This window comes from Meles meles, chromosome 8 (genome assembly GCF_922984935.1).
Source record: "Meles meles chromosome 8, mMelMel3.1 paternal haplotype, whole genome shotgun sequence".
Lineage (NCBI taxonomy): Eukaryota > Metazoa > Chordata > Mammalia > Carnivora > Mustelidae > Meles > Meles meles.
The window spans coordinates 8,228,739-8,352,739 of NC_060073.1; the positions used below are offsets into that span (position 1 = coordinate 8,228,739).

General features: G+C 45.0%; 3 protein-coding genes and 1 pseudogene across 7 annotated transcripts; 2 read left to right on the forward strand and 2 right to left on the reverse strand.

Annotated features, from left to right (window-relative positions):
* Positions 1-3,206: 3,206 nt before the first annotated feature.
* On the forward strand, positions 3,207-50,167 carry ATL3 (atlastin GTPase 3). Of its 3 annotated transcripts, none has more exons than XM_046016062.1 (13): positions 3,207-3,272; positions 15,451-15,665; positions 15,806-15,949; positions 24,643-24,747; positions 25,224-25,274; positions 31,282-31,338; positions 32,738-32,830; positions 33,735-33,873; positions 45,512-45,639; positions 46,259-46,315; positions 47,810-47,881; positions 48,264-48,695; positions 49,444-50,167. In XM_046016062.1, the coding sequence occupies exons 2-13, from the start codon at positions 15,459-15,461 to the stop codon at positions 49,528-49,530; spliced, it is 1,572 nt and encodes a 523-aa protein (XP_045872018.1). In that variant the 5' UTR covers positions 3,207-3,272; positions 15,451-15,458; the 3' UTR covers positions 49,531-50,167. The 3 variants fall into 3 exon arrangements, with proteins under 3 accessions (XP_045872018.1, XP_045872016.1, XP_045872017.1); XM_046016060.1 differs by lacking the exon at positions 3,207-3,272 and adding an exon at positions 3,346-3,624; XM_046016061.1 differs by lacking the exon at positions 3,207-3,272 and adding an exon at positions 3,346-3,513.
* A 7,076-nt stretch (positions 50,168-57,243) lies between these two features.
* LOC123949841 (phospholipase A and acyltransferase 3) lies at positions 57,244-85,344 on the forward strand. Of its 3 annotated transcripts, none has more exons than XM_046017506.1 (5): positions 57,244-57,428; positions 57,882-57,958; positions 74,075-74,177; positions 79,745-80,013; positions 85,078-85,344. In XM_046017506.1, the coding sequence occupies exons 2-5, from the start codon at positions 57,944-57,946 to the stop codon at positions 85,177-85,179; spliced, it is 489 nt and encodes a 162-aa protein (XP_045873462.1). In that variant the 5' UTR covers positions 57,244-57,428; positions 57,882-57,943; the 3' UTR covers positions 85,180-85,344. The 3 variants fall into 3 exon arrangements, with proteins under 3 accessions (XP_045873462.1, XP_045873463.1, XP_045873461.1); XM_046017507.1 differs by having other exon boundaries at positions 57,244-57,419; XM_046017505.1 differs by lacking the exon at positions 57,244-57,428 and adding an exon at positions 57,459-57,662.
* On the reverse strand, positions 76,936-77,724 carry LOC123949843 (annotated as a pseudogene).
* A 19,624-nt stretch (positions 85,345-104,968) lies between the features above and the next one.
* Positions 104,969-110,835, reverse strand: LOC123947975 (phospholipase A and acyltransferase 4-like). Its single transcript, XM_046014338.1, has 4 exons — positions 110,792-110,835; positions 107,392-107,500; positions 106,348-106,616; positions 104,969-105,235 (listed from the first exon to the last, which is right to left on the reverse strand). The coding sequence occupies exons 1-4, from the start codon at positions 110,798-110,800 to the stop codon at positions 105,134-105,136; spliced, it is 489 nt and encodes a 162-aa protein (XP_045870294.1). The 5' UTR covers positions 110,801-110,835; the 3' UTR covers positions 104,969-105,133.
* Between the last annotated feature and the right edge of the window lie 13,166 nt (positions 110,836-124,001).

A 124,001-nucleotide genomic window follows, 5' to 3' on the forward strand; every position in this document is an offset into this window, starting at 1 on the left:
GCAGGCTCTCTGCTGAGTGGGGAACCTGATGCTGGGCTTTATCCCAGGACCCCAAGATCATGACCTCAGCTGAAGGCAGATGCTTAACTGACTGAGCCACCCAGGAGCCCCAAGCATTTGACTCTTGATTTTGGCTCAGGTTATGATCCCAGGGTTCTGGGATCTCAGGGTCCCCATGTGGAGCTCTCCGCTTAGCAGGGAGTCAAAATTCTCTCCCCCGTTCCTCTACCCCTCCTCCCTAAAATAGTCTTTTTTTTTTTTTTTTTTTTAAATGATGCCCAGGGATGTCAGTAGTCCAGTCTGTCCCTTCTGAGGCCCCAGACTGTTGCTTAAACATGGATCCTACGAGTAGGCAATAGGAGAAAAGGCTGAACTGAGGCCCTGCACAGTCCCAGTGACTTATTTACTTGGCTGTTTACCCCACAATACTGAGTCTCTGGAGGACAGGAATATGTCTTATGTATATATCAGCAATACTGCCTAGCATTATGCCTGGCACATAACAATTTTGGCAAGCTATTTTTGGAAAGCTTTGGGACCTGAGTCATGGTGGATGTCACTGCAGAAAACAATTTTGTTATTTCTGTGCTTCATAAATACTTGATTGTTTTGATACTTATGACTTTGTTTTGGCTTTCCAGAATGAATATGATTATCAGTTTTTGAGCACTAACTATACATCAATCATAATTGCCAAATACATCTCATTTAACCCACAACAACTCAAATCATTTGGCAATAGGTAATAAGTTCAAAGAGTTTAAATACATCACCCAAGTTTGCTCAACTAGTAAGTATCGAAGCTAAAATGCAAAGCCCAGGTGAGTCTGACCCTGAACCCCGCAGTCTTAACCACTCAAACATGTCTACATGTCACCTGCTTCTGGAAAACCACAAGGAAAGCTCAGCCTCTGATCATAATACATGACTCAATCCAGAGTGAGATGGCTGAGGACAGGCTGTAATCAGTATCATCAATATTTAGCATTTTGAATGTTCACTGTTTTGATGACCCTGGTTATTTGAGAAGGAAACAACACTAACAACAAAACGTAGTTCTCGTTTACAGGAGTAGCTTTCTAAGCTGTGACTAATCCTAAAGTCTACCCATAATTTGGACTGTGTTCTAAATCCCAAAAACTTCTACAAGGTACGGGGAAGGCTGGTGTGCTCACACTGACTTGGATGAAATTAATTGAGACAGATTTGTGTCTGTCAGTGTTTGCTGGTGATTTCCCAACAGGATGGATTTCAGTGGATCTCTATTGGGAGCCCTTAAATAGAGCAGGATATTTTGTTCGAAAGCAAAAGTTAGGGGCTTATATTAAGGGAGCAATAAAGTGAGTGAGCAGTGTTAAATGTCCCATATCCCTTCTTTACTCATCCGTTCAATAAGTATTAGTTTCTATTATTTGCTTGGCATTGTATGAAGCACTGTGGATATAGCAGTAAACAAAGTAAACAGACAAAATTCCTATTCTAGTGGGAAGAGAAACAAAAAGATTATGTTTTACTTAAAACATAAGTCTGGGGTACCTGGGGTGGCTCTGTGAGTTAAGTGTCTGCCTTCCGCTCAGATCATGATCCTAGGGTCCTGGGATCAAGCACCGCATCACCAGGCGGTTGGTGGGGGGGGGGGGGTCCTTTATTAGTGGGAATCTGCTTTTCCTTCTGCCCCTCAGCCCACACCCACTCCTGCTCTCTCCCTCAAATAAATAAATAAAAATAAAACATAAGTCAGATGGTAAGAAGTCTAATGAAGTTGGACAGGGAAAGGTACTAGAGAATTCTGGGATGTGTGTGCAATTTTAAATTCTTACACTGTGTGTTGCAATTGTGACAAGACATTGGCCTTTGGCCCCTCTCTCTTCCTGAGCATGCCACATAATGGCCTGGACTTGCGTCATGTCCTGTAGGTCCTGCCTTCTGCACATGTAGTGTGAAACCCCAATAACCACTACTGGCTAGTTTCTTGCCTGCCTGAGTGGGCTAGATCTAATCGAGACTCTTAAATCTCAAGCGTAGAGGCGGGTATTCAGGTAATCTCAAGTTTGGGGGAAAATAGGAAGGCAGGGTGAAAGAAATCAAAATAGGATTTCTTTAGATAAGATTAGGCAGAATTATCTCTCGCTCTTCTCCTCTGTCCTAATCACTTGGGAGGTAAGAAGAAACAAACAAACAAAAAAACAGCTCAAAGGCTTGGCAGGGCCTGAAGGTAGTTGGAAGGAGGTTCTGGGTAGATTATAATAGTTAAGGCGGAGGCAGAAGTGGGACACCTTTCTGGCTCAGTCAGAGGAGCATGAGGCTCTTGATTTCCTAGTGGTGAATTCGAGCCCCAGGTCTGGTGTAGAAATTACTTAAAAACAAACAAACAAAAATTTTAAAAGTTAGAGGCAGAAGAAAGTATAATAATTTGTCTAATGAATGAGGGCATGGTGATGCCAAGAGGGGGTGGTGATGGGATGGCTGCTTTAGCCTCCCGTAAGATCCACCAGCTACTAATCTCCGATAACCGCCCCTACCCCAGCAAACCCAAACAAGATTCTTCACAACTGACCCTTTCTTAATCACGTGTGACGTGTGAATAAAATCATTTTCAGAGAACCTTGTTTTGTATGGACCTAACACACAGTTTAAGTAGGGTGTGCTTGCAAAAGTACCTTTAAAGCAAGCCCCTGTAAACCTGACGTTTACAAAACATGGCCATGGTTTAGGGTGGACAGAGCCTGTGGAAGGAGTTTCACTGGAAGTTCTTAGCTGTTAGAGTGGTGGTGATGGTCCATCACCAGGCTTGGCCAGGCATGCGATTATGGGGTGAAACTGATGATGATGGTGATGAAGTCACGTCCTCCTCTCCTTGTGAAGTCAAAATCGTTATTAAAAAAAGAAAACAAAAACCAGTGACGCTTACGTCATCCCGGTTTGAGGCCTCCTTTTGGTCCTTTAGTCCTTAAGTACACTGAAGCAGTCAAACGCGGCAGGGGGCGGTTAGCGGCGGGTCATCCCAAGTCCTCCGCCCCGGGGCGGGTCTCAAGGCTTGGATCTCGGCGGGGCGGGAGGGCGATCCCTGGCCTGAGCCGGCCCGCCCCTCCCCTCCCCTCCCCGGATGGCCTGCTGGGAGTTGTAGTTCAGTCGTCGAACAGGCGCGCCAAGCCCCTTCCCTTTCTTCCGCTTCCTCCCCGCCCCAGATGAGTGCGCAGAATAGGCGGGGCACCCAGAGAGCGTGGAACTACAATTCCCAACGGACCATCGCACCCAAGGCGCACTCCCAGGTAGCCCGCGGCCCGCTCGCGCGCTCCAGCGTACGCGTCGGGCCGTGGCGGGATTCAGCCGGGTGCGCCTCCCCTTCTCGCCCCCCGGCTTCGGCAATCCCAGTGCCCGTCGCGGGGAGGGCGGTCCGTCCGGCCTCGTAGACCCGCCCTGTGTTCGTTCCCTCGGAGCTCTGCGTGCCCCTTCTTCTACCCACTTTCTTCTAGAGTCCAGGCCCCGCCCGTTTCCCGCCTCCTGGGCCCGGTTAGTTCCCGACTCAGCCCGCCCCTCCCTGCGCCCCTGCTGCTTCTGCTGAAGGCGGAGGCTCCATGTTGTCCCCTCAGCGAGCGGTAGTGGCTGCCTCGGGAGGAGCAGGTGAGGCGCCCAATTTTCCCCGGGCCCGCTCCGTGGCCCCCCCGCCGCCCTCCCGACTCCTTCCGAGGAGAACGCCCGCCCGCACCGCCGCCCGTTCCTCGTCCCGGGGCTGGGACCCTGTGCCCCTCGCCGGGGTACCCTCGGCCCGCGAATTCGGGGCCGGGGACTGCTAGCGAGGCCCGGCGGGCCGGGCGCGGGCGGCCCTTCCTTCGACTCCCGGTGGGAGCGGCAGCCGTCGGCGGTCGGGCCCGGCGCTTGGGCCCAGCGCTAGGGGGAGGCCCGCGGTGCTCTAGGGCCGGGGGGCGGGCGGCGCCCCGAAGTTGCGGCCCCGCCCTGGCGGAACCCCGCGCTCCGGGGCTGCGGCTCCCTCCCGCCTGGCGCTCCGCAGGCTCGCGGGCTGGCAACCGGGGTCCCGGTCCTAGCGGGAAGGTAGATGCTTTGTCTTTGACAAAGCGCTGGACGGCTGCGAAGTGTCTTGGAGTTGGAAGCTTTATTTTTTCCTAACGACCTCGAGGCGCTGGCAGGCATTAGGAAAGTTGATTTTAAACCCGTACTTCTTTCCATAAACGAGATGAAAGAATGTGACCTTAATGGTTTTTTAGGAAGTTCTTTTAGTACGTTTGGGATCGTACGTACGTTGTTCTCTCGCTTCCCTGAAGACACAAAGAATGGTAAAAGAAAAACCAAGTGGAAAGTCATCAAAGATTGAGGGATACTTCACCTGTCATTTTACCTGGCTTTATTCTTGCTTAATGTGTATGCTCTTGAAATCGCCAGAAGTTTCACTTGCGAAATCTAAAGGCAAAAAATGAAAACACTGAAGAATCTTAATAAATCTCAGCCCTCAAAGTTGAATACGAAGCTGGGTGGAATGATTGGTGAAAGGGAGAAAAGAACTAACGGTAACGGACGAAAAACGCAGTTTCACATTTTGTCTTGCTTTTGGAGAAGCAAAACCTACGTGGCTTTAATCCATGTCAAGTGTTCAGTAGTGCAGTGAACTGAAATTCAAATTAGTGCCTCCCCCCCCACTTTCCATAGGAACTAGCTTGCAGTCTAGAAATCCCTGTTTATGTTTTACTACCTGTAAAGGAAAGGCTTGGATGAAAAGGATTTGTGTGTAATGAAGAATTAACAGTAGTACAGCACGTTGTTTTATTAGCTACCATTTACTCTCTCATTGGAGTAACCGTGAAATTAGGAAAAATGACAACAGGATAGGTACGTGTACTAGTTATACTTTTTGTAGCTTTCACTCAATAGAAGTTGTTTAGAATAGGCTTCGTTAACTTGGTGTTCTATGGTGGAGCTCGTGTGTTTTTCATTTTTATGATTTCTGAGTCTTAGAATAAAGGATAAATGCACACTAATTTAAAATGAGATAATAGAGAATTATAAGAAGCAATAAATTAATATAAAATTCTCTCTACCTCCCCCAATTCCCAGTGCTAGGTCACTTAACAGTTTGGCTGCATATTAAGATTCCAGCGAAATAGGGAATGCCAGGTTGTGTGAACTTGTTGAGAAGTAGAATTTGCCTATAATGACTAGGCATACCTGTTAAAGTTTCTATGGCCTTGTGAACTGAAAAATTGTTCAAATAACACAGCTGCATTTTAAAGTTAATCTAAATTTTAAAACATTTTCCCAAGTTGTCTTTGAGGTTTTGGGAGTATATTCTTTAAAAAACATCAAAGGGGGAAGAGTGAGGGGAAAGATTTTATTTAAAAGAAAAAAACCTTTAGTTGGGCTTTTGGATCTGCAGTCTGCTGCATGATTGGAATAACCTGTGGTATTTTAAACCTGACAGTGCATGGGACCCACAGATTGTGATTTAATTCATTGTGGGGCCGGGCAACGTTAAAAAAAGAACCTTGAGTAATTCTAATTTGCATACTAATATAGAATAAAATTTTCCTATAGGTGGTTGCTTACATTTGAATTGATTTGTTTACTTAATAGGAAGTTTGATTTATAATATCAGTGTATTGAGAAGTTGATGCTTTTTGGAAATTTGTAAAGGATGCTTTTTATTAGCATGTATATTGAGAGAACTTGTTGATGTATTTCACAGCTAAAGCATATTATAAGTTAGGAAATAGACTTTGCTGGTATAGTCAGTGAAAAAAAATAAGTAACTTTTTATGTCTTGAAATCATAAGGAATTCAAGTCAAATATTGACAATTAAGAAAGCCTTATTCATCTGGAACGCAAAACCCTCAGGTGTTTTGGATTTCGGTGATTTTTTTTTTTTTTAAGATTTTATTTGTTTGATAGACAGAGAGAGCATGGACAAGCACGCTTGTGCGGACAAGCACGCTTGTGCACACAAGCAGTGGGGAGGGGCAGAGGGAGAAGGAGAAGCAGTCTCCCTGGTGAGCAGGGAGCCATTTCAGGGCTGGATCCCAAGACCCTGGGATCAGGACCTGATCCAAAGGCAGACGCTTAACCAACTGAGCCACCCAGGCACCCTGATTTTGGTGATTTTTTATTTTTAGGGAAGAGTCAAATAAGATGAATATTGAACTCAGTCTATTAAAAAAATAGCAAAAAAATTGAAAAAAATAGAAAAAATAGAAAAAAATTTTCTATAGCATAGCCTGGCGTCATTTTTAGATTTAACCTAGTCTCTGCATTTCAGAATCTTAAGTACTGTTTAGTCATAATTGGTCTTTATAAATCCATAAACCACTACAAAATTGACAAAATGTGGTTTTGTTCAGCATTCTGTGCTAACGTATAAAGATTCGTTGTGACAGATGAATTGAGAAAAAGTTTTCTCTTAAACCCTTTAATTGATTGCAATGTAAATTTTCCCCGATATTCTCTTCTGTAGGGTATAGGTAGTATTTTCATTGAAACAGCTTTAAAAATGTACGTGTATCTACCAGCATACTTACTGCCTTAAGACAAAATAGACTGTATGAAAGCACTCCCAACCATCAGCAAAATGGAACCACACCCAGCAGTTTGAGTTGGCTGAGGGCTTACCATCATACATGATGATGCGTTCTCCCTGGCCTTGCCTGAGTTAGGGACTTTAAAGACTGCCATCGAGAAAAAGGCATAAAATGGTGTGCTTCTGGTTTTGGGTGTGTTCCTCTTGCCCTTTAGTAAATGTGTTTCAAAAGGAGAGTGGAAAACTCAGGCATAACTTTGTCCTGAGTCATACACTCTACTCAGTGAAATGTTTCTGAAACTGTAGTTAATACGCTCTTTGGAACTCTGAATAGTAAAGATGATCACTGGGGCCAGCTTTGCCGTAGTGGTTCTTCACCTGGGGGGATTTTGCTGCGACGGGACATCTAGCAATCTGCAGACATTTTTGGGTTTTAGAACCAAGGGTAGCACTACTGTTATCTAGTAGGTAGAGACCAGAGTTGCTGCCAGATATCCTACAATGAACAGACTAGCTCCCCACAACGAAGAATTACCCAGCCCAAGATACCAGTAGTGCTGAGGTTGAGAAACCCTGGTCTGCATTGTTGAATTGATGAACTCAATTCTGTATGAATTTTCTGAAAGAGTAGTTGTACTTGCTTCCAGTTAGTTTCATTGAGTTTATCACTGTTCAGATGGTCCTTTCAAGTATTTGAGGGAATTTAAACTTTTTTTCCCCTATAATGTTTTTTAATAGAATTTATTTCTTAGAATGTGTATATATATATATATATATATATTTTAAGATTTTATTTATCTGACAGACAGAGATCAGAAGTAGGCAGAGAGGCAGGCTGAGAGAGAGAGAGAGAGAGGGGAAGCAGGCTCCCTGCTGAGCAGAGAGCCCGATGCGGGGCTCGATCCTAGGACTCTGGGATCATGACCCTAGCTGAAGGCAGAGGCTCAACCCACTGAGCCACCCAGGCGCCCCCAGAATGTATGTTTTCCGTAGAACTGGAAAGGCTGATGATGATTCAGTAGTCTCAGTGACTTTTATTTAGCCTCTGCAGCTACTTTTGCATTTTTAAAATGACTTTTTTTTTTTTTAAGATTTTATTTATTTATTTGACACAGAGAGAGGGATCACAAGGAGGCAGAGAGGCAGGCAGAGAGAGAGGAGGAAGCAGGCTCCCCGCTGAGCAGAGAGCCCCATGGGGGGCTCAATCCCAGGACCCGAGACCATGACCTGAGCCGAAGGCAGAGGCTTTAACCCACTGAGCCACCCAGGTGCCCCATGACTTTTTTTTTTTTTAATATTAAATAAATATTTATATTTATTTATGTAGGGCTCCATCCCAGAACCCTGAGATCAGGACCCAAGCTGAATGCAGAGGCCCAACCCACTGAACCACCCAGGCACCCCAATCTAAAAGACTTTTTAAAAAGTAGCTGCAGGGGCTCCTGGGAGGCGCAGTCAGTTGAGTGTCTGATTCTTGGTTTCGGCTCAGGTTGTGATCTTGGGGTCATGAGATATGGAGCCCTATTGGGCTCCTCGCTTAGTGAGGGGGTCTGTTTGAAATTCTCTCTCCCTGTCCCTCTGCCCCTCCTTGTGCGTTCTCTCTTTCTCTCTCAAATAAAACATCTTTAAGACAAACATTCAGAGTTAGATCATTCTAGAAGAGTTAATGCTGTCATTTGCTCCGATCTCTACAGTTTTCCTTATGAGAATTACAGCTTCTTTCTATTTGGGTTGTCTGTTCTTCTCATTTTAGTGCAGAGCCAGGCTGTTGAATGCGGTTATTACAGAGATTATTTGAACAGGCACATTTAAACCTACTGGTTAGTCTGGCTTAAGGTGTGTTGTGCCAGAAGTAAAGGCTAAATCAGTACTTTGAAAGTAATCAGAAAAAAGTTTGTAGCTTCCACATGGACTGTTGAAAGGCTTTTTAATTATCCAAGATTTTTCAGCACTTCCTACATAACTGAAATGATGGCTGATTCAGTATTACCGTGTACTATTTACAGCAATAATCAGAATTGGCAGTATGATACAGTATTTGGTCTACTCGTCTTTTTTTTTTTTTTTTAAACATTGGGTTTCAGTTCACTTATATGTAAATGGATGACAGATGTGGCTATAGTCAGGCCATATCTATGTGTACAAAATGTCTCTTCTGTTATTCATATAAATGAATGTAATACAGCATCAGCTCTTCATCTAAATAAACATTAACTGTTCATATAAATGAGGATTACTGTTGTCTCAGAGTGCTTATCTAGATCTTGGGAAATAATTGCTTTACTAAAGGGAAAATCATTAAAGGTTGTCCCCTAAAGGTTTTTCTTTTTCTTTTTAAAAATATTTTATTTCTTTATTTGACACGGAGAGATCACAAGTAGGCAGAGAGGCAGGCAGAGAGAGAGAGGAAGAAGCAGGCTCCCTGCTGAGCAGAGAACCCCATGTAGGACATGATCCCAGGACCCTGAGATCACGACCTGAGCGGAAAGCAGAGGCTTCACCCACTGAGCCACTCAGGCACCCTAAAGGTTTTTCTAATACCATTCCTGGAGGTAATATCTCCAGAGTTTAAGATTCCTGAGAAGTGGGAGTAATTTCATTGCAATTAGGGGAAACCCCTCCTCCCTCCCCCCAAAACCCCTCAAAACAAAAACCCCAAACCTCAGAAACTTTTGTGTGAGCCCTTACTGAGCAAGTTGCTTTAATGTTTTTATCATTATAATTTTTGATCTGTTCTTCAGCCAGGCCTGTACATTTTAAATTTAACCCAAGGGAGGTATAGGTTACCTAGCAAGTTTGGCCAATTTAGACATTCAGGAAATTTTCAGTTGTTGAAGACTCATTGAATCTTAGAGCTAGAAAATAGCTTCACCTAACTGCCTGGTTTTGTAGAGGAAACTGAGACCCAGAGAAGTAAAACGATTTAATCATGTGGTTGTACAGCTGGGCCCTGAGTGTTAGGGAAGGCCTTTCTCCTGTACATTCTGCCTCACCAGAGAATAACAACGTTTGCCAAAACAAGCTAAACAAGCTTAAGTCATAGAAGGGAGAAATAAGGGGTGCCTGGGTGGTGCAGGCGGTTTAGTGCCCAACTCTTGGTTTCAGCTCAGGTTGTGGTCTCAGGGTCGTGGGATTGAGCCCTGTGTCAGGCTCCACATTCAGTGTGGGGTCTGCTTAGGATCCTCTCTCCTCCTCCCTCTGTGCCTTCTTCCCCCACTCCTCTTATGCTTGCTCTCTCAAATAAATATATATATAAAAAAAGGAAGTAATTGGATTTGGAGCTATACGATATAAAGGAAGATAGAGTCAGGGAAGCTGTGGAGGCTGAGAAGTAGAGATTCGAAAGAAGTGGAGTAACTGAGGATTCATTGTGACAATACCATAAATAGACATAGAAAGTGTTAGTCCTCGAGGTTTCTAGAAGTTAAATCTTGACTCATTTCACTCTTGAGACCACAGACTAGATGCCCAGAGTCACATAGGCTCTTAGTGGTAGAACTGGAACAGGAACTCGTCTCTTGACTCTAGTGCCCATATATTTCTACACACTACTCCTGAGAAGGAGGTGATGGTGGAGTATCTGGGTGCATCTGTCCCTGAGGCATTTGTGGGTTCCTGAGTGCAGGTTGGGAATTAATGACGTTGCGTCACCAAAAGAGGGTATAGTGAAATTACAGGAATAAAGAGCTCATTGAGGGAGTAAGGGAGAACTTTGAAACTGAAGCAGAGCCCCCCGCGGCGCTCAGAGGAGGCTCAGAGGAGGCCGAAGAGAAAAAGAAGTAGCAAAAGATGGTGAAGAGGTTGGGAGGGAGCTAGAAATGGGCCCTGTCTCTGAGACCAAAGGTTTTCAGGAGTTCGAGAAGCAGATGCCAGTTGTGTTTTGTTATGCAGAGAGAGTGGAGTGAGAATCGAGGAAGGGCCATTGGATTTGGCAAGTCAGGTGATTGATAAACTAGTGGAGAGTTTCAGCGAGGTGGAGAGGAAGGTCAGGTTGCTAGGTAATGAGAAGGGAATGGGTAGGTACGGGAATGAAGACACACCTTCGAGGAGTTTGGCCCAGAAAGAAAGAAGACTGCAAGGGGGAAGGGAAGAAACTGGTTTTTATTGAGGTGCTTGACAAGTATTACTGGGTTTAGTGCTCACAATACTAGGAGACTGTTACTCTTCCTTTTAGATACTGGGGCTGAATATAACAGTTTCCCTACTCCCCAGAAGTTCCCATTTGAGTGGTAAATCATGATTAATATTAATATTAGAATGGGTGGGATAATACAGTATGTATGAGGTTAATAGGAAAGTGGGACCACTATTGGGTTTCTAGTATGTATTAGACTCTGGGCTTTGAGATGAGTATTCAGTTTGTTTTTTTTAAAGATTTTATTCATTTATCTGACAGACAGAGATCACAAGTAGGCAGAGAGGCAGGCAGAGAGAGGAGGAAGCAGGCTCCCTGTGGAGCAGAGAGCCCAATGCAGGGGCTTGATCCCAGGACCCTGAGATCATGACCTGAGCCGAAGGCAGCGGCTTAATCCACTGAGCCACCCAGGAGCCCCAAGTATTCAGTTTCTAAATAAATGGACCTGCAAGTGGTTAGAAATTTATCCATAGTTACATTGAGACTAAGTGGTGGAGTTCATTCAGTTATTCCAGAAATATTTTTTTGGATATCTACTATGTGTGGGCACTGTTCTGGGATCTTGGGGGATATAGCATTGAACAGCAGAGACAAAAATTCTTACCTTAATGGAGCTTACATTCTAGAGGGGAGAAAGGAAGCATTCAAGCCCTGCTGTATCTAGACTCCAGAATGTGTTTTGTTTTTTTTTTCCTTTTTAGTATGCCATGTAAAGTGATAGGCAGAGGATGGGGCCAGAGGGAGGAGAAGGTGGATGTTGAAGGGTCAGTCTTTGCCTGGAGTTGGGGGGGGATGTGCTTTTCAGGCCATGGGAACAAGTGGTTGAATAAGTCATATATTTGAAATTTTGGAATCAAGGCAGGTCAGGACCAGAATCCTGTTTCTTCAGTAGAAAGACCAGTGAAAGTAAATTTGCCTGAGAGGATGAGGGGGGTGAGGAATAAGAGGAACCAAGGCAGTGGGGAGAATGGTGAAAGGGTTTGACTTAGAGGATGGAGATTTAGCTTTGAGCCCTTGATCCATAAAGTGTTTGGATAGCACTTATGTAGTGCTGTCGTGATGCATTTCTGTACTGTATTGAAGGAGGTCAGCCCTAATGGGTGAGATCGCATCATTAGAGCAACGCTTGGGGATAGTACCTAACAGGCGAGAAAGATGGGGAGGTGGTAAGATCTAAGGGAGAAGGTCCTGAGGTTTTGATTAAGAGATCTTAAGGGATTGGGGAGACTGAGATATGGGGATAAATCGACAAAGGACATTTTTTTGTTGTTGTTAAAATTTTTATAGTTTTACTCATTTAAGTAATTTCTGCCCCCCAGGTGGGGCTTGAACTCCTGACCTCAAAACCAAGAATTGCATACTCTTCCAACTGTGCCAGCCAGGCACCCCTTTAGCAATTTTTTTTAAAGAGCAAAGGGCATTTCTATGACGCCTGGAAAGGAGTGCGTAAAAGTAAAGTTTTTTCCTTGGAAAATCAGTGATACTGTCTTGGGGGCGGCTGGCTGGTTCAGTCGGTTGAGTATCCGACTCTTGGATTTGGCTCCAGTTACGATCTCAGGGTCGTGAGAGTGAGCCCTGTGTCAGGCTCTGTATTCAGTGCCGTGTCTGCTAGAGATTCCCTCTTCCTCTCTCCTCTCCCCTTTTGCTCTCTCTCAAAATAAATAAATCTTTTTTTAAAAAGGTACTGTCTTACCTTAGAAAATGAGAGAGAAAGATGAGATGGTGAAAAGTGAGCAACTTTATTTGTTTAAATTGGATTATTGGTGATGGGTGCAGTTCACAGTGATTTTCCCCTTAAGTGGATGGAAACCAGAGGAGCGAGATCTTTCTAAATCCAGTGTGCCCAGTAAGCCGTTCGAAGAGAAATGCAAGATCAGCCCCGCTCCTCCAACTAAACGCCGTCTGGTTTTCTCTTCTTTTCACTGTGCTCTAGGCAGAAGGAGAGGAAGAGTTGAGTGAAGGGCTTTATCACCTTTTCCCCCGCAACTGTCCTCAGAGGTCTTCAGCTTCTCTTGAAGTACAGCTCATTGTGCACAACTGCATACGTTCCTGTCATTGGGTTATTCCGTCTTGTCAGTAGCCCGGGGAACCTTACCTTCTGTGTCTGTTGCTCTGGCAGAACCACCTGCATTCTCAGGGTTGTGGCCTTCTACTATATTACAGCATGTCGGATTCATTCTTCCTGTGATCGTCTGTTGTGTGCCTGCTTTGTGTCGTAATTCACATTGCTCGGTAGACTTTAATGGTTTAATAGATGAAATGGAAAGAGCCAGTATCATGAACTTAATTGTGAGGTCCTGGGGGACTCTTAAACTGGTTCCTGGGTTTGGCTGTACCCGATAGAGCCTTCAAATTAGCTATCTAAACAAGGTAGACATTTATTTACTTATTTATTTCACATAAAAGTGAGCCAGCAGGGCAGTTCTGCTGCATGAAGTCTGAGGCCCTACCTCTCTTGTTGCTCCAGTATTTCTGGGGCGTTGCCCTCATGCACCTGGTGCTTGATGACTCCCTCCCCCAAATACATCCAGAGAGCAGGAAAGGGGAAAGTGCCTACCCCAGAATTTGCTGTATCATTTCCAGTCTGAACTTAGTCACACAGTGATAATCCCTGCTGCAAGGTTGGGTTGAAGATGGAGTTCTTCGGGGCAGTTAGATGCCCAGCTAAAAATCAGTTGCCATAGCAGGAGAGGAAAATGACTATTGGGGGAGCAACCAGCCACCTCAGGGACTTGGTTTGGAACTGCTCTGAGTCTTGCGCAGTACTTAACACTGGTTAGTTCTTTTTTCTTTTTTAAGATTTTATTTTTATTTATTTGACAGAGAAAGTGAGCGAGCACAAGCAGGGGGAGCAGAGGGAGAGTGAGAAGCAGACTCCCCGCTGAATAGGGTGCTCTATGCGGGACTCGATCCCAGGACCCCAAGATCCTGACCTGAGCCGAAGGCAGACGAAGGGAGACGCTTAGCCAACTGAGCCACCCAGGCACCCTTGTTCTTTCGTATGAAAGATTGAAGGTCTTTAGGTCCTGGATTCACCTCCTGTTGTGGCATTAAAAAGGACCGCAAGAGATTATTCACAGAAATGTTTCCTTCTTACCCAGACAGTAATGGGAAAGAGAGATAGTAATACACATTTATTACAAGGGCATCGGGACAGTTTAAGTATATTTATAACTTGTTTTCCACTAGTTTAATAAAAATATAAAAGTGGGAAGAATCTTTTGTTGCTCTCTGGTATTTTAAGTATAAAAAGTGAGTAGTAATTCCCATAGCTCAATGGGTAGAATCTGGCAGGCAGGCTGTTTTGTTGACTTTCTTACTGTGACCATGCAGCCTTCAGTGTTTTCCAGACAAAAGTAATTTGGGGACCATGTTTGTGATTTTGGCCATATCTGCTCGCCTGTACTGTGCTTTGCTTAATATTTGTTTTTCAACTTACTTTGAATTGATTCATCTTTTAAACTTAGCATTCTTCTAAGTAGTAAACCATTAAAACATGGTTTTGTTTCCTTATACACGTGAAAATACGTACTTATTAAAGTAATGTCCTTTTAACTACACGAAAACCCCTTCTGTACCAGTGCCGCAGGCTTACACTTCGGGAAGTAGTGCTTTGCTTCATCCCTGAGGCCACACTGGTAGTTTTTTGTAAACTTTCTGTAAATCCATAGCTGCTAAGTGGCTCTGTGAATTTCAGAGAATTGATATCTTTCTGTTTTCAACTTTGGTAGGGAAACTACTAGTTAGTGCTTAATTTTGAGGTAAAGAATTGCCCCTAAAATGTTGACCAGGTTGTTAAGAGTGATCTGCAAGTCCTAGTACATAAAGATACTTTCAAGCTTTTCTCCGGAACACGTTGGACAAGATGTTTAACTTTTGTAAGCCCTAGTTTCCTTATTTTTAAAGATGAGCCTGTATTATTTACCACATGGGGTTATTCTGAAGATTAAATAAAATGTATGTTAAAAGGCTTAGCAGTGGCAGGCACCCTTTCTACTGCAGATGGACATTTGGATTGTTTCTGGTTTGGTTCTATTTTAAATAAAGTTGATGTGAATCTTTTTTTTTTTTTAAGATTTTATTTATTGGGGTACCTGGGTGGCTCAGAGGGTTAAACATCTGCCTTTGGATCCTGGGATTGAGCCCTGCCTCAGGCTTTCTGCTCATCTTTTATTTATTTGAGGGAGAGAGGGTGAGAGGGAAAGAGGGCACGAGCAGGGAGGAGGGGCCAAGGGATGAGGAGAGGCAGGGAGCCTGACCTGGGACTTGATCCAAGGACCCTGGGATCATGACCTGACCCGAAGGCAGACGCTTAACTGGCTGAGCTTACCCAGGTGCCCTGCTTATTACTGTTTTAAAATTGGAATATCTGTCCTTTTCTTATGGATTTCTATATTGACTCTGGATGTGAGTCTTTGGATATAGGTATTTTCTCTTAGTCTGTGGCTTTCATTTTTACTTTCTCTTAATGATGTCTTTTTTAAAATTTAAATTCAGTTAATTAATATATAATGTATTACTGGTTTCAGAGGTAGAGGTCAGTGATTCATCAGTTTTATGTAATACCTGTTGCTCATTACATGACCGACATCCTTAATGTTACCCCATCCTCCCATTAATGTCTTTTAATCAACAAAAACTCTTAATTTTAATGGAGTCTGGTTTGTCATTTTTTCTTTTATTGTTTGTGCTTTTGTGTCATTTAAGAAGTTTTTGCTTTTCCCATGTTCAAAAATACAAATTTAAAGAAGATTTGAAACTAATTTTTTTTTTTCCTCTACAACGATCTAGGTGATGCCATGGAGAGTGGAAAGCCTGGCCCAGTGCAGGTTGTTTTGGTTCAGAAAGACCAGCATTCCTATGAGCTAGAAGAGAAAGCCTTGGCCAGCATTCTCTTGCAGGACCACATCCGAGACCTTGATGTGGTGGTGGTGTCGGTGGCTGGTGCCTTCCGAAAGGGCAAGTCCTTCTTCCTGGACTTCATGCTACGATATTTATATTTCCAGGTAAACCTGAATTGTTTCATTTCAGATTGGAAAATGAGACTTTTGTGTCCAAAAGAGCAAAATAAGCTCGTCGATTATCCTTGATATGTAAAATTACTCAAAATTTAAGACTTAATGGAAATTTCTTTTTTTTCCTATAGAAGGAAGGTGGCCATTCAAATTGGTTGGGTGACTCAGAAGAACCATTAACAGGGTTTTCATGGAGAGGGGGCTCTGACCCAGAAACAACAGGGATTCAGATCTGGAGTGAAGTTTTCACCGTGGAGAAGCCCGGTGGGAAGAAGGTAAGGAAGAAAAGATTTGTTAATTAACAAAAACAACAACAGAACAAGAGCTTTAATGTGTACTCTGATAATTCATCTGAAAATAATGTAAGTGCATGGTTTAAAAATAACACGAGTATATTTTAAAAGATCATATAGTAATATAAGGTTTCTTTTTTTTTATTTTTTAAAATTTTTAAAAAAGATTTATTTGAGAGAGGAAGAATGCATGAGCAGGGGGAGGGGCAGAGGGAGAAGCAGGCTCCCTGCTGAGCAGGGAACCCCTACGTGGAGCTCCATCTCAGGACCCTGGGATCATGACCTTAGCCGAAGGCAGATGCCCAACCGACTGAGCCACCAAGGCACCTCAGTAATATAGCGTTTCTAACAAATAACAGCTATCAGAATCAAAAGGTAGCTATCAAGTGCCCTGTTCTTCCCTCCGCTTGTTTTCACTTCCCAAGGGTTAATGACCTCAAGTGTTTGAGAGGTTACTTCTGTTCTTTACTTTCTTACTCCTGTGAGGGTGGCATAGACCTGCCTGCCACTCTTCTGGGGGCTGAGCAGATACGGAACACTAGGGCATCTCACATGCAGGTGTGAGCACCCCGCCTGCCCCCCAGCCATCAGTAGACCTCTTACCCCATCTCTTCTATGTCCAATAAGTGACTGTCCTATAGCCTCCCCCACATTTTTTTGTCAGGAGCAAGTCATGTGTCTTCTCAAAGTGGCGGAGAGGATTTGGGGGTGTCGCTGTTTCTTAAGCAGATTTTAACCCATTCCTTCTATTTCTAGTTCCGTCCTAAAGCATGCTTTCACAGCTGTCAGTAATACAGCTGCTCTTAGATCTGGCGTTTCAACAGGCCCTACAATTTTCCTTTTAGTCCTGTTGTTTTGTATCATTGCTCTCTTTCTCCTTTTCTGGTAATGTGTGGTAGATGCTTTCATAATTTTCTTTTTAGGAATAAAGAATTATTTTTGACCATATGATCCCTTTCTATAGAATTGGTGGGCAACTGCTCTATTTATTTTTCATAATAGTTTAGGAAATCTTTACACTCTTAGTAGTAAGCAAGCTTTGCTTTTAGTTATCTAACATTTGTAGTGTCCTCATTTTTTTTTTATCTTGTTGAATTGACTCCTTTATAAAGCTCAATGTTTTTTGACATTGTTTTGGTTTCCTGACCTTTAAAAACATAAATAGACTTTATTTTTTAGGACAGTGTTAGGTTTATAGGAAAATTGATCAGAAAATGCAGAATTCCCAGATGGTCCTTTCCCCTGCCAGTTTCTCCCTACTATTTATATCTTGTATTAATGTGATTCATTTGTTATAATTAATGAGCCAGTATTTTTAAAAAAAGATTTTATTTATTTATTTGACAGAGAGACAGAGATCACAAGTAGGCAGAGAGGCAAGCAGAAAGAGAGGGGGAAGCAGGCTCCCCACTGAGCAGAGAGCCCAATGCGGGGCTCGATCCCAGGACCCTGAGATCATGACCTGAGCCAAAGGTAGAGGCTTAACCCACTGAGCTACCCAGGCGCCCCAATGAACTAATATTGATATACTGTTATTAACTAAAGCCCATGGTTTGCATTAGGGTTCCCTCTTTGTGTGTATGTTCTCTGGGTTTTGATAAGTGTGTAACAGTGCAGCCACTGTTGCTGTCTCAGATGGTAGGAACACTGCCTGAAAACCCTGTGCTCCACCTGTTTGCTCCCACCTCCTCCTCAACTCGTGGCGACCACAGATCTTCACACTGTCTCCAGAAATCTGCCTTTTCTAGAATGTCATGTAGTTGGAATCATACAATGTGTAGTCTTTTCTGATTGCCTTCTTTCACTTAGCAGTGTGCTTTCATGGTTCCTCACTATTTCTGTAACTTGATACCTCTTTTCTTTTTATCGTTGAATAATATTCCATTATCTGAACGTACCACGGTGTATCCATTCACCTACTGAAAGACTTGTTTGCTTCCAGTTTTGACAGTTATGAATAAAGCTGCTGTGTACGCATTTGTGTTGAAAGTTTCAACTAATTTGGGTAGATACCAAGGAGAATGATTGTCGGATTGTATGGCAAGGTGATGTTTAGTTTTGTAAGAAACTGTCAAACTGTCTTCGAAAGTACCTGTATCATTTTGCATTTTTTCCAGCAACGAATGTGAAAGTTCTCTTGTTCCGCATCCTTGTCAGCATTTGATATTGTCAGTCTTCTCGGTTTTTGCCATTCCAGTAGAGGTGTAAGGATAGCTCATTGTTGCATTTCTACTCTTTTAAAAAATATTATGTTCAGACTTTCAGCAGGATCAGGACAGCATTCAAAAATCAATATAATATTGGATAAATGTCATATGAATAAGCAGTTCTTTAGAAGTTACCCAAATGGTTGTCTTGTTTTTTAATATAGCTGGTGAGATTTTAGCTTACAATTTATCTGGCTAAAGAAATAGATAATGGGGGGGGGGCGCCTGGGTGGCTCAGTTGGTCAAGCATCTGACTCTTAATTCTGGCTTGAGTCGTGATCTCAGGATGATGATGTCAAGCCTCTGCTTGTACATTCTTTCTTCCTCTCTTAAATAAATAAAATCTTTTTTAAAAGTAGATTATTTGTTTTTACTTTTTAATTAAAAATCTACATTCTTAAATATGTGGCTCCAGTTTATTCTTTTTAACTGTTATGTGGTAGTCTTCATATGAATATATCTTATTTGCCCATCTACCCACTGGTGAACATGTAGATTCTTTCTTTCTTTCTTTCTTTCTTTTCTTTCTTTCTTTCTTTTTAAATTTTTATAATCCTTGCTACAGTGAATGATCTGTTAAATGTCTCCTTGAGTAAATGTGCAAGCATGACTCCAGGTTCTTTAAACTCTGACCGTGACCTGTTAATGGTAGAGAAATCAATTTATTGGCTCATGACCAGTATTTAAAAAGAAAAAAACTAGAGGGGTGCCTGGGTGGCTCAGTGGGTTAGGCATCTGCCTTCGGCTCAGGCCATGATCTCAGGGTCCTGGGATCGAGCTCCACATCGGGCTCTAGCCTGCTTCCTCCTCTATCTCTGCGTCTCTGCCTACTTGTGATCTCTCTCTGTGTCAAATAAATAAATAAAATCTTAAAAAAAAAAAAAACTAGAACAGTAGAAAAGTGTTAGAGTGCAGTAAACAGATAAATTTAGTTTCAGCCTTATGTATGTGTGTATTTAGTCAGAATGGTAAGTATACTTTTCTTTCTCTGTGTTCTGATTCAGAGCATTAGAAAGCCACTTGGAAGTGGAATTGCTAGGTCCAAGAGGCCCATTCCGCCTTTTTCTAGCTTCTGCCAAATTGTTCTTGACAGGGCTTATCACAGTTTATCATTTCACTGCATGAAAGAATACCATTTTGGGGCACCTGGGTGGCTCAGTGGGTTAAGCCGCTGCCTTCGGCTCAGGTCATGATGTCAGGGTCCTGGGATCGAGTCCTGCATCGGGCTCTCTGATCGGCAGGGAGCCTGCTTCCCTCCCTCTCACTCTGCCTGCCTCTCTGCCTACTTGTGATCTCTCTCTGTCAAATAAATAAATAAATGAATGAATGAATGAATGGCAGGGAGCCTGCTTCCCTCTCTCTCACTCTGCCTGCCTCTCTGCCTACTTGTGATCTCTCTCTGTCAAATAAATAAATGAATGAATGAATGAATGAATGAAAGAAAGAAAGAAAGAATACCATTTCCCCCAAATATCCAGCACTTTATCTGAGTGTGTGTATGACTCCTGTTCCTCAAGAGCCTGTCTTTAGTCTTCTTGTTTCCCTGATACAGGCTTATTTTTCTAGTTAGTAAATATATGCCAGTTTGAGCTCTTTTTCATTGAGGTCTAAGTCACATATCATAAAATTTATGCTTTAAAAGTACATAATTCAGCAGTTTTTAGTGTAGTCATGAGACTGAGCAAGTATCACCGCCATCTGCTTCTGGAAGATTTTCCTCACCCCAGAAAGAAACTCACTACTCATCATCAGTCACTCCCCATTTCCCTCCTGTCCCAGCCCCTGGCCACTACTGATCTACTTTCCTTCTCCACGGATCTGTTTGCCTCTTCTGGGCATTTCATAAAAACGGAGTCATATAATCTGTGGTCTCTGTGTCTGGCCTTCCTGACCCCTCCACCCAACCAGCCCGGTGCTGGTGATTCCAGCCCAGTGCCCTCAAGACCCATCCACGATGTAGAATGCATCGGTACTTCATTTCTTCTTGTGGCCGCATAATACTGTGTTGTGTGGACGCGTCACACTTTATCTTTTCATCATTTGAAGCATGCTTGGGTTATTTTTACTTTGTGGTTATCACGAATCATGCTACCGTGACATTCATGTGCAAGTATTGGTGAACATATCCTTTCTTTTTCCTTGTTTTTACTGTGGTAAGAGCACTTAACATGAGATCTACCCTTTTAATAACATTTCTTTTCTTTCTTTTTTTTTTTTTTAAAGATTTTATTTATTTGACAGAGATTTTACAAGTAGGCAGAGAGGCAGGCAGAGAGAGAGAAGGGGAAGCAGGCTCCCTGTTGAGCAGAGAGCCCCACGTGGGGCTCGATCCTAGGACCCTGGGATCATGACCTGAGCCGAAGGCAGAGGCTTTAACCCACTGAGCCACCCAGGCGCCTCTACCCTTTTAATAACATTTCAAGTGTGCAGCGTAATATTGTCAGCTGTGGGCACCATGTTGTGTAGCAGATTTCAAGACCCATCCGTCTTGCATCACAGAAACTTTATACCCATTAAACAAGTCCCGTTTCCCCTTCTCCCCTGCCAACCACCATTCTACTATTTCTCTGAGTTTGACTATTTTAGACACCTCACATAAGTGGAATCAAGAAGTATTTGTCCTTCTGTGACTGGCTTATCTCAGTTAATATCCTCCGGGTTCGTTCGTGTGGTCGCATGTGGCAAGATTCCTTCCTCTTTAAGGCTCAGTGGTATTCCATTGTAGGTAGATACCACATTTTCTCTATTCCTTCATCAGTTGGTGGGCATGTAGGTTGTTTCCATGTCTGGGCTGGTGTGAATCATGTGGCAGTGAACCTGGGAATGGAGATACTGGTCTGAATTCTTTTGGGTATATACCCAAAGAGGATTTGCTGGATCATAAAGTAGTTCTATTTTAATTTTTAAATTTTTATTAGTATTTTTAAAAAAGATTTTATTTATTTATTTGACAGACACACAGCACGAGAGGGAACACAAGCAGAGGGAATGGGAGAGGGGAGAAGCAGGCTTCCCACTCAGCAAGGAGCCCAATGTGGGGCTTGATCCCAGTACGTGGGATCATGACCTGAGGCGAAGGCAGATGCTTTACTGACTGAGCCATGCAGGCACCCCAAGTAGTTCTATTTTTAATTTTTTGAGGAATCTCCATTCTATTTTCCATAGCAGCTGTATGATTTTGTATTCCCAGGAGTGTACAGGGGCTCTGATTTCTCCACATCCTCACCAACACTTATTATTTCTCTCTTTTTTTCAAAGTACTCTCTTTGCCCAGTCTGGGGCTTGAACTCATGACCCTTGGGATCAAGAGTCACATGCTCTACCGACTGAGCCACCAGGCGCCCCGATTTCTCTTGTTTTTTGATAATACCCATTTTAATAGGTGTGAAATGGTATCTCATTGTGATTTTGATTTGTATTTTCCTTTTTTTATAAAAAGATTTTATTCATTTTTATTTGAGAGAGAGGTAGTGAGAGAGCATGAGCAAGGGGAGAGGGAGAAGCAGGTTCCCCACTGAGCAGGGAGCCCGATGATGGGCTCGATCCCCCATTGCTTAACGGACTGAGCCACCCAGGGGCCCCTGATCTGTGTTTCCTGATGATGAGTGATATTGAGTACCTTTTCACATACCTGTTGGCCATTTGTATGTCATCTTTGGAGAAATGTCTATTCAAGTCCTTTATTTAATTTGATTATTCCCTCTCCACCCTTTCCTTCCTTGCTGATGAGTTGTAGGATTAAGCATGTCTTCATTACTTCTGGGAGTAAACGTGGGAGTAGAGTTTCTGGGTTGTACGGGAGCTCCGTATCTAACCTTCAAAAATCTGCAGAAATGCTTCCCCTTTTAGCTGTAGCACCCTGCATTCTCACTGGAGATGCAGGAAGCTCCCAGGCTTGCCATACGCTTGCCACACCTGATCTTGTTTGTCTTTTTTATTATAGCCAGCATAGGTGGGAAGTTGTATCTCATTGTGGTTTTATTTTTCTAATTAAAAAAAAATTTTTTTTAATTCTTTAAAAATTTTTTTTTAAAGATTTTATTTATTTATTTGACAGAGATCACAAGTAGGCAGAGAGGCAGGCAGAGAGAGAGAGGAGGAAGCAGGCTCCCCGCTGAGCAGGGAGCCTGATGCGGGACTTGATCCCAGGACCCTAAGATCATGACCCGAGTTGAACGCAGAGGCTTAACCCACTGAGTCACCTAGGCACCCCAAAATTCTTTTTTAATTCTTGAGGTATAGTTGAGATACATATAACATAACTGTTACCTTACTTTCAACCTCTTGGTTTGATAGTTCTGTGCATTATTCATTGCTCACTGTGGTAAGTGTAGTCCTCATCTGTTGCCACACAATGTTATTACAATATCATTGATTATATCCCGCATGCTGTACTTTTCATCTTCTTAACTTCTTTTATTACTGGAAGTTTGTACCTCTTAGTCCCCTTCACTTATTTCATCTGTCCTCCTACCCACCTCCCTCTGGCAACCACTAGTTCTCTGTATTCAAGAGTACTGTTGTTTTTTTAGATTCTACATATAAGTGAAATTGTATTTGTCTTTCTAAGTCTCACTTATTTCACTTAGCTTAATGCTAACTGGGTCCATCTATGTTGTTGGAAATGGCAAGATCTCTCTCTCTCTTTTTATGGCTGAGTAATATTCTAAGATGTATACCACATCTTCTCTATCCAGTTATGTTTTGGTGGACACTTGGACTGCTTCCATATCTTGGCTCTTGTAAATAAGGCCCCAATAAACACAGGGGTGCATGTACCTTTTCAAATTAGCGTTTTTGTTTTCTTCGGGTAAATACCCAGTAGTGGAACTCACTGGATCATATGGCATTTCTATTTTTAATTTTTTTGAGGAACCTCCATACTGTTTTCTAAGGTAGCTGTACCAGTTTGTATTCCTGCCAGTGGTGGATGAGCGTTCTTTTTTCTCCATGTCCTCATCAACACTTACTTATTTTTAATTTTTTGAGGAAATTCCGTACTGTTTTCCACAGTGGTTACACCAGTGGTTACACCAGTTTACATTTTCACCAACAGCGTATGAGGGTTCTGTTTTCTTCACGTTGTCACCAACACTTATTTTTTAATTTAATTTTTTTTAAAGATTTTATTTATTTATTTATTTGACAGACAGAGATCTCAAGTAGGCAGAGAGGCAGGCAGAGAATGAGGAAGGGAAGCAGTCTCCCTGCCGAGCAGAGAGCCCAATGCGGGGCTTGATCCCAGAACCCTAGGATCATGACCTGAGCCGAAGGCAGAGGCTTAACCCACTGAGCCACCCAGGCGCCCTTAATTTAATTTTTTATTAATAATCCCTATACCAGCGTGGGGCTTGAACTCATGACCCCGAGATCAATAGTTGCATGCTCTGCCCACTCAGCCAGCCGGGCACCGCAGTTATTTCTTTTTGGTACTGTCCATTCTGACTGATACCTCATTGTGGTTTTGATTTGTATTTCCCTGATGATTATTAATGAGGTCGAGCATCTTTCCATGTGTCTGTTGGCTGTCTGTATGTCTTTTTTGGAAAAATGTCCAGATCCTCTGCCTACTTTTTAATCAGATTATTTCCTTTTTGGTGTTGAGTTGTAGAAGTTCTTTATATTAAGATATTAGCCCCTCACCAGATACATCATTTGCAGATATTTTCTCCTATTCCATAGTGCCTTTTTGTTTTGTTGATCATTCCCTTTGCTATATAAAGCTTTTTTTTTTTAATTTAAAATTTTTAAATTTTGTTTGATGCTGGCTAGAAACTTTATTTGGTTTGATCTTATCTTTCTGTCGGCATAATGCTTTCTTTCTTTTTTTTTTTTTTTAAGATTTTATTTATTTATTTGACAGACAGAGATCACAAGTAGGCAGAGAGAGAGGAGAAAGCAGGCTCCCCACTGAGCAGAGAGCCCGATGCGGGGCTCGATCCCAGGACCCTGGGATCATGACCTGAGCCGAAGGCAGAGGCTTTAACCCACTGAGCCACCCAGGTGCCCCGGCATAATGCTTTCTTTTGCGTGGATTTTTATCATATTTGTTCTACCACAGTGGTAGAACATATTGGGGGTATGAAAATAAACTCAAAAATATAAAATGTGATTAATGGGACCTGATATATAAGTTACAGAAAAGTGATAATTATGTTATTACTTTTGTGAATAAAAATATCTGCATGACTGGCTTGGTAAGTGAGTTAATTTGTCTCAGCATTTGACTCTTTTAATTGGTGGGGCTCTGGGGGTCTCTGTTTCATACCGTCTCATCAGGTCAGAGCAGATAATCTCCAGGAAGATTCTCTGATCAAGACAAGGCACTTCAATAACTACTTTTCTATAGAACTACAAACAGGTGCCAAAGCCTCATTTAATTGTTACCTGTACTTCTCAGTTTCTTCTCTATGTTTTTTTTCCCCTTCTCACTCTAACATATCTTCTTGGTATTTCCCTTTCTCTTAGGTTGCAGTTGTTCTGATGGATACCCAGGGGGCATTTGACAGCCAGTCTACTGTGAAGGACTGTGCCACCATCTTCGCTCTGAGCACCATGACTAGTTCTGTTCAGGTATCACCACTTGATTAAGATAAAAGTTTGCAGAGGAAATAAGGCAAAGGGGGAGTGCATCCGTTTTCAGTTCTGTTATCAGAATGCCTAGGTGATGTGTAAATGTTCTTTTTAGGCTATAGATATAAATTAAGCTCAAGAAAGAGCTTAACTGTTTTTCCAGTTCGGTTATAAGTATGTATAAAATACTCCAAGAAGAGTCTGAAAAGTGGAAATTGAAATTACTTTAATTACACAGGAAATAGAGATTTGGTAAGAACTTAGGAAAACTGATTTTAAGCTGTAAAGGAAGAATTAGGTGATTTCAACATTATATGCATAGTTTTCCAAAAGATAGGTAATATTGTTTGAACAGACCTCATGTTCTTACGTGTAAACCTTTAGTTGTACAAAGCTTCTTTCCAATGCGCTAGGCTATTTGGGATTCCTTTGAAGTGAAGCTAGAGTGGTTATCAATCTGGATTTTTCTTTTCTAGATTTATAATTTGTCCCAGAACATTCAGGAAGATGATCTTCAGCAGCTACAGGTATATGTTCATCGTAAAAAGTTTAACATCATAATGTATCATTTACAAGTTTTAAGACTAAAGAAAATTTTAAAGCTGAATAGGTTTAGTAATGGATTGAACTATGGGGGGAAGGTTTTTGGCTCACAGCGGTCCTGCACCCTGTTACTGTGGGATAATCAGGGAAGGCCTTACTGAGTTGAGCACAGAACCCAAGAAAGTGAGAGAGTAAGTCCTGCTGTGTATCTGGGGAGGAAGTTGTATAGGACAGGGGAAGCAAGAAGAAAGACCTGAACTGGAGGGTGCTTGGCAGGATCGAGGAATAGCGAGGTGGCCTGTGGTTAGGACTAGGAGGTGTGATAGGAGGCTTGTGTGTGTGTGTGTGCGTGCATGCACACACACACACACATGATGAGGAGGGACAGGAGAGGGAGACTCTTGACATGGGCCTCGATATCACAACCCTGAGATCATGACCTGAGGCAAAAATCAAGAGTCAGGCTCTTCACCACTGAGCCACCGAGGTGCCCTGTGACAGGAGGAGGCTTAGTGATAAAGTCAGAGGGGCATTTAGGTCCTGCTGATGCTTGACCTTTGCCAAGGGATTGGGCCTTTCGTGTAGGGAATGGATATAGGAGACATGCTTTGAGGAGAGGAGTGATGTTATTTGAGCAGAGGATCACTCTGGCTGTTCAGATATGTAGGGACAGGTGTGCATTCAGTGATGCTATTGCAAAAATCCAGGTGAGCTAGGAATGGGTATTTATAAAATGCGTAGCATTATGTGCCTAAAAAAGAGTGTGCTTAATAACTGTGAGCCGTTATTTATTATTACTGTTAACTACTACTACTATTAGTTGTTGTCTTTTGTTCTCCATGCAGCACTTCTTACATGTTATTCCTGTAAAACACTCTTCCAAGGGTATTCCAGAGTTGAATGCAATTCTTGGCATGCTTTTCTGATCGCACTTGTCCCTTTGACATTCAAGAAAACATATTGGCATGCAAAGCAGTAAGGGTGTCATTTATTATGGGGATCACTTTAAGTTAGCTGTAATTTATAGTCCTTTAAAAAAGCAAAGAAAATAATTCCTCAACTTTGGCTTGTACTTTATAACTGGCGGTTCTGCTCTGGGGGGTTAGGAGCTGTTGTTCCTGAAACATTTCCAGCAAAACCTGAGTTTGACACCTTTTCACCTGACACTTCCTTGTATTCTTCGTTTTGCACACATTTTTGAACACCTAGCTTGTGTGAGGCAGTGGACCCGGTCCCGTAGACACACTCATGTTTGAGGTGATGTAGTTCTTTAATGGATCGTGTCATCAGTCGGTCAGAGGTCCTCATGAGTAGGCCCGGGTGATGTGTGAGGCTGCTGTAACAAAATCCCACAGTTCTAGAGTCCGATCGTCAGAACTCAAGCTGTCCATGGGGCCGCACCCTCCTGAGCCTGTGGGGAAGAGTTCGTGCTTGCCCTTCCTCGTTCCTGCTGGTCTGTGGCCGTCCTTGGCATTCTTTGGGCTTCACTGTAGGCCTGATTCAGTCTCTGCTTGTCTTCCCTCTGCGTGTCTCTTTGTCTTCACATTGCATTCTTCTCCCTATGTCTGTGTGACTTTTTCTTATAAGGACACCAGTCATGTTGGCTTCGGGCTCACCCTGATGACCTCATCTTAACGTGATTACCTCTGTAGGTTGTTGCCTATAATGTGTCCTGTTGCCAATAACGTGTTCTGGTGGAGATCCTCCTTCATTCTAACCCTTCTTCATAGAGGCTGAATTTAGCTCTATCAATTAGTAATAGGACATCTGTAACTCTAGTCGTTCTGTATTTTTTTTTAAGATTTTATTTATTTGACAGACAGAGATCACAAGTAGGCAGAGAGGCAGGCAGAGAGAGGGGGAAGCAGGCTCCTTGCTGAGCAGAGAGCCTGATGTGGGGCTCGATCACAGGACCTTGGGATCATTACCTGATCATTACCTGATCTCCTAAGCAGAGGCTTTAACCCACTAAGCCACGCAGGCGCCCCTCATTTTTAATTTTTTAAGGACCCTCCATACTGTTTTTCATAATAGTTGCATCAATTAAATGTCTGCCAACAGTGGACAAGGGTTTTTTTGTTGTTGTTGTTTTGGTATATATATATATTTTTTTAAGATTTATTTATTTGAGAGAGAGCATGAGAGGGGAGGGGGTCGGAGGGGGGAGACTCCCTGCTGAGCTGAGAGCCTGATGTGGGCCTCAGTCCTGAGACCCTGGCATCATGACCTGAGCCGAAGGCAGTTGCTTAACCAGCTGAGCTGCCCAGGCACCCTAGGGTTCCCTTTTTGCCAGATTCTCACCAACACTTAATATTTTTCTTTTTGATAAATATTCATTCCAATAGGTGTGAGGAGGTTTCTCATTATGGTTTTTATTTTCATTTCCCTGAGATTATTGATGGTGAGCATCTTTTCATGCACCCATTGGCCATGAAATGCCAGATGGGTATATCTTCCTTGCAAAATGTCTATTTAGACCCTCTGCCCAGTTTTAAATTGGATTGTGGGGTTTTTGCTTTTTGTTTTTTCCTGTTGAGGTGTATGAATTCTTTATATACTGTGGCTATTAACCTTATCTTATAAATGGTTTTCAGTATTTTCTCTCACTCAGTAGGTTGCTTTTTCATTTTCTTAGTGGTTGTCTTTGCTGGGCAGCTTTTTAGTTTCATGTGTTCCACTTGTGTATTGTGGCTTTGGCTGCCTTTGCTTTTGTTGCCAGATCAAAAAAATCGCTGAGACTTAACATCAGAAAGCTTACCACCTATGTTTGCTTCTTCTTCTTTTTTTTTTTTTTTTTTAGAGATTTTCTTCATTTGTTTGACAGAGAGAGAGATCACAAGTAGGCAGAGAGGCAGGCAGAGAGAGAGAAGCAGGGAGCCCAAAGCATGGGGCTTGATCCCAGGACCCTGAGATCTGACCTGAGCCGAAGGCAGAGGCCCTAACCCACTGAGCCACTCAGGCGCCCCACCACCTATGTTTTCTTCTAAGAGTGTTACGGTTTTAGGTTTTATGTCCAAGTCTTTGATCCATTTTGAGCTAATTTTTGTGTGGTGTAAGAAGGTGGTCCAGTTTCATTCTTTTGCGTATAGCTGTCCAGTTTTCCTAGCACCACTGTCCCTGACTTACTGGATGTTCTTGGCTTCCTTATCATAAAGTCAGCGGATCATATATGCAGGGGTTTATTTTTGGGAGAATAGAAAGATATGCTGTTCCATTGATCTGTGTGTCCTTGTGCCAATATCATACTGTCTTGATTACTGTACCTTTGTAATAGAGCTTGAAATCAGGGCCTGGGAATTCCTTTTCAGTTCTGTTGCAGTTGGACCCCATTTAATTTTTTACTTGTTTATTCCCCCCCTCTTTTGGGGGTAGGTTTATTCTCTCCTTAATTCTAAACATTCTTCACTAGCTTTCTGAGAAAGGATAGAATGGATTACATAGGAGATAACTTTTTTGAATTTTGTAAGTCTGAGAATATTTTAATTTTATCGTAGAATTACAGGATAGAATTAATTTTCTTTTAGAATTGAGGGCATTGCTTCATTGCCTTCCAGCTTCCAGTGTTGCTGCTGAAGTCCCACACCATCTGATCCTTTGTATGTGACCTTTTTCTCTCTGAAGCTTTTAAGATCTTATTCTTGGCATGAATTTTCATAGTAATGTACCTTAGTGTGGGCTTTTTCTTCATTCTTTGTAAATGCATATGTTCAGCAAGATAAAACGTTGTAGCTGTTGCATCAAGAAAAAAACAGCATGCTATTAAAAAGCAACATTCAGAAAACAAACAAAAACTTGGAAATGAACACTGTGTCAGTAAAATTGGAAACTTCAGTAGAGAAGGAGATGGAAGCTAAATTGGAGAAAATCTCCCCAGCGGTGGGCTGAATGAAAGGACAGAGCAGAAGTCAGACCAGAGAGCAAAGCAGAGAGAGAAGGGAGGGCACAGCAGACAAGGGAAATTGGAGCACCAGTTCGGGAGAGGTTGTGTCTGTTAATAATGAGAGATGTTTTAGTAAAACATAACAGAAAATGGAGGGGAAGAAATTATAAAAGGAATAATATAAGATGATATTCTGGAATTGAAGGATACAGGTTTTTGTCTTTCTTGCTAATAGCTTTTCTCAAAGGTCTGGTGTTCTTGGCCATGTGTATTTAAGAGTGAACTGTTAAAGATCTGACTGGGATCGGTAAGAGGGCCGACCTTATGACTGCTTTGGATCCCAGTGAGGTGACTGTGTTTTGTTGCAACCCCTGAATGTCTGTTGGCAACATGTTCTGGGGCCATCATTTTCCCCAGAGAATTCTTGAAACTTCTGCCTGGGTGGGTAGAAGCTTGGTGTGGCTCCAACAGGTTGGGACGCTGAGTCTCACTGTTCTGTATGTAGACCTTGACCTAAGTGCCCATTTCCAGTAAAGTAGGGCACTTACCTTACTCCTTTCAGCTGAGGTATCAAAGTATCGGTTTGGTATCAAAGTGTAAATTCTTTCTGGTTTATCCCCTCCAGACAGCACACTTCCCGTCGTCTGTGGGGGCAGGAAGAGGATTTGGAGCACAGGGAGGGAGCAGGATCTGGGAGTGTGGGTCCTCTCTCTGAAGACCTTTCACGTTTCTTTAGTTGTTAGCCCCACTCCCTCACCCCCTCCTTCATGGTGGCCGGTGCTTCTAATTTCTGAGCCTGTCAGGGATTCTGCTGAGAGAGTCTGCTTGTTTCTTGTTGGCCTGTCTGTCACAGGTAAGGCAGAGAAAGCCAAAACCTGAGATAGTTTTCATTTGTCTGTTTTCCTTCCAGAGGGTTTATGACAACTCTTCTTTGTTGCCATATCATTTCTCATCCCCTTTGTCCTGTGAGTTTATAACTCTTGAACATTTTGCTATATTTTTAGTGAGAGGCTTCACGAGGACATAGAGATGAATGTCTGTGTAAGCCCTGAACTTAGGGAGTGTGGTCATTTGGTCCTTTGCCTGGCGTACATGCTCTGGGCCTAGTGCTGCTGCGGCTGCCAGAGATGCAGTAGGGCGGGAACAGACCAACATCTTGCCCTCCTGGAGCGCAGTTTGTAGTAGTGAAGACAGAAACCGACCAAATAAGTAAAGATGCAGTACGTTAGATAGTGAGACGGCCGAAGGAAAGATATTTCTTTCTTTATTTTTTTTTTAAAGATTTTATTTATTTATTTGACAGAGATCACAAGGAGGCAGAGAGGCAGGCAGAGAGAGAGAGGGAAGCAGGCTCCCTGCTGAGCAGAGAGCCCGATGGGGGGCTCGATTCCAGGACCCTGAGATCACGACCTGAGCCGAAGGCAGAGGCTTTAACCCACTGAGCCACCCAGGCGCCCCCAAGGAAAGCTATTTAAAAGAGATGTGGAGTAAGAAGAATTATGGGGGAACTTATAATCTTTGAGACGGATGGTGGGGAAGGCTTCTGTGAGAAGGAGCCATTTGAGTGACGACCGCAAAAGCTGAAGGAGTGGATTGTGCAGTCCCCTGCGGGAGAGCCTTACAGCAGAGGGGGAGTTGGAACAAAGGCTCTAAGGCATGTGCGCAGCGTATCTGAGGAAGAGTGAGGAGGGCCCGGGAAGCCAGACCTCACTGGAAGGGACTGGCTTTTTACTGTGAGGTTGGAGGGTTTTAAGCAGAGGCATGATGTGATTTAACTGACCTTACAACAGAGCCATTGTGGCTGCTGTCCTGGGGATGGTCCGGGGACGGAGCAAGGGCTGAGGCAGGGAGAGCAGTTAGGAAGCTGTTGTGATATTCCAAGCCACTTGGAAGCTGTGAGTGGTTGGATTCTGGGTTTGCTAATGAATTGGGACATGGAATGTGAGACAGAAGAATAACAGATTATCTTAAGGTTCATGGCTCTCCAGTTTTGAAACCGTAGAACTTTGGTCTCATAGTAGCATTGAGTCTGTTAAATGGAATCTTTGCAAATAATAGCCATAGAAATACTTTAAATAATTTGCCTAACCGTTAACTCTTCTTTTTTAAAGCTCTTCACAGAATACGGTCGTCTGGCAATGGATGAAATTTTCCAAAAACCTTTCCAGGTAGAATGCTAACTGTGAATGTAATTCATGTCTTTGTTTTATTTATTTATTTTTTTAAAGATTTATTTATTTTAGAGGGTGTGCCTGCGAGTTGGGGGAGGGTAGAGGGCGAGAGAGAATCTCAAGCAGACTCATTGCTGAGCACTGAGCCCCACATCAGGCTTGATCTCATGACCTGAGCCAAAACCAAGAGTTGAATGCTTCACTGACTGAGCCACCCAGGTGCCCCTCATGTCTTTGTTTTAGTTCAGAGATCAGCAAACTGTAGCCCATAGGCCTCATCAGGCTAGCTGTCTGTTTTTATGTGACCTATGAGTTAAGAATAGTTTTATATTTTTTAAATGGTTGAAATAAAAAAAGTAATACTATTGGGCCACCTGGGTGTCCTTTGGCTCCGGTCATGATCCTCCCAGGATCCTGAGATCGAGTCCTGCATCTGGCTTCCTGCTCCACAGGGAACCTTCTTCTCCCTCTCCCTCTGCCTCTCCCTGCTGCTCAAGCTTTCTCTCTCTAGCTTGCTTGCTCCCTCAAATAAATAATATCTTAAAAAAAAAAAGTACTATTTCATGACATCTATAAATTAGCTGTGGACACTGACTTTTAAGTTGCAGATAAAATTTTATTAGAACACAGTTACACTCATTTGTCTATAGCTGCTGCTATTCTTTTCTTTCTTTCTTTTTTTTTTTTTAAGATTTTATTTACTTAATTTGAGAGACAGAGAGCGAGTGCAAGCGGGGCAGAGGGAGAAGTGGATTTCCCAACTGAGCAGGGAACCTGATGGGGGATTCGATCCCAGGACCCTGAGATCATGACTTGAGCTGAAGGCAGACGCTTAACAGTCTGAGCCACCCAGGGGTCCTCCATAGCTGCTGTTTGTTACAGCAGTTTAAGATACTTACTCTTAGGTCCTTTACGAAAAGGTTTTCTGGCCCCTGCTTTAGCCAGTTGCTTCACAAGGATGAGAATGCATAGTAACCTCAATGAGATTCGGGGAGCTTTAAGTACTGTTATTTATTATTTAGTTTTCTTTCTCATGTCAGAAGTAGATCTGATCTCATGATTAGCTGGTACCAGGTTGTTTTCTTGTCCTTTACTGCATTCCTCATGCTTGCCTTTAGAGCAGAGCCCTGAAGTTACCATCTTCTCCTCAATCTCTTCCTTCTGCTCTTGTCAACCCATGGGAACAAAAACAGCCAATAGGATATATTCACCTCACATTTGACTTGTATGTGTCTTCTAGAGTTTATAAGGTTTCTAAGACTTTACAGAAGAAATAAATCCTTCACAATTTCTTGCCCCCTTTGAAAAAGCTGGCTCTATGCAAAGAAGTATGTCAGTCATATTGAAAATGAATGTATGCAACCTAATAATATGTTCTGTTCTTTTTCCTAAATAGACGCTGATGTTTTTGGTTCGAGACTGGAGTTTCCCTTATGAATACAGCTATGGGCTAGAGGGAGGGATGTCCTTTTTGGATAAACGTCTACAGGTAAGTAGAAATATAATCTTCTGAGGAATTACCTATAAAGAAAGTAGTGGTAACTTTCTCATTTGCCTTTAGCTGTAGTATTTAAAGCAGAATATGGAAAATTCTGTTAAGTGTGTTAAATATTTACGAATATTGGCACATAACGGTATTCACGTAGGAGTGAAGAACCTGGGTGTGGAGCACACAGGGATTGCAGGGAAGGACTCTGGCTTTGAAGGAATTCTGAAGGACTCTGGACTCTGGCCCAAGCTTTGATCGTGGTTTCTGTTTATATACCAGGTTCTATATGTGCCTTTAGAATGTCATATTCAGGGGCACCTGGGTGGCTCAGTGGGTTAAAGCCTCTGCCTTTGGCTCGGGTCATGATCTCAGTGTCCTGGGATCGAGCCCCACATCTGGGAAGCAGGGGGCCTGCTTCCTCCTCTCTCTCTGCCTGCCTCTCTGCCTACTTGCGATCTCTGTCAAATAAATAAAATCTTTTAAAAAATAAGAATGTCATATTCAGAACTTTTGTTCTGTTGTTCTTCAAAATTCTGTTTTGGGGTAGATATAAACAGGCTTAGCTTGCTCTCCAAAATTAAAATTCAGAAGTCCTTTGTCAATCACTACTAACTAGTTAGATCCTCCTTCATGCCCACAAACCATCTCTCGTTCTTCGGAAGTATTGTGCAATACTGTTTTTTAAGAAACTCTTCAGTCCTGTTCTTTGATTGCTGTGGGAGCCAAACTGTGGTTAATCAAATGTATGCATTTATTGCTTCTAGGGTTCTGAGTTTTCTTACTGGACAAAACATAGGCTGCTATGATCCATCTGAGTTGGGAAATCTTTCCTTTGTCCTATACTAGTGGTTCCTAGTGAAGAAAAACAAATGGTCTTTTGTAAATTGTTGGTCTTCATTGGCAGGTAAAAGAACATCAACATGAGGAAATTCAGAATGTCCGAAATCACATTCACTCGTGCTTCTCCAATGTCACCTGTTTTCTGCTACCACACCCTGGACTCCAGGTGGCCACAAGCCCTGACTTTGATGGGAAGTTGAAAGGTGTGTTACAAATGATGTTACTTGACACCTGTGATTCAATCTTTGGAATTAAGTAGTGACCAGAGATTGTCAGGCATGGATCCAGCGAGTGCTGCAGAGGGACAGCATGTTAACTTAGAGAGAATGGTACTAAGAGTCTGCTTCAGTTTCTGCTTCTGCCTTGGTGTGACCATTAGAGTTCACCTTAACTTTTCCGTCTGACATGGTGGTGGTCAGATTCATTAATGATCTGTGTAAGAGGCCTGTTGTAATTACTGGCTTACAAGAGATAAAAGCACTAAAGAAAGGAACACTAAACATTGGTCACCTGATACTTATCAAGTACAATTAAGTGTCCAAAAGGAAGGTAATGCGATGCATGGCATGGCTGCGTGTTTTCATCTTTGTGATTCGTGCAGAGCCTGGTCCCGGGTCATATGTGCTTGTCAGGAAGTGTTGACTAGGTGACAGCTTCGAGAAATTAGAGTCGGGACTCTTGGATTCCATTCTCTTATTTTTGTTCCTTATTCATTGAGGCCTTGAGTCATGTAATGCCCAGCCTTCAGTGTACGTGTGTTAAACTAGCCCCTTTGTTTATGAACTTAGCTGAGCTGCTCAGGTACCAGGAAAGTAGCAATAAAAATAGCCGCCATTTTGGGGCACCTGGGTGGCTCAGTGGGTTGAAGCCTCTGCCTTTGGCTCAGGTCGTGATCCCAGGGTCCTGGGATCGAGCCCCGCATCCGGCTCTCTGCTCAGCGGGGAGCCTGCTTTCTCCTCTCTCTCTGCCTGCCTCTCTGCCTCCTTGTGATCTCTGTCAAATAAATAAATAAAATATTAAAAAAAAAAATAGCCGCCATTTCTCAAGGCTCCGCTGTATCTCCCGCCGCCGCTCTTCGGGCTGCTATAACAAAATGCCTTACACTGGGTGGCTTACCAACAACACACATTTATTTCTCATGGTTCTGGAGGCTGAAAGTCCAAGGTCAGGGTGCCAGCACGGTCAGGTGACGGCTGTCTTCCTGTTCTCAGACTTCTGGTGGTACCCTCATGCGTGGAAGTGCTAAGGAGCTCTGTGGAGTCTCTTCTAAACATGCTAGTCCCATTCACAAGGGTTCTGCCCTGTGACCTAATCACTGCTCAGACCTGCCCCACCTGCCAGTACCATCCCCTGTAGGGGTTAGGATCTCCACATACAAATCTGGTGGGGACGCAGACATTCAGACCACAGCAGCAGTGCTGGGCCAGTTTACCTTCCTGCTGCGTGCTCCCAGTGCTTCCATTAGCCGATACTGTCTCCTTTATCTCACAGATGCAGAAACTGGCTTAGGAAAGTTAAGGAACTTGCTCAGGGTACTTAATCTGCTAGTAGGTGAGGGGCGGAGGGGTGGGGCAGAGATGCACATCTAGAGATTTTTTTTTAAGATTTTATTTATTTATTTATTTATTTTTTTTTTTTTAAAGATTTTATTTATTTATCTGACAGAGATCACAAGCAGGCAGAGAGGCAGGCGGGGGGTGGGGGGGAAGCAGGCTCCCTGCAGAGCAGAGAGCACAATGTGGGGCTTGATCCCAGGACCCTGGAATCACGACCTGAGCCAAAGGCCGAGGCTTTAACCCACTGAGCCACCCAGGTGCCCCACATCTAGATTCTTTTTTTTTTTGAAAGATTTTATTTATTTATTTGACAGACAGAGGTCACAAGTAGGCAGAGAGGCAAGCAGAGAGAGGAGGAAGCAGGCTCCCTGCTGAGCAGAGAGCCCAATGCGGGGCTCGATCCCAGAACCCTGAGATCATGACCTGAGCCGAAGGCAGAGGCTCAACCCACTGAGCCACCCAGGCGCCCCACATCTAGATTCTTTTTGCCCCAAAGTCATATTGGGCTAAAATAGAAGTTCTGTTACTTTGGGGAAATAATTTAAAGGTATATAATGTTTAGTTTCCAGGAGAACTTGGCTTTTGAAGTGGGAGTTTTTCATAGTCTCATAATAAACATAAGCTACATCATTTTCAACTTATTTGACTGATTTGATCCAAGAACATTAACGTACTTGTTCAGCTTAAGATTTACATTCCAGCTAGTCTTCATGGTGCAGAAGAAACGGAGTTTGAGAGACTTAGCTTTATCTTTTGTTTGTCACTGTGTGGTGTTTTTATGTGGTTGGCAGCTTTCCTGAGCAGGAGACTTCTCGAGCCTGTTAGATGGCAATTCAGAAATCTGAATTTGGGGTCCGGCTTTAGAGAGAAGTCTGCTCAGGCAGCCCTGGAGCTAGAACCTTTTACCTGAAAAGCAGTTGCAAGTGACTTTTCTGAGTGGAGTCTAGAGAAAGTTGAGCATGTAGGTGATGAGTTCCCTTAGGCTTTTAACACTCTTACTAGACCATTAGACAAACCTTTACCAAGCCTAACGTCGGGTTTGTTCATCACTGGGAGGGGAGGTGTCCGGGGCGTTCCTAAATGAGGCTGCTGAGGAGGGGTTGGCTTCAGTGACTCCCTCGTGCACTTGAGCCTCAGTGTGCTCTCAGGTCATCAGGTATAAACATACAAAAAGGCATTTCTCCATATTTTCAAACATTTTAATGTTTCAGACATTGTTTTAAAATTCACTTTTAGGGGCGCCTGGGTGGCTCAGTTAAAGCCTTTGCCTTTGGCTCAGGTCACGACCTCAGGGTCCTGGGATTGAGCCCCGCATCATGCTCTCTGCTCAGCGGGGAGTCTGCTTCCCCCTCTCTCTCTCAGCCTGCCTCTCTGCCTGCTTGTGATCCCTCTGTCAATAAGTAAAATCTTAAAAAAAAAATAAAATTCACTTTTATGTTATCCCAGGAGATAGGTAGAGCTTTTTAATATTGTCAAACCTGGACTTTTGAAGTTTTGTTATCACCATTCAGTGTGCATTTGTTTCTGCTTCCTAGGACTGCCAACAAAGTACCACAAACTGGGTGGCTGAGAACAGCAGAAATTTACTGCCTAACAGGTTTAGGAGACCGGAATTCGGAAATCAGGGTGTCCACAGTGATTGCTTCTGGGGGCTCTGAGGGAGAATCTGCTCCCAGCTTCTCTCCTAGCTTTTGGGGTTTGCTGGTGGGCCTTGGCGTTCTTTGGCTTGGAGCTGTGTGTGTCACTCTGGTCTCTCATCATGTGGCCACCGCCTTTCTGTGTCTCTGTGTGTTCTCTCCTCTTATAAGGACACCACTGTTTGGATATAGGCTGCCCCCAATCCAGTATGATCTCAACTAGTTACATCTGTAAATTTGCAAGGTCATGTCCTGAGATTCCAGGATGACATGCATTTTGGGGGATATTGTTCAACCCTGTCTGTATTGAAATATGTACAGCTTATCACTAAATATTCAGTGTACTGATTTTCCTATTATATTTATAAAATAGGGAGCAAGTTCTGTACAAGTAGTTGTTAGTGTCGTAATTATGTACTGTTTGTTTCCCTCATTCATCATTGAACCTTAAAACACATTTATGGATAGGGTAAAATCTTAGTCTTACATGAAAAGGCAAGTCCAGAGGAAGAAGGACAGATGGTCAGTATGTGCTCATGGAAATACAGCTAGCATCACAGTAGTTGCAAATTACTATGCAAAGGAGAAAGTGCAGATGTACTGGTACAAATTCATAGTCTTTTGATCCAGTATTTCACTTTTAGGAAAGTATCTTAAGGAACTATCCAAATAAGTAGATAAAAATACAGCGACAAGGGCATATATCACTGCAGTATTATTGTAATAGGGAATAATTAGAAACAAATGGGTGTTCTTGAGACATGTGCACTTTTCAAAGTTTATTTTAAAAGTTATTTAAAGTCTTTTTTTTTTTTTTTTTTTTTTTTAAGAGAGCAAGGAGGAAGGGGGGATGGAGAATCTTAAACAGGCTCCACACTCATTGTAGAGCCTGATGTGGGGTTCCATCTCATGACCCTGAGATTATGACCTGAGCCGAAATCAAGAGTCGGATGCTTGACCAGCTGAGCCACCCAGGTGCCCCTATTCAAAGTCCTTTAAAAGATTCAGGTATAGATGAATCTGTCTGTGTTTACACAGATGTCTACAATGTATTATTATTTTTTTTTAATATTTTATTTATTTATTTGACAGAGAGAGATCACAAGTAGGCAGAGAAGCAGGCAGAGAGAGAGGAGGAAGCAGGCTCCCTGCGGAGCAGAGAGCCCGATGCGGGGCTCAATCCCAGGACCCTGAGATCATGACCCGAGCCGAAGGCAGCGGCTTAATCCACTGAGCCACCCAGGTGCCCCTACAACGTATTATTAAATGTGAAAAGATTGCATAATAGCATATGTTGTATGATCGTATTCATTTAAAAATGTACATTTATAATTACATTTTTAAAAGAAAAGATTTGAAAAATAAAAATTTCCTTTTTTGCTTTACTTTAAAAATATTTAAGGGCACCTGCGTGGCTCAGCTGGTTAAATGTCTGCCTTCAGCTCAGGTCATGATTCTGGGGTCCTGGGATCAAGCCCCATGTTGGGCTGTTGCTTAGAGGGGAGCCTGCTTCTCCTTCTTCTCCCTTTCCCTGTGCCTGCTGGTCCCCCTGCTTGTATCCTCATGCACTCTCTCAGTCAAATAAATAAAATCTTTAAAAAAAAAATATGTATTTATAGTCTGCCTTCTATGTCTGTTTCAGGAACTGCAGTCGTTAGGATTGTTTATAAAGAATTCTTATTAGCTCTGCAAAGGTTTGTGTACTTTTTAGAGGCTTTGCAGATGGATATTTTGTAATTTTAGAGAACCTTTTAAACAAGGCTTGAAGGGTTTTGAGTGAAGCATAAATTGGGCACTAAATTGCAAATGGTGGCTTGGAGTATTTGGCAAGTGCCTGACTGAGAACCACATAAACTTTATTGTGGGGGAATTGTGACTGGAGCTGATGTAGTTTTCAGAGTTAAAGAATATGCCTACGTGTTGTCTTTTTTCAAGTATATACTTGTATAATGACTCAGTTTAGATCCTACAAGCCCCATTCCATATCGCCTGGAAAAGACATCATTTGCTTGAGAGCAGTTACGGCTAATCCACAGAAGGACTTTAATGTCATTGCTGTAGAACATTTAAAGTTAGTAAGAGCTACATTTTCTGCAAATGTTCTCTTAAGTACTTGATGGATTATTTTAGTGATTTTATTTTGCCTTTTTTTTTTTTTTTTTTCCAAAGAATGATCATTTGTTCAGAGGGGAACAACTCGCCGAACAGAGTCCTAGTTTTGGTTTAATCGCTGCTCATCTGCTGCTTCTTGTTAGCTAGATGAGCTCACTTTTGAGACCCTTTCAACAGACACAGATGACTCTGTCGTCATCATAAAGAAAGCTGTCATCTTTGTGTTTTCTAGAGCAGAGAGACCTAATGCAATAGCCACTGAGTTGTTTAGTTAGAAATTAAGCAGAAGAGTTTGTAGGGCACGATCTTCTTTGACACTATGAGATTTTGAGATCATCTGTCAGGAGGTAGTTCTTGTCTGTTCTGAATCTAAAACTGGTGTTTTGGTACAGCCTTTATAGAAGCATTAATAGCTGAGGGTCTATTAAATCTGGGTAAAATTGAATATAGGAACAGTCTGTGGTGCTAGATTGTGCTAGTTTCTTGAGTGAAATGTTTTTGAAGTTCTTAGTCTTTTAGTGTGATAAAAGTTGAAACCATAAAAAAAGGGTGGTGGGTTTTGTTTTTTTTTTTGAATAGGTAATACATGGACATATTTAAAATCCCCAAAAGAATTACAAGGTTTTCAGTGAAAAGTCTCTTCCTTTTCCAGGCTTCCAGAGTTTCTTCAGTTGTGCAAGCAAATACGAATCTACACAGGCTAGCATAGTCTGTACGTTATTTTACGGTTTTTCACTCCAAGTTATAAAGAATTTGTCCCACTTTTTTCCTTGAAATTTTGTAGTTTTATTTTTGTTATAATTTATGATCCAGTTTAGATGCATCTTATTTTCTGAATGGGCTACCCATTTGTCCCAGAAATATTTACTGAACAGTCCAACTCAGCCCCCCACCCCCGTTGAAATGTCCCCTTTATCATGTATTAAGCCACTAATCGATTGTAATATGGGGATTAATCCCTTTTTAAAATTGGTACAGGCCGGGGCGCCTGGGTGGCTCAGTGGGTTAAGCCTCTGCCTTCGGCCCAGGTCATGATCTCAGGGTTCTGGGATCGAGCCCCACATTGGGCTCTCTGCTCAGCAGGGAGCCTGCTTCCTCCTCTCTCTCTGCCTGTTTCTCTGCCTACTTGTGATCTCCTTCTGTCAAATAAATAAATAAAATCTTAAAAAAAAAAAAAAAATTTGGTAAAGGCCGTACTTTGGCGCCATCCTGAGGAGACTGTGGAATTAAAGAGTATTTTGATGGAAGGTTGGTACCCATTTACTTAGGTGGGACAGATTAAAAAAACCAAAAATATTTCTTGATGTCATGAGCTCTTATAATTGATCAGTTATTTAAGATGGGATGGGAACCGGTAGAGATGAGAAGTACATGTTACTCTTTAGAGAGAAATGTTATGAGGCATAAGTACGTTCTATGTAGATTACAAAATTAAATTGTAAAAATTAAAGCATGGGGGAAAATTTAATTTTATTAGACCTCTGGCATCGGGGAAGGACTCTTTAAACTTAGGAAGAATAAAAGAAATTGTCAAGGAAAAATTGGTTTGAATATCTAGTATTATGCATATTTAAAAAAGGCAAACAAATTGGAGAAAATATTTCAGTGATTATAGTATACATAAGGATGGAAGATAGTGTATTTGTTTATTTTGTGAAGACTGACTATATTCTAAGATACGGGACCCTGTTCACCTAGTAGGGGGAAGAGGAAATCAGTTGATGAACCAATATGGTAGAAAGTTTTGTCTAACTAGCAACAATAGAAATGAAAGCAAATTAAAATAAAGAGCTACCATTAAATTTTAAAATGTACTATTAGGTATCTAAAAGAATGCAAAAAAAAATACTACATATGTAAAAGGATACATAGAACTTACATATGTTAAGATACAAAACCTCATATAATGAACATCAAAATTGGCAAGTTTTTTCTGTAATGGACCAGATAGTAAATACTTTAAGTTTTGTGGGCCAGTTACTCGTCTTTGCTATTATAACAAGAAAGCAGCCATAGACAATGCATATATGAAGACTGGTGTGTTTTAAGAAAACTGTATTGGCACTTATACTTAGCAGGCCGTATTTGGCTCTGGAGCTGTGGTTTGCCAGTCAGCATTCCCAGGGTGCTGCTGTTTTCCTATTCCTGTGTGCTACTTCCCTATCCCATCTCCCTGTCTCCCCACAGAAATTACCACTATTCTCAGTTTTGCTTCTTTTGCTCTTGAATTAAAAAAAAAAAAAATCAGTATTTGTGTTTGAAGCATGTAGTCTGTTGCTAAGTTTCTTTAATTTTTGAATCTTATAAAAAATAGTATGTGGCTAACTTGTATATTCATTGAGTGTTTTATCTTTTTTTTTAATTAAAAATTTTTAGGGTGTCTAGGTGGCTCAGTTGGTTAAGCATCTACCTTCGGCCCGATCCTGATCCCAGGGACCTGGGATCTGGTTTCACATTGGGCTCCCTGCTCAGTGGGGAGTCTGCTTCCCTCTCTGCCCTCCTCCCCCCACTCATGCTTTCTCTCTCTATGTCTCATGCTCTCTCTCTCTCTCTCTCTCTCTCAAATAAATAAATAAATAAAATCTTTAAAAATTGTATTTATTTAGTTCAGAGTGAGAGGAGAGGCCGAGGGAGAGGGAGAGAGAGAGTCTCAAGCAGACTCTGCCCTTTGTGGGGAACCTGACATGGGGTTCGATCCCACTACCCTGAGACTGTGACTTGAGCCAAAATCGGAGTCGGACACTCAACAGACTAAACCAGCCAGGTGCCCCTGAGTGTTTTATTTCTGAGATTATCTGTGTTACTGCATGTAGTTTAGTTCATTCACTTTCATTGTAGTGTAATTGTGCCTTCTGCGAATATAGCACAGTTTATTCTCAATGGAAACGTGAGCTTTTCTAGTTTCTTGCTATTATGAATAGTGCCACAGACATTTTAGTATATGTGCATGTATGGGGGTCCCCCAAGTGTATGTGGGTAAAGTTTTTGTGTATTTTTACCTTTACTGGCTAATGTCAGAGTGTGTTTCAGAGTGGCGATTCCCGTTACACTGCCTTCATCAGTGTATGAAGAGATTCCCGTTGACCCGTCTCCTCGGCAATCCTTAGTGTTACCAGATACCTAGCTTTTGCCAAATTAGTGATATAAAACAGTATGTCATCGTGGCCTTGAATTGCATTTCTCTGGTTACTAATGGGATTGAATATATTTTCATGTATTTATTTACATTCATGCTTCCTTTGCTCTGCAGTTCTAGTTCATGCTTATTCAGTTTTAAATTGGATTTGTCTTTCTCCGCAATGTACAGACCCTGTGTGTGTACTGTAAGATACGAAATTTTGTTAGTTACATGGTTGCACATATCTTTTCCCATTTTCTCTCGGTTTTTTTTTAATGGTGCCTTAGTTTTAATGTGGTTGAATTCATTCACCTTTGATCTTATGTAGTGCTTTTTTCTTTTTTCTTAAGATTTTATTTATCTACCCGACAGGAAGAGACAGCGGGAGAGGGAACACAAGCAGGGGGAGTGGGGAGGGAGAAGTAGGCCTCCGGCTGAGCAGGGAGCCTAATGCGGGGCTCAATCCCAGGAACCTGTGACCACTGCCAGAGCCGAAGGCAGACTGAGGCACCCAGGCACCCCTGTAGTGCTTTTTAAGTCTTCAGTGGGTTGGGCCGCTGCCTTCGGCTCGGGTCATGGTCTCGGGGTCCTGGGATCAAGTCCCGCATCGGGCTCTCTGCTCGGCGGAGAGCCTGGTTCCCTTCCTCTCTCTCTGCCTGCCTCTCTTGTGGTTTCTCTCTGTCAAATGAAAAAAAAAAAAAAATCTAGAAAATCCTTTCCTTTCTCCACACACTAACACCTGCACACACACCTTGCTCTCTCTCTCTTTCAGGCATTGTCTTTTATATTTGTGTTTAATCTACTGGGAACTAATTTTTGTGTATATATGAAGTAGAGATCCATTTTCTATTTTTCTATAGATATCAGTACTTTGACATCATTTATTGAATACTCTGTCTTCCCATTATTTGTAATTTGTTAGGTTTTTAAAAAATGTTTTTCATTGGGGCACCTGGGTGGCTCAGTTGCTGCCTTTGGCTCAGGTCATGATCCCAGGGTCCTGGGATCAAGTCCCTCATTGGGTTCCCTGCTCAGCAGGGAGTCTGCTTCCTTCTCCCTCCCTCTGCCTGCTGCTCTGCCTACTCGTGCTCTCTCTCTGTCAAATAAATAAAATCTTTTTTAAAAAGCCAATGCTTTTCATTTGTGCAACTTGCTAAACTCCCATTATTTCTAGTACTTTATATGTGTAGATAGTAGGTATTGTCTATGACACTTAATGAAGAATGGAGTTTTTGCTTTTTTTCCACATCACATTTTATATGTTTAAAGTTTGTTGTGGACCTGTAGGAAGATGAGGATCCTAGTGCGGTGTTGGATAGAAGCAACAATAATGGGCATCTTTAACTTGCTCCTGATTTTTCCTGCAGAGCGATAAGTGCCTGTTCAGGGAGCTAGGGGCTTACTGACCTGGATGATTCCAGACCCCTTTCGGGTTTCAGCTTAATTTAGGAGTTAATTTTGCCCAAGGTTGAGCCCTCCTGTCGCAGGGAACCGCCTCAGATGAGCTGCAGCATCACGCGAACTTAGTGCGCCGCTCTGATCCCGTTCCCTCCTGCCCTGCTCAGCCCCTTGCTGCCACCTGCACGTCCAGGTCCAGCAACGCAACGGAACGGATTGTGTGCAGGGTCTTGTCGGGGAGGCGGCCTCCTCAGATTCTCCAGTCCGGAGTCCTGTCAAGCAGAAGGCCCAAGTCAGTAACAATTTTAAAAACAAGAAAACTCTGGTGTGTTGCAACCCTTGGCTGGCTCACTCAGTATAGCCTGACACTTGATCTTGGGGTTATGAGTTTGAGTCCCACATCGGGTATAGGGATTGCTCAAAAATTAAAAAAAAAAAACAGCTCTAGTGTGTTGAGAGTTATAAACAACCTTCTTATATGTTGGTGGGAGAGGTATAAATTGGTGCAGTCTTTCACAAAAACGACAGCAATATATAGGTGCTGTGGAAAGGAAAGGGAATACTTCAAATGTTAATCATCATCATCTGGCTTTATGGATTTTTTAATTCATTTTGAATGTCTTCCAGGAGTATACATTGTCATTATATTACCTAGTAATTGCTTTTAGAGGACCATATATTCCAAGGAAAGAATCTAAGGAAATAAAAGTAACCTGAAGATTTTTCTACAGAGAGTCTTAACTTGTAATTGGAAAAATTTAGAAGCCACTTTTGTTTTATTCACTGCTCTGCCCCAACTCTTATAACAGTGTCTGCCACAAAAAGGTTCTCAAAACCTGTTGAAAGTAAAATTTGAAGTCAGACTTCTCAGTTTTATATATTAGGGTTACTTTCTTTTAAGCTGATGTTTGAATTAGTTGGGAACCTAAGAAGATTCCTTGTGTTTTGATTCCCTTGTGTCTTCAGAGATGGACCAGCTCGTTCTCACTTTGAGGAAAGCCATTAATGGCTATCCTGAACCCTCCGTGGGAGTTTTGTAGAAGCTGCAAAGGAGCTTTCCTCTTTCCTGAGATAGTAGCCTTCTTTCGGGATGGCCCAGAGTGTCTTGAGGAGATAATAGAAAATAAATGCCATGAGAGGAAGCCTCTGCCTTCGGCTCAGGTCATGATCCCGTTGTCCTGGGATTGAGTCCCACATTGGGCTCTCTGCTCAGCGGAGAGCCTGCTTCCCTCTCTCTCTCTCTCTGCCTGCCTCTCTGCCTACTTGTGATCTCTGTCTGTCAAATAAATAAATAAAATCTTAAAAAAAAAATGCCATGAAGAATAGGTGCTTCTGCTTCTTTTAGCATAAAAATGAACAACAGAAAAGCAAGTGGATCATGAATAGTGATTTCTCATGGTTCCAAGAGGGAGCGTGAAAATGTGGTAAGGGAAAGGACTAGAAGGGTTGATAATTGATTTTTTTGAAGACTGTGTTAGTAAAATTCTTTAAGAAGTGAGATTTCGTGAAATGCTAGGGAGTAGACTGCATCCCCCAGAATGAAAACCAGGGGAAGGATATTCTGCATGTTCCGTTGTGGACTAGGCAGCCCTTAATCTCGAGAAGGGAAAGAAGGAGACGGTACAGGTACATTCACACAGAAGTCCATCAGCAATGCGGTCATGGGCAGAAAGTGTCAGACATGGTTGGGACTCCCTCCCCTCACTTTCTCCCCCCCCCCTTTTTTTTAAAGATTTTATTTGTCAGAGAGAGTGAACATGAGCTGGGAGAGGGGCAGAGGGAGAAGCGGACTCTGCGTTGTGAAGGGAGCCAGATGTCAGGTTCCGTTCCGGGACTCTGGGATCATGGCCTGAACCAAAGGCTGAAACTTAACCGAATGAGCCACCCAGGCACCGCTCCCTCCCCTCACTTTCAACTAGCAAATGTTAAAATAGGTAGACTGAAGATTGCATTTGCTGCCCAGCTTGGTCGAATAAACCTGTTTGGCTTACTGTTTTCTTCTTTGTGGTCTTGTGAACAGATATTGCCAGTGAATTCAAAGAGCAGTTACAGGTCTTGATCCCATTTGTGTTAAACCCAGCTAACTTAATGGAAAAGGAGATCAATGGCTCAAAAGTCACCTGTCGGGGGCTCTTGGAGTATTTTAAGGTAAATATCGGTTTAAATTATCAAAATATTTGACTTTTGGTAAAACTGATCTAGGTCATAAACTAACTTGAATTTTACTATTTTAAAGCTTAGGGACAAGTTTCTCATGGGGGAGATGGTGAGAGGCATTTTCAGACCCTCCAGTGTCCTTCCAGGCGTGGGCCACTGGGTGGCAGTATCGGTCTAAGAACCAAGTGGATGTTCTTTGCACTTTCTTAGAGGAGTAATTACTGTGGCTAAAGGAAGATTGTTCCTCAAGGAAGATGGTGTGGACAGGAGGTGGTTAGGAAGTTGCCGTGAGTAGGAGGAGATGGCACCTAGATGTGACATGGCTTCTTCAAGGCGGACGGTCACTGTGCCCACAGGTAGTGGTGAGGCCAGTGTGCATGGGGAATCTGGTGGGACTCCTCGTCTTGCTAGGCTCGTGCTGCTTGAGAACAGTTTTAGTTAACTAAAAAATGCTAACATGCACTCAAAGGTGTGCTGTGTTTTTGCTAATTCCTGGGTGTTGATCTGGGTCTTTAGGAAAATGCAGTTTGGTCACTTTCTAAACATTAAAGTCTTATTAAATGTGACAGAATCACATTTTTCACAGTCGTTTCTATGTTTATATTCTAAGGCATATATTAAAATTTACCAAGGAGAAGATCTGCCTCATCCCAAATCTATGCTTCAGGTAAGCAGTTCTTTGGTGTCCTAAATGATACTGTTTGATACTTGTTGACCGACACACAAGAAGCCACGTCCTTTGAGAGTGTGGGAGCCTGGGTGGCTCAGGCATTTAGGCGTCCAGCTCTGATTTGGGCTCAGGTCATGATCTCAGGGTCCTGGGACTAAGCCCCGTGTAGGGCTGTGTGCTCAGTGGGGTGGTCTACTTGAGAATTCTCTGTCTCCCTTTCCCGGTACCCCGTCCCCGCTGCTTGTGCACGTGCTGTCTCTCTAAAATAAATAAGACTTAAAAAAAAAAAAGGAATACTTTTGCTCTCCTTGCCTGTTTATGCTGAAGCATGTTAATTTTTAGCACATTCTTCATGTGACTGCCCCTGGGCTGTTTTTCTTTCTTTCTTTCTTTCTTTTTTTAAGGATTTTGTTTATTTATTTGACAGAGAGAGAGGGAGGGAGCCAAGCAGGAGGAGAGGCAGAAGGAGAGGGGAAGCAGGCTCTCCACTGAGTAGGGAGCCTGACATGGGGCTCGATCCCAGGACTTTGGGATCACAATGGAACCGAAGGCAGATGCTTAATTTACTGAGCCACCCAGGCATCCTTGCTCCCTGGGTTTTTTGTGTATAACCGTTTTGTGGATACGGTTAAAGCAGAACAGCCCCTCACTGGGCCTGGTCTTCCCACCAAACGTACTGTGGAAAGCACTGGTTTGTTATACCCAGGTAGAACAGGCCCCGTTATCTTAGACAAATTATTTTCCTGTTACCTGTTGTCTGCTTTAGTAGAACACATCCTGGCATACCTATTTACTACTTACTGGTCAGGTTTTTTATTTTCAGCCACTTTTATTTACAACATTTTGCTGTTTTCAAGATGTCATTTTGTTAACACAGAATTTCTGACTTTCATGTGCAGAACATAAGGCTGTTTACTGTCAAATGTTTTTTTTTTTGTTTTTTTTTTTTTTTAATTACTTCTTTGACAGAGAAAGAGACAGCAAGAGAGGGAACACAAGCAGAGGGAGGGGGAGAGGGAGAAGCAGGGTTTCCGCTGAGCAGGGAGCCTGATGTGGGGCTCGATCCCAGGACCCTGGGATCATGACTTGAACCGAAGGCAGACGCCTAACTGACTGAGCCACCCAGGCACCCCATGTTTATTTCTTTAGTAGCAAAATATTTTCACAAAGCTAGAGTTTGAAATCCACATAAAGACAATTTTTTTCCCTTCTTTTTCGACCCACATCTATTTCTTAACATTTGAAATTGAAGTAAAGGGAATGGTATTTCTAGAGGTTAATTGATGATAAAGACTCTATGTGTAAGGATGTTTTTTGGCAAAAAAGGAATATTTTATTTCATAAATTGGGCAATGTAGAAACCTAAAAAATGGCAGAAGTATCCTTTAAAAAAGGAAGACTGGGACAGGGTGAGAGAACATTGGCACTTGGTTATTTGTGGAAGAATGTTAAAAGAGGGGATTCAGAGTTTATGCTTTCTTTTCTTAAAAGGCCACCGCTGAAGCCAACAATTTAGCAGCTGCAGCGTCTGCCAAAGACATTTATTATAACAACATGGAGGAGGTATGTTGGGCGCATGTCTTATTCTAACGTATCTATCACCTGGGCCTGTTGCTGACTTCGGAAGCCCAAACTGATCCTGTTTAGTGTATCTGAAGCCGACGAGACAACAAAGCTGTGTTCAGGTCCCCCTGGTAACTGGGGTCTTCTAGTTCTTTCCATTGCTAAGCAAGAAGAAAGCAAGCTTTCTTCTTGTGCAGTTAATGTCTTCCTGCTTATTTCAGTGTACTTTTCAGAGGAAGTGAACCCAGACTTTTACCGGTCTTGGACATCATTTTAATTTCTCATATCTTGAAATGTTCTGACTTTTTCAGTGTTTTTACTTGGTTCATTGGGCACTTGTTTTCAAAGGGATCTTCAACATGTTTGTCTTTATTCTTTTTAGGTTTGTGGGGGAGAGAAACCTTATTTGTCTCCAGACATTCTGGAGGAGAAGCACTGTGAATTCAAGCAGCTTTCTCTGGACCATTTTAGGAAGACCAAGAAGATGGGTGGGAAGGATTTTAGCCTTCATTACCAGCAGGAGCTGGAGGAGGAGATCAAGGAGCTCTATGAGAACTTCTGCAAACACAATGCCAGCAAGAATGTCTTCAGCACCTTCCGAACCCCCGCGGTGCTTTTCACGGGCATCGTGATTTTGTACATAGCCTCAGGCCTCACTGGCTTTGTTGGTCTTGAGATTGTGGCCCAGCTGTTCAACTGTGTGGTTGGGCTGCTGTTAATAGCACTTCTTACTTGGGGCTATATCAGGTACTCTGGTCAGTATCGCGAGCTGGGAGGAGCAATTGACTCTGGCGCAGCGTACGTACTAGAGCAGGTGAGTGGTGCCGCTGACCAGGCTGCGGGTGACAACCACAGATGTTTGTGCTTTTATTGTAGAACGTTGCCACTTGGAAGAGCTTCACGGTGAAAGAAGGCATGAGAAACTTCCCCTGGCCGGTTTTTGTTTTTTGATAGGCTCTACGTTGTATCATCCTTCTTTAGAATGTTGATATTTATTCCTCATAGTTTGTTTCCATGCCTAAAAATTACCCTCTAATGCGAGAAAGTTCCGACTTAGACATACTGTGTTACCCTTGGGGAACTTCTAACCCCATGCTCTTCAGACACATTTCCTGTGTGATTCTCCCCTCCTCCGAGGTTAATTTGCTTCACTGAAAATCAGGAGCTTGGGAAATTGCTCTGTTTTGAGTTCTGCTAGTGGGTGGCATCTCTTTCGCTTTAAATAGTTCACAAAGCCAATGGCTATTGACATTGACGTGTTTTCCAGGTGCACGGATCCTTGAGCCTGATTTCTTTCTCTGAGTACTGTGAACGGATCCGTAAAGTCAGACGGTTTTGAGGAGCCAAGATGGTTTCCCACCCAGCTAGGATAGCAGAACAGTGGCTTAGTTCAGTCTCTGCTGCCGCAGGCTCCCCCGACACCTGCGTTTTCATTTCCTGATTTTCTGAGAACCTAACCCATCATGTAGACAGAGATTTCTGAAGGTTTCCCTCCGAAGTCTTTCTCTTGGTGCTGGGTTGTCTTTTATTAACTGACACGTTGAATCAATGGACTCTTGCAGGCTACTTCTCATATGGGGAATTCCACTCAGGCCGCGATGAGGGATGCCGTTGTTGGGAGGCCGCCTGTGGACAAAAAAGCTCAATAGCATCTTGACGAGAGGATCCAACGAGAACGCCGCCAGCCCTTCCTGATGTCTGGGTTTCTGCCACGCCACAGGTCCAAGTGCAGAGGAACGCAGATCTGGGATCACCTGGGAAGAGCCGAAACTCAGCAGTAATAAATTAATAGACAGACCTTTCCCGTGGCTTCAGATTCTTACACCTACTTCCATTGCTGTTGGAAGCATTTCTTTTCCTTGCTGATATAGATCCACGCCCGTGTCTGTTTTCTTTTTACTCTCTGCTTTGTGCACTTTATGGGGGAGAAAGCTAAAGGAAAAACTGCAAATGTGATTTTAAATCCTGTATGTACCACTTCGTGCCTTTTAAGATTGTATCCAGGCTTTTGAGGACATGATAGGGAGGGAATCAAGAATAACCTCATGAAAGATGCTGTTTTGGGGTGAAACCGGTCTGTTCTTTTATACCTTACTATTTTAAAATGTTTACAAAATTTGCAAAAGCTTCAGAACAAAAGACTGAAAGTGACGCCATTACACTTTTAAAGTCTTCTAATGTTAAAGAATCCTGCTTGCCAGAGAGTGTGGAAAAACCACAACCTATTTAAATCCACCATACACTGAAATTTATGGTCTTTTACTGACAGGCTGACAGTGTTGTTGGAATGTACTCTTATTTTATTTTTGCCTTCATTCCTCTAGCTTCTTTTTAGAAAAGAGGCAAACATGCCTTGAAGAGCCAGAATGGCTCATAATGAAAAGAGTAAGCGTGATACTTTAAACAAAAAAGCTTGAGTTTAAATGAACTGTGTGGCCTCTGATAAGTCACTTGAACTTGTGCCTTGGTCAGACTCACTGTTTGCGGGTTTATATACACACATGTATTCTATATATCTCACGGTTGTCATTTAAGAGGTCTTGTTTCAAGAGTTCGACGTAAGGACAGAACTTTATTGAGGACTAGAGGAAAGACATTACCAGACATTACTGCCTTCAGTTGTCCTGTTTCATGTGGCCTAGGAGTAAATCAGGTCGTTATCCAAAACATTTACTTGTGTTCTCCTGGCCACTAATCTTTTTAATAATAAAGCTAAAATTGTCAGTTTTGTTCAGTGAATCTTCCTTTCTTTAACCTCACTTGACTACTCTGGTAGCTTTAAAATAGCTTTGGCTTAGTGAGGACTGAAGTCACACCCAAATGTGGACATGGACTAGAAGTGTCTAAGAAATCTTTTTATTTACCTTGACTGGGTGATAAAGAACATTTTATCTATAAGTTGCCTTTTCCTTTGATTATAATATAATGGTGAATTGTGGATTTTTAAACTCCATAAAACTTGCTTGTAAGTATTTACATAAACATTCAGGTAGGAGAGCCTTAATTCTTAAGATAATTTTTGTTGTGGGAAGGAGATGGAAAGGCTAAGGTGAAACCCAAGTGTAGATTCTACATACGTGAAGAAGTCTGAATGGAAGGCAGAAAAAAGAAACATGTCATCTCTTTATCAAAGAATTTTCTTCTTACTACTTTAAACACTTCACCACTGAAGTATTTTTATGGGTCTGAATTAATTCCAAGCATTTTATATTTTTTTCATGTCTACATACCGTCTTGCCCTGAAGTTCTTTCTAGCTTATTCAGTTGCCATTAAATTTTAGGAAAGTTCCAGCTTGTTCTAAAACCTGTTTACTTGCATATCAGTGATGCTTAGTGTTGACTGTTAAATTGGAAACTTCTTTTTGAAATTGTGCATTTTCAGGTGGTCTCGCATCTTCCTGAAGGTTCATAACACTCGCTAAAGGCCTTGCAGATGTTGAGGTACTTGGCTTTTAATGCATTGTAGAGGCACACTTATAGATTTCAAATGTTGTCTAGAGTGATGCTTTTAATGGTGAGAAAATGATGATGTGTCTTAAATGGATTTTAATACTAAAGTATTAGAATTTTTGAAGTGAACCAGTATGTGGTAATGTATGACTTTCTTAGGATTTGGTTATTGTTCACATTCACCATTTCTGTTTTGATCTTAAATAATTTGGTTTAATTCCCTGGGGAAGCCTTATTATTTTTGTCTTTATAGATTAACTTATTCTAGCTCTGGAAAGCATTGGATCAAGTTTTCTCAGTGAAGATCCTTCACGAGTTTTCTTTGGCTTCTTTTCTCTATTTTTACAGGAAAATGGTAGTTTTATATCAACTTTTTCAATAAAAGATGCGTTCTCATTGGTGGCTTTAAATAGTCCGGGGAGATTTATAACCAGGTTGAAAAGCATGTCTTGTACCTCTTAACTTCCCTTAGCCTTTATTTAGTTTGTGGGTTAGAGACATTGCTTAGGTGCTCACACTGCAAATATTTGCCTGGTGTGTGTAGCTTTGCCACCCCTGACCAGCCTTTTCACGGAAGCATTTATGGTTTGCAGGTTTCCAGCGGTTATATGGGGTGTTGTCCTATTAACGTATAAAAGGAGGTTTTTAGAAGTATTCATTTCAGGAAACGGAAGTATTCATTTCAGGAAAAAGTTTTTAAAAAATCCAATTATAGAATCCAAATTTCAGTTCTTTCATGAGTCATCTTTCTGGGTTGGTTTGTATCTACAAACCAATGGGAAGTGATCTTGTGTGATGACCCAGCGTCTTCAGAGCCGTACCTGTTTTAGCGATGTACCAAGAGATCTGTTCCGCGGGGGGCTACCTATTAACGCTGTCTTCATACTTGGTAAAATTGCCTGTGAATATCATTTTGCTGTATCCATTCTTTGTCTGAGAGAGGAAAGGCTTTAGGCAAATAAACAGACAAACTGCCTCGTTACTGGCCGAGCGTTCCCTTAGCAGGCCATAGCCAGTGTTTTACCTGCCTTATAAAAGTGGTGTCTTGGATAGGGTGAGTTTGCCTGGGTATCTATGTATTATGGATGAGTTACAGATAAGTAGGTTGACCCAAACCCAGGCAAAAGTGATTAAAAAAAAGTTTTATTTTTTCCTGGAGTTTTCTTTCTTTTTTAAAGTAGTTTGTATGGAAGTCTTCATTGGACTTTTTTTCCCCCAAAGAAATATTGAAATGTAATTTAGGATGATTTAGGATGGCTGCCATCCAAGGAAGCCAGCGTGGGCTACATGTTCCTGGCTTACATTTAGATCTGACAAAATTTTAGTCAAGGAATAGGGCATACTGAAGACAAGCTTCAGTCATGAAAGTACAAACTGTTTGTGTGAGTGGTTTTTGAAGATGACATTAAGCCCATTGTAAGAGCCCATTTGCTGTGGTGGGATAATTTTTCTTACTTACATCGTGTTGTAGTTATGTTTTGGCTCTCATCTATGTTAGCATGCCTAAAACGTATTTGGGAGGCTTGTTTAAAATCATTCCGATCACTAGCTTTATGTCAGGGATTGCCTCTCTGGGTTTGGATGGTGGCCCTGGAATCATCCCTTCGATAGACGGTATTGGAGGTGGCTCAGAGACCGGTGAGAGGGCGAGTGGACGGACAGCTGCTGCCTGCAACTCCGGATAGGTTCTCGGCTGCCAGGACCGTGACCAGTGGTTCACTGTGTTCAGAGTCATAGGGGCGATGTCTTTCATCTAGAGAATTAGCTAAGCTTGCTAAAGCTGTTTTTCTAAATTAAGATACCCTAGTGCCTTCTCTGAAAAATGAATGTACAAGTGTCCTGTTTACTAACAGATGTAATTAGGATTAAAAAAAAAAAAAAAACACTTCTCGAAGGGTGTTTTTTAAAAAGGAAAATTTAGCACTGTGACTTGAACCCCTCATCTTTCGTGCACAGAACACCTTAAGCTAATAAAAATAAAAACAAAAAGGAAGGAGAAAATCACTGAAAATTAGTGACAGAAGTACCCCCATCACAGGAACTTTCCAAAACAGGTCTAGGAGCAGAAAGATTTCAAAAGAAAATGTTCCTCCTTGGAAGGAATTTTCATGTGCTGGAACTAAAATTTAACTGTAGTGCTCTTCTGACCTAGGAAAGGTTGCATTTGATTCCTGAAGCTTCCTAATTTAGATGGCTAAACGCTGCCATGGACGTAAGCCTTAAAGGGATCCATATTAATCCTGAGCATCTACAAGTTTCCTTTTTCTTTTCTTTATAAAATGATTTGTTGAAAATACTATCTTTCTCCCAGACCCTTGCCTTTGAATGGCTTTAAAATTTAAAACCCGTTTTTAAAAGTGCAATGGGATGAGATTATGCTATTAGTTTATCAAAAGCATGTTTTCTGTTTTTCTTAGTTGTAAGGTCATTTAATTGAATAAAGATCATAGCACCAAGTCTGTGTTTTATTTTGTTTCTTTCTCCGTTCTTTAATATGGGCAGGTCTGTGAAATAGATTTGGGCTTGGCAAAGTGAATAGGATATCTGAGGGGAGGGATAATAACTCCATGTCCGAGGTGGTCCGTGGTAATGTGGTTCGGGCGTGTCACCTTTTTCTGTCCTGCGGAACCGTACCGAACGGTGTTGCTAGCTTAGTGCTGGAGAAGGCTGTGGACTTGGAGGTATTGCTTAAAATCAAACCAAAATTTTATTTACAGTAACATGGACTTGTGAGGACCCTTGAACTTGCAGCACTTTCATTTGGTTTCATCTGGTTGAATGGTTCCTCTTCGGGAGGGGATGAAGCTGTATCTATCACTGGTGACCTTGGAGCCAGTGGAGAAATTGCACTGGACTTCCAAATACTGGCTAATCGCTACACATAGCCCATTTGGCCCTGCAGTAAGCTTTCTAGTATGTTTATAGTTCAAAACATGTACTTGGTGTGGTCAGTAGCCGTCCCTCCCTCCCTCCCTCTCTGTCTCTCTCTGACGGTGATCCCTCCCTCTCTGTCTCTCTCTGACGGTGATCCCTCCCCCTGTCTCTCTGACGGTGATCCCTCCCTCTGTCTCTCTCTGACGGTCATATGGAAGGTGCCAGGCTAGCTGTTGCACTTGTGTTCATCGCAGCATCGTTAGGAAAAGTGCAAACTAACAAACTGGTAGGATAGGAAGGGTATGGTGCACACCGGAGGGCTACCAAGGGCTACCATCAGAGTGACAATGCCCCCCAGTAGCACAAGCCAGGGAGAAGGACAGACAGGTGGGGAAAGTGGGCATGGGTGGATGGGGAGAAGCCAGGCAAACTATGGTGTTTGTCTTTGGTGCATTGACATTCTTGCCTTTGATTACCATATATCAGTTTGCAAAGATGAGTTAAACTCTAGCTGAATCAAAGAAGAACTGATGGTAACTGGTGTCTGGGAGCAAAATTGACATCAGGCACTGAAGAACTCGTGTCAACAGGGCATTTACCTCCTGTCTGTGGCGGCTGTATTATCTGTGTTTGCAGATGGATTTCTTCTGCGCTGCAGGGGAGGTAAAGGACAGATGGTTCCAGGCTTACATCATACCACTTTAATGTCTCCAGGGGGAAGAGCCCTTTTTTTTTTTTTTTTTTTAACCCGTTGCCTATTTAAAAATGTGTGTGTACATAGCTCCAACTTAGAGAAGGCTTGTGACTGGTCTGGCTTGGGTCATATGTTCCTTCAGGGTTAGTTGCTATAACCTGGGGGCTGGGGCCTGATAGCTGGACCAAGGTCACATGTGTCCCTAGTCAGGGTGATGTGGCACCGTGATTTGGCAGGTCCACCGGAACCCCGCAGTCACCAAGTGAGAGACTGCTGGACAGACAAAAAACAAGTGCCCATCACAGTTCCCAGTGCCCCAGACTGTTGCTCTGTTTAACAAATGGGAGAATGAGAAAGCCTGAAACATTTCAGGAATGTTCTTTCAAAGGGAAGTAGGTGGTTATGCTGCACGTTTATGCAGGGGAAGCTCTTCAGAGCCTCTCGGATTTGTTCTCATTAGTGGACTTAAGGGGTTTCAGAAATCGGTTCCAGGAGGAAATTACACTTCACCTTCCTTTTCTTTCATGAAAACCTGATTTTTCTGGTCAGTCACAAAGCCACACCAGAGTAGCCTGGATAAGTGTTAAAAAACCTGTTTTCAGTCAGCAGGGACTCTTAATCTCAGGGTCTTGAGTTCAGGCCCCACATTGGGCACGGAGCCTACTTTAAAAAAAAGAAGAAAGACTATATTCAGTTGACCTTGATGGGACTTTTCCCCAGATGAATGTTCAGGTTTTGAGAGTTAATGCAAGTAACAGAAACCCTCGTGTTCTCACAAAATGCTCCTAATGGATTCTCCTCCTTTAAATGTGGTTTGCCGGCCCCCTTCTCTCTTCCCTCTCTCCCCTTCCCTTTCCCTCTCCTGCCCTGGTCTTGCTACCCCTCATACCCATCTGTTCAGAATCCCCACAGGGTCTCATGCCTTCAGCATAAGTTTGAGCCATTTTCTCCTTAACTTTCTCAGAGACCCCAAAACACTGGATTCCCCTGGGGGAGCCATTGTCCTCATTAGAAGGCAGAGAATGGGGACATTGCAAATAATGACCATGACCCCGCCTCGGCCCGCCCTCACCCCATCCCCTGCCACACCGAGAGCAGGGCTCCATGGCTGCGGTTGCAGAAAAGACCAGAAGCTTTGGAGTCAGCGCTCGGTTTGATCCTGGCATGGCTTCCCGTGCAAACATTGGTGGTGGACTTGGGAAGGGGCCTGGGGATGCTCTTGCTGGTGGCGGCACCAACATCGAGTGGTAGCTTCTCGGCCTGGGGTCTTTCTTACGGAGCTCTGCTTTTCAGCACTGTGTGGAAGGTGAAAATCACTTTCCTGACACCCTCATTCCTCAGGATGCTCTTTGTTTTGTTTTCCCTGGCACAGCACTCGGGAAATGGGCAGTCACCTCTGGGCAGTTCTGAAAGCAGAGAGTCAGGAGAAGCAGAAGTCAGTGTGGTGTTCTCCAACCCCAACCCCAACCAAGTCTGCGCCTTGGGTTTGGACTGCTTTATGGGTAGTCACTCGTTTAATATGCAAAACGATTTGTTGGGTGAGTAGCAACGCCCCGTAAAGCTCTGGTATGCATTTGTGTTGCCTCTGACTCTCCCATTGGGAAGCTGGTGACGGACGTGTGATGTCATTGACGAGCCTGTGCTTTTCCTCCTGTTAACAGCTGACGTGTCCCCACGAGGATTTACCACGTGCCACGCACCAGGCTCCGTGCTTCGTAAGCATCATTTCATCTGCAGCTCTCCCTTCGGGGAATGTATTTTCCCCTGTGATCTTACACACCGTCCAGCATCACCACGGCTCTGTTTGCGAGATGAGTAGACCAGGCTCAGAGGGGGATGGGTGTCCTGGACCCTACAGCCAGCAAGTGACGGGGCCAGGACGCGGCACAAGCATCTCGAAGGCAAGGCGCAGGGCTGGCTGGGAGTGGGGACAAGAGGGGTGAACAGGAGCTCGTTCCACTCTTAGGGAGCCACAGTCCAGCCAGAGCCGGGTGCCAGGAAGGGCTTGTGTCTGGTCATTCATTGGCGGAATTCGAGCTGTGGACCAGGTTTTGGGGATGTCTGATGGCTTAAGACCTAATCCTTAAAAGGGCTTTCTTTCTGCCGGACCTCTGAAAGCCTTCACATGGTTTTCAAATGTAATATAGTTTTAAACTGTAAGCCCCCTCGAATGGAGGAGGTAAGGAAGCCGATGACAGCCCAGCGTGGTGTGTATCCAGGTGGAGTGTAATACAAGAAGGGCGGCCCCAGGCGCGTGTGTGGAACCCGGGAGGAGGTGGTGGCGCTGGAACTGGGTTCAGGGGCGCCTCTAGGGGGAGGAGGGCGTAGGGAGTGGCGGTGAGTGGGAGGCATCCCTGCCCGTCTGCCCCAGGGGCTGGAGCAGGCTGTCCCTGCCGCCTGGCTGGGAGCTCAGCGAGGCTCTCATTAGTCAGCCGCGCGGGGAGGAGCCGGGTGACCTTGCGCTGGCCGGAGCCTCTGTGGCCATTAAACCCGGTCCCTTGGCGGTGCGCTGCCTCCCAGGTTCGAGAGGTGGGTGGAGCGGCCCTTCCCCGAGCTTAAGGAAGGACGAGGTGCTCGGGTGGCTCTCTAGCTCCCCGACCGCTGCGTGGGAGACGGAGAAGTTGGGGGAGGCGGGCGTAAACAAGTGAGGGGGCAGCCTGCCAGCAGCCGCGCCCCCTGGCACCCCGGGCCGCGAGCGCCACCATGGGGAGGCGACAATGATCGTCCTCCCCGGCGGACTGGCCGCCGCCTCTCAGGTGTCGGGTGAGCCTCCCCTGACTCTTCAAAGGATTCATAAGTTCACAGCCAAGTTCAGGGACAGGGAGGGGGCCAGTGAGGAACGCCAAGAGTGAGCTGGTGGCCCTGGGAAGGGTCCGAGGAGAACCGCGCAGGGTCTCTCCGCCAGAATCCGCGGTATCCTGGGGTCCTGGGAAGGCAGTTCCCTATTAATGACATAATGAATTCCTGCTCCCCTTGCCTCAGGCCTTTACACAGCGGATACACCCAGCTCCAGCCTGGAATCGAGGGTCCACAGGCCGGAAAAGATGCGCGCGTCCATGGTAAGTGTGGGGCATTGTGGGCTGCGGGAGGGCTGTGTTTTAGTGGGACTCATCGTCCTGGAGCCCGAGTTGTTACTGGGAGTGAGGGTCCTGGAGGATGTGGGACCACACCCCCCGCAGCCGCGGGCCATCAGGTGGCCGATGTGGGTTAGCCTGCTCCTGGTCCAGACGTCTCAATACTCCTCTTCAAACAAATGCCGGTCAGGCAGGACATCTGGGAGGAGAGAGGGGCAACTTGCTCCTGGATGGCCCTGTCCTGTTTCCCCCACCTCCCGCCTGTCAGACCAGAACATCTGGACTGGCTCCCGGAGCCAGGTGTTTGGGGCTGCACCTGCTGCTCCAGGCCCTGCCTGGGTCTAACCTTTTCTCCCGGCTTTTCTGGTCTCGGCTGACTCACCCCATGATCAGCCCTGACAGCAATTTCTCGGCTTTCACTTTTCCTTTTTCTAACCTGTGATCTGGTTCAGAAGTCATAAAGGGGCTTAGCAAATGCTTCCCTTCGACCTAGCAGAAGCTGTGACGGAGGGATTCAGGGCACCGGCCTTGGATGCAGACCCACCTGGGGTTGTGTTCCTACCCAGCACTTGGCGGGGCACAAGCCTGCGGGGGGCTGCTGTTCTGAGCACTTCTTGTCTCAAATCCAGTTGGTTCCCCAGAGTGTATAAGACTTAATACACAGGACGTGCTGGGAAGAGTGCTCCCCACGCGGAGTAAGTGCTCCCCTGTAATTCACTAGTATTACTATTTCAATCCACAAAAAGATGCTGCCAGGACTGGCAACAGGGTGGACCTGGCGTAGATGATGTCTCTAGTGGTCATTTTAAGCATCCCCCTCCTCGGTCTGACAACACTGTTTTCAATAATAATCATGAAATGGATAGTAAGAGTATCCAGGAAAGAATCGGTGAAAATTTTCTTTTTTTTTTTTTTTTTAAAGATTTTATTTATTTATTTGACAGAGAGAGAGATCACAAGTAGGCAGAGAGGCAGGCAGAGAAAGAGGAGGAAGCAGTCTCCCTGCAGAGCAGAGAGCCCGATGCGGGGCTCGATCCCAGGACCCTGAGATCATGACCTGAGCCGAAGGCAGCGGCTTAATCCACTGAGCCACCCAGGCGCCCCTCGGTGAAAGTTTTCTTATTTATTGAGGTTTGTATGTGGAATCATGCCAGTGCAAAAGTAAAAAAAAAAAAAAAGTAAGAAAAAGAAAAATAAGGTAAATGTTATGGAGAAAAATAGGAAAAAGTCATGGATTAGGAGTTTAGGAGTTTTTAATTTGGGGCACTTGGCTGGCTCAGTCAGGAGAGCCCATGACTCTTGATCCCAGGGTTGTGGGTTTGAGCCCCATGTTGGGTGTGGAGATGGCTTAAAAATAAAATCTTTTAAAGAAGTGTTTAATTGCATGAATGTAGTTTTGAAAGAAAGCTTACTCTTGCATGGAGGTTGGTCAGGATCACGAATAATAGCAGAAAGACAGTTTCTGTTTTAGAACTTTCACTTCTGGAAAGTTGTCTGTGACTTTGTCAAGATTGATCTTCGCATGTCTATGTTCTGTATTCACCTGAGCTCGATTTGTCATCTGTCTTTGCTCACAGCTGACTGAAGGGCACTTTTTATAAATTTTAATTTCAAAAGCTCCTCTCACATGAAATCACAAATATACAATTGGAAAAGTCTTAAATGTGAGGATAGGTTTGTCAGAGATTCCTAAAGATCACATTTCGGAGTAAATTCCAGAAATTGTAATACTGCCTATGTCTTAAAAAAAAATCAATCTAGTGGCTTTTAAATATCTCCACATATGAAATATTTTCATTGAAACATCGTCACTGAAAATTCATCATATGTTTTTATCTTATTTGGCAAAATTCTCCCATTTTCCTTCTGCTGCAAAAGATCAGAGGAAACGGTTGAGTGATAGTGGGACTGACATTTATTTAGTCCATTGTTTTAGAATGAGTCTAGTTCTCAGTAAAAGGGATTCACTTCTCTTTTAGTTTCTTTTGGCACTGGGAGGGCCATCTCTTCTGTCTTCTGTGTTGAAACACAGGAACATGCCGGACCTTGAGAGTCGGCGCACAAGCGGTGCCCAGCGTGAGCTCGAACCACTCTGAGCCACTTGGAACTTACTGTTGAAGAGTAGCTAAGTCTGTGTGTCCGCAGACTAAACAACTGGGTGTTCTCTGATCGCACTTCTATGTAGAAGACGAAGTTTTTTAAAGAAAAAGAAATAAAAATGTGCTCATTTGAGGCTCATGGATATAATTAAATCTTAACAGTAACGGCAGCAATTAGAACTTCAAGGAAATAGCTTCGGGGGAGGGGGGGATAGTATTTTATCACTAAAATTAAGTCACTAGTATTTTGTCATTAATTTAAATTTCTTTAAATTTGGTACCTGATACACTGCAGACTGACTTTTGGCACGTTTTTATTGTTGTTGTTGTTTTTTTTTTTTTTCAATTTTAAGATTTTTTATTTATTTGTTTGACAGAGAGAGATCACAAGTAGGCAGAGAGGCAGACAGAGAGAGAGAGGAGGAAGCAGGCTCCCTGCCGAGCAGAGAGCCCGACGCGGGACTCGATCCCAGGACCCTGAGATCATGACCTGAGCTGAAGGCAGCGGCTTAAACCACTGAGCCACCCAGGCGCCCCAGTTTTTTAAAGATTTTATTTATTTGACAGAAATATCACAAGTAGGTAGAGAGGCAGGAAGAGAGAGGAGGGAGCAGGCTCCCCGCCGAGCAGAGAGCCTGACGCGGGGCTCAATCCCAGAATCCATGAGACCATGACCCAAGCTGAAGGCAGAGGCTCAAACCACTGAGCCACCCAGGCACCCCTATTGTTGTTGTTTTTAAGATTTTTTTTAATAAATGTTGTTTTTTTTAATATTTTTATTTGCAGGAGGAGAGAGAGATAAGGAGCAGGGGGAGGGGCAAAGGGAGAGGGACAAGCAGACTCCCAACTGAGCAGGGAGCCTGATGCAGGGCCTGATCCCAGGACCCTGAGAGCATGGCCTGAGCCAAAGGGAGAGGCTTAACCCACTGAGCCACCCAGGTGCCCCCTCCAAGGTGTGTTCTTATTGTTTTAAAAATTTCTATGGACAACTTATCCCTATTTGCACCCAAGGAATACAGCTCCCACCTCCCTGCTCTTTTGAGTGTGTGGCTGCCTGCTGCTTTGGGTTTGTCGAATGTCATTTGTTGCTAGAGCAGCTGCCGGACCTCCCTGGGATGGAGAGACTGCCTGTCTACTGTTCAGCCAGTGTTTCTCTGAGTCCTTTATTTTTATTTAAATTTAGTTAATTAACGTAATATATTATTGGTTTTAAGGTAGATTTCAGAGACTCTCAGTCTTATATAATAATACTCAGTGTTCATTACAACACGTGCCCTCCTTTAATGTCCACTCCCCCAACCCCTCCCCTCCAGCAACCCTCAGTTTGTCTCCTATGATTAAGAGTCTCTTATGGTTTATCTCCCCTCTGATTTCGTCTTGTTTTATTTTTCCCTCTCTTCCCCACGATCCTGTTTAGTTTCTTGAATTCCACATACCAGTGAGATCATATGATAATTATTTTTCTCTGGTTGACTTATTTCACTTAGGATAATACCCTCTAGTTCCATCCTCATTGCTGAAAATGGCAAGATTTCTTTTTTTGATGGCTGCATAATATTCCATTGTGTATATGAACCACATCTTCTTCATCCATTCATCTGCCGATGGACATCTGGACTATTTCCATAGTTTGGCTATTGTGGACGTTGCTGCTATAAACATTGGGGTTCAGGTGCCCCTTCAGATCACTACCTTTGTGTCTTTGGGGTAAATACCCAGTAGTGCAATTGCTGGGTCATAGGGTAGCTCTATTTTCAACTTTGAAGAACCTCCATACTGTTTTCCAGAATGGCTGCACCAGCTTGCATTCCCACCAGTAGTGTAGGAGGGTTCCCCTTTTCTCTGAGCCCATTAGTCCAGCCTGTGACACCTCCTGGTCAGGGCCAGCGCTGACCATTTCTCTCCTCTCCATGTTCCAGAGTTGCTTAGAATGAGCGTGATGTAGAGGCAAAGTTTACCATGTGGCTTTTACTGGAAGTCAGTAACTTCGTGCAAACTCCTTGGTATAGTGGAAAGAATTGGGCCCTTGAATTCAGGAAAACCTACAGTGGAATCCTCGCACTGCTTCTTGGGGAGCTCTGAGAACTTGGGCAAAGTTACTTCCCATCTCTGAGCTGTTTTCTGACCCATAAAATAGGGCGGCTGTTGAGAATTCCAGGTAACTCGTGTGCGCGCAGTGCCTGATAGCGGTGGTGGCCATTGTGGTTTCCAGAGGAGTAAGAGGCAGTCCTGATTCATGCGGGATGAGGCTGAACTCATGCATAGCCCCGGCCTCAGGCCTGGAGGCCAAGAGCCTGGAAGGCCCTAGAAGTTTTGCCTCCTTTTTCTAGGATCCTCATAGGGGCTGGACCTGGTACCCACTAGAGTTGCCTCTGTTCCTCTCTCAGCAGCTGGCAAGGGAAGAGGTGCTATGTCAGCCCAGCCCCTCCTCTACCTTCTCTGTAGGGCTGAGGCTGGAAAGTATGGGTGGTCAGACCTCCCTCCCGCACATGCTTCCTGCACCCACCCACCCAGAGGCACAGGGTCTCTACCCTCTCCCAGGTACTTGGTTTTACAGCTTTTGCCCCATGATCTCAGTTATTCCTCACACAAACTGCTGGATGGGTCTGTATGGCCCCATTGTACCAGAGAAGCCCAGAGAGGTTCTGTGATTCCTAAAGGTCACACAGCAGTAGAGCAGAGAGGGGCTGAATCTTGGGTGGATATGGGCTCTCATTCTGAAAACACAGACTTGGATAGTCAGTATTGGTGCCCAGCCCCTCACAGGTTTCCTTTTTTCCTTGAATCTTGGTACCAAACTCCCAGCACTTTGCTGGAAAATCCCCTCTCAGCACCCACGTCGGACTTCGGTCTTTCTTGTAATTTTCCAGGAGTTTCCCCAGAGCATCAGGAGTGAAGGGGCTGAGATCAGAATTTCCACACTTGCCACAGCATGTGGCTTTGAGAACAAGGAGAACCTGCTCTCAGGCTGGGTTTCACAACCTCCACGGCATCTCCAGCTGGTCCTGGCACTGAGAACTTTCCAAATCAAACATAATGAAAACACACCCCGTGACAGTGGCAGCAAAACTGCCATTTACCGAAGTCTTCCTGTGTTTTGTGGTGCTTGCTGAGTGTTTTGTATGTATTACCCCGTTTGATCCTCAGGACAACCCCGTGAGTTCTTCCCACAGTACAGCTGGGGAAACGGAGGCTGCGAGAAGTTGGGTAACTTGTCCAAGGCTGTCCGGTTAGGAAGTAGCAGAGCCTAAATTTGAACCCAGACTGTCCGAGTCTGGAGCCCCACGGCTGTAGTCAGTAGGCTTTTTCTGAAAACGAAATCCAGCTGGATTTAGACATGCTCATGAGTCATGCTCAGTAGCCTACTTTCTGTATTTTGGGTACATCTGAAATATTTCCTTAAAAAAAGATCACGAAGCTCTGATCGATGAGACTAAATGGGACCGGATGTGTGTGAATCGGAGCACATTCTTTAAAAACATTGAATTAACTAATTACATTAAATTAATGTGTTAAAAACATTCTTTTTAAAAAAGTATCTATTTTATTCATTTACTTTTTAAGTAGGCTCCACACCCAACACAGGGTTCGAACTCACAACCTCCGAGTCGTACACTCCCCTGACTGAGCCAGTCAGGGTGCCCCAAGAAGCACATTTTTTGTTTGTTTGTTTCACTGCTTGGGTTGAAAATTCTTCTGCACGTGCTGTCGCTGTGCTCTCTGGGCCCACAGCTGAGGGTCTCACACTGGATCAGAGCCGCAGGGGTGAATGCGGGTGACTCCGCAGGGGTGAATGCGGGTGACTCCGCAGGGGTGAATGCGGGTGACTCCGCAGGGGTGAATGCGGGTGACTCCGCAGGGGTGAATGCGGGTGACTCCGCAGGGGTGAATGCGGGTGACTCCGCAGGGGTGAATGCGGGTGACTCTGCAGGGGTGAATGCGGGTGACTCTGCAGGGGTGAATGTGGGTGGGTGAATGCGGGTGACTCTGCAGGGGTGAATGTGGGTGACTCTGCGGGGGTGAATGTGGGTGACTCTGCAGGGGTGAATGCGGGTGACTCTGCAGGGGCTGCGGACCGAGTCGTCTGCTGGAGGGCTCAGCTGTGTCCTTTCTCCTGTGAGGGAAGAGGCTGGGGCTCCAGCCACCCCTTTGCCACTTTCAGACTGATGGGGGGGTAACTGACCTGCTCTCCTTCAGCCTCAGTTTCCCCGCCTGCAAAATGACGTGTGTCTGCTCATCTCAGCCTGACGTTCAGGGTCACGTCGCTCTCCCCTCAGATACCCTCTCCTCCGGTTCTCACGCTGGGCTGCACTGTTGAACACTCGGAAGCTCTAAAAAAAGGCCCCCGGGCACCTGGCCGTCCCCTCACAGCTGTGCTTCTGCTTCAGCTGCCCACGCCCCTACTTCCCTGTCTCCATCATCTCCCTTAAGGCCACTCCCTCCCCACCATCTTCTCGGATCGCAGGAGGATGTGAGGGGTGAGTGTAGGATTCGGGTTGGAATTCCGTCTATACCGCATGCGGTCCCTCTCACCTGCTTCAGGACTTCACCAAAAATCTCAGGGGCCTCCTTTTCTAGCATCGTCTGCAGCTCCTCTCCCCCTCGTCCCTTACACCCCCGTTCAGCCCGACTTTGGCCTCCAAAACTGAGAGGAGCCGCGCTCATGCAGGCCACCAGTGGCCCTCACCCTAGAGCGCGCTCCTGACCTCCAGAGACCCATTTTCAGCCCCCTCCCTGGCTTCTCCACTTGGCTACCTGGTGGGCGATTCACCCCAGCACCCCAAGCAGGGGCACCCACTCCTCCCGAGCCTGCTCATCCTGCCTCCTGCTTGCTCTGGCCAGATCACCCTGGGGTGATCTTGAACCCACTGTCCTTCATGCCCCACCTCATTTCGTCAGCAAACCCTGTAGGTTTGACCTTCATGGAAATCCGGAACCCCTTACTTGTCATCCTACTGCCCCGCCTCGTCTGAGCCATCAACACCACTTCCACACCTCTCTCCTCCTTTGTCCCCTCCGCTGCGGCCACACTGGCCTCCGGGCTGCTCCTCAAACACTTGGGGCCATTGCTCGGGCAGCTCCCTCTGCCTGAATGTTCCAGATATCTGCAGGGCCCACTGTCTGCCTTCCCCGACCCCTCATTTAATACTGCAGGCTCTGCTCCCACTCCATCCCCTCCAGCTCCTTTAACACTGCCTGCCTTTTCTTTCTTTTTAATTTGGTATTTCTTCTAATATTCTAGATGATTTACTTATTTACTAAGGCTTTAAATAAACGGAAACCTTTCTGTCTCTCTCCCTGGTACTGAACAAAAGCTCATGGAGGTAGGGATTTTTATTTTGTTCATAGACACAGTGCAGGTGCCGGGTTGGTGCCTGGCATTTAGCTCTGTGAGCATCTGTTGAGTGAATGAGCAAATAAATGGGTTTTTTGACCTTCCCGTGCAGAGGTGGGCATCCTTGGCCTCTTACAGCACTGCCTTAAGGCGGAGGAGAATATTTGCTAAATTTCGGTAAAATACGGTGATTCTGGAAGCATGCCAGCACCCTCCTCTACAGCAAATTGTGCGTAGACTTGAGTCCGAGAACCACAGCTGGGAATAAAGGCTGCAGGCTCGGAGTCAGGAACCCGGTGGGTTCGAGAGCAGAGTTAGAGCATGTCACACAGCGTTATTGCCCTTGTCACTGTCCTGGATCCCCTCAGCGCTTAACCTCTGCTTTTGGCAAACACTGATCATTTGAGTTTAAAAAAAGAGTTTAAAGATACTCAACAGACGGAATGAGCAGGTGGGTGTATTTGGAATAAAGCAACTACAGTATCACAAGAGTAGCAAGTAGGTGCCTGGGTACACAGATGTTCACCAAACAGCACTTTCGGTCTTGATCGCTTGAGACTTGAAATTTTATGTTTGAAAAATTTTCATAATAAAATGTCAGGAAGCATGCTATGAACTTAACAACGCTCATTGCAGGAGAGCTGGAAAATACAGAAAAAGAGAAGGAAGCAAAATAATTCCAGAAACCGTCCCTAGCCCCGCACCCAGAAGGATTCCCTGTGAAAATGTTGGTGTGTATCTTTCTAGTCTTTCTGTCATGTGTATTTATTTTATTACATAGTAATCATTGTATAGCTTACCCCAAACTGAACACTCTGATGTTTGTCAGGGTGTGTGTGTGTGTGTGTGTGTGTGTGTGCTTCTAAAATGAGTATATGTGTCTTTAAACATTTTGGAAAACTAGAAAAGAATTAAAAATACCCCAGATGTCACTGACTGCCAATAAACAGTTTACATTTTGGTGTATTTCCACAGCTTTTCTTTATGTGTTTTCTTTTTTAAAAAAAGTTTTAAAAATATGCTGTTTTGTATAAAGCTTTTTCATTAACCATTATGTAATGGGCATTTATTGTCATTAAGTATTTTTCTAAAATAGAACTTTAAAACATATAGTATCCTAGTATATAAATATGGCAAGAATTATAATATATATTTATTTTAAGATTTTTAAGATTTTATTTATTTGACAGAGGGATGGCGAGAGAGGGAACACAATCCAGGGGACAGGGAGAGGGAGAAGGAGAAGCAGGCTTCCCACTGAGCAGGGAGACTGATGTGGGGCTCAATCCCAGGACCCTGGGACCATGACCTGAGCCGAAAGCAGATGCTTAATGACTGAGCCACCCAGGCACCCCTAAATATGACAAGAATTAAATAATTTTTTTACATAAGATTTTTAGGTATCTGATGTTTTGCCATGGACACCACTTTTTTTTTTTTTAAGATTTTATTTATTTATTTGACAGAGAGAGATCACAAGTAGGTAGAGAGGCAGGCAGAGAGAGAGGAGGAAGCAGGCTCCCTGCGGAGCAGAGAGCCCGATGCGGGGCTCGATCCCAGGACCCTGAGATCATGACCTGAGCTGAAGGCAGCGGCTTAATCCACTGAGCCACCCAGGCGCCCCTGGACACCACTTTTTGATGGACAGCTTTTGGGGCATTTCAGATTATTTCTTAAGATTTGGTCTATAAATAGAAATTGAGTCAAAGAGTATGAATATTTTTAAGGTTAGTGATACAAATTGCCAAATTGCCTTTCAGAAGAGTTGTACTGATTTTTATTCCCATCAGCAATGAATGACAGTGTGTGTTTACTTGTATCTTTTCTTATTTTTAATATTAGTATTTTAATTTCCCCCAAACCAGTTTTTTTTTTTTTTTAAAGATTTTATTTATTTATTTGACACAGAGAGAGAGCACAAGTAGGCAGAGAGGCAGGCAGAGAGAGAGGAGGAAGCAGGCTCCCTGCAGAGCAGAGAGCCCGATGTGGGGCTTGATCCCAGGACCCTGAGATCATGACCTGAGCCGAAGGCAGCGGCTTAATCCACTGAGCCACCCAGGTGCCCCCCCAAACCAGTTTTTAATTTGCATTTATTTGATTACAAGTGAGGTAGAATATGTTTAGTTAAATTAGTGGTAATATGTATTTCTCCTTTTAAAGTTATTTAACATGCCCTTTGTCGCCTTTTTTATTTTGGAATTTAAATCATTTTTATTGATTCATAAAAACTCTTTATATATTAAAGATACTAACTTTTCTGTCATTTTCTTCCAGCTGATCATGGTAGTTTGTGGGTTTTTTTTTTGTTTTTGTTTTTGTCTTTTTCAATGCAGAGAATGTGTTGGTATGGCTCATTTGGGTATTGGTAGCAAGCAGTCCACTTAAGCTAGGTCAAGTAAAGAAGTTTTAGTTTAAGGACACATGTGGAGGATCAGAGGACGAGACCTACTTGCCTTCTTTAGGTCTAACCGGCTGATGTGGGAGGCGGTGGTCACAGGACATGAAATATGGCAGCTGCCTAGGCAACGGGGACTACAGGCAATCATTTTCCCTTAAAAGGGAGCATGAACATAAGAGGCAGTGATAGAAATTTCTAATAATAAGACCTTTAACATTTTTTAAATTGTAAAACCTTTTACTCTTTTCCTTTGTGCCTTTTTCTTTGGCTTTTATCCTTCGAGTGTCTTTATTCTAATATTCTGATACAATTCTGATACAAATCATCTATATTATTTTAAAAATTGTTTATAGTTTTATATCCTACATTTAAATGTTACTGATTTTTAGGAGTCATTAACACAGTCATATTTACAGGTTCCAGGTGGGAGATGGTTTCAAGAGGTTTTGGTGACAGATAATATCCACCTTTTCCAATTAAAACACCTCAAGCACCAGGCGCCTGGGTGGGTTAGTCGGTAAAGCAATTGACTCTTGATTTTTGGCTCAGGTCATGATCGTGGGGTTCTGAAATGGAGTCCCGTACCAGGCTCCATGCTCAGCGGGGAGTGTGCTTGAAATTCTCTCTCTCCCACTGTCCCTCTCTGAGTGAGAGAATGCTCTCTCTCACTTTCACTCTAAAATAAATAAATCCTTAAAATATTTTAAAAAATAAAGAAGAGAGATTGGGGTGCCTGGGTGGCTCAGTGGGTTGGGGCCTCTGCCTTCGGCTAGGATCATGATCTTGGGGTCCTTGGATTGAGCCCCGCATCAGGCTCTCTGCTAAGCGGGAAGCCTACTTCCCCCTCTCTCTCTCTGCCTGCCTCTCTGCCTACTTGTGATCTCTCTCTGTCAAATAAATAAATAAAATCCTAAAAAAAAAAAAGGAAGAGAGAAAACTTCAAGCTCATCCCCATGAGGAACTTTTTTTCTCCATCTAAAAATCTTAAGTTTTTATTATAAAAAAACTTCTATAAAAAAAGAAATAACATGTCAAAGTCTGAATCCCAAACCCCCACTGTATAAAATATACAACATTTTGGTGTATTTTCTTCAGATCATGCTTAGTGTCTAGTACACTTTGCTTATAAATATATTAAAAAAGTATTCTATTTTAATTTTTAAAAATATATTCTAAGCAAAAATGGGATAGTACTGTTTTTCAATGTGCTTTTCTCAGCCAGTTCCACGTCTGCTCACATAAATCCATCTTGTTTTCTCTAGCGGCGGTATGTACATACGGACATATAAATGCAGAATCATTTATTTAATTGGTCCTATTAATGGTTATTTAGGTGGTTTTTCTGATAATTTCGGAGGCCAGAAATTGGTCCTCAGTTTGCTTGCTAAGGAAAACGGTTGTTAATGCAGTTCTTTGTAACCCTGCTTTTGTGGGAAGGATAAAGACCTTTTGTTCTGAAATCCCGTGGGCACATAGTCTCAGCTTTGCCCTTGTTAGAGCCTGCGTTGCGTAGTCGAGCCCTGGTAACTGTGCAGGCTGGGGGTCCCCTGAGCCCTGGGTTGGAGAGGGAGCTCTTTTCCTGGGGCCTCCTGCTAGCCCCCTTCTTCCTAGGAAGAACCACCTGGCAGCGAATCCCCCCGGGACTGTGGACTGAGTGCGGGAGGCATCACAGTCGATTCTCTTACAGCAGGAGCTGGCAAGCTTTCTCTGTAAAGGGCCAGAGAGTGGAAGATTTTAGGTCACACGGCCTCGATTACCACTCCTCAGCCCATCTGCTGTAGAGACAAGGCAGCCCAGGACGAGATGTAAATGAATGGGGTGTGGCCGTGTGCCAAGAAAGCTTGGTGCACGCCCAAGTCTGAATGTCCTGTAATTGCATGTGTCACAGAACATCCTTCTCTTGACTTTGCCCCAACCATTTTCAAAATGTAAAAACCGTTCTGAGCTTGCATACAAAAATAAGCAGAGGCAACCGATTTGACACCTGGGCTGCTGTTCTCATATGTCTAATTTTATAACCTGGTTCCTGGAGTTCTTCGCTTTGACTCAGTGGAGTTGTTTATCTAGCTGGATTTTATGATTGAGGGTGATGTCATTCATCGTCTCAGTGCATGGCACCCTGTCCTCACTGGTCCCTATGTGACCCCCTGTCCTGTGGGTTTTGGCTTAGGTTTCTTTGGTTTCCTGATACTATCATGCCTTCCTCCGTCTTCCCAGCGGCGGGCATCCGATGTATTTAGTGTGCGTTCTTTAGTCCATACGCTTCTGTTCTTGTTCTTGTTGTTTTTTTAAAATGATGTTTTCAGGTATGCTTCTTCTAAGATGTGTATCATTGGTTTGCGTGTGTGTATCTTTAATTGATACAAGAGGTGTTGCATTGCAGAGCTCATTCTCATGTTTCCACTTAGCTCTGTGCCTAAAAGCTTATCCCTGTTGCCATGTGAACATAGAGTCCTTGCACTAGTTAGAAACTAGCCGGCAGGGCTCCGCAGATCAGTCCACCACCTTTCACTTCATTTTTTAAAAGATTTTATTTATTCCTTTGAGAGAGACAGAGAGCACGAGCAGTGGGGAGAGGCAGAAGGAGAGGCAGAGACAGGCTCCCTGCTGAGCTGGAAGCCCCATGTGGGGCTTGATCCCAGGACCTGGAGATCGTGACCTGAGCTGAAGGCAGGCACTTAGCCATCTGAGCTACCCAGGCATTCTCTTTCACTTCATTTTTATTTTTTATCTTTTTAAAAAGATTTTATTTATTTATTTGACAGCGAGAGAACACAAGCAGGGGGAGCGGCAGGCAGAGGGAGAAGCAGACTCCTTGCCGAGCAAGGAGCCCGATGCCAGGCTCGATCCCAGGACTGTGGGATCATGACCCGAGCCGAAGGCAGATGCTCCACGGCTGAGCCACACAGGTGCCCTATCACTTCATTTTTTAAAAGGGTCCTTGAGTAGTATTATGTTTTGACCTTGTGCATACTTGGAAATAGGTACCTTTGCCCTTGAAAGGGACAGGCAATGTGATTGTGTATTTTAAAAATCAACACTTTTTTCCTTTCAAACTATAGATACCCATTAAAATTTAAAAATTTTTAGGGGTCCCTGGGTGGCTCAGTTGGTTAAGCAGCTGCCTTTGGCTCAGGTCATGGTCCCAGAGTCCTGGGATCGAGCCCCACATTGGGCTCCCCGCTCAGTGGGGAGCCTGCTTCTCCCTCTCCCCCTGCTTGTGCTCTCTCTCTCTCACTCTCAGATATCTTTAAAGGTTTTATTTATTTATTTCAGAATGAGAGAGAGCATGAGCAGTGGGGGGAGGGGCAGAGGGAGGGGGAGAGGCAGACTCCCTGCTGAGCAGGAGCCTGATTGGGGGCTCTGTCCCAGGACTCTGAGATCATGACCCGACTGAAGGCAGCTGCCTAACTGCCTGAACCACCCAGGTACCCCCAAATTTAAAAAAAATGAAATACATTAAAAAAATTTTGTGTTGAAAAAACCTGAAGTCTAATTTATTCCTTTTAGTGTTCATTTCTTTTTTAAAAAATAATTTTTTTTAAAGTTTATATTTGTTTTTGCAATCCCTATACTCAGCGTGGGGCTTGAACTCACATCTCTGAAATCAGGAGTTGCTCACTCCATCCACTGAGCCAGCCGGGCACCCCGTTAGTGTTTGTTTCTGTGAGTTTTCATCCAAACATACAACTGCGTATCTGTCACCACCATTAGACATGGAACAGTTGGGGAAGCTGAGTTGTCCCCCAGTTTCCTCCTGCCCCTTTGTTGTCCGCTCCCCACCCCACTCCCAGCACCACTTTCTGTCCTATAATGATGCCTTTTCTGGAATGGGACATAAATGGGATATGACATTGTCTTGCTTTTTGGGTATGGCTTCTTCTACTCATCACCATGCATTTGCTGCCCCATTATCTTGGGGTGTTTATGGTGAATTTCTTTGTAGATATTTTTGTCGTTGTCATAAAAAATGTTTTTTTCAGGCATCTTTCTACCTGTAGGCCAGGTTTCTCTGGTATTTTTCTGGAGCACAGCGAGTTCCTCGGGTCTGTGTATCACTGACTGCTCATTCCTTGACATCGTATTACTGATGTTCACACTGTCTCCTGTTTGTTTTAAAGACTTTATTTATTTATTTGAGAGAGAGAGAGACAGTGAGGGAGAACATGAGAGGCAAGAAAGTCAGAGGGAGAAGGAGACTCCCCGTGGAGCGGGGAGCCCGATGTGGGACTCGATCCCAGGACCTTGGGATTGTGACCTGAGCTGAAGGCAGATACTTAACCAACTGAGCCACCCAGGCACCCACACTGTCTCCTGTTTAATCCGTGGCCTTCCCCAGGGCAGGATTCCTGCCTTGTCTTTATGTCCTTGCTTATTTGTGGAAGAATCCTCCTCCCCCACCAGTTAAATTCCCTTTGGGGGATTTCTGAAGGCCCCCTAATTCTTACCAACAATATTTTTTTCCTTTTATTCTGAAATACAGGTGGGATTCATAAATTGTGACTGTTGTCTATTGTTCTGGAATAGTTTCTCCGTAGGGTTTGGGTGCCTTCTTTTTGGCAGACTAATTACAATCACTGCATAAGGGAACAGGATTTATATATAATATTTCTGTGAAAAGATTTTTTTCCTGCCACATGTAATACAGATTTTCAGTTTTAATGTTTGTATAAACGGAACTGCGCTGCTATTGACCTTGCTTCCTAGGCCTTGTGGAGTTTGTGATTGGCTCTTCCCGCTTCCTTTGTGTCTATCCCAAGGCAGGCCATGCAGGGGTGAGTCCTCCCCAGGGCATCCTTGATGGACTCTCTCAGTCAGGTCCATGGAGCTTGGTGGTGGGATATAGGCAAATCCCTATGGGTCTGGCCACGGGGAGCGAGCAGGCCAGAGCCCCCTCCCGAAGACTTGGCCCGAGAACAGAGGGGATCCTTCTCTCGGTCTTCTAAAGGGATAGTTGCCTCGCTCATTAAAGAGATTTAAGATTGGCTTGGACCAGAGAAGCTTGTCACCCCTGATTCTGGCCCAAATTGAATGCCCCACACCCCCAGCGCTTAGCACAGTGTCTGTTGTTGATGCCCCAATAATGCTGAATGGAAGTGATCTTGAACCTCTGGAGGTTTTCTCCAGCTCTGCTCCATACTCCCCGATCCCCAGCAGGGCAGGGCTCCTAGCCACTGCTCCCCACCTTCCCCAGCACACAACGCAGACACTCATCCCTACACACACTGCTTGGGAAGTAATAAGAGATACAGTTTGGATCTTTTCCCCCAATTCCCAGCACTGGGCTTCTACAAGCCTTGTAATATCCTGAATGATAAGAGATGAGAGTCTTCTCTTATTCATCATAAACCCCCTTCATCCCCACCTGAGTTTATGCTAATGAGGTGATGAGGAACCCTCTTATTAGAGGGCTGGAAATTTCAGCCCCACCTCCGGGGTGAGGGGGAGAGAGACTGGACGGTGAGTTAATCCTTAGGACCAAGGACTTAATCAATCCTGCCTGTGTAACCCAGCCCCCGTAAAAACTGAAGGGGTTGGGGAGTGTCTGGGTGGGTGAGCACACAGAGGTGCTGGGAGACTGGCCCCTGGAGAGGGCGTGGCGGCTGTGCCCCTTCCCCGCCTCTCCGCCACTCCGCCACTCCGCCATCTGGCTGTTCCTGGGTTGTATTCTTTATCACAAGCAGGTAATCTAGTTCAGTAAACTGTTTTCCTGAGTTCCGTGAGCCATTCTAGCAAATTATAGAACCTGAGGAGGAGGTGATGGAAGCCCCTGATTTATAGCTAGTAAGTCGGAAGCGCAGGGGACAATCTGGACGTGTGGCTGGCAGCTGAGTTTGGGGAGGCAGTCTGGTGGGACTGAGCCCTTCACCCCTGGGGTCTGTGTTAGGTCTGGGCAGTTAGTGTCAGAATTGAGATAAACTGTAGGACATCCAGTCCGTTTCCACCAAGGACTAGATTGCGTGGTAGGGAGAAACCACGGATCTGGTGACGGAAGCGTTGGTGTGAGTCTAGTGCACAGGAGAAAGGAGTTTCCTTTACTCATATACTCACACTCACACTCACACTCAGCATCTCATCATTGGGTGAGCAGCCAGGAGGACACTATGGCCAGAGACAGGCCCATTCTTGGTCAGGCTCTAGGCCAGCTGGGGAATGTCGGGGAGACACCCTCCCAAACTGATGGCCTCTGGCAAGGGACCCCAGCCTCTGCCACCTGGTTCCAAGGTCTCACTCGCACACCTCTAACAGCCTTGTTCTTGGTTTTGCAGCCGGAGCCCAAAGTTGGAGACCTGATTGAGATCTTCCGCCCTTTCTACAGACACTGGGCCATCTACGTTGGCAATGGATACGTGGTCCACCTGGCCCCGCCAAGTAAGGGCACCGAGGGCCTCCGCCGTGCTGGGGCTGGGAGGAGTGGGAGACATGGGGCAGCTGTGGGTAACAGGGAACTCCACCTCTCTCATTGGTCCCCGACTGGTGGTTGGTTCCTGAGTGCTGCAAGAAGGCAGGTTGGTGTGGGGCAATAGTTTTCAAACTCTGCTCCTTGGAACCCTAGGGTTCCCCAACAGCAGTTGAGGTGGGCTTCCAAGGGGATGGCTCTGTTTTTGACGGTTTTAAATACTGTGGGTTTTAATTAAACTCATTCATCTCTTCAGTGTAAACCTCCCTGAGAGAGCATGGGCTTTGGGGCTGCGGGCTTGGTGAGGAATCTAGTTTCTACTCTCCAGTCTCGGTTTCCTTATCTATAAACTGAAGCTAAGAATGCTTCACTAGAAGAATCATTGTGAGAATTCCCCCACTCCTTGTCTTAAACTTAATTTTTAAAAAAGATTATTTATTTATTTATTTGGCAGACAGAGATCACAAGTAGGCAGAGAGGCAGGCAGAGAGAGAGAGAGGGAGAAGCAGGCTCCCCACCGAGCAGAGAGCCCGATGCAGGGCTCGATCCCAGGACCCTGAGATCATGACCTGAGTCGAAGGCAGAGGCTCAACCCACTGAGCCACCGAGGCGCCCCCCTTTTCTTAAACTTTTAACTTAAACTGAGGTATAACATAAATACAGCAAAGTGTGAAAATATAGTGAAGTAGATAGTCAGTGAATTAAAAAAATAAATCCTCCATCCGTGTGACAGTGACCCAGATCAAGATCTAGAACATTTCTGCTACCCTACGAGGCTCCCACATGGCCCTGCAGCCAGCCCTCCTCTTCCCGACAGACAACCGCTCTCCTAGCTTCTCTTGCTGTGAATTAGTTCTGTCTGTTCTCCACCTTCGTGTGGGAGGAGCCGCAAAGCCTGGGCTTTTTTGTGTGTCTGGCTTCTTCCCTTGCCCATGAGAGTCCTCGGTTTGTGAGCCGTAGGAGGAGTTCTCTTGTATTCTGTGTGTTTTCTGTTATATGAGAATACCGCAGCCTGTTAGCCATGCTTCTGCTGAAGGACACTGGCTGGCTCCCGTGTTTGGCTGCTGTGAACATGGTAGCTGTGACATTCTTGAACGTTCTTTGCCTTTTGCCCACCCCTTTACCCCTAACTGATGGCCTCACCCTGTACATACAGAGGAATCAGAAGGAACCAGAGTGTGTGGTACCTTCCCCAGCCTGTCTGCACCCTCCTAGTCTGCCTTTTCTTTGGTTAAGATGCAAGAAAATGCCCCTGTCCTTGTTTAAAAAGCCAGCCTCTGGGGGCACCTGGGTGCCTCAGTTGGTTAAGCATCTGCCTTGGGCTCAGGTCATGATCCCAGGATCCTGGGATTGAGCCCCGCGTCGGGCTCCCTGCTGCTCCCTCTTTCTCTCCCTGCAGCTCCCCCCTGCTTGTATGCTTTCTCTCTCTCTCTCTCTCTCTGTCAAATGAATAAAAATCTTAAAAAAAAACCACAACAGCCAGCCTCTATGTGTGGGTCCTGGACCCCCTCTCTGACTTTCGTGAGGTCTTTGCTTCTCAAATTCCTCACCTCCTGTATTATCTCGGCCCTCCTCCCTGCTTGGTTATTCCAACTGGCATAGAAACTACTGTAATAACTTCCTGAACAAACCGGCCCTTGACTGCACGTCTTCTCTAGCTAATTTCCTGTAGAGCGAATATTCCATCATCCACTTCCTCTTGTCATTCTGTCTTTGGGTCCCTCCACCAGCCCCCTGAGCTGATAAGCAAAGGAGCACTTATTAAGGCTTCCACATCTTGACAAAGCCGAAGGTTAATTATCCGGTCAAGGCTGACTTGGCTTCTCAGTAGCATCTGACATGAGTGACCTCTCTCTGACCTTCATTGGACGTCTGTCTTTCTTCCTCTCTCACTGGGCCCTTCCTTCTCGGTCTCCTGTGTGGGCTCCTCCTCTTCCTCTATATCCCTCATCCTTACTCTACCCAGGGGATCTCCTCGGGCCCCTGGCTTCTAGTACTTTCCGTTGGTGGATGTTTCCTAAGCCCCCCCTCAGCGTAGGTCTCCCCACTCAGTGTCAGAGTTGTATAACCTCTTGACTACTTGGCATCTCCACGTGGGTGTCGGATTGGCGCCTTGAACTTGACATACCCTGAAAGAAAGGCTCCCGTGTTGACGCTGTCCAACTGCTGGAGGCCAGAATTTAGGTGTCATCCTCGATCTTTTCCACCCCGTATCTAGTGCAACAGGAAATCAGGTTGCCTCCCTCTCCAAGAGAGACTCCAGGTCTGATCACTTCTCACCATCTGCACTGTCTTGCCCATCTGAAGCTTTGCAGACTGCGGCTGTTCTCTCTGCCTCTCGCCCGCTCGTGCTCCGCCCCTCCTCCCCTGGGCAGCCAGAGCGATCATTCTAAAGTATGAATTGGATTATGTTACTTCTCTCCTTTAAATTCTTTTTTTTTTTTTTTTTCCCCTCTGCTCAAGTTTAACAGAAACCGCAAAAGATCAAAACTGGTGTCTTGCTACTGGCTCTGCCACATCAGTTGATCTACCCCATAGTGCGGCTCAGGCCATTCTCTGCAGGGGAAGGAAGGCTGGCCGCCCCAGCCCCTGCAGGAGAGGCCTGTCCTGCCCCATACCACATCCACACTGGATCTAAAGTCTTGTGTTTTCAGCATGACAGGATGTGCACAAGAGATTTTGTTTTCTTGGGTGCCCACGGCAGCCTGGTCCTAAAACAGCCCAGCAGCATCATTCTCTGCTCTTCTGTGCGACAGGCTTCGTGGTATCGTTACCAGGCTTCCAGCCAGCGGGGGGCCCTTCCCCAGGCTTCTCCATAAACTGGAAGGCCCGAAGTCGTCTCAGAGTCTCACCCACAGAGCGGCTGACAGAGGGGTCATCCTTAGTCATCTGCGAAAGGAAACTGTATCGTCAATAGTAAAGAAGCCCCTGAAGGAGATGCCTTCAGCAGTCTTTAAGACTCCGCAGTCCTGAGTGAGGGTCCACGTGGGGTCTGATAACCAGGGGAATGTTCATGGGTCCCAGTCCTCCTCGTGTCTTGGGTGTGTCGATCCAGGCCAGGTGACGGACATGAGAATCCGCAGACAGACCAGCCACTTGGCACTTGAGTTTCTTTTTTTTTTTTTTTTTAAGATTTTATTAATTTATTTGACAGAGAGAGATCACAAGTAGACAGAAAGGCAGGCAGAGAGAGAGAGAGAGGGAAGCAGGCTCCCTGCAGAGTAGAGAGCCCGATGCGGGACTCGATCCCAGGACCCTGAGATCATGACCTGAGCCGAAGGCAGCAGCTTAACCCACTGAGCCACCCAGGCGCCCGGCACTTGAGTTTCTTAAAGTCTGAATCATGACAGCGACGATCTCCATGGGGCACACGGTGCAGAAATCACGAGGGCAGAAGAATACAACGTATTTTCTTTCGTAGTCGGAGAGGCTGATGCCTTTGAACTGGACATCTAGCCCAACGGCTGTGGCTTTGAACTTGGGGGCAGGGTGCCCAATTTGGGCATTTCCTGAAGACATCTTGCCATCGATACCTAACCACGCTGGAGCGCCAGATCTCGCCCGGCCATCTCTCCCATCACGGCACCCCAAGCTGTTAGGGCAGGTCGCTGGGGGGATGAGGACAAGGCAGTGGTGTTTCTCACCAGCTCTGAGACAGAACTCACCCAAGACCAGTCAGGAAGAAAACGTCCCTTAAAATTCTTGCCGGGCTTTTCCATCATGCCTAGAGGAAGCTTCCAAGTTTGTACTGTGGCCAGTGTTGGCTCAGAAGGTTACGTGGCATGTCAGGACCGCTCGGTGATATAGCCAGAATCCAAACCCAGAGTTCCCGATGGTCAGGTCAGCGCTGCCCTAGGGAACTTCCCACCAGAGTGGCACCCACAGCGTGAAGCTTAAGGAGGTCTCACTCTTAGGGATTGACTCTGTACGGGCCTGGTCCTGAGAGTTGGAGCCTCCTTAAATTTTGTGCTGTAGGCACCCTGCTTACCTCACCCCTGTCTCAGCCCTGCCACCCTCCTTGCCTGGGGGCTGAAACCTACCTGGTCCCATTCCCAGGCTGACCCCCTCCTCCCCAGACTCAGAGCTCTGCATGGTACCAGCTCTATTCTTTACTCCAGTGACTCCCTCAAACGCCTCCTGCCCCGCTGGTAGCAAGTCTGAACTCCCCTGAACTCCTCTTCCAAAATCTCACGAAACTACTCAGGGCAAAGGGGGCTAATCCTCTTTGGAAAGACCTGGAATCTGAGCAGCCCTTCCTGCTGTTGCTTGTGGCTGTCCCATGGTGTCACGTGGAAGACTGTCTGTGGCCTGCCTAACAGGACGCCTCCCCTGTGGGAAAGGGCCTTGGAGATCCCATCCCAGCAGGGACACAGAGGCTCTTTGAGAGACAGTGGGTCTCTCTGGGGCCCACTTCTTTGGCCATCATCCCCAACTGTGTAGGTTGGCTGCTTTGGGAGGGCTGCCCAGTCTTGTGCTGACGTCAGCCTCCCCTCCCCACCATCCTGGTCCTTGGATGGACCCTGGACTCCCTTTCTTTTGAGTTTTCTACTTTTTACTTGAAATGTAGTTGACACACGATGTTCCATGAGTTACAGGTGTACGGGGCCGTGACTGGATAGGTCTATACGGTATGCTGTTCTCACCGCGAATGTAGCCACTACCTGTCCCCGCTAGTACAACCCAGTTGACTCTATTCCCCGTGCTTGTGCCCTTTATCATCGTGACTGTGACTGACTTCTGCCGCGTGTAACTGGGAGCCTGTACCTCCCCCTCCCCCTCGCCCATTTTGCCCATCTCCCCTCTGGCAACCAACCACCAGTTCATTCTCTGTCTGTTCCTGCCTTTTGTTTATTTCTATAGTCATTTGTTCTGTTTTTGAGATTCCGCAGATGAGTGAAATCATAAGGTATTTGTCTTTCTCTGTCTGATGTATTTCGCTGAGCGTTATAATACCCCGTAGGTCCGTTCATGGTGCTGCAAATGCCAAGATCTTTTTTCATGGCAGAATAGTATTCCACGGGGAGTCTAATTTCTGGAGCTTGGTTGCCTCTTCCAGCCTCTCAGCCTCAGTAAGGGCTGTGCCTGGTGTTCCTACTGGGTCTCCCTGGGGACCCACCTCTAGGAGTTGCTGCGGGGTTTTGGTCCCTTTGCTCCAAGAAGGGTGGGAACTCCTCATCCACCCCCCTTTTCTGCAGTCATCGGCTTTGTACTTGTCAAGGGAGTATGGCCTTGATGGAATCACAGAAGGTTCATAATCTGTTCCCCCAGGGAAAAGGGGGTGTTCAGCCCATATTTGCATAACCAAGAGGGCCGCAGAGGAGCCACAGGTGTAGAAGGTCCACTCCTCATTTCAGCTTAGGGAGCCAGGGCCCAGAGACCACAAGAACCTTCTCCAAAGCCACACAGCCTGCGACTGACCCTGCTCCCTTTTCCCTTCCCTTTTGCTCATGCTCTTGTGGACCGTGCCAAGGGCCTATGGATGGACCCCTACAGCCCTGGCCAGCACCGATCCCTCTGTTTCCTCTTTGTGAATCCTTAGGCGAAGTTGCGGGAGCTGGCGCGGCCAGCATCATGTCCACCCTGACCGAGAAGGCCGTAGTGAAGAAGGAACTGCTGTGTGATGTGGTTGGGAGAGACAAGTACCAGGTCAATAACAAACACGACAACAAGTACTCGCCGCTGCCCCCCAGCAAAATCGTCCAGCGGGCGGAGGAGCTGGTGGGGCAGGAGCTGCCCTATTCGCTGCCCTGTGAGAACTGCGAGCATTTCGTGAACGAGCTGCGCTACGGAGTCGCCCGCAGTGACCAGGTGCGTCCTCAGCCACGTCCCCATCCCCTGGAGCCAGACGGTGCCGTCAGCCGGTGGGGGATGGGCATCGGGCACCTAGAAGGCAAATGGATGCCACCCTCGGGGTGGGGACGAGGGTGTGGAGACGGGCAGGTCGACACCGTGGACCGGCGCGGTTGTGCACCATGACCCACGATGGGAGTCACCGCCCGGGAAGAATCCTGTGTTTTGGGCAACACTGTTTGTCTTTTACCCACTTAAACATTTGCTCAAAGTGAAGAAAGCACATGAGAAGTTTCCTTTTCCCAAAACAATTCTGAGGTTTAACGCAGAGAATGAACAGCTCATTTTGGGTGGTCTCGTAGAATTCCTGTTTATCCACATTAAAAAAAAAAAAAGGCAGATTTCTTAGCATTTCTAACGAGGGACAGCTTTTGTGTTTCATAATATTCTGCTTTATGACCTGTGCCGCCCACCTGTGGCCCTTTTGGGGTCAGAGCTCTGGCAATTCAGCTCACCCAGCAGCCGGGCCCGTGAGAAGTCAGCGCGTCCCCCCCGTAAAATGTGCACTCTCAGGACTAACCAGGGCCCCTGGCTTGTGTTTGATTGTACTCTTTGCCTCCGCACCGAGCACGCTCACAGTGAGCTGTTGTTGATTTCCTTGACAAAGTTCCTTTTGTAGGAAGCCGCTGTCTCATGCGTTGTCCCTCCATGAGGTTCTGTAAAGAACCAGGGACACATTGTTCCTCCTCCATTATCTGCAGACTCTTTCTCCCACCCTGACAAATCGTTTAGCAAGGAAAACGAGAGAGCTCTCGTGTGGGTCCCCCCACACCCGCCCGAGAACCACTACGCTGCCACAAAGCCCCTCCTCATGACCTCTACCGTGAAGGTTAAAGACCAACTCGCAGTCACGTCTTGGGTCTGTAGCTTCGTCCAGACCTTGTCATCCTGGCGTCTGGCTGCTAGGAACCTCGGTTCTGGGTACTGTGTGACGTCAGTGACATTGGTGTGTTTCCTGACACCGCACACAGCCACGTGGGGCCCATTTAGGGGCAGCGCCGAGATGTGTTTATTTTTAGCCCGCGAAGACCTCCAAATTCTTCTCTATGATGGTCATTAAGGGTCTGTGGCTGCCGCATGCATACAATCTAGGGACGTTCTGTGGTTAGGGGAGCCAAGGCAGGGCCGACCGCGTCAGGTAAGGGTGCTAAGTTTTGCATACAAAGTTCGTATTTTCATATTTTTTACTCCTGGGATTTGGGGTACGCGGTCCTCACTGTTGGCATAAAATCATGATTAAACATCTTTCTCTTTGCTTGTTCTTGATTCTGCTTAAACGCCTGGCTTGGCTGGTGGGTGAGATTTCTAGATCTATGTTGGTGACCCTCTTTCACGCCCTCATGTGGGAAAAAGTACAGTTTTGCTGATTTGGGCCATCGTGCCTTCATTGGGGACAGTGGCCATGAGAGCAGACTCTCCGTTTGCATTGTCACGGGGTCTGGTGTCCCCAGAGCTGCGCCTGGATAGTGCTGGAAAGAGGAAGAAGCCGAACTTTCTCTCTATTTCTTGCTGATCTGAACTGTTTCCACTGAGTTCTGTTCCCTTCAATGTCGCTGCTGGACCTGATGAAACATGAAGGCACTGGAAAGGGGGCCGTAAGGACATTGTGGCTCAGAGACTGGGAAAGAAGCAGGGGGCAGGGCCGCCGGATACACTGGCCTTGCAGCCAGACTGCAAATTAGGGCAACGGACTAAAGTGTTGGGATGTTTTCTGAGTCACCTGCTCGTCTTCCTAAAACACTGTGGTCTTTGCCTCCCCTGTGGGATGGTTTCCTCATCATCTTACCTTTCAAGCTTCTTTAGATGTGGTGTTGGCATTTGAAGCTAGAGGGTACAAAAAGCTTTTGTATCAGGTTTTTGGGCTGACTAGGCAGGCTTCTATTTCTTTGTCCTTTGTTTTTTTTCTGGAATAGTTTTTAAAATTTAAGTTGTAGATTTTCAAAGTAATGCAAGCATATAAGCTGAAAAGATAACCAGTTCTCAAAAAACCCCTCTTTACTCCTCCCCGTCTCACCAGGCAGCCATTCTTTTCTCTTTTAGCTTGGCATTTACCTGTTTCTGAATTTCTAAACAATATGTGTATACTACCAGATTTAAAAAAAAAATTATTTATTTATTTGAGAGAAAGAGAGTGAGAACGTAAGTGGGGGAGGGATGGGGGAGAGGGAGAAGCAGACTCCCTGCTGAGCAGGGAGCCCAACATAGGGCTCCATCCCAGGATCCCAGGATCATGACCTGAGATGAAGTCAGATGTTTCACTGACTGAGCCACCCAGGCACCCCAGTACCATCATTTTATTTTAAAAATTTAGATATGATCTTTTGACCACTCCTTATGCTAAGTGAAGGTTAAATTGCTTAAACCATCATTCCCTCCTCTCCCCCAGTCTCACTAGATTTTTATATTATACATTTTTTAAAGATTTTTAAAAATTAATTTATTTTTAGAGATTTTTATTTATTCATTTGACAGACAGATATCACAAGTAGGCAGAGAGGCAGGCAGAGAAAGAGGAAGGGAAGCAGGCTCCCTGCCATGCAGAGAGCCCGATGTAGGGCTCTATCCCAGGACCCTGGGACCATGGCCTGAGCCAAAGGCAGACACTTTTGTATCAGGTTTTTGGGCTGACTAGGCAGGCTCGTGAGTCACACCATTCTCCCCTGGGCTGGTTACCGTATGAGCTTCTGATGGCTGCCGTGACCGACCGAGCTGCCAGGTGCCCACAGTTTCATTAAGTTACTATTCAGTGTTTTATGTTTATGTAAATTTTACTCACAGCTGAGTGTTGTGGTATATTATGAATTTCCTTTTGGGGCTGGGGGAGGTTTCTTTCTTTCTGGAAGGTAATCAGTCTCTCCTTACATTGTTCAGTTTGCCTTGTACCCGTCGTCCGTTCTCAGTACGGTTTTCCACATGGGAAATCCCATCAAGTAATCTCTGAGTTCCAGGCTGTTCTCCTTGGACACATCCGTCCCTGAGATGGCCGTTGTGCTGTCCGCGCTGGCTGGCTCTTGGCTGACTGCACGGCTGTACCCCAGGACTTCCCTTCTCCGTTGTTCTTCAGATTTCCTTTGCCTTTCTCTTGGACTGGTTTTCCTAGTTCCGTGATCTCTTCATTGCTCATTTCCCTGCCTTTCTCTTAATTTAGGTAGACCGCATCCCGCAGAAGTGGCTTTAGGTTAGAAAGACGGTACCTGGAATACAGGACCACAGGGCTCGTGAGTCACACCACGCTCCCCTGGGCTGGTTACCGTATGAGCTTCTGATGGCTGCCGTGACAAGTGACCACAGACTTAGTGGCTAAAAACAACCCAACGTGGTTTTCTCACAGTCCTAGAGGTCAGGTCAGAAGTCTGAAAATGGTTTCATGGGGCTAAAATCCAGGTGCCCCCAGGGCTCTGTTCTTTTCTGGAGGTTCTAGGGGAGAATCTGTGTTTTTGCCTTTTCTGGCTTTTCTGGCATATCTTGGTGATATGCTTATGATGAAGGGGGTTTGCTGCTGAGTGGAAGCTTCGAGTGAACCGGGAGGGGACAAGTGGCTTGTTGACTTTAAGTTTCACTTCGGGTGATATGGGTGGGTGGTTTGTTTGGGAATCCTTGATATTGGTATCTTTTCTTTCTTTTAAAGTTTTATTTATTTATTTGAGTAATTTCTGTACCCAAGGAAGGGCTTAAACTCATGACCCCAAGATCAAGAATCACACACTCCCTTGACTGAGCCAGCCAGGTGCCCCAAGTAGCTTTTGTTTGCACTTGGGCAGGTCAGATCCCCAGGAAGGTTTTCCTGACTCCTCTGTGGGAGGTAGTGTTCTGGGAGCAGAGATGGGTAGGAGGGCCGAGAGTCTCACAATTAACGTTGTTTTTGGCATGATGGCCACATCCTCACATGTGTTTCTCAATTCCCAGGCCCCCAAGTCTTCTGTTTAATCCTCTGCAGGAATCAAGTTTCGAACTTCTGTTGTAGTTGGGTGGGGGGTGGGGGGGGCTCCAGGGACCCAGCTGAAGCGCTTTCTCTGTCCGGTTTCCAGAGCTCCTTGGTGTTGCCAGGAGCTGACCTTCCCCGAGGATCCCGTTATAATTTGGGTTGATCCTCAACTTTTCCCACTGCTGCCTTAGAATTTAGAGTTCTGTGGATCCTTGTGGAATGACACAGAAAAGAAACGCCTTACTTTACTCTTGGTCAGGTTTCCCGGGGGAGTGAAATTTGACATGGGACGTTTTAACCCTGAAATCTACTCTTATTTTTTTTAAAGATTTTATTTATTTATCTGACAGAGAGAGATCACAAGTAGGCAGAGAGGCAGGCACAGAGAGAGAGAGGAAGGGAAGCAGGTTCCCCGCTGAGCAGAGAGCCTGATGCGGGACTCAATCCCAGGACCCTGAGATCATGACCTGAGCCCAAGGCAGAGGCTTAACCCACTGAGCCGCCCAGGCGCCCTCTACTCTTGTTTGCAACACTTCTTTTTCCTGGTATAAGCCATGCAAGTCAGAAATACTAATAAGGTGAGGTAGAGCCTCACTCCTACTCCGAGTTGGGTCATTTCTTTGAAAACTTGTAAAGAGCACTCCTGTGCCTGGCAAAACCGGGTGTGGGGGAGGCAGCGAGGAACAAGACAAGTGACACACGAGAGGTCCTTGCTCCCCCGGGGGGGCACAGGTGTGACGGGGTAAGTAGTGGAAAGCCATTCCTGCACCACCTCCCACTGGCCGCAAGGGCTGCCTGATGGCCGCCAGGATCTCAGCCATCGGCCTTCATCTCCTCGTCCTTTGCACAACCACCCTCTGGGGATTTAGGGGCTTTAAATACCCACAGAGTGGGTCCAGTTGGCCTTGGGCCCGTGTACAGCCCTGGCCAGCGGCTCCACCCAGCGGTTCTTTCCCCATCCAGCCCTCTTCTCCCCATTCCCCTGCCAGTATGTCTTGACTCCTGAGTGAGTCTCCTGGAACTGAGTGTTCTTGTTGAATGGGCAGCCCGTCCTCGGATCCCCGACAGAGTGTGACCTCCCCTCCTCTCTCTTGCAGGTCAGAGATGTCGTTGTGGCGGCTGGCGTCGCAGGAGTGGGCTTGGCAGCCATGGGCCTCATTGGAGTCATGTTCTCAAGAAACAAGCGGCAGAAGCAATAAGTTGAAGGGCCTGACCCACAGTGGGGACGTTATCCACTGAGCGGGTCTGGTTGTGCCAGAGGTTTTGAGGTTTGGTTTGTGGGTTTCATTCTGTTTTATAGTGAGGCTTATTTTGACAGAATAAAATAAGGCCCAGCAAGGGCGCACTTTACGGGAGAAAACGCAGCAGGAACTGGCTGGCGTCAAGTCTGTTGGGGGCGCAGCGGGGCTCGGGGCCTGGCCACGCCAGGTGGCGTCCTGGGCCTTGGGTGCTGCTCTCTCCCTTTGTCTCTGTGGCTGTGTCCTTTGTCTTGCAGGAGTCATCCCCGCTCTGTCTGTTTCAAGTCCGGGGTAATTCTGGTAATTCTGGTTGTGGGGAGACAGGGGAGCAGCAAGGGAGACCCACAGCCCTGACTGATGGGCCCGAATAGAACCCAACAGACAGCTAGGACCCTCGGCCTGGAACTAGAGCCAGCTCGGCTTCTCGGACTCTGCAGCTGGAGTCTGTGGGTGTTTGGCGGAGTCAAAACCAAACCAAAGCCAACATTTGCCATGAGGAAAGTCAGTAGAGGCTCTTCCGATCTTGTGAAATTCTCTCCTATCTCCCTCCGCTCTCTCTGCTCTCCACACCTTTCCTCGGCCTCATCGCTCCCACTCCCAGCCCTCCTGCTTCCTCTCCCCTTGGGCTAGCTTGTGGACCCCCAAGTCTGGGACCCCACACCCCTCCTGCGACCCCTGTTCCCGTGTCCCCTCAGCTCCACACTCCCCTCAGCCAGTCAGCTCTGTCCTGTGGCTGGGTCCCACGGTGCAGGGTTACCTCAGACGTTCCTGGCATGGCCGCCCCCCATGACTGACCTCCTTGCTGCACAGCTCTCTCGGGAGGGGTTGGGGATGAGGCAAGACCTTTCGTGGCTGGTCCCTTGAGCTCTGCTGGTATAGCTCGCTGGACATGGCCGACGGTCAAAGGGGCCATTTCTCTGAGGAGACTTGCATGTCTCAGAAATTCTTCTGAATTTCTTCCTCAGAAATTCTCTGCTGGGGCCAGCTGGCCTTCCCTCCACAGGGCAAGGCTTCTCCAACTGGTTGCAAATGTTTCCTCTGTCAGCCCTGGTTGTCTGGAGACCTGTGGGAAGCCCAAACAGGACTTACACATGGCTTCATGCCAGCCCCCTCCTACTTAGCCCCTGTCTGGTCCAGGGTAAACGCACGCCCATCCGCATCCCGGGGTTGATAGAAGAATAGTTTTCTCCCGGTGCAGTTTTCTTTCTTTTTTTGTCTCAGCTCTGTTGATCTCCGACCAGTTCTCAAGCTCCCAAAAGAAGGGGACACAGGCCTAACTCAAAGGGTGGGTCTCCCGAAGGCCCCTGTCTCACATGGCAGAAGGGGAGAAGAGGTTAGCGCCGTGTGGAGTGGAGAGCTCCAAGCTAATTCTAGAAAAAAAAAAGGAATGAGGAAAAATAAGCACAAGAAAACAAAACCAGTTCAGTTGAAAATAAAAATCACATACAAAAATGTGGGACATGTAGAAATAACCAAATAAGATGGAAAAACGAATTCCAAATATATTGGTTGGTAATCACCATATATATAAATGGCGTCCACTTGTCAAGTGAGAGATAAACATTTTACTGGGTTAGAAATGGGATTCGAGGAATACGGTTTACAGCAGATACACTTAAAGCATACAGATAAAAAGATTAAAGTCTGGGGGCGCCTGGCAGTCTGCGCTGGAAGAGAATGTGACTCCTGATCTTGGGGTCGTGAGATCGAGCCCCACATTGGGTGGAGAGATTACTTAAAAATAATAAGAAAAACCAAAACCTTAAAATCTTAAAAAAAAAAAAAACCAAAACCTTAAAAAAAAGGTAAATTCAAAGGATGAACATTTTACATGACAACTGGTCTGTTGTCTTAAAGAAAAGTCCTGCTGTGAAGGAGAAATACAGGGTATGTGAAGGCTGTCTAGACTGAAAGGCATGTTGGGGACAAAACAACGAAATGTGAAAAACAACCGTGAAAGCAATTTGAGGCAATTGGGAAAATGTAAAGGTGGACTGGGCATTAAAGAGTTTAAAGAATTATGAATTTTATTTTATTTTTTAAAGATTTTATTTATTTATTTGACAGAGAGAGAGTCAGAGGTCACAAGTAGGCAGAGAGGCAGGCAGAGAGAGAGCGGGGAGGAAGCGGTCTCCCCACTGAGCAGAGAGCCCCATGCGGGGCTCGATCCCAGGACCCTGAGATCATGACCTGAGCCGAAGGCAGAGGCTTAACCCACTGAGCCACCCAGGCGCCCCAAATTATTAATTTTATTAAGTGATTTGATACTAGGCTTATGTAAACACATGACCTAAATTTAAAAAAATAGAGGCAGATAAAGCAAAGATGACAAAACAGTAAAGTTTTTAGTCTAGGCGGTGGGTATGTAGGTGGTCATTGTACTAGTCTTTCTAGTACTATCTATCTGTTAAGAAATTTACATAGTAAACCTTTAAAATACATCTGAAATTTGAACCTGAACATTTAAATAAAATAAGACCTTTGGATCTATTTCAATGAATTATATAATAATTTTTAAAAATTAAAAAAGATATGCTAGAACTAAGAACACATACTAACTAAAAGCTGTCATAACTATATTGATATAAAAATATAGGCTTTAAGGCAAAGATTGTTACTAGTCACAAAGGCCCACATTAACAATTATGGCATAATAAGAAATATGTTTGGTCTTTTCCTTGGTTCCTAGCCTGAGCTCCTTGGAATTTCCTGAGTATTTGGTTTTGGTCATCATGAACCCCCTTTGATCACACCTGAGTGTGTGCTAATGAGCTGATTTCAGGTGTGGTGCTAGAGAGCCTTACGATGGGGCAGGTCATCAGAAAGACCAAGTCATTAGAGGATTGGAACTTTGAGCATCCCCCTCAAATCCCACTGATCTCCGGGAGAGGGAGTGAGGTTGAAGATGAAGCCCCATAAGAAGTCTTGAACGAGGAGACTTGATGAGCTGTAGGGAGAGTGGTGTGCCTGAGGAGGGCATGAAGGCACCTTGCCTCCCTCTGCCCCTTGCCCTACACAGGTCTCCCATTTGGTTTTTCCTGGGTTTTACGCATTATAATAAACTGCTAAACATAAGTAAAGTGCCTTCCTAAGTTCTGTCAGCTGTTCCAGCAAGTCATTGAACCTAATAGGGGTTGTGGGAACCCCGATTTATAACCCATGGTCAGAAGTATGGGACTTGTGACTGACACCTGAAGGCGGGGGGGGGGGGCGGGGGGGCGGGATGCAGTCTCATGGGACTGAGCCCTTACTGTGGGGTCTGTGCTACCTCCCAGGTGTCAGTGTCAAAACTGAAATGACTTGTTCAACACCCAGTTGGTGTCTGGTGAATCACAAGGATTGGTTGTTGGTGTAGGAAAACACTTCAGGAGGTTCTGTGAAAGTCCCAACTCGCTAGGAAGATACAATAATTCTCGATTTTTCATCTAATACAAATCTCAAAATAGATACTGAGAATGTTGGCCTTTTGCAAGGAGAAACTGACAAATTCTCCCTTATAGTGGGAGATCGAAATACACCTCCATCAGGAACCGATAAATCGAGGAGATGCAAAAATCAGTAAAGATATAAAATATTTCAAAAACTTACCACCAAGCTGATTTAATATATATGGCACTGTATATATATATATATATATATATATATATATATATATATATATATACATAGTACAATTGCGGCATATAGATTCCTTCTGACCACGCACAAAGGAACATTTATAAAAACAGGCCATATCCAGGGCCTTAAATCAAGTCTCAGCAAGTTTCAAGGGACTGATAACATAGAGAATATCTTCTCTAATCATAATGCCATTAAGTTATCAATTAAGAAATCAATTAATGCAATTAACAGATCAATAACAAAGTGATAGCTAGAAAACCCTTCTACTTTGAGCAGTCTTAGAGCACATTGTTAGATAAATTATGAGACAAAGATGGAAACATAATGGAAATTAGATAATATTCAGAACTGAATGGTAGCAAAAGTATTAGATAGCGATCTTTGGGCCACGCAACTGAAGAGTTGCTTAAATTCATAACACAAATCCTTATATTAGGAAAGAGAATAGTATCAATTAACAAGTTAGTCATTCAATTTAAGAAGGTAGAAGACATACAGATGGCCAACATGAAAAAACCCTCGACATCAAGAATCATCAGGGACATGCAAATCAAACCCACAATGACACCCCCCCACCTGTTGGTTTGATACCAGAATTGCTGGTATCAAAAAGAAAAGAAGTAGCAGGTGTTGGTGAATCTGTGCAGAAAAGGAAATCCTCATGCACTTTTGGTGGGGATACACATTGGTGCAGCCACGACAGAAAACAATAGGAAGATTCATCAAAAAATTAAAAATAAAACTGCCATCTCCAGCAATTCCACTTTTGGGCATTTATCCAAAGAAAACAAAAACAGCAACTGAAAAAGACATATGCACCCCCCGTGTTCATTGCAGCATTATTTACAATAGCCAAGGTATGGAAGCAACCTAAGCATTCAGCAGGGGATGAATGGATAAAGGTGTGGTTTATATATTCGGAGGAATATTCATCAGTCATAAAAGGAAGGAAATCTTGCTATTTCCAACAACAGGGGTAGACCTTGAGAGTACTATGCTAAGTGAAATAAGTCAGACAGAGAAAGACACATACTGTATGACCTCACTGATATGTGGACTCTAAAACCAAACCAAACCCCAAATAAGCAAACCAAAAAACCAGAGTGATGGATACAGAGAGCAAAGTAGTTGGTTGTCAGAGGTCGTGTGGAACAGGCTAAATGGGTGAATTTAGTGAAAAAGTACAAACTTTTAGCTATGACATAAGTAAGTCATGGGATGTAATGTCCAGCATGCTGACTATAGTTAAAATATAACACTGTATATTTGAAAATTGCTAGAAGAGCAGGTCTTGAAAGTCTACATCAAGGGCAAAAAGGGTGTGGGGAGTAGAAATTGCCAGGGGACAGCTGTGCACCAGGATGAGAAGAGGTAGTCCAGGAGGAGACGAGGAGAGCGCCATGCCCACGCATGGTGCTTTCCCGAGGGGAAATAAACCAGAGCCTGACCTATGAAGACCATACTGAGGTGTTCCGAGCCTCTTTCTTCTGGATACATGAGTGATTAGCACAGAGAACACTAAACTAACAAAGAAGATGATACAGGTAATTCATTCCAAGAAATGCAATCATAGCGGCGCTTGGGTGGCTCAGTCATTAAGCGTCTGCCTTCGGCTCAGGTCATGATCCCAGAGTCCTGGGATCGAGCCCTGAGTGGGGCTTCCTGCTCCGGGGCAGGAAGCCTGCTTCACCCTCTCCCACTCCCCCTGCTTGTGTTCCCTCTCTTGCTGTGTCTTTCTCTGTCAAATAAATAAATAAAATCTTAAAAAAAATGCAATCATAATTCACAAGAAACCTTAGGAAGAACATACAAATATACCCATAAAATAAGGCAACTGAATACTTTTTTAGCCAAAAATTGTGATCTAACTATTGCAATAATGAGGGGAAGGAAGGTGTGAGTGAGGGCAGGAGAGTGGTAAAGGTACTAAACCCTAATTTTATACAACAAGTTATTAATATTTCAATTGTAAGAATCCAGAAGGAGGGGCACCTGGGTGGCTCAGCGGGTTAAAACCTCTGCCTTCAGCTCAGGTCGCGATCCCAGGGTCCTGGGATCAAGCCCCGCATCGGGCTTTCTGCTCAGCAGGGAGCCTGCTTCCCTTCCTCTCTCTGCCTGCCTCTCTGCCTACTTGTGATCCCTGTCTGTCAAATAAATAAATCAATAAACCTTTAAAAAAATCATGAAGGAGTAGTCTAGGTATGTTGTTGAAAAATTTAGAAGTAAATAGCAGAAGACACAGCCCAAAGGCAAGCGATTGCCTCTGGAGAAAGGAAATAGGAGGTCAGAAGCGTGTTCTTTTTTATTATGAACATTACAATACTACTGACTTTTAAATTGTATCTCTCTCTGGGTATTACTTTGTTAAAACAATAAAATGATGCGTGAGAAAAAATACCAATACATGTAAAATAATATATATAAACAAAACGAAAACACACATACAAAACTACAAAATGCCTGATTTCTCTGTAATTCTGAAATCCAAAAAGCTCTAAAAACCCAAGTTAGGTAGCAAACTCTTTTGAAGGAAAAACCTGTCTTGAAAGGATGTGAGGCTTCTTAGAAGCATTATTTATCCCATTTCATGAATCAGTCGTGCCTTTCCCTGCAGAAACAGTAAATGATTGGTCAGGAGGTATCACCTGAATGCCTATTCCTGTCCTTGATCTCACGCTTATACACAATTTAAATATTTTCCATCTAAAATCCAAAAAATTTTGAATTCCAAAACACATATAGTCTCAAAAGGTTTGCATAAGGCTTGTTGCTGCATGTTATATATTTCCTATCGGGATACTCATCTGTTTGCAAAGAAGAAGAACAGAAAGGATATATTCAAACCTGATATGTGGTTATCTCTGGGGACCAGAAAGGGGGACTTCAGTTTTATCGAAGGTGTCCCAATTTTTTGCAAGAACGTCATTTCTAATTTCACAATGATTATGCTATTAACTTTTTAAAAATACAGAAAAAACGAGAGTGACAGATGTCCTATTACTAATTGATAGAACTAAATTAAGACTCTATGAAGAGGCTTAGAATGAAGGAGGATCTCCACCAGGACACGTTATTGGCAATAGGGTCTTCACAGAGGTAATCACGTTAGGACGAGGTCATTAGGGTGAGCCCTAAGCCAACATGACCGGTATCCACTGCCGCACACAAGCTTGGGGGTGTTCAAAAACATGCGTGAAACGAAGGAGAATACAAGGAAGTGTCAGGTGAAGAGGTGTCAAACTCAGATTTTGCTGGAAATGTTTCAGGAACAACAGCTCCCAACCCCCCCCAGAGCGGAACCGTCAGTTACAAAATACAAGCCAAAGTTGAGGGATTATTTTCTTTGCTTTTTAAGGGAATAGAAATTAGACCAAAGTTGAAGTAATCCTCATAATAAGTGACATCCTCATTCCTTTGGATGCTGATCTGTTTTCTCGAATGTCAGTGGGACCGATGAGATCCGAAAGCCATGCCAAGGCTGGGAGAAGTTAAGATAGTGGAGAAGGAGGGGACCCTAATTTCATCTGGTCCCCGAAATTCAGCTAGATATCAGATCATTCTGGACACCTGCAAAATCAATCCGGGATCTGAGAAAAGAAATGCTGCAATCCTACAAATAGAAAAGTGACCACTTTTTGCAAGGTAGGAGGTGCAGAGACTTGAATCTGGGCTGACATATTGGAGGGTAGGGCGAGGGGCAGTAGCCCACTCAGGGAAGCTACCTCAAAGTCTTATACGTGACGGGGCACAAAATCAGAAATTTTCCAAAGTCTCCTCTGGTGAGGGATGTCCCTGGCTGAAAGGCGCCCAGGTGGCCAAGGAGCGTGGACTCCCAGGTGGGACAGCTTGGTCTCAGTATGCCTGGGGACACAGAAAGAATGGGGGTGCCCAAGTGCAGCCGAGTTCCTGACCATCTGAGCAGAGAAGCCGTTTGTAAACAGTGCCCACTCCCCTGCCCTGCCAGCTTTGAGCTCTGGGTTACCATAGGTCACCAACAGGGTCAGGGGACTGCTCTCCCAGCAGGGGCCCTGCAAGCTGCAGAAACATGGGAAGACCCCCTCCCTCCCCCTGGAGGAGTGGAGAGGTGTGCACAAGAGTCCTCAAAGTTTGCAGACTCCAAGCTGGGTGGCGGGCCAGAGATAACAACGCTGAGTCAGAGGCTGGGTGAACACAGAGTGAGGAGGGAAACCATGGAGACAAGAGTGACTGCTTGTCTGTGAGGGCGCCCTGAAGAGTTGGGGGTGCGAACACTCAGCCCTGGCGCTGGAAACCTCAGCGCTGCCTTTTTCAGCCCTCCATTGGTTCTGAAAGCCTAAAGGGAGCAGAGGAGCGCCACCTAATGGATTCTGGAGCCACTTACACTGAGCCCAGTCCAATGACAAGGGAGGGCAATTCTGACCTGGGTAGAACACCTGACCATCATTGCAATAGGGACCTTCCCCAGAGGACGGGCAGGAACATCCCTCAAGCACGAAGTTAACCCATCATAGAGAATTGCAAATCTTCAGCTCTTGGGGAAAACAACATTCATGGTTTTAAAAAAATTTTTTTTGTCCTTAAGTATTATTTTTTCCAGCTATTTTCTTATTTTTCAAATTATTTTTTATTCTTCTTAAATTTTTAGCACATATATATATTTACTATATCTATATTATTTTTGGCTTCCTTTCATTGTATTTTATTTCAGTTTTGGATATATCTAAGTCTTTCTTTCTTTCCTATTTCAGGATCTAGTTTATTTTAACACAAAAGAGGAAAACACACCCATGATCAATTTTTTGTTTTGTTTCTTGTTTGATTTTTTCCTTGGTTTGTTTTGTTTTTGCTTTTTTCCTCTGGCTTGTTTTGTTTTGTTTTCTGTTGTTGTTATTGTTGTCTTTTCACTTTCTTTTATTCTTTTCTGGACAAAATGATGAGACAGAGATATTCACCCTAAAAGACAGAACAGGAGGTAGGTAGCACTCACTGCCAGGGATTGAATCAATGTGGAGATAACGTAGATGTCGGAAGTAGAATTTAAAATAATGATTATAAAGATACTAGCTGGGCTTAAAAAAGCATAGATGACACTAGAGAATCCCTTCCTATAGAATTCAAAGAACTTAAATCTAGTCAGGCCAAAATTTAAAGTGCTATTGCAGAGATGCAGTCCCAAATGGAGGCTCCAAAAGTAAGGATAAGTGATGCAGAAGAGCGAGTCAGTGATATAGACAATAAAATGATGGAAAATAAAGAAGCTGAAAAGAAGAGGAAAAGATCAAAAAAAAAAAAAAAAAAGAAGAGGAAAAGATCACTACTGGATCTCGAAGGAAGATGTAGAGAACTCAGTAACTCCATAAGTGAAATAATATCAGGATAATAGGGGTCCCAGAAGATGAAGAGAAGAAGAGAGAGGCAGAAGGTTTCTTTGAACAAATCATAGCTGAGAACTTCCCTAGTCGGAGAACAGAAACAGATATTCAAGTCCAGGAGACCCAGAGAACCCTCTTCAAAATCAATAAAAATAGGTGAATATCTGGACATATACTAGTGAAGCTTGCAAATTTCAAAGATAACAAAAATCCTGAAAGCAGTTTGGGACAAGAAGTGCCTACCTACTAGGGTAGAAACATAAGGCTGGCAATAGACTGTCCACACAGACCTGGCAGGCCAAAAAGGACTGGCAGGATATATCTGGGGTGCTGAATGGGAAAAATATGCAGCCACAAACAATTATAGGATTTTATGAGTAATTACATGCTAACAAAATAAGCAATCTGGAAGAAATGGATGCATTCCTAGAGACAATAAACTACTAAACTAAACCAGGAAGAAATAGAAAACCCAAACAGAACCATAACCAGCAAGAAAATCAAAGCACTCATCAAAAATCTCCCCACAAACAAGAGCCCAGGGCCAGATGGTTTCCCAGGGGAATTCTACCAAACATTTAAAGAAGAATTAAAACCTATTCTTCTGAAACTGTTTAAAATAATAGAAATGGAAGGAAAACTTCCAAACTCATTTTCTGAGGCCAGCATTACCTTGATCGCCAAACCAGACAAAGACCCCATCAAAAAGAATTATGGACCAATGTTCGTGATGAACAAGGATGCAAACCTGGCCCCAGAGTAAGTTCCACAGGGAGGGATTGGCAGGTGAGCCATGCCGGATGGGCACCCGCGGTGACCCGGCCATCGGGGATCCGCGGAGCCAGCACCAATCTTGGCATCTCAAGAGCTGCTGGGAGCCTGGGGCTTGACCCACAGAACATTCCTTGACTCACATTTCTCATGAGGTCTGGTTCCCCTACCTATTCCTGCTATTTGGAAAAGAAAAAATTGGATTCCAACTCTTGCATTTATTTTTTTCGTGTCTGGAATGTCTGTTCGCTGGCATCACGAACAGTGAGGGAGAAAGAAGAGGGCTCTGCCCCTCCACCGCACCCCTTATCTGGCCAGAATCCCCGTCTGTGTTGAGGGCCCACCCTGTGAAGAGGAAGGGGGCCGGCACCTGCGAGGGGCCTGCTATGGCCCTAGAACCATCTCTGTGAGCCATGGTCTGGCCCCCACTGTGGCAAATCAGCTGGGCTGTCACCTTCCCGTGCACCTCTTGGGTTTCAACGGGCACCTAATGGTAACCATGGAAATGTCCGACTGCCTTTCTGTGAGCCATTTCCCCGGGCCTCACCCTCAGCTGATAACGAAGCACACCTCAGACCAAATTCCATGGCACACCTAGGCGTTTACCAAACATGTGTTCACCAAGGAAGCCCTGAGCCCTTCATCCAGCCTGCTGTGAAAGCAGAATGGAGATGCTGGAGGAGCAGCCCCTGGGCGCTGACCTGGCTAGTTCAGTTGGTTCAGCGTTTGACTCTCGGCCTCGGATCAGGGCTGGATCTCAGCGTCTGGATCTCAGGTTTGAGGCAGCTGACCTTGCACCATGGGGCAGAGCTGATTGGCCCAATGAGAGCTCTTGACCCACGGCAGCCAATTGGAAGGCTGAGTCCGGGGCGCGCTGAGCCCACCACACTCTGGGGAACTGGTCAGGGTGTACCCAGAGTGGACCCCCCAGCGGGAGAGATGGAGCTGAGCTGATGGGAAAAGAGGGGCCACAGGAGGGGTGCGGGGTCAGAGACTTGGGGGTCCCAGCGAGCCCAAGTGGAGAGGAAGCAGGAGCACTGGGTGTGGAAGTGACGAGGCAGAGGAAGGACGTGGAGGGAGATCTCATCGTTTGTGGAAGAGATAGGAGCAGGGATAACGGGAGGATGGGGCGCCTTCCCTCACTGGTGGCGGCCTCACGTTCACGGCCCAGAATCTCCCACACAATTCCATTTACTGAGGTCCCAGGCCGGGACAGGCCCATTGTTTCTGTTCTTATGCATCACACGCGTGTCTCCCCTACCCCTCCTGTATCCTCACACCGTGAAGAAGGATACAGGCCTCCATGGGCGCCTGGGTGGCTCAGGGGTTAGGCTCCCGGTCTTGATTTCACCTCAGGTCATGATCTCAGGGTCCTGAGATACAGGCCCAGCCACACGTTGCTGGGGCAGAGCCTGCTTAGGGTTCTCTCTTGTTCATGCTCTCCCCACTTCCATGCACAGGTTTGCTCTCTCTCTCTCAAAAAGTAAACATAAGCATACAGGCCTCCCAAAAGAAGCCGGTGAAACGCTGTGAATGGCCGGGGTGCACCCTCAGTGTAGCTGGAGCCCGGATCAGCCTGCTCCGGCTGCTCTAAGGACATGGGGGATGGGGAGCTTACACAACAGACTTGGATTTCTCGCATTTAGGTCTATAATCCGTTTTGAGTTCATTTTTGTGCTTGGTGTAAGAAAGTGGTTCAGTTTCATTCTTTGGTGTGTATGTCGCTGATCCATTTTCCCAACACCGTTTCTGAAGAGATTGTATTTTTCCCATTGCATATTCTTGCCTTCCTTGTCAAAAGTTAATTGATGATATCATGACTGTTTTGTTGTTGTTGTTGTTGTTGTTGTTGTTGGGTTTTTTGTTTTTGTTTTTGTTTTTTTGCTTTCTATCATTTTTTTTCTATCCTGTTTTTTGATCTATGTGTCTATCTTTGTGCCTGTACCATGCTATTTTTATACCGATAGTTCTGTGGTATAATTTGAAATCTGTCATTGTGACTTCTAACTTTTTCTTTTTCAAGAAGGCTTAGGCTTTTTGTAGTCTTTTATGGTTCCATACAAATTTTAGGATTGTTTGTTCTAGCTCTGGGAAAAAGCTGAAAAAAAAATGCTGTTGGTATTTTGATAGGGAATGCATTAAATCTGCAGACTGGTTGGGTTGTTGGGACATTTTAACAGTATCTGTTCTCCCAGTCCATGAGCACGGAATGTTTTTCCATTTCTTTATGTCTTCCTGAATTTCATTCATAAGTGCTCTATAGTTTTCAGAGTACAGATCTTTTGCCTCTTTGGGTTGGTTTATTCCTAGATATCTTATGGTTTTTGGCTTTGGTGCAATTGTAAAGGGGAATGATTCCTTGACTTCTCTTTCTTCTGTCTCATTGTTAGTGTATAGAATTGCCATGGCCTTCTGTGCATTGATTTTACGTCTTGCAACTTTGCTGAATTCATGTGTCAGTTCTAGCAATTTTTCATTGGAGTCTTGGGTTTTCTACACAGACTGTCATGTCCTCTGCGAAGAGCGAAAGTTTGAATTCTCCTTAGCTGATACAGATGTCCTTTATGTCTTTTTGTTGTCTGATTGCTGAGGCGAGGACTTACAATACTTTGTTGAGTGTGGACATCACTGTTGTGTCCCTGATCCAAGGGGGAAGCTCTTAGTTTTTTTTTTTTTTTTTTTTTTTAAAGATTTATTTATTGGACAGAGAGAAAGCACAAGAGAGGCAGGCAGAGAGAGAGGAAGGGAAGCAGGCTCTCCGCTGAGCAGAGAGCCCGATGCGGGACTCGATCCCAGGACCCCGAGATCATGACCTGAGCTGAAGGCAGCGGCTTAACCCACTGAGCCACCCAGGCGCCCCAAGCTCTTAGTTTTTGAGGATGATATTCACTGTGGGTTTTTAAATATAACTTTTATGATATTGCAATATACTCCCTCTGTCTCTGCATTGCAGAGAGTTTTTAATCAAGAAAGATGATGTATTTTGTCAAATGCTTTTCCTGCATCCATTGAAAGGATCATATGGTTCTTGTCCTTTCTTTCATTAACGTGGTGTGTCACATTGATCGATTTGTGGATGTTGAACCAGCCTTGCCGCCCAGGAATAAATCCCACTTGGTCATGGTGCATAATCCTTTTAATGTACTGTTGGATCCTATTGGCTAGTATTTTGGTGAGAATTTTTGCATTGTTCTTCATGAATATTGGTCTGTAATTCTCCTTTTTGGTGGGGTCTTTGTCTGGTTTGGCGATCAAGGTAATGCTGGCCTCAGAAAATGAGTTTGGAAGTTTTCCTTTCATTTCTATTATTTTAAACAGTTTCAGAGGAATAGGTTTTAATTCTTCTTTAAATATTTGGTAGAATTCCCCTGGGAAACCATCTGGCCCTGGGCTCTTGTTTGTGGAGAGATTTTTGATGACTGCTTTAATTTCCTTGCTGGTTATGGTTCTGGTCAGGTTTTCTATTTCTTCTTGTTTCAATTTTAGTAGTTTATTGTCTCTAGGAATGCATTCATTTCTTCCAGATTGCCTAATTTGTAGGCATGTAGTTGCTCATAATATTTTCTTGTAATTGTTTGTATTTCTTTGGTGTTGGTTGTGATCTCTCCTCTTTCATTCATGACTTAATTAATTTCGGTCCTTTCTCTTTTCTTTTTGAGAAGCCTGGCTAGGGTTTTATTGATCTTATTAATTCTTTTGAAGAAACAGCTCCTAGTTATGTTGAGCTGTTCTATTGTTCTTTTGGTCTCTATTTCATTGATTTCTGCTCTAATCTTTATTATTTCTCTTCTCCTGCTGGGGTTGGCTTTATTTGCTGTTCTTTTCCCAGCTCCTTTAGCTGTAAGGTTAGGTTATATATTTGAGAACTTTCTTGTTTCTTTTCTTTTTTTTATTTCTTTTCAGCATAGCAGAATTCATTGTTTTTGCAACACACCCAGTGCTCCATGCAATACATGCCCTCCTTAATACCCACCACCTAGCTCCCCCAACCTCCCACCCCCTGCCCCTTCAAAACCCTCAGATTGTTTTTCAGAGTCCATAGTCTCTCATGGTTCACCTCCCCTTCCAATTTCCCTCAACTCCCTTCTCCTCTCCATCTCCTATGTCCTCCATGTCATTTGTTATGCTCCACAAATAAGTGAAACTATATGATACTTGACTCTCTCTGCTTGGCTTATTTCACTCAGCATAATCTCTTCCAGTCCCGTCCATGTTGCTACAAAAGTTGGGTATTCATCCTTTCTGATGGAGGCATAATACTCCATAGTGTATATGGACCACATCTTCCTTATCCATTCATCCGTTGAAGGGCATCTTGGTTCTTTCCATAGAAAGAACCATTGGGGTACAGATGGTTCTTCTTTTCATTACATCTGTATCTTTGGGGTAAATACCCAGTAGTGCAATTGCAGGGTTATAGGGAAACTCTATTTTTAATTTCTTGAGGAATCTCTACACTGTTCTCCAAAGTGGCTGCACCAACTTGCATTCCCACCAACAGTGTAAGAGGGTTCCCCTTTCTCCACATCCTCTCCAACACACGTTGTTTCCTGTCTTGCTAATTTTGGCCATTCTAACTGGTGTAAGGTGGTATCTTAATGCGGTTTTTTTTTTAAAAGATTTTATTTATTTATTTGACAGAGAGAGATCACAAGTAGGCAGAGAGGCAGGCAGAGAGAGTGAGAGGGAAGCAGGCTCCCTGCCGAGCAGAGAGCCCGATGCGGGACTCGATCCCAGGACCCTGAGATCATGACCTGAGCCGAAGGCAGCGGCTTAAACCACTGAGCCACCCAGGCGCCCCTCTTAATGCGGTTTTAATTTGAATCTCCCTGATGGCTAGTGATGATGAACATTTTTTCATGTGTCTGATAGCCATTTGTATGTCTTCACAGAAACACGACAAGGATGCCCACTCTCACCACTCTTGTTCAACATAGTATTAGAAGTCCTAGCAACAGCAATCAGACAACAAAGAGAAATAAAAGGTATCCAAATTGGCAATGAAGAAGTCAAACTCTCTCTCTTCACAGATGACATGATACTTTATATGGAAAACCCAAAAGACTCCACCCCCAAATTACTAGAACTCATACAGCAATTCAGTAATGTGGCAGGAAACAAAGTCAATGTACAGAAATCAGTGGCTTTCTTATACATTAACAATGAAAATACAGAAAGGGAAATTAGAGAATCAATTCCATTTACTATAGCACCAAGAACCATAAGATACCTGGGAATAAACCTAACCAAAGAGGTAAGGGATCTGTACTCAAGGAACTACAGAACACTCATGAAAGAAATTGCAGAAGACACAAAAAGATGGAAGACCATTGCATGCTCTTGGATAGGAAGAATAAACATTGTCAAAATGTCTATTCTGCCTAGAGCAATCTATACTTTTAATGCCATTCTGATCAAAATTCCACCGGTATTTTTCAAAGAGCTGGAGCAAATAATCCTAAAATTTGTATGGAATCAGAAGAGACCCCGAATCACTAAGGAAATGTTGAAAAACAAAAATAAAACTGGCGGCATCACATCACCTGATTTCAAGCTTTACTACAAAGCTGTGATCACCAAGACAGCATGACACTGGCATAAAAACAGACACATAGACCAGTGGAACAGAATAGAGATCCCAGATATGGACCCTCTACTCTATGGTCAAATAATCTTCGACAAGGCAGGAAAAAATATACAGTGGAAAAAAGACAGTCTCTTCAATAAATGGTGCTGGGAAAATTGAACAGCTATATGTAGAAGAATGAAACTCGACCATTCTCTTATGCCGTACACAAAGATAAACTCGAAATGTGAGTCAAGAATCCATCAGAATCCTAGAGGAGAACATAGGCAGTAACCTCTTCGATATCAGCGTGGGACAAGAATCCATTAGAATCCTAGAGGAGAACATAGGCAGTAACCTCTTCGATATCAGCGTGGAACAAGAATCCATTAGAATCCTAGAGGAGAACATAGGCAGTAATCTCTTCAATATCAGCCACAGCAACTTCTTTCAGAATATGTCTCCAAAGGCAAAGGAAACAAAAGTGAAAATGAACCTTTGGGACTTCATCAAGATCAAAAGCTTCTGCACAGCAAAGGAAACAGTCCACAAAACAAAAAGGCAACCCACGGAATGGGAGAAGATATTTGCAAATGACAGTACAGACAAAACGTTGATGTCCAGGATCTATAAAGAACTTCTCAAACTCAACACATATAAAACAGATAATCATATCAAAAAATGGACCTTTCTTGTTTCTTGAGAAAGACTTGTGTTGCTAAATACTTTCCTCTTAGGACCGCCTTTGCTACATCCCAAAGATTTTGAACAGCTGCGTTTTCATTTTCATTTGTTTCTGTGAATTTTTTCAATTCTTATTTAATTTCCTGGTTGACACATTCATTCTTTAGTAAGATGAGCTTTAGTTTTCATGCATTTGATTTCTTTTTCTTTTTTTAAAAGGTTTTTTTTTTATTTGACAGAGAGAGAGAGAGAGAGAGAGAGAGATCACAAGTAGAGAGGCAGGCAGAGAGGAGGGGGATGCAGGCTCCCCGCTGAGTGGAGAACCCAATGTGGGGCTCAATCCCAGGACCCTGAGATCATGACCTGAGCCGAAGGCAATGGCTTAACCCACTGAGCCACACAGGTACCCCTCATGCATTTGATTTCTTTCCAAATTTCTTCTTGTGGTTGAGTTCCAGTTTCAAAGCACTGTGGTCTGAAATTTTCCAGAGAATGATCCCAGTCTTTTGGTACTGGTTGAGACCTGATTTGTGACCCCATATCTGATCTATTCTGGAGAATATTCCATGTGCACTCGAGAAGAATGTGTATTCTGTTGCTTGGAATGGAATATTCTGAGTATATCTGTGAAGTCCATCTGGTCCAGTGTGTCAGTCAAAGCCCTTGTTTCTTTATTCATCTTCTGCTTAGATGATCTAGCCATTTAAGGGGGGGGGTGTTAAAGTCCCCTACTATTATTGTGTTATTATTTATCTGTTTCTTTGATTTTGTTACTAATTGACTTATAAAATTGGCTGCTCCCAAGTAAGGGGCATAGATATTTACAATTGTTAGATTTTCTTGTTGGATAGACCCTTTAATTATGATATAATGTCTTTCCTCCTCCCTTATTACAGTCTTTGGTTTGGAATCTAATTTGTCTGGTATGAGGATCCAGCTTTCTTTCAATCCACTCACATGATAAATGGTTTTCCAGTGCCTCCCTTTCAATTTGGAAGTGACTTTGGGACTAAAATAAGTCTCCTGCAGATGGCATATCAGTGGGTTTGCTTTTTTATCCATTCTGTTACCTTGTGTCTTTTGATTAGGGCCTTCAGTCCATTTACATTCAGAGTAACTATTGAAAGATATGAATTTGGTGTCATTGTATTACCTGTAAAGTAGCAGTTCCTGTAGGTTATCTCTGTTCCTTTCTGGTCTTTGTTATTTTGGGGCTCTCTCTTTACTCAAAGGATCCCCTTTAATATTCCTTGCAGGGCTGGTTTAGTTCACAAGTTCCTTTAGTTTTTGTTTGTCCTGAAAACTCTCTCTCTCCTTGTATTCTGAATAACAGCCTTGCTGGACAGAGTATTCTTGGTTGCATGTTTTTCCCATTTATTTTTCCCTGAATATATCCTTCCTGTCCTTTCTGGCCTGCCAGGTCTCTGTGCACAGCCCCGCTGCCAGCCTCATGTTTCTACACTGGTAGATTAAGGACCTCTTATCCCAAATTGCTTTAAGGATTTTCTCTTTATCTTTGGAATTTGCAAGTTTTGCTAGTATATGTGGAGGTGTTGACCTATTTTTATTGATTTTGAGCGGGGGTTCTCTGGTCTCCTGGACTTGAATGTCTGTTTCTGTTCTCCAGTTAGGGAAGTTCTCAGCTATAATTTGTTCAAAGAAACCTTCTGCCCCTCTCCTTCTCTTTGTCTTCTGGGACCTCTATTCTCTGCATATCATTTCACTTATGGAATTACTAAGATCTCTATGTCTCCCTTCGATATTCAGTAGTGGTCTTTTTCTTTTCTTTTCAGCTTCCTTATTTTCCATCATTTTATTGTCTATATCACTGACTCTTTCTTCTGCCTCACTTATTCTCACTTTTGGAGCGTCCCTTTGGGATTGCATCTCCATAATAGCATTTGAAATTTTGGCCTAATTAGATTTAAGTTCTTTGACTTCTACAGGTAGGGATTGTCTAGTGTCTTTTATGCCTTTTTAGTCCCAGCTAGTATCTTTATAATCATTGTTTTAAATTCTACTTCAAACGTCTACGTTATATCCACATTGATTCAATCCCTGGCAGTGAGTACTACCTTCTGTTCTGTCTTTTAGGGTGAATTTCTCTGTCTCATCATTTTGTCCAGAAAGGCATAGAATAAAGAAAGAGAAAAGACAACAATAACAAAAACAACAGAAACAAAACAAAACAGAAAAAAACCAGACACAGAACAAAAGAAGAAAAAAATCAAACAAGAAACAAAACAAACAACTAGATCTTGGTTGTGTTTTGGTTTGCTTGTTAAAGGAAACTAGATCTTGAAATAGGAAAGAAAGCAAAACCTACATATATCCAAAACTGAAATAAAATACAACGAAAGGAGGGGCGCCTGGGTGGCTCAGTGGGTTAAATCCTCTGCCTTCAGCTCAGGTCATGATCCCAGGATCCTGGGATCAAGCCCCACATGTCGGGCTTTCTGCTCAGTGGGAGGCCTGCTTCCTCCTCTCTCTCTGTCTGCCTCTCTGCCTGCTTGTGATCTCTGTCTGTCAAATAAATAAATAAATCTTAAAAAAATTATAAAAAAATACAATGAAAGGAAACCAAAAATTATATGTATAGAATGTATATGTTTATATTATAAAAATTTAAAAAGAATAAAAAAGAATTGAAAGAAGAAGGAAATAGCTAAAAAAAATGCCAAGGGACTAAAGAATAAAAAAATAAACCCAACAAATACTATATATTGTTTCCCCAAAGAGCTGAAACTTTGCAGTTCTCTATGATGGGTAAACTTTGTGCTTGAGGGATGTTCCTGCCCGTCCTCTGGGGAAGGTCCCTATTGCAATGATGGTCAGGTGTTCTACCCAGGTCAGAATTGCCCTCCCTTGTCATTGGACTGGGCTCAGTGTAAGTGGCTCCAGAATCCATTAGGTGGCGCTCCTCTGCTCCCTTTAGGCTTTCAGAACCAATGGAGGGCTGAAAAAGGCAGCGCTGAGGTTTCCAGCGCCAGAGCTTAATGGTGATCTATGGTAACCCGGAGCTCAAAGCTGGCAGGGCAGGGGAGTGGGCACTGTTTACAAACGGCTTCTCTGCTCAGATGGTCAGGAACTCGGCTGCACTCGGGCACCCCCATTCTTTCTGTGACCCCGGGCATCCCGAGACCACCTGGGATTCTGCCCTGCTTTGCCAAATGAGTGGCTTTCAGCCAGGGACATCTGTCACCAGAGCAGACTTCTAAAGGTTCTGATTTTGTGCCCCACTGCTTGTAAGACCTTGTGGTAGCCTCTCGAAGTAGGATACTGCCCCTCACCCTAACCTCCTATATGTAACCCCAGATTCCAGGTGTGGAGAGCGGAGGGAGATAGGAGAGAATTTCACAAGATCGGCAAGAGCCTCTACTGACTTCCTCATGGCAGATGTTGGCTTTGGTTTGGTTTTGACTCTGCCAAACACCCACAGACTCCAGCTGCAGAGTCCGAGAAGCCGAGCTGGCTCTAGTTCCAGGCCGAGGGTCCTAGCTGTCTGTTGGGTTCTGTTCGGGTCCATCAGTCAGGGCTGTGGGTCTCCCTTGCTGCTCCCCTGTCTCCCCACAACCAGAATTACCAGAATTACCCCGGACTTGAAACAGCCAGAGCTGGGATGACTCCTGCAAGACAAAGGACACAGCCACAGAGACAAAGGGAGAGAGCAGCACCCAAGGCCCAGGGCGCCAGCTGGCGTGACCAGGCCCCGAGCCCCGCTGCGCCCCCAACAGACTTGACGCCAGCCAGTTCCTGCTGCGTTTTCTCCCGTAAAGTGCGCCCTTGCTGGGCTTTATTTTATTCTGTCAAAATAAGCCTCACTATAAAACAGAATGAAACCCACAAACCAAATCTCAAAACCTCTGGCACAACCAGACCCGCTCAGTGGATAACGTCCCCACTGTGGGTCAGGCCCTTCAACTTATTGCTTCTGATGCCTGTTTCGTGATACCATAAATCCAATGGCAGCAAGGACTGCAAAGGCTGCTCCCCCGATGGAAATTTGCTTAGTTGCTTTTTTGACCTGCAAGAGAGAGGAGGGGAGGTCACACTCTGTCGGGGATCCGAGGACGGGCTGTCCATTCAACAAGAACACTCAGTTCCAGGAGACTCACTCAGGAGTCAAGACATACTGGCAGGGGAATGGGGAGAAGAGGGCTGGATGGGGAAAGAACCGCTGGGTGGAGCCGCTGGCCAGGGCTGTACACGGGCCCAAGGCCAACTGGACCCACTCTGTGGGTATTTAAAGCCCCTAAATCCCCAGAGGGTGGTTGTGCAAAGGACGAGGAGATGAAGGCCGATGGCTGAGATCCTGGCGGCCATCAGGCAGCCCTTGCGGCCAGTGGGAGGTGGTGCAGGAATGGCTTTCCACTACTTACCCCGTCACACCTGTGCCCCCCCGGGGGAGCAAGGACCTCTCGTGTGTCACTTGTCTTGTTCCTCGCTGCCTCCCCCACACCCGGTTCTGCCAGGCACAGGAGTGCTCTTTACAAGTTCTTAAAGAAATGACCCAACTCGGAGTAGGAGTGAGGCTCTACTTGACATTATTGGCCATGCGGTTTCTGCAGCTGGGCAGTGGGGAGCAAGAGACTCTAGAGAAGGAGAGCTGGGGTTGGAATCCTGCCTCTGCCATTTATTAGCTGTGTTGTGCAAAAAGCAAACATGGAAGCCAGAAGGGGTGGGGGTGGAAACTGTGCCCCAGACCTTCCATAAATGAAACCTTGAGCTTGTACAGAAGCCCATGGGCCTTGAGCATCCTTCGCCTGAGTGCTCTCTGGGGCCTGTCCTGATGCTGACTTGGCCTACACTCTTCCTGACACCCTTTGGGGGCATCAAGAGCTGCCTTTAAGGTGGATCCTAGAGGTGAAGGATCCTAGAAGGCAGACTGGCAGGCCTCCACAGGTCCTCCATCCAATCTCCTTCTGCACATGGGGAAACTGAGGCCCAGGGAGGGAATGACCTGTCCACAGACACCCCCCCCCCCCAGTGGATCAAAGCTGATTGAATATTTGAACTCAGACATCCTGACTCCCAGCCAGTGGTTCATGGTGATTCTCCCCTCTGGCTGAGCAGATGGTCACCCCAACCCAATGAGACCTCCAGGAAGGGGTGGGATGGTCTCAAAGAGGGCCTTACCTGCCTGCTCTCGGGCTCACCATATCTCAGGTAGGTGACAAAGTGCTCACAGTTCTTTTTCAGAACATTGTATTCCATCTCCTGACCAATCTTTGCCTTCGCAGAGTAAATAATGTGGTCCACAGCTCGTGGTGTGTACTTGTCGTCCAAGAGGTTGTTGACCCTATAGCGGCAGCCCCCCACTACATCCTGCAGGCGCTCCCATTTCACCACCGCCCTGCTGCTCAGAACGGAGAAGATGCTGCTGGAGCCGGCCCCTGGGTACTCACCTGGAATCAGAGACACCACCATGGTCATCAGGCGCTGCAGGGGAAGGCAGGACAGGGAGGGAGAAGGAGGACCAAGGGAGTACACTATAGAGGTCTTGCTATTTGTTGTTTCACAAATGTAATCAGAGCATTCACAGATTTTGTTCTTTTTATGGAATAAGCTGTGAGTATTTTTTCAGCTCGGTGAATGTCATGATTACTGATGCTAGTGTCACTGTATTCCATCACATGGGTATAAATCGTCTATCTGATCAAGCCCTATTATTGAACACCAAGGTTGTTCAAAGATGTTGCCATTTTAAGCTGTGATCATCAAATATTTACTCTTTGTTTAATTTTGTGACCTCACACGTTTCAGAAAGAGATCCAGTTTATGTGATCATACATTGTTTACTTTCCATAACTTTTCCATAACTTTCCATAAAGGTGATGACTTCATCACCTTTAAGTTTTGAAGTAAATATTATCTCCATTTGATCATCAAAATATTGATGTTGGGAGACGTCACCCAGACAATGTGACCACCAGTGACCCATGAGCTGGACCCCAGCGATCAGAAGCTCCACATCCCCTCCCCCTCCTTGGAACGTGCACTGCACTTGCCTTCCCTGCCCCCAGACCTATGGCACCCCACTCGGTTACCTAGTGGGATATGAATGTATGATCTATAAGTCAGAGAGAAACCAACTCAGGTTTCCCTTTCTCAGCTCTTTCTTCCAATTGTTCTCATCATAATAACAAATATTTTGAAAATAATATTTCCAACAGCACTTACTTGAAGGAGCCAGGTGGATCACATAACCTTCTCCCACATAGATGGCCCAGTGCTGGTAGCCAAAGCGGAAAATCTCAATCAGGTCTCCAGGTTTGAGTTCCTGACCAAACTAACACAAAAACCCAAGGTGGTGTAAGCAACCTTCCAGGCAACAGTAGACAGCCCAACTGGGGCCCTGCAGCTTGGCCTGGGGACCCCACTGGGTGAGGCTCGTCACTTGGTGGGAGCCTGGCATGGGAGGGAACTCCTGGCTCCTGTGGGGTCCTGATCCTGCCGTCATGTTCAGAGATTCCACACAACTGGGGGCTGGAAGCCTGGAGAAAATGTCCTTGTGGAATAGGAGAGTGGAGATTGATTCAGTGCGTGCATATTATTATGTATGTGTGTGTGTGCATGCTCGCGTTGTATGGCATGCACACGTGTGTATATGTACATGTGGTGCTTGTGTGTTCTCTGTGTTGTGTTCCATGTACATGCATAGCAGCGTGTGCTGTATATGTTGGGATTTTGCGTGTATGTGGGGTACACTCACGTGCACATCTTTTGTGTTGTATGGGGATTTTTGTGTGTGTGTTGGGCATTGTCATGCACACACTTGTGTGTGTGCATGTAGGGTTTGCATGTATGTGTTGGGCATACTCATGGGCGCATCTGTGTGTGTGTGTATGTCGGGTATGCATGTGTGTGCTGGGCGTACTTGTGTGCACACCAAGGCTGTGAGCGTGCGTGTGCGGACATGACCACCTGTGTGAAAACCTCTTCTGAGCCTGGGAGCCCCAGACCCCTCCCCAGCGGCCAGGGAGGTGAGTCAGCAGCTTCTTGACCCTTTGCAAGTCCTCCCCACACCTCTTGGTGCACCAAGCACTTGCTGCACCAGGCACTTGCTCTCCTCAGATTCTGTCCCCTCCAGCCCCAGGACACCCACCCTTGGAGATGCCAACCCAAGGGACACGAGCTGACAGCATCCTGAGGGGACCTGAGGATCTGTAGGGCTGGCCAACTTCTGGCCCTGAGGGGGCCTGCACCCAATGTGCACAAACAGGCCTCTGTAGGCACGTTTTCCGCAGTCCTGGGGGAAGGAAGCATTACCCCATTGCTCAGGTGGGCCACTGAGGATCAGAGAGACAGGGGCTTGGCCCAGAACACTTAGCTGGGCAGCGCTGAGCTGCCTCTTCTCCCCCTGATTTGCTCATGCCTCCCTCCCCATCCATACCTCTTTTCTGCTCCTCAGTGCCTGCTCCCCCCTGCCCCCAGCTCCTGGGCTTCCACAGCATCAGGTTGGAGAATGTTTCAGTTTCTCTCCCTTCTGTGTCTGCTCTCAGCAAGCCACACCCCTCTGCCCCTCATTCCAGGCCACCTAATCAGGGACCCAGGGTCAGCTTCCCTCAGTCCTCTTTGTCACACCAATATCCAACTACCAAAGCTAACCCTGGGAATTTCCCCTGAATTCATGTCCTGGTCCACTTCCCACCCTCTGGACTCATCAGGTCAGTCTCTGGGCCTGCCTCTAAAACCTCACAGCCTTGAGTATTATTTTTTTAAATTTTATTTATTCTAGTAATCGCCACACCCGACACGGAGCTGGGTTCGATTCACAACCCTGAGATCAAGAGTCACATGGTCTTCTGACTTAGCCAGCCAGGTCTCTCAACTCTACAGCTTCTTGACTGTACCCCCTATGCCCACCCTGGTCTCCTGTCCCAGCTACCCCAATCCAGTCTCCCCAAGACCCACTGTGGCCTTCTCAAGGGGCACATCTGACTATGACCTTCCCATGGCCTCAGGGCTCAGTGCACACACTCTGGGCAGCTCACAGGCCCTGCTGACTAGCCCTTCCTCAGCCCTCCTCACCCTTCCCGCCCTCTGCCCGCAGGTTGACTGGCTTGCCCTTCACCTCAACACGGAGCTGGCTCCTGCCTTAGGTCTTCTGCACATCTGGCTTTCAAGGTCGTGGTCACCTTCCCCACCCCCTCCTTTTCTCTTCTCCCCCACACAAGACATCCCTCTCTGAGCAGCTGCCCTCAGGGTCCCAGTCTGCCTCAGCTGCCACTCTCTGGGTCGCCGGGTCCCTGGGACCTGTACCTCCCTCTGCATGGATCGTGTCCTGCTGGGGTTCCCTGTGTCTGTCTGCACCTCCCTCTGGGCTTCGAGCTCCCCTGGGGCAGGATCCCGTATGTTGCCCCCTGGGCTCCTTCCTCTCCAGGATCCAGTGAAGGGTCTGGCCTGGAATGGGGGGCAGAGGGACTCTGCATGGAAAAGGGGCTGGAGGGTCCGTGGGGCAGGGCCATGGGGCCCTGCTCCTCCCCACTCTCAGCCAGGGCACGGCAGGCCCAGGGATGGTTCCCATGTTGGAATCAAAAGGGGATTTTTCACTCCGAGAGTCCATGTCTAACTAAGGTCAGGCCCAGACAGCCTGCATTGTAGCTGCTGGCAGTTAAATGGTCAACCCAGCTGGCCTGGACAAGGAGAGGTTGCCCGGCAACAAAGACCAGATTTGTTTTGGCAACAGTCCAGCCCTTGGCCCACCCCCGCAGATCAGCTGGGTGCAGACTGGGCTGCTCTTTCCTAGAACGGCCTCATTTCCTGGAACTGCCTGAGTTCAACTCTTTCCCCTTCAGAGCACACCAACCAACCCGGGAGCCGGCCTGCCCCTGCCTGGACCTGTGGAGATCTGCACATCAGGGCTAACAGGACGGGAGATCAGTTGGGGCACCTGGGTGGCTCAGTCAGTCAAGAATCTGTCTTAGGCTCAGGTCTGATCCCAGAGTCCTGGGATCGAGCCCTGCATTGGGCTCCCTGCTTAGCAGAGAGCCTGCTTTTCCCTCTCCCTCTGCCTGTAGCTCCCCTGGCTTATTCTCTCTCTCTCTCTCTCGCTCTCTCTCTCTCTCAAATAAATAAATAAAATCTTAAAAAAAAAAGAAAGGGAGATCCGGAGTCAGAAAGCTGGAATTGCAGCATACCTATGAGGCAGGACAGATGCCAAGAAGGGGGAGGGTAGAGCTGGGCAGGCACTGAACTCCAGCCCCCGTGAGGGGGATAAGCATATTGGGGATCTCCTCACTTCCCAAGTCCTGGAACACCCCCCACCCCCAACTCACACACCAGGTGCTCCCCAGCTCAGGTGAGCAAACCCCCCCACCCACCACAGCTCCTTCCCCAGGAGCCCCTGGGCCCTGTGCTGAGCCAAAGGATGGGGGAGACTCACTGGGCCTGAAGCCCTCACTGTCCTACAGGAAAAGAGACTTTGAAACAACTAAGACTTTTCCATAATATCCTTCTAAAGCCTTTCCAAACTCTGAAGTTCAGTGTGCCCAAGACCAGGAACCCAGACTCAGTCTCTTAGAGAAGGGGGCTGCCCTGCTGCTGGAGAGCCACAGATAGAAAGTTCCAGGAGGCTTACCTCAGCCATGGTGGTGTCTGCTGTTCAGCTATGTGTGGACCCACTTTTATAGCAACATTGACAGTTTTGCTTTCACTTTCCTTTTGATACTCTTTATAAAGTACCGCAGAGGAATCTGTTTTCTTGAAAGTAGGCTCATACCTAGCTTGGAGCGCAAAGCAGGACTCACATTGCAGACCCTGAGATCCAGACCTGATCTGAGGCCAAGAGTCAGACACATAACCAGCAGATTCACTCAGAAGCCATCATCAACTTTTTTTTTTTTTTTTTAAGGAGAGTAAACATTTTCTGTATATGGAAGGGCCAGTGATTACCCACCTCAGAAGATGGAATCACTGTGGCTTGTCCTTGAACCCAGGTCCGATCTGCTCACTGTAGGACACACCAGTAAATGGAAAGAGACCAAGTGCTGGGGCATGGAAAACGATTTTTGGTAAGAAAGCTAGCTAAGAGAGAAGAGGGCATACTGATGTCCCAAAATTCACTGTCCCATCTCCATGCAGGCAAGTCTTCTAAAGGAGAAGAGGAATGAAAAAGAGACCTGCCAAAGCTTCCCCAGGCCTTGAGCCATCAATCAAACGTCTTCAATAAACCTGGGCCAGGTTCTTCAAGTTCCCTAAGAAATTCTCAACAGAACGGATTACTGCAAGCTCATAGTAATGAAGGCTTAGGGAGTGACGTGAAAGAATGAGTGTTGGTTAGTTTATTTTGTGCAGGGTGTTCGGTCTTAATTCAGTGTTCTCATTCAAATCTAAAGGTCAGCTAGTTCCCCCATTCGGGTTTACCCCAAGGTCAGCTAGTTCCCTCAGTGCGCTTACAGCGTACGAACGGGTCTACTGTGGAGTCACAAGGGAGGGAGAAGTGTTCAAAGCAAAGTGAATTCAAGATGGGGTTAGTCCTGCCATGTATGGTCTCGAAGCTACCTGGAGACCGGCTGCCTTGGTCCGCTGAGGCTGCAACAGGTGCGAGGGGCACGTGTTGACCTGGCAGTGTCCAAAGGCAGTGAAGGGAGATGTTTCTCATCACTTGTCTCTCTCTCTTTTTAAAAAAGATTTATTTATTTATTTGGTCGTGAGAAAGCACATGTGTTGGTGTGAACATCGGGGGAGGGGCAGTAGGAGAGGGAGACAGACTTTGAAGCCAGCTCTGTGCTGAGCTTGGAGCCGGATGCAGGACTTGAGACCATGACCCTGAGATCAGGACCTGAGCCGTAACCAAGAGTCCGACACCCAACCGACGGCATCACCTATCACGTGTTTCTGGGATTCTGGGAGTTACAGCTTTCCCATCACCCCCTGACGGTCTCATCCCCGCCCTTCACTGCCTGGAACTGGGTCACCTTTCTTCTCCTAAACCAGTCGAGGGCTTCCTTAGCAGTCTCAGACCGCTCCCAGACCATCACCTGGATCTGCGGAGGGACTCCTGCTGCCCCATGAACGGCAGGGCTCTGTGAGCCTGGGAGAAAGCCAGCGACCATGTGTGTGGTGGGGGCAGGACGGGGAGATGGCCCCTGGCTAGGTCACCAACACATAAGATGCACTTACCTGCTTCCCATTCACTGGCACAGCGGCTTTATTATTATTATTATTATTGTTTTTAAAGATTTTATTTATTTATTTGACAGGCAGAGATCACAACTAGGCAGAGAGAGGAGGAAGCAGGCTCCGTGCTGAGCAGAGAGCCCAGTGTGGGGCTCGATCCCAGGACCCTGGGACCATGACCTGAGCTGAAAGCACTGAGCCTTAACCTTAACCCACTGAGCCACCCAGGCGCCCCACAACGGCTTTATTATAAGGCTACAAAGAGGCTGCAGCTGGTTTTCAGACAATTACTGCATTCCCTACAGGGTCTGGCAGGAAAAGCGGGGGCAGTTGGCTTAGCGGCCGGCAGAGAATGAAGCAGGCTTGCTGCTGTGAGCAGGACCCCCATCAGAATGAGCTTATGCTTGGGGGGCTCGGGAAGGGCACCCCCTCTACTAACGTCATCCTCTGGTTCCAGGTTCTTTGGACCCGAGCTCCTGACGGTCCAAGGTCTATTGGTTCCTTTGGCCTTGGTCCCGGGCCGGCACTACCCGTCCGCTTCCAAGTGAGCTTTATTTCTGAAAGGAGCTCAAGAGTCTGGAGGGGCCGAAGCTTTCCTAAGATGGGCCACCTTGGCATGGAGAGTATTTTTCTGTAAAGGCAATCAGATTGAGGAGTAATTCAGGAAGCAGTCTTTACCTCTCCCACAAATGCCTAAAAGAATTTATTCGGAGTCCTGCTCCAGGAATAGAAGTGTACTTATCACCATAGATAAGTACATTATACTAGGAACTAGGTATGGTAAACAGGTAGGGACCTAGCAAGGCCTGTTTGAACAATGTCCTCTATGTTCCATCGTCTCTGGGTAGTCCCCAAATATTTACCAAACATTTACTTTTTCATCTTCTGATGAAGTGCATATCTTCTTTCAGTTTCAGACCTCTCCCCCTTAGTTCAGAACGACATATATACCCCATTTTGTCTGACTGTCTTTGGAATTTCCATGTCTATGTGGATTCCCCACATGCACAAAATTAAATTTTATTTTTCTCCTGTTAATCTGTCTCATCTCAATTTAATTATTATTTTTAAAAGGTGTATTTATTGGGGCACCAGTGTGGTTCAGTGGGTTAAGCCTCTGCCTTTGACTCAGGTCATGATCCCAGGGTCCTGGGATTGAGACCTGCATCAGGTTCTCTGCTCGGCGGGGATCCTGCTTCCCCCTTTCTCTCTGCCTGCCTCTCTGCCCACTTGTGATCTCTGTCTGCCAAATTAGTAAATGGAATCTTTAAAAAAAAGTGTTTTTATTTATTTGAGAGGTGGGGCAGGGGATGGGACAGAGGAGTTGGAGAGAGAGTCTTAAGCAGATTCCAAGCTGAGCAGGGAGCCCAACAGGGGCTTGAGATCACGACCTGAGCTGAAATCAGGAGTTGGATACCTAACCCAACCGCGCCACGCAGGTCCCCCTCAATTTAATTCTTCCTCCCTGATAAGTCATGACCTTTCACCTCCCTGCATTGATATCATGTTCGAAATGGAAAAAGGAAAAAAGGTAAGTGGCAAGCAAAGTCTTCTTTCTTTTAGGAAGTATCACATTGGGCAACTGCCTCCCTTGGTTAGTGTCAGTTACCTCCTCTTTAAGAGTGAGGACTTTACCGTGAGTCTGTGGACCTGGAGCCTCAGAAGGGATGTGTCTCTGGTCATCGCTGGCCCAGCCGGAGTCCCCTCTGACATTGGACTTCTGTTTCTGAGGCCTGTCTTCGGGTTCAAAGTGGTTAGGTGGATTCTGCAGCTGAGGTCTGACCCCCTCAGCTGTTCCTCTTGTGGCTCCCCATCTGGAGCGGGACCCTGGCCCACGGCATGTGTCACTTAAAAAGCACAGGAGGGGCTCTACTTTGCAAGCAAGCAACATAAGTGGGAGGTGTGTCCATGGAAACAGACTCCCGATTTCAATAGGGGCGATGCGATCCCAAACCAGGAACATTTACACAGGAGAGACAAGGTTCCCTGAGGCACAAAAACGTTGGAGTATGAATAAAAATTGTTTGCCCACAGGCATCTTCAGTGGCAGAGATGTGGTCAGTCGGTCCCTAGAACAGAAAACAGTTGAGGAGTCAACTCGTTCTTACTGGAGTTGAACAGCTGAGAATCCTTTATGTCTGGTGTCAGAAGCCTGATGCAGACTTACGGCGTCTTACTCAATAGCCAGACCTGAGTCGGATCACAGACCCAGATCTCCTCCAGAACAGCAGACACTCATTTGCTTTGAAGAAAAGCCCTATGAAAACATCACAAGTATGTTCTGTACATCTTCCTCCCGATTTTACCTCTAGGGATCCACGGCAGGTATCAGGAAACTGTGACTGGAGAGGAACATGTCTAGAATTTTCAGAGATTTAAAAAAAAACTAACAACTGGCTTAAAGCTAAGGAAATGCCTGGATTATATCCAGCAGACTACCAGGTTTATAAGTGGAATTTTCCATCTTAGAATACAAACCCATCCTGTATATCCTGTGTTTTTTCACTTATTCCCCAAGGCGTAGTTGGGAGGGTTGTCCTCAACAATTGTTAGATCCCCTTATGTTGTCTCTGATCCTTTCTTATGCAGAAAGGGCCAAAGGAAAGCAACTGGAAGGAAGCCAAAAGCAATATTTCACCCATGAAAGAAATGCTGGGTACCTAGTGGTTTCCCCAGTATGATTCACTACACACCAAGACCCCTGTGGGTGCCTGTGCCAACAGAACTTGAATCCCTCTTTGCACTTAGGGAGGAAGGTCAGTTTTTAAATTCTAAGTTGGGAAGCAGGATCCACAACGTTGGGACTATCAACAAGTGGAGAGTACAATCAAGAGAATTTGGGGGAGTACCGGGTTCCAGTAGCTCCTTGTCTATAAACAGCTATGAAATGGCTCTTTCCAGACCTCGCTTTGGGGCGGGGGAACCAAAAGAGAGCATGAAAAATCGACCCTGGGTCAGCAAAGAACAGATACAAGGAAAGGACAGTCCCTTAGGAGAAGACAAGTGAGAAGCTCGCACGCCGCACAGGGCTGCACCATATTCAGACTTGCTTGGCCTGAATTCCAGAAGGAACTCGTCCGATTGGTTTGAATGTAGTTTATTGCCTCTAGATACTCTCCCACTGAACACTTTTTTGGTATAGAGCCCTGGCCGACACCATTGTTTCCTCACCTCCCAGTCCTCCTCCTCCTCCTCCTCCTCCTCCTCCTCCTCCTCCTCCTCCTCCTCTTCTTCTTCTTCTTCTTCTTCTTCTTCTTCTTCTTCTTCTTCTTCTTCTTCTTCTTCTTCTTCTTCTTCTTCTTCCACCTTCTTCTTCTTCCTCTTCTTTTACCTGTTTTTTTGCACTTTTAATTTTTTTAATTTTAATTTTTTAATTTTTACTAACATAAAATGTATTATTTATTTCAGGGATACAGGTCTGTGATTCATCAGTCTTACACAATTCACAGCATCACCATAGCACATACCCTCCCCAGTGTCCATCACCCAGCCACTCATCCCTCGCACCAGCCCCTCCACTCCAGCAGCAACCTTTGTTTCCTGCGGTTAAGAGCCTCTTATGGTTTGTCTCCCTCTCTGGTTTTGCCTTGTTTCATTTTTTCTCTTCTTCCCCTGTGACCCTCTTCTGCCTTATTTCTCAAATTCCACGTATCAATGAAATCATATAATAATTGTCTTTCTCTGACTGACTTATTTTGCTTAGCATAATACCCTCTAGTTCCATCCATGTTGTTGCAAATGGCAAGATTTCATCTTTTCATGGCTGCATAATATTCCATGGCATATATAGACCACATCTTCTTTATCCATTCATCTGTCAATGGACATCTGGGCTCTTTCCATAGTTTGCCTATTGTGGACATTGCTGCGACAAACTTTGGGGTGCACGTGCCCTTTCGGATCACTATCTTTGTATATTTGGTGTAAATACAAAGATACTATCTTTGTATCTTTGTATCTGGGTCATAGGGTAGCTCTATTTTCAACTTTTTGAGGAGCCTCCATATTGTTTTCCAGAGTGTCCGCACCAGCTTGCATTCCCAATATTGTAGGAGGGTTCCCCTTTCTCTGCATCCTTGCCAACATCTGTCTTTTCCTGACTTGCTCATTTTAGCCATTCTGATTGGTCTAAGGTGGTATCTCACTGTGGTTTTGATTTGTATTTCCCTGACACCAAGTGATGTGGAGCACTTTTTCATGTGTCTGCTGGCCATTTGGATGTCTTCTTTGCAGAAGTGTCTGTTCATGTCTTCTGCCCATTTCTTTTCTTTCTTTTTTTTTTTTAGATTTTATTTATTTATTTGACAGACAGAGATCACAAGTAGGCAGAGAGGCAGGCAGAGAGAGAGAGGAGGAAGCAGGCTCCCTGCTGAGCAGAGAGCCCAACCGGGGCTCAATCCCAGGACCCTGGGATCATGACCCGAGCCGAAAGCAGAGGCTTTAACCCACTGAGCCACCCATGCGCCCCTTCTGCCCGTTTCTTGATTGGATTATTTGTTCTTTGGGTGTTGAGTTTGGTAAGTTCTTTATAGATTTTTGGATACTAGCCCTTTATATGATATGTCATTTGCAAATATCTTTTCCCATTCTGTCAGTTGTCTTTTGGTTTTGTTGACTATTTCCTTGGCTGTGCAAAAGCTTTTCATCTTGATGAAGTCCCAATAGTTCATTTTTACCCTTGCTTCCCTTGTCTTTGGTGATGCTTCTAGAAAGAAGTTGCTGTGGCTGAGATCGAAGGGGTTGCTGACCATGTTCTCCTCAAGGATTTTGATGGTTTCCTGTCCCACATTTAAGTCTTTCATCCACTTTGAGTCTATTTTTGTGTGTGGTATAAGGAATGGTTGTTTCCTTCTTCTGCATGTGGCTGTCCAATTTTCCCAGCACCATTTGTTGAAGAGAATGTCTTTTTTTTTCCTTTGGACATTCTTTCCTGCTTTGTCGAAGATTATATGACCATAGAGTTGAGGGTCCATTTGTGGGCTCTCTATTTCTCTTCCATTGGTCTATGTGTCTGTTTTTGTGCCAGTACCAGACTTTCTTGATGATGACAGCTTTGTAATAGAGCTTGAAGTCCGGAGTTGTGATGCCACCAGCTTTGCTTTTCTGTTTCAACATTCCTCTGGCTATTCAGGTTTTTTTCTAGTTCCATACAAATTTTAGGATTATTGTTTCCATTTCTTTGAAAAAAGTTGATGGTATTTTGATAGGAATTGTATTAAATGTGTAGATTGCTCTAGGTAGCACAGACATTTTCACAATACTTGTTCTTCCAAACCATGAACATAGGACGTTTTTCTATTTCTTTGTATCTTCCTCAATTTTTCATGAATATTCCATAGTTTCCTGAGTGCAGATTCTTTGCCTCTTTGGTTAGATTTATTCCTAGATATCTTGTGGGTTTGGGTGTAATTGTAAATGGGATCAACTCCTTAATTTCTCTTTCTCCGGTCTTGCTGTTGATGTATAGAAATGCAACTGATTTCTGTACATTGATTTTATATCTTGTCAATTTACTGAATTCCTGTATGAGTTTTAGCAGTTTTGGAGTGGAGTCTTTTGGGATTTCCACATTATATATCATGTCCTCTGCAAAGAGTGAGAGTCTGACTTCTTTTTTTGCCAATTCAGATGCCTTTTATTTCTTTTTGTTGTCTGATTGCTGAGGCTAGGACTTCTAGTACTATGTTGAATAACAGTGGTGAGAGAGGGTGGACATCTTTGCCATGTTCCTGACCTTAGGGGACAAGCTCTCAATTTTCCCCCATTGAAAATGGTATTTCCTGTGGGTTTTTCACAGATGGCTTTTATGATACTGAGGTATGTACCCTCTATCCCTACACTGTGAAGAGTTTTAAATCAAGAAAGGATGCTGTACTTTGTCAAATGATTTCTGCATCAGTTGGGAGGATCATATGGTTCTTGTCCTTTCTTTTATTAGTGTGAGGTATCATGTTCATTGATTTGCAAATGTTGAATCACCCTTGCAGTTTAGGAATAAATCCCATTTGGTGGTCATGAATAATCCTTTTAAGGTACTGTTGGATCCTATTGGACAGTATCTTGGTGACAATTTTGGCATCCATGTTCATCAGGGATATCGGTCTGTAATTCTCCTTTTTGATGGGGTCTTTGCTTGGTTTGGGGATCAAGGTAATGCTGGCTTCATAAAATGAGTTTGAAAGTTTTCCTTCCATTTCTATTTTTTGGAACAATTTCAGAATAGGTATTAATTCTTCTTTAAATGTTTGGTAAAATTCCCCTGGGAAGCCATCTGGCCCTGGGGTCTTCTTTGTTGGGAGAATTTGATGACTGCTTCAATTTCTTTGCTCATTATGGGTCTGTCCAGGTTTTCTATTTCTTCCTGGTTCAGTTTTGGTAGTTTACACGTCTCTAGAAATGCATCCACTTCTTCCAGATTGTCTAATTTGTTGGCACATTGTTGCTCATACTATGTTCTTATAATTGTTTGTATTTCTTTGCTATTGGTTGTGATCTCTCTTCTTTCATTCATGATTTTAATTATTTGCATCCTTTCTCTTTTCTTTTTGAGGAGTCTGGCCAGGGGTTTATCAATCTTATTAATTCTTTCAAAGAACTAGCTCCTGGTTTTGTTGATCTGTTCTACTGTTCTTTTGGTTTCTGTTTCATTGATTTCTGCTCTAATCTTTATTATTTCTCTTCTCCTCCTGGGTTTAGGTTTTATTTGCTGTTCTTTTCCCAGCTCCTTTAGCTCTAAGGTTAGGTTGTGTATTTGAGACCTTTACTGTTTCTTGAGAAAGGCTTGTATTGCTATATCCTTTCCTCTTAGGACAGCCTTTGCTGTGTGCCAAACGTTCTGAACAGTTATGTTTTCATTTTCATTGGATTTTTTCAATTCTTCTTTAACTTCCTGGTTGACCCGTTAATTCTTTAGTAGGATACTCTTTAGCCTTCATATGTTTGAGTTCTTTCCAATTTTCCTCTTGTGATTGAGTCTGAAAATATGCAGGTAATGATCCCAATCTTTTGGTACCAATTGAGACCTGATTTGTGACCCAGGAGGTGGTCTATTCTGGAGAATGTTTCCTTGTGCACTGGAGAAGAATGTGTATTCTGTTGCTTTGGGATGGAATGTTCTGAATATATTTGTGAAGCCCATGTGGTCCAGTGTGGCAATTAAAGCCCTTATTTCCCTGTTGATCTTTTGCTTAGATGATTTGTTCATGTCAGTGAGAAGACTGTTAAAGTCCCCTACTATTATTGTGTTATTAATGGATGGGCTTTTAAAAAGCATAGAAGATACCAGAGATTCCATTCCTGGAGAAATAAAATCTAACCAAGTCAAAATAAAAAAGGCTATTAATGAGGTGTAATAAAAAATGGAGGCTCTTACTGCTAAGATAAATGAGGCAGAAGAATTAGTGATACAGAAGACCAAATGATAGAGAATAAAGAAGCTGAGAAAAAGAGAGATAAATAACTACTGGATCATGAGGGAAGAATTTGAGAGATAAGTGTTACCATAAGACAAAACAATATTAGAGTAATTGGGATCCCAGAAGAAGAAGGAAGGGGGGAGCAGAAGGTATATTGGAGCAAATTATAGTGGGGAATTCCCCTAATTTGGGGAAGGAAACAGGCATCAAAATCCAGGAGGCACAGAGAACCCCCCCCAAAATCAGTAAAAATAGGTCAACACTCTGACCAATCTAATAATAAAACTTACAAATCTCAGAGACAAAGAGCAAATTCTGAAAGCAGTTCAGGAAAAGAGGTCTATAATCTACAAGGGCAGAAACATTAGATTGGCAACAGACCTATCCACAGAGACCTGGCAGGCCAGAAAGAGCTGGCACAATATATACAGGGCACCAAATGAGAAAAATATGCAGCTAAGAATACTTTATCCACTTCGGCTGTCATTGAAAATAGAAGGAGAGATAAAAAGCTTCTAGGACAAGGGGCACGTGGGTGGCTCAGTGGGTTAAAGCCTCTGCCTTCGGCTCAGGTCATGATCCCAGGGTCCTGGGATCGAGCCCCACATTGGGCTCTGCTCGGCAGGGAGCCTGCTTCCTCCTCTCTCTCTGTCTGCCTCTTCACCTACTTGTGGTATCTCTCACTGTCAGATAAATAAATAAACTCTTTAAAAAAAAAAAAAAGCTTCCAGGACAAATAAAAGCTAAAAGAATTTGCAATCACCACACCGTCCCTACAAGAAATATTGAAAGGGGTCCTCTAAGCAGAGAGAGCTTAAAAGTAACATAGACCAGAAAGGAACAGAAACAATATACAGTAACAGTCACCTTACAGGTGAAACAATGGCACTAAATTCATATTTTTCAATAGTAACCCTGGATGTAAAAGGGCTAAATGTTCCAATTAGAAGGCACATGGTGTCAGACTGGATAATAATTAAAAAAAAAAAAAAAGACCCACTGATATGCTGACTTCCCAGTCTTCTCATGGCTAGAATCCTGATTGGTCTGGGAAACAAAAATGGGCCCCTCCCTCAGAGAGTGACGATGACAATGAATAGCCAGTCTGTCTGAAAGGTTTCTGGGAAAGATTTTGCTCCCTGGTAAAAAGAGACACATGATAAATAAATTTGTGTTCTGCCTTTGGACAGTCACGTGAGAATGGGACATATGGAGCTTCTGCAGCCATTTTGTCCCCATGAGGGCTGATACTGTAGACACCGAGAAGAATGTGATTGATGACAGGAGGAGGGTGGGGGTGTGCTTGATGTTATCATGGGCCCTCTGACAAGCCCTGCCATCTCTTGACTTCTTGGTATATAAGTGATAGTAATATTTCCTCACTGCTGAATCTGTTGTAGTTTAGCTTTGTTACTTTTAGCTGAAGATGTTCCAGTGAATGCAGTGTATACTTTGTGTCCAAGAGAACCTAACCTAGATCCCATCTGTGCTTTTGCTGTGGATGTGGTGCCTTCCACCCATCACTCTCCAGTCTCTTCCAGCCAAATACCTCCTGGGAGTTCAGTTTCTTTCTTTCTTTTTTTTTTTAAAGATTTTATTCATTTATTTGACAGATAGAGATCACAAGTAGCGAGAGAGGCAGGCAGAGAGAGAGAGAGGAGGAAGCAGGCTCCCCGCCAAGCAGAGAGCCCGACGCGGGGCTCGATCCCAGGACCCTGGGATCATGACCTGAGTGAAAGGCAGAGGCTTTAACCCACTGAGCCACCCAGGTGCCCCTGGGAGTTCAGTTTCTGAAGGTCTGTGGGAAGAATGTCCTTGCAGTAGACAGGATCCCCTGTTATGCTCCCTCACCGTAATAGATGATACCTCCCTGCCACTATCATGTGACTTGTCCATGTTCCTCACTGACTTCGGGCTTGGTCATGGGATTTGCTTTGGCCAAGGGGAGCAAAGGAGCACACATGTCGATTCCCACATCTGAACAGAAGTTTTAAATGAGAGTGCATGGTTAGGCTCGGCTTCTTTGGCTCTTGTGTCCTTTGTCACAAGGAAGACATGTCCCAGCTAGAGGCTGCTCCTTCCAGTGAGATACCAGGATGCAAACTCAGCAGAACCCAGAAGCTTCTCAGCTGACCCACCCCCCCTCCCCCCGCCCCCAGGTTATGGGAAGAAGGAAGTGGTTGTTGTGCTAAGCCTCTGAGCTCCTGGGGTTGTTTTTTGGCACTGCAAAGCTGATGAAATCCTCAGGTGGGAGTTAGGGAGGTCGTGGCGGCTTCAAGACTGGGTCAGGGATGGCTGCCCAGAGACACTATTTCTCTTCTACTTCCGTGTGTTAAGAGTTCCTGTATGATTGTCCATCATGGTCACTTTTTAGGCTTCAGAGTTTTGTTTGCTGCTTGGTTAGGGAGGGATCGACTCTGAGCAGGGCAGCATGAAACCAAAAGTGAGATTCTCAGAGTTCATCCGGAAGGCGGGGCAGGAGAACAAACAGGTGTCATATTTGCTTAACCTCCACTCCCCGGTGTCTACTCCGAGTCCTCCTGCTTGTAAAGGATAATCTACAGTGAGCGGCTCCCTTAGTCTGCGCTGTTGGTCTTGGGGAGAGTGAAAACTCGTGTGTAAATTCCATTATTATAAGAAAGCCTGCTTTCTCTGGGGGGCTGTGAGTCTTGGCCGAGGGGCTATGTGCTGTCTGTGTCCACAGGGCTCCATCTCATGCCTGGCTTGTAGGGAGGGGGAGGCATGGTGAGTGATACGTGAAGGGAGCTGGGTCTTGTTCTAGAAGCCGTGTCTGTCTGGGCCGTTGGGGCCCAGCTTGCTCAACACTCAGTTCACAGAGAAGCCTCTATTTGGGGAAGGCTTGGGGAGGTGAACTAATCCCCACTCTGCCTGCCTCTGCTCCTGACCAGGGTTTGGAGTTCTTCACTTCCCCCAACAGCACCTTGGTCAGCACTTCTACCATCCTTCCTCTCAGTTCCGGACCAGTCCCACCGATTGGGTCATCGAAGTGGCAGGCAGGCTCGGTTTCTGTTCTGTGGTTTACCGCTGAAAGAAACAAGATACGTCTGTACGTTTATTCCAGGAAATGGAACAATTACTTTTGTCTTATAACCTGGAAAAAGAAAGGCTGTCCGGAAGGGAACTCTGGAAGGGACCTGTCCTGTGTCCTCATCCAGATAGGGGACAAGCTCCGAATTTGGCTCCTGACAGTGCCCTGGCTGTGCCCTTCTGTATTTAGAGATGAAGTAAATTGACGCCTTGTGTTCACTACTTCCAGGCCTGCCATGCCCTGGCTGAGAGTGGGGAGGAGCAGGGCCCCATGGCCCTGCTCCACGGACTCTCCAGCCCCTTTTCCATGCAGAGTCCCTCTGCCCCCCATTCCAGGCCAGACTTTTCACTGGATCCTGGAGAGGAAGGAGCTGGGGAGCAGCATACAGGATCCTGCCCAGGGGAGCTCAAAGCCCAGAGGGAGGTGCAGACAGACACGGGGAACCCCAGCAGGACACGATCCATGCAGAGGGAGGTACAGGTCCCAGGGACCCGGCGACCCAGAGAGTGGCAGCTGAGGCAGACTGGGGCCCTGAGGGCAGCTGCTCAGAAGGGTGCTTGATGTGGGGGAGCAGAGGAAGGGAAGGGAAGGGGCGGGGAGCTGACTGTGACTGAGACAGCCGGATATGCAGAAGACCAGAGGCAGGAGCCAGCTCTGTGTTGAGGTGAAGGGCAAGCCAGTCAGCCTGGGGGCAGAAGACGGGGAGGGTGAGGAGGGCTGAGGAAGGGCTGGTCAGCAGGGCCAGTGAGCTGCCCAAAGTGTGTGTGCATTGAGCCCTGAGGCCATGGGAAGGTCATGGCCAGATGTACCCTTTAGGAAAACCACAGTGGGTCTCGGGGAGACTGGATGTGGGGTAGCAGGGACAGGAGGCAGGAAGACTGGTCAAGAGGCTGTGGGGTCATGGAAGCAGGGACAGGGGCTACCCTGAACCATGTCAGAGGGTGGGAAAGAGATGAGAAGGAGAATTCAGGAGAAACTTCTAGAGTTAGCATTGACTGGACTTTGTGGCTGAACACAGGTGGTGGTGGGGGGGGAAGCAGTGTGTGAGGAAGATGGTGGACTTAGGACGGCTCTCTTTTGGGATTGGGAAGCCTGGAATGAGGGGTTGGAGTGTGGATGTCACTGTGCAGATCAGGAACACAGAAGACGAGGAACAGAAAAGGCATTGACCCTTGCTGCTGGGGTGTCCTGGGTCGAATACTGAC

Coding starts and splice junctions, on each gene's coding strand:
- ATL3 (XM_046016060.1), top strand. CDS start 3,579: ATGTTGTCCCCTCAGCGAGCGGTAGTGGCTGCCTCGGGAGGAGCAG. Junction 32,831..33,734: donor TTTTGGATAAACGTCTACAG/GTAAGTAGAAAT, acceptor CTTCATTGGCAG/GTAAAAGAACATCAACATGA. Junction 47,882..48,263: donor ATTATAACAACATGGAGGAG/GTATGTTGGGCG, acceptor TATTCTTTTTAG/GTTTGTGGGGGAGAGAAACC.
- LOC123949841 (XM_046017505.1), top strand. CDS start 57,617: ATGATCGTCCTCCCCGGCGGACTGGCCGCCGCCTCTCAGGTGTCGG. Junction 57,663..57,881: donor CGCCGCCTCTCAGGTGTCGG/GTGAGCCTCCCC, acceptor CCCTTGCCTCAG/GCCTTTACACAGCGGATACA. Junction 57,959..74,074: donor AAAAGATGCGCGCGTCCATG/GTAAGTGTGGGG, acceptor TTGGTTTTGCAG/CCGGAGCCCAAAGTTGGAGA.
- LOC123947975 (XM_046014338.1), bottom strand. Junction 106,617..107,391: donor GATCCACCTGGCTCCTTCAA/GTAAGTGCTGTT, acceptor CTCTGATTCCAG/GTGAGTACCCAGGGGCCGGC. Junction 105,236..106,347: donor GTGAGCCCGAGAGCAGGCAG/GTAAGGCCCTCT, acceptor TCTCTCTTGCAG/GTCAAAAAAGCAACTAAGCA.